Here is a 144,179-nt window from a genome sequence, read left to right as displayed (position 1 = left end):
GTGCTGTCGCTTAGTGTACACATGGCACCCCACTTTTCACTGGGGGGATGTTGCCAAGTCGTCTTTTTGGAGTGATTTCCGTATGCAGATTTGGGACTAGTCCTAGGATTTTCCAGGAGTATATTATAATGCACCTCTCTCACTTGCATTCCAAGGAGTACAGGTCAAGGAATTGTAACCATTCCCGGTAATTGAGGTGCTTTATTGTACTTATAAGTGCAGTGAAAGTTTTCTGTATGTTCTCCAGGTCTGCAATTTTGCCTGCCTTGAAAGGGACTGTTAGTGTACTGTAGTACTCCAGCTTAGACAGAACAAACAATTTGAAGGGAGACATTGGCTTGGCATCCATAGTTTTGAAGGTTCTCATTAGCTATCTTATCATTTTCCTAGCAGATGTGGTATAGATCCATCCACCCACTTTTCTTGTTATCCTTTTATCACACATTTTGTGTGCTTTTATACCCCTATTGCACTTGCTGTAGACTTTCACAGTGTGTGTAACACACTTCTTTTACAATGCCATACAGGAGGGCCTCATTGTACTGAGCTTCGCTTTATGGAGTTTATCTAATGCAATGGTTTTCAATTATACCCATTCTTCCTACAATAAATATATTGACCACTCACTATAAGCTAAGGACAAAAACATTTTAAGATAAGTAATGTGTATTGTATATGCATTTTTTAGGCCTAGCTCTACTGCTTACTTAATATTTGATAGTGCAAACATGTTATCAGGCTTTTATATGCATTTAAAAGTGAAAAAAGGCTATAATTTACTTTACAATGATTTTTACTTTAAAGCTGTAGCCCAGAACCTAACCTACTGTATAAGTGGTGCCCTCCTGTACAGTGACATCATGCAGCCTTTTCTAAGTCCTACTTTCACTGGTAAAGAATCCCCTGTCCTTCCTACATACCTTAATCTGAGCCTCATTCTCTGCATAAAGTCTTTTATTGCTCTTAGTAACCAACCTCCCATTCCTTACATTTGCAACACCTACCATGTGGCTCCCCTATCCTGCCTTTCATACACCTTTTCCAAATACAAAATTGCAATAAACAGCTGTTTATCCTTGTCTAAGATCAGCTTGCTTGTAAGTTTCAGTGTAAGCAGTGTCTAAACATCTACCCTTCCTAAATCCTCCCTGCCCCTTTGCAATCTTACTTATTTCACCTTGTAATAATAATTCTACCATAAACTTTACTTGATGTACTGAAAAGGCTTTACCCCTAGAATTCTCACTCTCTCTCTTACCCCCCCTTTCCTTATACCATGGAACTTTACATACACACCGCCATTCCCCATCTAACAACATCTTTACTAATACTGTTAAAAAGCGTCTATTAAATCTTGCATAAATATTATATCCATTAACTGTCTGTAAATTCTCATGCTTTGATTTCACCACCTCAATGCAACCACTCCATAAAATGAAGGTCACTGAACCTATGTAATTTCAATATAATTTATCTTTAACTGACCAAGTCTTCATTTGAAATCTGTCTCATTATACCTATGACTGTAATGAATTCCCAAGCTGTAGTGACTTAAATTTTATACTAGGTGTAGATGCAAGTAGCATGTAAACCTTATGGCCAGTTTGTCCAAAATGTCTTTGCATAATTAGTGACTTTCTTCTGAGCATTATACTGCATCAAACTGCATCTGTGTTATATTAATATCAAATTCAAAATTTAATCAATTTGAATGTATAAGTAATGTAACTAATTTGTATGGCTTACAATTTTTTTTTTTTAATATCCCTGCTTACTTTTAACATCTGTCTTAATCCTATGTATCCCAGCAACTTTATTCCTTTTCATTCTACCCAGTGTCTCATGCAATTTCCCCACATCCACCTCAGGCTCCACCTGTCAGTAGTACTCTCTTGCTCCTATATCATGTTATCCCTCCCTGCCCCATGGGCTAACATTCAACAAAAACTCAAAATATCCTCTCTATCTTTCCAGTATGTACCTCCACCTCCCTAGATAACATCTCCTTTCTTTAATTTTTATCTGTAAAGTCCATTCGCTCTCCAGGTATTTTTTTTTCTTCACAGAGCTTTTGTGTGAATATAATAATTCAGAATCAGTGGAAGATGACTCATTATAAAAAAAATCCAACACTATCACAAATCTGAAACATGTCCAACTTTTATTTGTTATGATTGAGGCCAGCGTTATGCATACAATGGATGATAGCTAACAGGGTCCACACACTACTAACTGTGTGTAGACAACTAACTCACTAACTCCCTGTATTGAAGTCTGTGTGAAGAATAAGCTGGTAACTCTGCTAAAGTTTACTGACATTGCCAGTTACATGTCTACTGTACAGAACGACTGCCCAAGTACCTTAAGTGTCACTGGGCACTCAGCCAAGTCATACCACTCTCCATTAATAATTTTTCTTAGTCTTTTACTGTATCAAATGCATTTATCTTTGATATACTATTCTTTTGTTTAAGTGTGGTGGGTTCTTAATTGTTTAGTGCAATTTGGCCAAGAAATGTTGATTTTAAAATTATGATTGTACTCACAACATGAGCCACATTCCTAGAACTCCTAGACACTTCTAGTAGCAGAATAATTTTAACTGTTAGTAGAAGAAAAGCTATGGTCCAAAATCTTAGAACCCACATTAAATGCAGGAAACAAACTGTACACAATAGAAGCCAGCATATTATGTATACAAATAAAGAAAATCCTCACTGTTCATATAAATAACTAAGACATAACTATGTGCTTACCCTTTTGCTGCTGTCTAAGACATCTATTACTTCAACCAGGTCCTGCATTATTTTTTCAATTTCTGGTAAATAGTGAGCTGTCTGCAAAGGAAAAATATTTTTATCTTTTTCAAAAGAACTGTATGAAGATAGAATACAGATGGTGAAATGCTGTAAAAGCTGTTCACAGTATTGCATGCTGTTCCTTTTGCCAAACTGTCAGACAAAGAATCAGCTAAATAATTGTGATTTTTCTATACTTTAGTGACTGATCTGGACTCACTGGATTTAAATCCGATAGAGAACATTTAGAAACTCGTTATAGGTAAGCTTCATGGCAGGGGGTGAGAAAGAACAAACAAGTGATTAAGAAATAACAAGCCCATGTCCTCTACTCCAAAATCTCAGGTGCCATTAAGCAGGTGCAGGAGGGCATTAACTTTTCTATCCTCCATAAGTTAACCTTATCAGCATCTAGGAGACTTAAGGAGTGCATCAAGAGGTAGGGTAATCCTATGAAATAGTTTAGGCGAGGAACACACGCATATTTCAGTATTATACATTTAAAATAATAGGTTATGGTGAGTAGTCTCATTTTCTGAGTGAACTGTTTATGCATATGCATATTAATGATGCCTACTAAACACTATGCAGCTTTTGGTGTCAATACCTGACTCAAATGCTTATGGTAGTACAATAGTAAAAAAATTATATTTCATACTAACCACCTAAACCTGTCTACATTCAGCAATACCTTGCTAAATATTAGGGGTAATAGAAAACTCCTAGCTGCACACAAGTTACAACGTAAAGGTTTTTGTGGCTGACTTCACGTCTGTATGACCAACTCCTTAATATTGTTACAGGATCATTACTTTCAAACTAATTCATTATCACTGTAGCTTGCTTAGCTATCAAAACTTTAAGACCCAGTCTCTGGACCCATTATGTGCTTTAATAATTTTTTTGACAAATAACCAATGGATGAACATGGGGTGCATAATGAAGTTTTTAAACTACCTATGAGGAATAAAAAAGCTATATCTACAAGCTATTCAGAATATGGCAATCTTATGATTCTAGATTACTTCAAGTGTTAATCAATTACTTACAAGCCTTGTAATCTCAATGATCTCGTGTTGCTGGTGTACACCTAGTAACCAGCATCTGGTACAAAACAACTGAAATAAAGATTAAATAAACAATGTTAGTGTATTCCTGACAAATCTTGCATAAACATTAATAACAAAAATGCCAATATTTATTTTCACAATCTTAAAACAAGCCTATACACTATTTTAGTTTTATGAATAACCTGTCCTACATTTTTAATCATGTCTTTTCAAGTCACCAGAAACTCAAAATTTATATAGCATTTCAAAAGAAAACAATAGCCCCCCAGGTTAAGTAACAAATTTTTTTTTAACACACTAGCTATCTCCCACTGAGGCAGGGTAACCCGAAAAAGGAACAATTTCACCATAATTTACGTTATCACCATCTTGCAGAGGTGAGCAGATCTGACAGTTTAGATGTCCCTCTAAAAAGTACATATCCCAAACCCCTCCTTTAGAGTGCAGGCACTGTATCTCCCACCTCCAAAACTCAAGTCCAGCTATCAAATTATCTCTGCAATTTCAACTTTCAAAATTACAAATACCTGGAAATTCAAACCCAAACCTCCAGGAGTGAAGTCAACCTAAGGCACTGCATTGTGTTCTAAGTATGCCTTAATTTAGGTTGCAGAAAGTTCAGGTGAAAAAAGAGAACAAAGACAAAACATAAGAAAGAGAGGGGAGGGGAGGTGAGAAAGAACAGGTGAAAAAAAGGAGAGCAGAGATGAGCAAGAAAGCAGGCAAGAGAGAGAACATATGAGATAAAGAGCAGAATATGAAAGGGCAGTTCATAAAGCATTTGATGCTTATTATCCTAGGATAATAATAGGCGAAAATTGCCAGTGGGTGGAAAAGATCAGTTTTTCATTATCAAATGCATTTAAAAAAGTCTGATAACGTGTTTACACTCATATATTAAGCACTCATTACAGCTAGGCATAAAAAATATAATTTTTTTTTTTTTTTTCAACAAGTCGGCCGTCTCCCACCGAGGCAGGGTGACCCAAAAAAGAAAGAAAATCCCCAAAAAGAAAATACTTTCATCATCATTCAACACTTTCACCACACTCGCACATTATCACTGTTTTTGCAGAGGTGCTCAGAATACAACAGTCTAGAAGCATAAACATATAAAGATACACAACATATCCCTCCAAACTGCCAATATCCCAAACCCCTCCTTTAAAGTGCAGGCATTGTACTTCCCATTTCCAGGGCTCAAGTCCGACTATATGAAAATAACCGGTTTCCCTGAATCCCTTCACTAAATATTACCCTGCTCACACTCCAACAGATCGTCAGGTCCCAAGTACCATTCGTCTCCATTCACTCCTATCTAACACGCTCACGCACGCTTGCTGGAAGTCCAAGCCCCTTACCCACAAAACCTCCTTTACCCCCTCTCTCCAACCCTTTCGAGGACGACCCCTACCCCGCCTTCCTTCCCCTATAGATTTATATGCTTTCCATGTCATTCTACTGTGATCCATTCTCTCTAAATGACCAAACCACCTCAACAACCCCTCTTCTGCCCTCTGACTAATACTTTTATTAACTCCACACCTTCTCCTAATTTCCACACTCCGAATTTTCTGCATAATATTTACACCACACATTGCCCTTAAACAGGACATCTCCGCTGCCTCCAACCGTCTCCTCGCTGCTGCATTTACCACCCAAGCTTCACACCCATATAAGAGTGTTGGTACTACTATACTTTCATACATTCCCTTCTTTGCCTCCATAGATAACGTTTTTTGACTCCACATATACCTCAACGCACCACTCACCTTTTTTCCCTCATCAATTCTATGATTAACCTCATCCTTCATAAATCCATCCGCCGACACGTCAACTCCCAAGTATCTGAAAACATTCACTTCTTCCATACTCCTCCTCCCCAATTTGATATCCAATTTTTCTTTATCTAAATCATTTGACACCCTCATCACCTTACTCTTTTCTATGTTCACTTTCAACTTTCTACCTTTACACACATTCCCAAACTCATCCACTAACCTTTGCAATTTTTCTTTAGAATCTCCCATAAGCACAGTATCATCAGCAAAAAGTAACTGTGTCAATTCCCATTTTGAATTTGATTCCCCATAATTTAATCCCACCCCTCTCCCAAACACCCTAGCATTTACTTCCTTTACAACCCCATCTATAAATATATTAAACAACCATGGTGACATTACACATCCCTGTCTAAGACCTACTTTTACCGGGAAGTAGTCTCCCTCTCTTCTACACACCCTAACCTGAGCCTCACTATCCTCATAAAAACTCTTTACAGCATTTAATAACTTACAACCTATTCCATATACTTGCAACATCTGCCACATTGCTCCTCTATCCACTCTATCATATGCCTTTTCTAAATCCATAAATGCAATAAAAACTTCCCTATCTTTATCTAAATACTGTTCACATATATGCTTCAATGTAAACACCTGATCTACACATCCCCTACCCACTCTAAAACCTCCTTGCTCATCCGCAATCCTACATTCTGTCTTACCTCTAATTCTTTCAATTATAACCCTACCGTACACTTTTCCTGGTATACTCAGTAAGCTTATTCCTCTATAATTTTTACAGTCTCTTTTGTCCCCTTTCCCTTTATATAAAGGGACTATACATGCTCTCTGCCAATCCCTAGGTACCTTCCCCTCTTTCATACATTTATTAAACAAAAGTACCAACCACTCCAACACTATATCCCCCCCTGCTTTTAACATTTCTGTCATGATCCCATCAGTTCCAGCTGCTTTACCCCCTTTCATTTTACGTAATGCCTCACGTACCTCCCCCACACTTACATTCTGCTCTTCTTCACTCCTAAAAGATGGTATACCTCCCTGACCAGTGCATGAAATTACTGCCTCTGTTTCTTCCTTAACATTTAAAAGTTCCTCAAAATATTCTCGCCATCTACCCAATACCTCCATCTCCCCATCTACTAACTCCCCTACTCTGTTTTTAACTGACAAATCCATATTTTCCCTAGGCTTTCTTAACTTGTTTAACTCACTCCAAAATTTTTTCTTATTTTCATTAAAATTTCTTGACAGTGCCTCTCCCACTCTATCATCTGCTCTCCTTTTGCACTCTCTCACCACTCTCTTTACCTTTCTTTTACTCTCCATATACTCTGCTCTTCTTATAACACTTCTGCTTTGTAAAAACCTCTCATAAGCTACCTTTTTCTCTTTTATCACACCCTTTACTTCATCATTCCACCAATCACTCCTCTTTCCTCCTGCCCCCACCCTCCTATAACCACAAACTTCTGCCCCACATTCTAATACTGCATTTTTAAAACTATTCCAACCCTCTTCAACCCCCCCACTACTCATCTTTGCACTAGCCCACCTTTCTGCCAATAGTCGCTTGTATCTCACCCGAACTTCCTCCTCCCTTAGTTTATACACTTTCACCTCCCTCTTACTTGTTGTTGCCACCTTCCTCTTTTCCCATCTACCTCTTACTCTAACTGTAGCTACAACTAAATAATGATCCGATATATCAGTTGCCCCTCTATAAACATGTACATCCTGGAGCCTACCCATCAACCTTTTATCCACCAATACATAATCTAATAAACTACTTTCATTACGTGCTACATCATACCTTGTATATTTATTTATCCTCTTTTTCATAAAATATGTATTACTTATTACCAAATTTCTTTCTACACATAGCTCAATTAAAGGCTCCCCATTTACATTTACCCCTGGCACCCCAAATTTACCTACTACTCCCTCCATAACATTTTTACCCACTTTAGCATTAAAATCCCCAACCACCATTACTCTCACACTTGATTCAAAACTCCCCACGCATTCACTCAACATTTCCCAAAATCTCTCTCTCTCCTCTACACTTCTCTCTTCTCCAGGTGCATACACGCTTATTATAACCCACTTTTCACATCCAATCTTTATTTTACTCCACATAATCCTTGAATTAATACATTTATAGTCCCTCTTTTCCTGCCATAGCTTATCCTTCAACATTATTGCTACTCCTTCTTTAGCTCTAACTCTATTTGAAACCCCTGACCTAATCCCATTTATTCCTCTCCACTGAAACTCTCCCACCCCCTTCAGCTTTGTTTCACTTAAAGCCAGGACATCCAGCTTCTTCTCATTCATAACATCCACAATCATCTCTTTCTTATCATCTGCACAACATCCACGCACATTCAGACTTCCCACTTTGACAATTTTCTTCTTCTTATTCTTTTTAGTAATCTTTACAGTAAAATCTTTAAAGTAAAATAAATACATAGTATATACAATACTTGCCCTAAATAATGGTGCCAATTGCCTACCCCTAACGCAACTGTTGTACAGAAATACCGGAAAAATGGTAAAAGTACTGAACGTAGTGAACTATGGCTCAAATGAAAGCCAATGAAAACATGAAATCTAGATACAAACTAAGGCAAGATTTTAGGAGGGGGCAAAGCTTGTGTTCCCTTCACTGGGGTTGCCTTTAGAGGATACTTTTGGAGTATGTTGACAAGTAATAATTAGCATAAATACAGTGTGTTTAAAACAAAGAAATGCAACTCATGTATGATGCATACTATGGGTTGTGAAATTATTGCACATGTCTGTATCTTAATTTGAAATAGTCATTATCCTTACATTCCTTTAACCCACTATTTTTGTTTATTTCGGTATTCTTTAAATACAAGAATGATGTTCACACAACAGGATTTCTTTAATGAGTACTGTGTATTCAGTCTTATGTACTGGAAGAGCTACAGGTAAACATGTGTTGTACAATAAACAGTGAAGTGTATCAAAAGATATTAAAATGTGTGTTCAAAAGAATGTATTGACCATACCTGAATTAAAACCTTGACGGCCAACACATTCAGCAATTTTTGAAAACTAAAGAACGTGCATTCTCCAACAATTGCATCTCTTTTAAACAGTTTCTAGTATTAAAGCAATATAATTACCGTCTCCTTGTCCTTTACTGAACATGTTCTGCACAAATGGGTGACTGTTACATCAGGGTGCTCCAGGCACTTTGGGAGCTGGGAAAACCCTTCAACAGAATTTATTGGCTTTGGTTCATGTAGTCTCATTGTTCTGTGATTATGGATCTGAAAGTGTGAAAAAAAAAAAGTTGAATGGTATATGCAATATTAAATGATGAATATAAGGCTATGAGAATAAAGTTTCCATGGGAAATAGCGCAAAAAATCCTTCCTCCATAAGCAATGCATGTTGTAAGCAGCAACTAAAATGTCTTGTATAAATTACTAAATGTAAAAAGAAAAACTTTTGTTTCTTCTTTTTTTGGGTCACCCTGCCTTGGTGGGAGATAGCTGGGGTGTTAAAAAAATAAGCATAAAGCACTTGTGAAATACTCCAGTAAAATACTTGTGGTCTACAACATATACTCCAATGTTCAGTGCTCAAACTACTGCCTTTTGTCCTTAACTTGGAAAGAAGTTTCAAGATTATAAAAGCAGTTTGATCTATAAAATCACTTGGCACTCTTTAGGTAACATTTATTTTCCATGCTAGGTCTATTTATAACCAATCAGCCTGCCCGAAATGCCTCGGACTGATAGTGGCTTTCTTTGTTCCAATCAAATTATAAGTTGTAAACACACAATGTAACCTTAGCAAAGAAATAAAATTATATTTTATTTATTTTATTATTTATTAATCATTAAACAAGTGTTCCTCAACTCCACCAACCTTCTTAAAGCACTGATGGCATAGATGTGATGTGCATTTTTTACACATTACTGCAGCTGTAGCTCTGTTGCATTCCTGGCAAGCATCTGAGAAAGAATTAACAATTAATCTGTTAGCTAACTTGAGGTGGTCATACATATTAAATCCACATACCTCTCCTCAGTATAAATGGAAAATTCTTCATTATAACAGTGTTTAGCTATTACTTTTATCACCATTACACCCTCATTGTCTGGAAACTGTGAAAAAACAATAAAAGAATACAAAGTCATACAATAACCTACAACACTTTCACCTCGCTCATATATAATCACTGTTTTCGCAGAGGTGCTCAGAACACAACAGTTTAGAAGCATATACGTATAAAGAAAAAGCTAAATACCTTTATTATAAGCTTCACATTTCTGCACAAACTTCTTATCATGGAGAAAACTTTTCCTGAATTACCCACATTTGATAAGAAAAACAATTGAATTGAATTTACTTCATGACAAAATTATGGTTGCTATAAATGCAGTACAGTTGCAACCATAATATAAAGTACAGTAAAACATAATCAAATACAGCAAGGTAAAAAAAAAAAATATTAATTTGTAAAACAATTGTTAAAACTTGCTCTTAAAATGGTTGTTCTTACCTTTATTTTTAGTGGGTTTTCCTTGCATGGTTAATGTTTGTGCAGGATTAAACTTCATATACACCAGTCTGAAAGAAATATACATAGTGTTTTTTAACAATTTCAGGGTCCAGAGGCGAAATTTCAAAGTGTGCACCAGTGTCCAAGAATTTTCAAAAAAATTATTTTGTTATTTTTTCTAATGAAATGGTAGAGAATCTTTTTCTGATGGTAATAAAGCAAAAAGTACAAAATTTGATGGAAAATTTACGAAATTATGCTCTCACGAATTTTGATGTGTCGACGATATTTACACATCAGCAATTTTGCTGACTTTGACTCCCATTTTAGGCCAATTACATTATTCCAGTCAACCAAATTCTTAGCTATTTCACTAGAATTACTGCTATTCTATCAATTGAGCACAAGAATTCACTAAGTCTACTGTTTCAACTACAAAATAAAGTGATCGGAATTTGGTAATTTGGCCAATTTAAAGCAAAGTTCAAAATACTCCAATTTCAAAATTGGGTCCACAAATTGATGGGTCAGTTGTAGAAGCTGTGAAGAAGGTCATGTAGATGTCCTCTGATGTAGATGTCTTCTTCTGTTTTCTAATTATGTCCAAGAATCTGTATTGATAAAGCCACTGGATGGCAAAACGTCTACAATAAAGATAACCAGATGCTGCACAAGTGTCTTAACTTTCATCTTGTCGGTATTGTATACCAGTCTTGCACAACTTGTCGGCACTGCAACATCGTGGAATCTTGGTTCAGAGGACATCTACATGACCTTCACGGCTTCTACAACTGACCCATCAATTTGGGTAGGACCTACATCCACTGGAGGATTCCGCCTACCAGTGACTATGCCCTCGTCTGTTACACGTCCCTATTCACTGACGCCTATATAAGCGCCAGTCTCCTTACCTGTGCTTCAGAATCTCTACAACCACGGTGCTGTAAACACCACCTCCAAGGCTGAGGGACTGATTACCTCATCTTTTGTATATAGTTCTTGTTTTCTAATTATGTCCAAGAATCTGTATTGATAAAGCCACTGGATGGCGAAACATCTACAATAAAGATAACCACATGTTGCACAAGTGTCTTAACTTTCTTCTTGTCGGTATTGTATGCCAGTTTTGCACACCTTGCATGTTATTGGAGTGCGAGCAATGATAACACTTATGAAGGGATTCAGGGAAACCTAGTTAGCTAGACTTGAGTCCTGGAGATGGGAAGTACAGTGCCTGAACTCTAAAGGAAGGGTGTTAATGTTGCAGTTTTATAACGGTAGTTTAAGTGCACCTCAGTATCAGCCAATTCTGATGGTGTCAGCATTGGTACTAGTGTTGGTATCAGCTATTTTTTTATGGCATTCCTAAAAATAATTTAACTGGATCCTTGTGAATTAAAAAATTATTTCATACACACATCTCCATCTCTATTTTACGAAATGAACAACTGCAAGAAGATTCAGTACTATTTTCACACTCAATGTCACAATCTGCAAGCACATTATAGCCTAATAACTGAGAATAAACACAAAATAAAATACAGTACAGTGGACCCCCGCATAACGATGGCATCGCATAGCGATTTTTCCGCATAACGATTACTTTTATCGCAAAATTTTTGCCGCGCATACCGATTAAAAACCCGCATACCGATTTTCGTCCGAGACGCGTCCAATGTGCCCTCAGCCAGCCTCACATGTGCCGCTCCGTCCCATTGTTTACCAGCCAGCCTCCGCGGTAACATCCAAGCATACACTCGGAATATTTTGTATTATTACAGTATTTTCGGTGCTGTTTCTGGAAAATAAGTGACCATGGGCCCCAAGAAAGCTTCTAGTGCCAACCCTACACCTCAAAGGGTAAGAATTACTATAGAGATGAAGAAAGAGATAATTGATAAGTATGAAAGTGGAGTGCGTATAGCCGACCTAGTCAAGCTGTACAAGAAACCCCAATCAACCATCGCTACTATTGTGGGCACCAGAAAGACAATCAAGGAAGCTGTTCTTGCCAAAGGTTCAACTGTGTTTTCGAAACAAAGATCGCAATTGATGGAAGATGTTGAGAGACTCTTATTGGTGTGGATAAATGAAAAACAGATAGCAGGAGATAGCGTCTCTCAAGCGATCATATGTGAAAAGGCTAGGAAGTTGCATGAGGATTTAATTAAAAAAATGCCTGCAACTAGTGATGATGTGAGTGAATTTAAGGCCAGCAAAGGTTGGTTTGAGAGATTTAAGAAGCGTAGTGGCATCCATAGTGTGATAAGGCATGGTGAGGCTGCCAGTTCGGACCACAAAGCGGCTGAAAAATATGTGCAGGAATTCAAGGAGTACATAGAAACTGAAGGACTGAAACCTGAACAAGTGTTTAATTGTGATGAAACAGGCCTGTTCTGGAAGAAAATGCCAAGCAGGACCTACATTACTCAGGAGGAAAAGGCACTCCCAGGACATAAGCCTATGAAAGACAGGCTTACTTTGTTGATGTGTGCCAATGCTACTGGTGATTGCAAAGTGAAGCCTTTATTAGTGTATCACTCTGAAACTCCCAGAGCGTTCAGGCAAAAGAATGTCCTCAAGGATAATTTGTGTGTGCTGTGGAGGGCAAACAGTAAGGCATGGGTCACTAGGGAATTTTTCTATAACTGGTTACACCATGCATTTGCCCCCAATGTGAAAAATTACCTAACTGAAAAGAAATTAGAACTTAAGTGCCTCCTGGTGTTAGACAATGCCCCTGGTCATCCTACAGACGTGGCAGAGCGACTTTATGGGGACATGAGCTTCATTAAGGTGAAGTTTTTGCCTCCTAATACCACTCCTCTCCTGCAGCCCATGGACCAGCAGGTTATTTCCAACTTCAAGAAACTGTACACAAAAGCTCTGTTTGAAAGGTGCTTTGTAATGACCTCAGAAACTCAACTGACTCTAAGAGAGTTTTGGAGAGATCACTTTAATATCCTCAATTGTGTAAACCTTATAGGTAAGGCTTGGGAGGAAGTGACAAAGAGGACCTTGAACTCTGCTTGGAAGAAACTGTGGCCAGAATGTGTAGACAAAAGGGATTTTGAAGGGTTTGAGGCTAACCCTGAGAATCCTGTGCCAGTTGAGGAATCCATTGTGGCATTGGGAAAGTCCTTGGGGTTGGAGGTTAGTGGGGAGGATGTGGAAGAGTTGGTGGAGGAGGACAATGAAGAACTAACCACTGATGAGCTGCTAGATCAACTTCAACAGCAAGAGGCCACACCTGAGGAAATTGCTTCGGAGGAGGGGAGAGAGAAATTGAAGAAGTTGCCTACTTCAAAGATTAAGGAAATCTGTGCAAAGTGGCTTGAAGTGCAAACCTTCATGGATGAAAATCACCCTCACACAGCTATTGCAAGCCGTGCTGGTGATTATTACACTGACAATGTTGTGAAACACTTTAGGCAAGTCATAAAGGAACGAGAGGTACAGGCCACTATGGACAGATATCTTGTGCGAAAGAAGTCCAGTGACTCTGAAGCTGGCCCTAGTGGCATTAAAAGAAGAAGGGAAGTAACCCCAGAAAAGGACTTACTACCTCAAGTCCTAATGGAAGGGGATTCCCCTTCTAAACACTAACACACTCTCTCCCCTCCTCCCATCTCATCAATCATCACCAGATCTTCAATAAAAGTAAGTGTCATTTAATTGTGCATGCCTTTTTCAGTTTGTGTGTATTAAAATTAACATTTCATGTGGTAAAAAAAAAAATTTTTCATACTTTTGGGCGTCTTGCACGGATTAATTTTATTTCCATTATTTCTTATGGGGAAAATTCATTCGCATAACGATTATTTCGCATAACGATGAGCCCTCTTGCACGGATTAAAATCGTTAACTGGGGGTCCACTGTACTCTGATAAATTATGAGGAGTCTCAGAGCAATGAACCACTATACTACTTCCAAGAAGTGATGAATGGCATTATCGGCACTATAGTTACAATTTAATGTAAATTTCATTAGGTGCAATACACTACCAAATTCATAGAGAAACATGTTTTGTGAACATTACTATATAATAATAAATCTTAAATCAGGAAAACCCCTGATTACTTACTCATTTCTTCCTGCTGTAACTAGTCCCAAGATGTACAAATGCTTCGGCAACTGGCCTTTTTGCACCTCTGTAATCTGGACAAGATGAAAGATACAGATTATACTTTAATGCCTGGAGTTTACAAACTAAAAAATTAATTAAAAAGAGGCAAAGTGAAAAACCACTTAGGCACAAATAAAACATGCATGGAAGTGAGATTTGCATAATTTCTCTGCCTCAGACTCTTCAGCAGATGCTGAAGAATCTGAGGCGGAAATGAATGGGTGGTAATGTCAACCAAGTGTTGCTCTCGCCCAGAGTTAGATTTACCCAATTAAGGGCTCCTTACCTCTGACAGGATACTGTATTGTTCAAACTATTCTAAAATAGTCTATCACTAGAGATAGAGGTCAACATAAACAGCCAAAACTATTTTAGTACTGAACTTCCTATTACATTATCTTATTTAACTTAAAGTGAACTTAAGTTAGCAACATATTAATATGTAACCCCTTAACTATGGCATGCCCTGAAATTAAATTTCCTGTGTTTGCATGGCAAGATTTTGAATTTTTTTTTTTTTCTAACAGACTGAAAGACTGCATTTTTACAAAATGAATATGAGAAAAATGAGTGAAATCTGATAAAAAGTTACAATTTTATGAGGTGCTTAAATTAGCACAAAAAAAAAAATCACTCATTGGCAACAGTGGCATAAATGTGCTAATGACATTTATGATTTACAATTCAAAGCTATAAAATCACGATTTTTTTTTTTCAGTTTATTGTTGTTTTTAACGTTTAACATTCAGTACACTAGTGTCTTTTGAAATTAATTGTGTTTCAAGGTGTTTTTTAAGGGAAATGCATATCCTAACATTTCTCCATCTGGAATAAACAGTATAAATTAGTGCAAAAAAATGTTCAAAAATATTGGCAGATGGTATATTTTAAGGTATGATAAATTGTGTGTATACTAATATATCTTTATTTCTACAAGGACATGTACAAGGTATACAGGCCTAGCTTACATCAATGACATACTATTACGTACACAGCCACTTGCTATGCAGAGCATTCTGGACAAATTAGGTCAGTTTTGTCCCAGGATGCGACCCAGACCAGTCGACTAACTCCCAGGTACCCATTTTACTGACGGGGAACATAGACAACTGTTGTAAAGAAACATGCCAATGTTTCTACCCTCGCTGGGAACTGACCCTTGCCGTGTGAAGCTAGAGCTTTAGCCACCAGACCACAGGGCACCCATAATACACAGACATCACCAGCATACTAGTATGTTGGACACAGTTTAGGAATTATATAACAGACATACATAATAAACATTTTGCATGCAAACATTTGCCAAATTAAGTGTTAAATGTGAATATAAAATAGGGACAATTCATTATACTTTTCTTTTACAAGCACTAGAACTGTTAGCTATCAAATTTACACTATCATTATAAACCTGCTACTGTTATAAACATTCATGGCCATATTACAAGAATCTTAACCCCATAACAAGTAAAACTATTTTTAGTAAAGTTCTTACATTTCACAATCCATATCCATAACTCATTCCATGTCACTTGCCTTAAGTGTCAGTAAATTTATACAAATGTGGAAATATCTCACCATTTATGCTGAAGAAGCTGAGTTCTTAGTCAGAAAATCACCTTGAAGAGAGAGTATCAATCTTTCCAGAGAAGCAGCCCTTATTACTAGGCACAAACTCAAACCATCACCACGTTAAGGTGATCAAGAGTAGGGGAGTGTGATACATGAAACATTACATAAAATGCAGAATGCAGATACAGCACAGCAATTACTCTAGCCACTTTCTCCAAGGAAAAGGAATATAAATTATCCCTTTAATGAAGGAAAAAATTGTTTGAAAGGTAGAGCCTCTAAAACACATCACAAAGGATTCTCCTTGTGAATAATAACTAATAATGGTTATAATCATAACCATGATTTTTAAAGAGGTGGACCAGTAAGCCAATGGAAGTCCTCGGTCAGATGACCAAAAGCTCGAACTGTGGGTCATCATTTGACTGGTACAAAGAGTCATACTGTAATAATGTTGGTAGAATTACCAATAATATGTAAAGTAAAAGGACACAAGTGCAACTAATGTGACATTTTATTGTGGCAACGTTTCGCTCTCCAGGAGCTTTGTCAAGCGTATCCGCTTGACAAAGCTCCTGGAGAGCGAAACGTTGCCACAATAAAATGTCACATTAGTTGCACTTGTGTCCTTTTACTTTACAAAGAGTCATATGACTAAGACCCACATTAGGAAACACTTATCCTGTTTCCTGACAAACATAACCTACCTATCCTTGCAAACTTTAATATAATCCAATTTTCTCAAATTAGATGCCCCATTTTTGAAGAGTTATTTATTAACACCTCGTATAACACATCAACTAATGTTTTTATTCATGGAATTTTTATTAAGTTTATTAAGGACTACAAAAACTTGTACTATGAGACATGCTTCTAGAAGTCCGGTGTCTGAATTTTCACTTAATGTTTAGATACTGCCCAACCTGCCCATGGCACAGAGAAAAGGACACAGCAATGAGAACACTAGTATGGTGTGTATCATTATATTGTTGGTGGGACTATGTAAAGGTTTATTTTTTGATAGGGTTATAATTTGTGTGAATATATTTTAGTATGCATGCTGATGTGTTCTTACAAGGATTACTATTAGTATAATTACAATTATAACTAAGTGCTAAACCCACTATGGATTAGAAAATAAAATTAAACAAAATTAACACCAACCTGATTGCATATAGTACAGGTGTAAGGTGATTTCCTAACACACATTTCACATGCACCATGGCCACATGATAGGAGCACTGGGAAGTGCGTGAGCCCAGTGTTCTTTACATCTGTGAATGAATGGAAATTGCTTTAGGTAAAGAACATCAGAATTCCCTAAAATTAAAACCTTCAAGGAATTACTGTATATGGATTGATAAATTAGTACATTATAGGCTAGTAAATTCAACAGAAGAAAAAATCATAGTGATTACCTGGAGACCTGGATACTTTAGAATACTGTATACAGCAGATATACATAAGAGAGTACAAATAAAAACCATTTGTAAATTAGTAATTGATGTGAAATTAAAAAAATATATATACAAGAATTAACTTTTGTAAAGCCCTTGCTACCTACATTATAAAATCTTTAAAAATTTTAATTTTTATGTGGTATACTTTTAAAGTCAGTGTAGCTGACTGGTGATGATGCATGACCTATAGTATTTTGCTTGAAGACAATACTGTTATATTTCATATTAACACATCTGTTATAAACAGCAGTTTTGTTGCTTAGAACAATCACTGTATTAATCTTTCCTTAGGCAAACTATTACACCAAAGTTCATTATAAGTAATTCTTAAGTATTTATAAAGTTCAAGCCAAGGAAATGTAGATCAGGATCCAATTCCTTAGATCAAGAGCCCCTTATCAGCATCAAGGAAGCTCTCTTGAGAATGTATATGAGGTATAACGTCGAATTACACTTCGTGAAACTATTTAGTATTATATTTCTACATAGGTTTCTTTAGAGGATGAGGAAGATTACGTCTGGGTTTCATCCCACTTTGTCCATCCCACTATATTTTTGATCTATTATTCGTACACAAAATAAATGTTTACCATAAGGTAAAAAAAATATTACAAATAAAAGGCAGCTGATAGATAAGACAAAATAGACAATGTCAATGATAACTTCGTTTATACATCGTAGACAAAGCTGAGAAACGAAGGGCGATTTAAGGGAAATACTAAGCCCGTAGAAATCATACAGCCCCTGGGAAATGGGAGTTTCATTTAAGGAAATGGTAGGTTAGCTCCAAATCCTAGGATCAAGAGCACTTCAGTATTATTGGGAGCGCTAAACCCGTAGATTATACATTATTATTATTATAATCAAGGGGGAAGCGCTAAACCCGGAGGATTATACAGCGCCTGGGGGGGGGGATGTGGAAGGCATTCAGGCTTAATTCGGGGAACTGGAGCACAGATCCAATTCTCTAAATCAAGAGCCCCTCACCAACATCAAGGAACCTTCCTTGAGGGGCGTAGATTATACAGAGCCTGTGTTGAGATATAAAGCATTCAGGTTTAACTCAAGGAATTGGAGCAGAGATCCAATTATCTAGATCAAGAGCCCCTCACTAGCATCAAGGAACCTCCCCTGAAGACCTTCCGCAGCATCAAGGACCTTTTCCCTAAAGTGCGGTTCAGTCTCATGGCATCCGTCACCAGCCGCCCCACGAGGGAAACACCTTCAAGCTTCATTTTAAACATCCCCTGCAAGAGAATTCATTTATTCACTACCTAGACTACAGTTACCTTTGAACTTATAAGAAGCCGAGCATCTAGGACACCTAACGTTCTTAAACAAAAGGGAAATGTCAGAAGAGTTGGAGCAAGAGCCGTCCCACTCCATCTTTCTGGCCGCCATGTGAATTTCTGGGCTTGTTGACCCACTCAGTTTCCAGGAATATTCTCACCTCACGTTTTCTTTTTTCTTCTGTGAAACATTAAAGAAAATATTTTTTTTAGTGCATAAGCCACACTATTTGATTTTATAGAAATATCTTATATATTCTAATATATTAGAATATATTCACGGGAAAGAGCTAAAAATATACTGATCATAACGGGACCTGGAGACTATATGTAGCAAGATTTGAACCATTATTTTATCCAAGAAATAGGATGGTAGCACCAGTCATTGTTGATTACTTATGTACGCCTGTAGCAACACTGAATTTAGTATATGTATGTATGTACTCACCTATTTGTGCTTGCAGGGGTCGATTCATAGCTCCTGGCCCCGCCTCCATTGATTGCGACTAGGTCCTCTCTCTAGCCCTGCTCCATGAGCTTTATCTAACCTGTATGGTTCCCTCCGCCACTACGTCACTTTCTAGGCTATTCATACGTACATGCATATATATATTCTTTTTTTCTACCAACCAGCTGTCTCCCACCGAGGCAGGGTAACCCCAGAAAAAGAAAAAAGACTCACCATCACTCCATCACTGTTTTGCCAGAGGGGCGTCAATACTACAGTTCAAACGGATCAAACCAATATCCTCCACCCCTCCTTCAAAGTGCAGGAACTGTACTTCTCCCCCCCCCCACCCCTCCTTCAAAGTGCAGGAACTGTACTTCCCATCCCCAGGACTCAAGTTTGACAAACCAGTTTCCCTGAATCCCTTCAAATATGTTACCTCACACTCCAGTAGCATGTTTAGTCATAAAAATCACTTGCCTCCACTCATTCCTGTCTAACACGCTCACATACACTTGCTGAATTTTTAAGCCCTTTGTACACAAAACCTCCTTTACCCCCCTCCAACCTTTCCTGAGGTGACCCCTACCCCTGCCTTCCCCCACTATAAATATATACACCCTCCAAGCCTTCCTATTTTCTTCCATCCTCTTTAAATGTCTTAACCACCTCAACAACCCCTCCTCAGCCTTTATTTATTTATTTATTTATTATAAATTTGAGCACACATACAGAGGTACAAAAAAATACAGATAAGAGCAGCATGCCAAAGCCACTTATACTATGCATAGCATTACGGGCTGGCTTAAAATTAACTTAAGATTAACTAAGCAATGATGAAGTCAGTGATAAAACATTAATGTAAACAGATTACTATAAAGCACAAGTGAGTATTACAAAGACAGGTCATATGGTTGCATTCAGTCATATGAAGGATTCTGTTAGGTAGTGTATTTAAAAAATAATAAAGTTAGATTCGGTTTTAGGTTTAACATTTATGTGATATAATTGTGAGAAACATTTAAGATATACAATTTATAAGGTTCAGTTATTCAGTATTTATTTGGTTTTGGGTGAGTAAGTGATCTTTGAGTAGAGACTTGAATTTATAAACAGGTAGTGTTTCTTTTATATTTACAGGTAATGAATTCCAGATTTTAGGGCCTTTTATGTGCATTGAGTTTTTGCATAGTGTGAGATGAACACGAGGAACATCAAAGAGTGATCTGTGCCTTGTGTTATGGTCATGTGTTCTGTTGAGGTTGGCAAGGAGATGTTTGAGGGGAGGGTTAATATCAGAGTTAAGTGTTCTATGTATGTAATAGGTGCAGTAATAAGTATGGATGTTTTGTATGGTGAGTAGGTTTAGTGTATTGAATATTGGTGGAGTGTGCTGCCTGTAGTGAGAATTTGTTATCATTCTAACTGCAGCCTTTTGTTGGGTAATTAGTGGTCTGAGATGGTTAATTGTTGTTGAGCCCCATGCACAAATTCCGTAGGTGAGATAGGGGTAAATAAGAGAGTGATATAGGGCCAGGAGGGCTGACTGTGGAACATAGTACCGTATCTTCGATAGTATGCCAACAGTCTTGGAAATTTTCTTAGAAATTTGTTGTATATGTGTATGAAATTTGAGTCTATTATCAAGGTGGATTCCTAAGAATTTTCCCTCTGTTAGCTTTGTGATAGGTGATCCGTTTATCATTATGTTAAGAGGGACATCTGTAGCTCTGTTACCAAACTGAATGAAGTAGGTTTTGTCAATGTTTAGTGTAAGTTTGTTAGTCCTCATCCAGGTAGATATTTTCTGTAATTCGGTATTTACAGTATTGGCTAGTGTGACTGGGCTCGGGTGAGAGAAGACGTATGTAGTGTCATCTGCAAATAGTGTGGGTTTGAGTAATTGCGAAGCATTTGGAAGGTCATTTATGTATAGGAGAAAGAGAAGAGGGCCAAGGACACTTCCCTGTGGGACACCAACTGTAATTGGTTGCGCAGAAGAGTTTGCCCCATTTGCGTACACATATTGGCTTCTGTTGCTGAGGTATGACTTGAGGTAGTTGAGGGAGTGCCCTCTTATACCATAGTGTGACAATTTTACGTGGAGCAAGTCATGGTCAACTGTATCAAAAGCTTTACGTAAGTCAATGAAGATCCCCAGTGGGACTTCTTTTTTCTCTATTGCAGTGTATATATGTTCTAGCATGTGTATAATAGCATCATTAGTATTTTTATTAGGCCTGAATCCAAATTGGCAGGGGTTGAGTATGTTTTGGGAGATAAGGTAGGAGTAGATTCGTTTATGAATTAATTTTTCGAAGATTTTTGAGAGAGGGTGTAAGTTGGATATTGGCCTATAGTTATTCAACTCTGTTTGGTCTCCTCCTTTGTGGATCGGGGTGACCCTTGCTATTTTGAGTACTGTAGGGAAGGTGGAGGATTCGATGGATTTGTTAAAGAGTGTTGCAATGATTGGAGATAGCACTTGTGTCACTTTTTTGTATATAAAGGGTGATAATACTATTAACCCTGTACCTCCTTCTCATCTCCATACTACAAATTCTCTGAATAATATTTACACCACACATTGCCCTCAGACATAATATCTCCACTGCCTCCAGCCTTCTCACTGCGATGTTTAAAACCCATGCTTCACACCCATATAAGAGTGTTGGTACCACTGTACTCTGATACATTCCTCTTGTTGCCTCCATGGATAATGTTAATGTGTTTCAATGCACCACCTACCTTTTTACCTCTCGTCAGTTCTGTGGTTCACTTCATCTTTAATAGAAAAGTCACTCCCAATCTAATATCAAACCTTTTATTACATAAATTTTTTGTTACCCTCATCACATTCCTTTTTCCTATGTTCACTTTTACTTTCCCTCTCTTACCTACCTTCCAAAAATGTGTCCACCAATTTTTGCAAATTCTCTTCAGTCTCTCCCAAAAGCAGTGCCATCACCAAAAAGCAAACTGTGACAATTCCTACTTTGTATTAGATTTCTTATCCTTTAATACCACACCTCTCTGCATTATTATTATTATTATTATAATCAGAGGGAAGCGCTAAACCCGCAGGATTATACAGCGCATGTGGGAGGGATGGAAGGTATTCAGGCTCAATTCAGGGAACTGGAGCACAGATCCAATTCCCTCCAATTCCTCAAGTACTGTATATTCAATGTACATATGTCCATATAAGGGAGAGAGAGAGGGTGGAAGGAAGGAAGAAAAGGGAAGGGAAGAAGAGAGGGAGGGAAAGGTGAAAGACCACAGCTTGACATACTATATATTCAGTGTTGGGCCCCTTGTTGTTCACAATTTACATAAATGACATAAATGAGGAAATAAATAGCAACATAAGCAAATTTGCTGATGACACCAAAATAGGCCATCCAATTCATTCTAATGAGAACATTAGAGCATTCCAGGATGATTTGAATAGACTGATGCAGTGGTTGGAAAAGTAGCAGATGCAGTTTAATATGGACAAATGCAAAGTTCTAAATGTTGGACAGGAAAATAACCATGCCACTTATAAACTAAATAATATAGATTGCAACAAGGATTTAGGAGTTCTAGTTAGCAGTAATCTGAAACCAAGACAACAGTGCATAAGTGTTTGCAATAAAGCTAAAAGAATTCTTGGCTTCATATCAAGAAGTATAAATAATATAAGTCCTCAATTTGTTCTTCAACTCTATATATCCATGGTTAGGCCTCATTTAGATTATGCTGCACATTTCTGGTCACCATATTACAAAATGGATATAAATGCACTGGAAAACATACAAAGGAGGATGACAAAGTTGATCCCATGTATTAGAAATCTTCCCTATGAGGAGAGACTGAGGGCCCTGAATCTGCAGTCTCTAGAAAGGCATGGAATTAGGGGGGATGTGACTGAGGTGTATAAATGGAAAACAGGAATAAATAAAGGGGATGTAGTGTGCTAAAAATATCTAGCCTAGACAGGACTCGCAGCAATGGCTTTAAGTTGGAAAAATTCAGATTCAGGAAGGATACAGGAAAGCACTGGTTTGGTAATAGAGTTGTGGATGAGTGGAACAAACTCCCAAGTACCGTCTTAGAAGCTAAGACGTTGTGTAGTTTTAAAAATAGGTTAGATAAACACATGAGTGGGTGCGGGTGAATGTGAGTTGGACCTGACTAGCTTGTACTTATAGGTCAGATGCCATGCTCCTTCCTTAAGTGAATATGACCTGGCCTGACTAGGTTAGGGCATTGGCTTAAGCCAGTAGAACTGGACCTGCCTCACATGGGCTAGGAGGCCTGCTGTAGTGGTCCTTCTTTCTTATGTTCTAAAATTACCAACAACTTGAACTAAGGTATTCTTGAATCTAGAGTGTATTTTTTCATCAAGAGTCGAGTGAAAGCTTATACTGCCATTTAACAGACGCTACATAATGTTCAGCTAATAATGTTGCTTCCTGAGTAGTTACAGTAGGTCTAAGTTCTGTAAAGTGCTTCTTATAAGTATGATTCAGCATACTGGGCTCTAAATGGGTCCTTGCACTGTGAGCAGAAAGAGGAGGCAATTGTGTTCAAGCTGAATCTTCTCTCTGGATGTGCTTTATAATAATAGGAAGCAAGGATGGAGAGGGCTTTGCTGAAATGAGATTGCAATATATAAAATAGTTTCTCTGAAGATCTCCACATGTTTAAATATGGTTAACTTAAAGGCTTTTCTGTCATGGCCATAGTCTTAGGAAGGTGACTCAAGGTAAGAACAAGATATTTATTTAGATAAAAGATAGCATCAAGAGATACTTATTATACATTATTGTATATGAAATTTTCATAATTCTGTACTTATATGTAATATCTAAGTCAAGTCACTGAGAATATGATATACAATATGTAATATATGTTTAAAATTAACTAAAAAGATATAATTTACTGCGTCACCAAAGATGTGTCCCTGATGATCTTCCAGCCTGGGTCGCTTGACATAATACTCAACATAAAAGCGCACTTTCTCTGGGTGTTTGGCCCAAGCATTTTGTAGTTCTGCAGACACTGTACTGTTGCATTTACTCTCGTCATTTACCTGAAAAATGCATGCAACATGAAAGGTCAGTATCAATTTACTGAAGTAATTTCACATACAGTGGTACCTCGAGTTTAGAACTGCTCCCAACTAGACCAATTGTATGAGTGTATTTTTGTAAGTGCTTTTTTAAGTGTAGTTTTGGGGGTCTGAAATGGATTAATCTAATTTACATTATTCCTGATGGGAAGAAATTCGTTCGGTAACAGCACTTGAACAGCCGTCTGGAACGAAATACGTAAGTTCTAAACTCAAGGTACCACTGTACTGTTATTTTTAATGAGATTATTTATAAGTAAAATGAGCAAAAATTGTCTGATATAAATATATACCTAATGTTGCAAGTTAAACATCTGCTGTGATCACCAAGATGAATAAATGATAAGCTGACAGGGGATATTAGTCAGGAAAGTGCAAGGCTTCAGAAGAGGTCAATGGTGACAGGCTGTATGATGTGAGTAAGTGTAGCAGCAAGTTAGAGCTCAGGGAACTTACACTTTTACCATGTGATTAATTAATAGAGTGATGCATTGTTGTGTCTGACTAACCAGACTTAATTAGATTATTCTTCCCCTGTAAGCCATGAGTGTCATAAGAGGTGACTAAAGTGCCGGGAGCAAGGGGCTAGTAACCCCTTCTCCCGTATTCGTTACTCAGTTTAAAAAGATAAATTTTCGTTTTTCTTTTTAGGTCACCCTGCCTCGGTGGGATATGTTCTGTTTGTAAAAAAAAAAATTATGCATTTCTATAAATGGATAAATATGATAAGATATGAGATTATCTTACCAGCATGTACAAAATGCTATAATGTTATTCATAGAGGCCAACAATTAAAAATGTAAATGATAGGAAGGAGGAGTGTTAAAAACAAAAAGTAACAAACTAAATGATTTAACAGGGACAGAAAAACCACTTAAGTGTTAGAAAGTAATGTGAAACACACTGAGAATGAAACAACATAGCCATCTGGAAGACCAAGCTCATGATACAAGTGAGGAACAGAACGAACAGTGTATGAGAAGAGAGGAATAGCATGAGCATGATATGAGAGGAACAGCAAGAACAGTGTATGAGAAGAGAAGAACAACATGAACATGATAGGATACGAGAGGAACAGCATGAACATATGAAGAGAAGAACAGTATGTAAGAAGAGAGAAACAACAAGAACAGTGTATGAGAAGAGAGAAACTGCAAGAATAATGTACGACAGGAATAACAAGAGCAGTGTAGTACTGTAGTACGTACATACTACAGTACCTCCAAGTCTGGGAATCTTGCTATTTTAGTTACAGAAAATGTTGCAGGGCAGCCAACTTTTTTTGATGGGGTAATTTCTTTGGTCTATCTATATATAAATCATCAATCTGAAAGTAAGAAAAGAATCATTAGCTATTTCAAAACCAAAAATATACAGTACAATCACATACAAATATATAAGAAATTATAATGAGTATAAGGCTCACAAAAATACAAGAAGTATCTAGATACGGAAATAGTCACTAGAGAGCAGAGAGGAAGACGAAATGAGGTGAAGATAAGGGATTGTGCAATGAGTAAATCTCAATGAGACACATTGAAAAGAATGAGGAACTGGTCAATACAGTTAAATAAATCAGAAAGTTTACTAAATGTGTAGCCTGAAAGAACAGGCCACATCATAAAATATTGTGTAAGGAGGAAGAACAGCCCAAAAATGAGTGCACATTTAGTTCTGGAGGGTTTAACAGATTCAGAATACACAGTGTTTTACATACTATAAAGTTCAGTGGGGAGAGTGCCTCTGCTGACTATGCTGCTGCAGAAAAGTTCCTGCCGAGCTACCTAGCATTATCTCTGAAGGTGGCTACAAACCTGAGATGATGATATACATGAAATCTTGAAAAATGGTGATGAGGAACGAAGTGCAGAGGAAATGATGCAGGAATTAAATTCCCAGCTGCAGAGAACAAAATATAAGGATGAGGAACTTAAGCCTGAAGGTGAAATACTGACAATGAAAGAGATATGCGAGTCACTGCAAACTGTTGGAAAAGTTGCCTTATTCACTGAAAAGGATCATGGCTCATCTTGAAGCATTGAGATATTTGCAGTTTGGTGGGGCATCTGAACTATGGTATATACCTTTGATATACCTTCGAAGAGTTTTGAGAGTTTCTCTACTCTCTGAGCCCCGCGTGGTGCTTGCCTGGTCATCCAGGCTGTTGCTGCTGGAGGCCCACTGCCCCACATATCCATCACAGCCTGGTTGATCTGGCACCTGGTGAAGATTCTTGTCCGGTTTCCTCTTGAAGGCTTCTACACTTCTTCCAGCCACGTTTCAGATATCTTCTGGTAAGAAAAGTTGACTTATTTACTGAAAAGGATCATGACTCATCTTGAATTATTATTATTATAATCAAGGGGGAAGCACTAAACCCGTAGGATTATACAGCGCCTATGGGGGGATGGAAGGCATTCAGGCTTAATTCAGGGAACTGGAGCACAGATCCAATTCCCTAGATCAAGAGCCCCTCACCAGCGTCAAGGAGCCTTCCTTGAGGGGAGAGACTCATCTTGAAGCACTGAGATATTTGCATTTTGGTGGGGCATCTGAACTATGGTATCAGCAAATGATGGTGAAAGTGTTTCTTCTTTCTTGGGTCACCCTGCCTCGGTGGGAGATTGCTGGTGTGTTTAAAAAATATATGTAAAATATATATAATGAGAGGCACAGTCACAATGGGAGTAATGGATGGATAGCAGCTGGCTATAAACTGTATTATGAAAGTCACACAAATCACAAAACACCATAGAAGTAGTAAATAGCTGGCTATATATTACAGGGAAACAAAGATGATTGCTTAGCACCATCAAAAGAAGATACTGTATTATAATTGCAGAGAGGACACAAAAAAAAAAAGTTCCAAAAGGATATGAAAATGTTTTTCTTCACAACACTGGAGTGGGATGCAAGAGAAAGTAATGTACAGTACAAGTTAGTGATTATGCACACTAATGTAAACCTCCATTACTTTGGCCTACCTGTTGATAATTTTTCTTCTTTACGGAAAATTTATCTTTTGTCTTGAATCTTGGTTTTCCAAGGTGACAACTGTATACTTGGTTACCAATCCACATTAAAGGTACTCCACTGTGAGGGACTATGACTGAATCACCTTTTGAACGCTTTAATTCAAACAGGACTCTTTTATTCGGTTTGGGTTTGTTATCTGAAATAAAATATTAGTATCAATGTAAACATCGTATATTGTTATTATTTCATACATATTTTCTAGTTACAGTATTATGAGACTAAAAGCAAATTTTTACCAATAAATCCCTTTTCCTCACTTTCATATACACTGCTACATGCAGCATTATGATGTATAAATATTCTTTATGTGTAAAGTAAAATGACACAAGTGCAACTAATGTGACATTTTATTGTGGCAACGTTTCGCTCTCCAGGAGCTTTGTCAAGCCAATACAAACAGTATATGGACACAGAGGGTATATAAAGGCTCAGAGTGAGGTGCAATACTAGTGAGGTACCATTTCGTTGTTCACTAGTGGTATTATTATTATTATTAAAGATTCGCCGGTATTCTCCCGGCCCGGGCCTTTTCCAAGTGGTGGCCCGGCCTTGGCTCCTTCTTTAGGGAGTGTCTGAGACCTAAGTGTCTCATGGGAGGAGGCACAAGTACCTCCTCATCTTTGGGACCAACTGTCCCCAGGCCTAGCCACAAGCTAGGCCTCTCTGGTCTGCCATCCCCGCCCCAAGGGGGCTAATGGGAATGACAGTCTTATGAGCTAAAGGCTCGGGCTCAGGCACCTACCCTACCCTAGAAGGGTTAGGCATGGTATCGATCAGTGGTAGTAGTAGTAGTGACAATATGGTAGAGCAATTAATTCGTACATGAGTAAAAGGATATAAAAGCTATTACTTGGGTAACATAAAAATAGGTTGGACAAATATAGACTGGATAGAGAAGGCCTTTTTCAGTGTTCACTCTCTGTAATGTGCTTTGTGTAGTATAACAGAGGAGACTATGTGATGGCAGGGTTTACTGTTTTCAGGAGGATTCTCGCTAAGACTTCAGAGATGGTGAGGCTGCCGTTGTTTTGTTTAATTGTATTCGAAACAGCGATCAGTGCTGATTCGAGGCACTTGCGTCTGCGGAAATTAGTTTCTTTGATCACTAATTGGGCGTATTTTATACCTTTCTTGCACAATTTATCCTACTGTACAACTATGATATAATTACTATCCTACTGTACAACTATGATATAATCCTTAGTGTTAAGTAGTCTGTAAGCGATCGACACCATGCCCAGCCCTTCTAGGGTAGGGTAGGTGCCTGAGCCCGAGATTTCAGCTCACAAGACTGTCATTCCCATTAGCCCCCTTGGGGCGGGGATGGCAGACCAGAGAGGCCTAGCTTGTGGCTAGGCCTGGGGACAGCTGGTCCCAAAGATGACGGGGTACTTGTGCCTCCTCCCATGGGAGACTTAGGTCTCAGACACTCCCTAAAGAGGGAGCCAAAGCTGGGCCACCACCAGTGGCCCGGTGGTCTGGTGGCTAAAGCTCCCGCTTCACACACGGAGGGCCCGGGTTCGATTCCCGGCGGGTGGAAATTCCGACACGTTTCCTTACACCTATTGTCCTGTTCACCTAGCAGCAAATAGGTACCTGGGTGTTAGTCGACTGGTGTGGGTCGCATCCTGGGGGACAAGATTAAGGACCCCAATGGAAATAAGTTAGACAGTCCTCGATGACGCACTGACTTTCTTGGGTTATCCTGGGTGGCTAACCCTCCGGGGTTAAAAATCCGAACGAAATCTTATCTTATCTTATCTTGGAAAAGGCCTGGGCCGGGAGAATACCGGCGAATCTTTAATAATAATAAGTCTGTAAGCCAATAATGTTAAGTTGGCCCATAATGCCTAGGCCTAATAGAGGCTCTCTTTGCATTGCAACCCACTATTGTAAATACAAAATCTCAATGTACTGTTTGCAAAGACAAAATAAATAAATAAATAAATAAATAAACCTACTCACTTACTAACATATCTTACTCGTACATTAGGAGGTCGGGTTCGATACGGCATGAACGCTCTGTTGCCCTTATAAACCCAACAACAACCCAAGAAGTTTTCCACTCAGGATTTAACCCGAGTCCTTCATGTTGTAAGAGGAAGGCACAACCCAAGCTGAGAGTATATTATTGGTAGTAGCCACCATTGTTTGAATATTGTTCATGAATGTTATTATTAGTTATTATAATCATGAATGTTATAACGTTTATCATGTGGCTATGAAAGACCTAAATGTTTTTGGCCATATTGTAAGGTGAATTACATCCATGTAGCTGTGGATTTACTTCTCCTCAAGGGAGGTTCCTTGACGCTGGTGAGGGGCTCTTGATCTAGGGATCAAGTTCCCTGAATTGAGCCTGAATACCTTCCATCCCTCCCCCCACATGCGTTGTATAATCCTAAGGATTTAGCGCTCCCACATGATTATAATAATCCTCAAGGGAGGTTCCTTAATGTTGGTAAAGGGCTTTTGATCCAAGGAATTGGACTTACCCTGCCTTTCCTTGACTCAGTCCTGATTGCCTTACATTTCCTAGGTGCTGTATAATTCCTATGCATATACATAAGAATTTGGATATATTTTCTTGGGTGTATTACATTCACTGTATTATTTCCTACAAACTCTGATTGTATATACAGTAGTTGCTGTAGTCATGGTGCCATGGAAAATCACTAATTATTGATTTACTTAATATTTTAACCAAACTGTAAGATAAACATTGGCTACTATATTCATTGTAGAGGAATTAATATAACCTAACCCAGCATATTAGGTCTCAGTACTGGCTGTGTGATTTATTATATTGATGGATGGGATCTTGAGAAATGCATAGCATGTGCACTTTGAATCAAAAACTTATTGAGATAATTTCTTTTAATTTTTCAGATAACTCTGGTAGAGCAATGAAAATCAAACGCTATAAAAGAGTTCAACATGTGCTAGGATTTTTTAAAAACAACTTTGGCCTACAACCACCATACTGTGTATTGCTGGATGCTACTTTTTGTGGAGCTGCTTTAGAGGTAAGCAATTTCTGCATCAATTTGACATTACAGTATATACATACCTCAACAAAATAAAAATCCGAGCCTAATATTGTATCTACAATGTATTAATTTAATTTGACTAATCTTTGCAAGTTGCTGCAATCAGTGCATCTATTAGATAGAGGAATAGATGTATATTTACCTTAACATTATTAATACAAATATATAAAGATTTTATTTTGTTAAATCTCACATGCAATTGAACCTCATTCATTTAAGTTAGTTGGAACTAAGAGCTTTTCATTAGACTGTATATTCTTAGTTATGCATTGGAGCAATAGTAATATCACAGAGCATGTAATTCATCCTTCTCAAGTGAAAAGATTTAATGTTAACTGGTGACCAGTAGGAACTAGTGACATCAACCACTGAATTAATGTTTCAGGATGTGTAGAGCACAGAATGAAGTGTAACTACTGGTAATCATTACAGGCATACAAAGGTGACACATGATGGTATAGCAAAGGCTAACTTAGTAACACTATAATACTTTATTTCCAAAAGTACTGATGTTACATGGCATTGTTAGGTCAGTTTTCTTGTCACCATTATCAAAATTAGTTTCGTTCCCTTCATGGAGCATCAGTAACTCCTAATAAAAGGAATGTCTCAAGATAAGCAGATTGAACAGGAGTGCATAGTATTCTGAGGATAAATTAATGCTCTTACTTCATTAATGGAAAGTAAATATTACAGTGGACCCCCGCCTAACGATATTATTTCAATCCAGAAGTTTGTTTGGGTGCCGTTATAGACCGAATTTGTTCCCATAAGGAATATTGTGAATTAGATTAGTCCGTTTCAGACCCCCAAAAATACACCTACAAAAGCACTTACAAAAATACACTTACATAATTGGTCGAGTTGGGAGCTGATCGTTAGGCGGGGGCCCACTGTATATTAGTACTCAGTAGATATGTTGTGGTTTAAAGGGACATTTGAATTGTGATGTCCATGCACATCTGGCAAGATAATTATTTAGGTAATTAGTGATGGCAAATGTTTTCTACCTTATTGGGAAATGGATGGTGAGGTTAAAAAAAAAAAAATAGGTAGCATGCATATACAATTTGTGTTTTATTTTTTATCCACAGGTTAAAGTAAAAATCAGCGAGCAGATTCCAAAGTATTTAGGAGCTGAGACTAAATTAGTTACAACACAATGCATCATCTTGGAGGTAGAAAAAATGAGTAAAATAAGTAAGTATTTGTATATTCATGAAGTGTTCGTTATGTTATGAGTACAATATATTGGTTTTGAAACCTGTCACATCGTTCCTTATTCTAACCAAGCCTGATTGCCTCCCATTTCCCTTGCACTCTATGACTCCCATGAGTTTAGTACTTTTCCAAGATTTTTTTTTTTTTTTTAACAAACTGGCCGTATCCCACCAAGGCAGGGTGGCCCAAAAAGAAAAAACAAAAGTTTTTCTTTTTAAATTTAATAATTTGTACAGGAGAAGGGGTTACTAGCCCCTTGCTCCTGGCATTTTAGTCACCTCTTACAACACGCATAGTAATACAGCGGAATCTCAGTATACAACCAGCTCCCTACTCAAACAAAGCTCAGCACTTGACCAAACAAATACGACCTGCCATAACTTTGCTGTAAACTATTTCGTGTTTCTTCACATATTTTTTTTTTTTTTTGTATTATGGATTTGTATAAATAAGTCACCATGGGGCCTACGAAGATTAGTGATAACAGCCAACCAAACAGAAAATTGGTTGGGAAGAACTTGTTCGATACTCAAACGGAGCAGCACTCAAACAGCCTTCTGGAATGAATTAAGGTCGCATACCAAGGTTCCACTGTAATAATAATAATAATAATAATAATAATAATAATAATGTATAACAAACCCTGGCCAAGTACTGAACCTTTTGGAGCTTCACTGATGTGTTATTCTTTCACTTACTATAAGGACAGTAATTACAGACTTAAAATGTGAGGTTAATGTGGTTTCAGATGTGGTAGCATACTGTATATATATGAATATTAACATAAAACGTTAATTAAAAGATTAAAAGAAAAATAATGTAATACAAAGTAGGAATTGTCACAGTTGCATTTTGACAATAACGTGGTGCTTTTGTGAGATACTGAAAAAACATTGAAAAGGTTGGTAGATGAATTTGGGGTGGATATGCAAAAGAAGGAAATTAACAATGAGCATAGGAAAGAACAAGGTGACAAGAGTAACAAAAAATTTAGGTAATGAAAGACTGGATATCAAATTGGAAGGATGGACTGTGGAGAAAGTGAACGTGTTCAGATATTTGGGAGGGTGGCAGATGGGTCTAAGAATAAATGAGGTGACTCAGAATTGACAAGGAAAAAAGGTTGGTGTTCTGATGCATCTGAGGTAAAAAAGAATGTTCTCCATGGAGGCAAAAAGGAAAATATATCAGAATATAATGGTAACAACACTCTTATAAGGGTGTGACGCATGGGTTTTAAATATTGCAGTAGAATGCTGGAAACAGCAAAGATGCTGTGTCTGAGGGCAACGTATGGTGTGAATATTATGTAGAGAATTTGTATTTGGAGATTAGAAGGCAGTGTGAGGCTATTAAAGCTATTATCCAGAAGGCTGGGAGAGGTTATTGAGGTGGTTTGGAGATTAAGAGAAGATGGAGCAAAATAAGATGACATGGAGGAGGTATGTATCTGTAGTGGAAGGAAGGCAGAGTAGGAGTTGTCCTAAGAAAGGTTAGGAGGAGGGAGTATAGGAGGTTTTGTATGCGAAGAGCTTCAACATCCAATGAGCATGTCTGATCGTGTTAGATATTAGTGAAGGCAAGTGTTTTTATGACTTGACATTATGTTAACGTGTGAGCATGGTAATATTTATGAATGGATTCAAAGCAAATACAGTGCTTGCTCTCTGAAGGAGTGGTGGGGGATATTACATTTTTGAAGGGCATCCAGGTTGTAGTGTCAACGTCCCTTCGGCAAGATGGTGATGGAATGAGTGATGGTGAAAGTGTGTTTTTTGGGTCACCCTACCTTGGTGAGAGACCGCTGGTGTGTTAAGAATTTATGAATACACTAACCATGTACGTGTAATTTATTTTTAAAGGGCACCTCGAGAGTATTCTGTCTCCTTATTGAGGAATATACCGAATCTTTATATGTACATTTTTCAGGTTCAAAGTTACGTGGTGCTTGGATAGTAGTAAAGCAGTTTCCAGTCCATAAGTGTGGACATGAGAGTAGCCCTGTTCCAGCTTTTTCCTGTATTAAGTCACTTCTCAAGAAACGCAACCCAGCTAAGTAGGATTTTATAATTATAACATATTTATTTTTTGTATATTCTTTGAGTTACACTTGCAGTGAAGACCTTTCCTAGTAAAATATTTTGTTATATTATTAGGCATCCACTGCACCAAAGTATTGAAATACTTGGAAGAATTTTACTCAAGGGATACTTAAATATACATACATATATTTACAGCAATTAAATGAAAAAATCTTGATTTTTTACATAAAATGTGTGTGGTGATCTTGGGTCTTAAGTACTAAAAGTATTTTCCAATTTTGTGTATTCAGTACTAACATAAAAAGTTAAAGTGTTATGTATGATTTATATAATAAGAGGTTTTTATCTTAGGTATATTGTCGCATCACAAGATAACGAGCTTCGGCAGCGTATTCATAAGTATGTGACTGGTGCACCCATTCTGTACCTTCATCGTAGTGCACCTACTTTGGAGTATCCCACAGAAAAGTCCCAAGCTATGGCTAAGAAGTCTCTTAAGTGAGTACATTATTCACCTTAGTACTCAAGTATTCAGTTTAAAAAGAAATCTGAATGTACCTAAAGCATAATACAGTACAATAATCCTCCAAATTCATGAGCTTCCTTCAATTACCAAACAGTTTTGCTGATGGTCAACCAGCAAATATGGTTCAACTACTTGTTTTTCTAGCTGCATGGCTGTCTCTCTCTACTTAAGGCAGTAATGACCAAACAATAATATATTAAAGAAATATTGAGTCTGAAACACAAAATGAATTCACTTCTTAAACATAATTTGGTGTGCAAGCTTAGTATTATTTCTCTAAAAATTTTAATCACAGCAACCATCCAGGGAGGTACTACTGTCCTGCCAGGTGACTGTGAAACAGAAACCTGTAACTGTTTTACATAATAGTAGGATTGCTGGTGTCTCTTTTCTGTTTCATAAACATGCTGGATAACAGGTATTTCTTGCTACTTCTACTTACACTTAGGTCACACTACACATACATTTTTTTTTTTTTTTTAACAAGTTGGCCGTCTCCCACCGAGGCAGGGTGACCCAAAAAGAAAGAAAATCCCCAAAAAAGAAAAATATTTTCATCATCATTCAACACTTTCACCTCACTCACACATAATCACTGTTTTTGCAGAGGTACTCAGAACACAACAGTTTAGAAGCATATACGTATAAAGAGAAACAACATATCCCTCCAAACTGCTAATATCCCAAAATCCCTCCTTTAGAGTGCAGGCATTGTACTTCCCATTTCCAGGACTCAAGCATATATATACACACCCCTCTGGGTTTTCTGCTATTTTCTTTCTAGTTCTTGTTCTTGGTTAATTCCTCTTATCTCCATGAGGAAGTGGAACAGAATTCTTCCTCCGTAAGCCATGCGTGTTGTAAGAGGCGACTAAAATGCTGGGGGCAAGGGGCTAGTAACCCCTTCTCTTGTATGAATTACTAAATTTAAAAAGAGAGACTTTCATTTTTCTTTTTGGGCCACCCTGCCTTGGTGGGATATGGCCGGTTTGTTGAAAAAAAAAAATTGTACTGTTACAGTGGAACCTCAGTTTTTGTAAGCCCTAGTGTGTATGTAAAACTAGTTATTCTCTATAAAATGTATTTTTTGTTAATATTTTTGGGTGTCTGGAACGGATTAATTGGTTCTGTTCCAGACACCCAAAAATATTAACAAAAAATACATTTTATAGAGAATAACTGTAGTTTTACGTACAAACTAGGGCATACAAAAACTGAGGTTCCACTGTATACACACAAGGTGGCAGATAGGCAGGAGATATTACACCTCACTTGGTTTTGTCCAGTGTATTTTTATATTAAAATACAGTAAACCCTCTCATAATATGACAGTCATCCTCATGTAAATCAGCGCATATCGTAAAACAGCCTCACACGCAATTTCCAATTTGTCAGTAGAAAACATTCACTAACATTCCCAACAGCCCTACCCCTCTTTCACATTTGATGCACTTATTATTATTACTACTACTACTACTACTGTACTGTATTATTATTAGGTATTCCAGAAAGGTACCTTTAAGAGGTTGCTTTAATTTTTTTTCCTCCAGTTTTTCAATATTATTGTGCTCGTAACTCTTAGGGGTGTTAATGATGCAGTTTTATAACTGTAGTGTAAGCACGCCTCTGGCAAGACAGTGATGGAGTGAATGATGGTGAAAGTTTTTCTTTTTCGGGCCACCCTACCTTGGTGGGAAACGGCCGCTGTGTTAATAAAAATAAAAATATAAATAAACTATTAGGCCTCATCCAAACAGCTTCAAGTTTTCAGCGTTTGTGTATGGTAACAGTGACCAAATTCTTGAAACTGTTAACATGTTCACATACCCTGTGACCAAAGTTGTTGAACCTGTACCCAGCATCCTGGAATAGCTTGTATAACTTGCAAAATCCTCAGTGATGTAGCTTCATATGTTCATAAAAGGAGCAAAAAATACTACAGAGAATGAAATTCAGATGTGTAGGTGTAAAATAGTGATATTTTTATTCATGTTAAATAAATTTAAGTTCATCTTTTCAGAACAGCTTCAGTATTTGATGAATGATGTATTTTAATATAGGTACTATCCTAGCCCTAAGTTTTATTTGCATGCAAGCAAATTTATTGATAATAGTAAACTAAACTTGGAATTATTGGAATCTGTGCCATAACTAGAGAATGACTCATCTAATTGGCTTCAAATTTTCATTCTGCCATTTAGTGGCATTAGTCTCAATTTGCACTTTAACAGAAAATACAGTGATATTCATTTTTTATTCAGTAATTAACAAACACTTCTGACTGGCTTAAAAATGTTATTGACAATGCATTTTATAAGATTTGCCAATAATTTCAACTATACTTCTATGAAAGCAGATTTTCTTAAAAATATAAAAATAAAATATTTTTTGTATAGGATTGTTGAGAATTTAAAGTAAAATCTAAACAGGTTGTTGAGAATTTAAAATAAAATCTGAATAAGAAAGCAAAACTAAAAAAATAAGTTTAAATAGGATAGGCTTTCCTATTTTTGGAACATTTCTTGGCAACATTTTTCATTTTTTCTCCAAAACTTTCATTTATAACTCAAGGATGCTTAATTAGATTGGCCTCAGATTTTCAACAGTGTTGTACTGTATCTAGTGGATATACGTGGATGCCATTGTTCCTTCTATATCTACCGTAATAGTAGTTTGGGTTTTATATGTAGCATGCCTACAGATGATTGAAGCCAAATATTGTGTATCACTTAATAAGAAAAGGATTGTAATTATAGTTTGATAATTTTTTTGGTTCATTGGGCTTAATTGCATTGCATATTTTTGTTTGTAATGACACCAGATTTAACCCTTTCAGGGTCCGTGCCGTAGTTCTATGGCTTTGAGTTGAGGGTCCAAACCATAGATCTACACCATGAGCTCAGCTCACTCCGATAAGCTGTGAGCGGTATATTTTTGCCTAGATATGAGAGAATACATTTATGTGGTATGTGTGCACTACATAAAACAAATCCTGCAGCATACAGTGCATAGTGAGAAAAAACTGAGACCGTAATTTTCGATTAAAACAGCGAATTTGCAGTGTTTTTTTGTATGTTTTTCATAGTTGTATTTGCAATTTCTTGGTCTCACTTTATAGATTGGAAGATATATTACAGAAATAGAGATGATTTGAAATGGCTTGAAACTGAGCTCAAAGTAGTGGAAATGTTAATTTTTTGCCTATGTTCAAAAGTAAACAAATGATCTCACACGTCTAATATACGCAGCTGGTGGGTCTAATATATGTTCACAAATGTGGTGATATTATTTATACAATTATTGCAATATTGCATAACAGTAAATCTTCTATTTTTTGGTTTGAATAAAAATTCATTATGTTAATAAAAAATCAAAATGGAATTCATTTGTAAAGCCTGAAAACATAACTAATGAACAGAGGAAATGTTAGTTTAGTGCCAGGAATGCCTGCATTGTTTATTCTGGACCCTGTTTTGAAATTGGAATATTTTGAAATTTGCATTAAATTGGCCAAATTACCAAATTCCAATCACTTTATTTTGTAGTTGAAACAGTTGACGTGGTGATTTCTTGTACTCAATCGATAGAATAGAAGTAATACTGGCGAAATAGCTAAGAATTTGGTTGACTGGAATAATGTAATTGGCCTAAAATGGGAGTCAAAGTCGGCAAAATTGCCAATGCATAAATATCGCTGACACATCAAAATTCGCGAGGGCGTAATTTCATCAATTTTCCATGAAATTTCGTACTTTTTGTTTTATTACCTTCAGAAAAAGATTTTCTACCATTTCATAAGAAAAAATAACAAAATTCTTTTTTGAAAATTCTTGGACTCTGGTGCACACTTGGAAATTTGGCCTCTGGGTCCTGAAAGGGTTAAAAGCCTGTTTCTTAACTGAACTACTGTATTATAGTTTAATTTCATTTTAACTTTAATATTATTATTCCAGAATGCTCACAGCCCATGAAAAAAAAACTTTAAAGTGTCTTAAACGTCAGTATATTGGAAACGATGATGAACCACCACCACAAAAGAAGAAGAAACCCAAGAATCCAAACCCTTTATCCTGTAAAAAGAGCAAGAAAATTAAAGAATCACAGCAACAAAATGTGGTGGAAATTAAAGGAATGAGAAAAAGGCATAGGAAAAAGAAAGAACGTGTAGAACTAGCCTAATCATATGTTGAATATCTCGTGTAATGTTGACTAGTATGGTGCCTGCACTCTAAAGGATGGTTGAGGTTGCAGTTCAGAGGCTCAAACTGAATTGTGATATCAGCATGCTTCTGGCAAGACAGATTGAATGATGGTGAATGTGTTTCCTCTTATATTTTGGGTTCCCCTACCTTGGTGAGAGAGGGCTGGTATGTTAAAAAGCCTTGATTAGTTAGATATAATCAAAACTAAGCACTAAACCACGAGGGTCATACAGGGCTTGATTAGTTTGATAATTGGTTAAATATTCTAGAATACAAATGCAGATAAATGTTAAGGTTTTAGGCACCAAAATATTTGTATTAATATATTTACTGATGGTAGTATGCTTTTTTTTTTTAATCCAAAATTCAACTATGATATCAGCATTATATATAAAATTGTCATAAGATAATGTAGTGATTTTTTTTAAAAAGTTGGCTGGCCATTTTGCACTTGTGCATGTGATTCAAAACACAAATTTACCATTACTACTATAGTTGTACGTATTTCCAGAAGTACACCGAAATTACATTTCCAATAATTCTTAGAACACTAATATCTTTACCCATCTTTCCAAGTGCAGGCATTGTATGTGCCTCTTCTAGAACTTGAGTCCAGCTAACCAGTTTTCAGGAATCCATGCATGTTGCCTTACCCCCATTTCAACTTCATGTCAAATTTTGAAAAATGCTAGTCTACTGAGATCAAATAGGCTCACCCATTGCCTGCTGGTTGTTCAAGCCCTTTCTGGAACATCCTCAACAGCACCTTCCATCCACCCTCTCAGTCACTGCATCACGTATCCCTGAACATGATACGGTCAGGTTTCTAGGCCTTCTCTTTGATCGTAGGTTATCTTGGAAACCTCACTGAAGGCAACTTGTCACAGCCGGCTGAACCTTCTTAAAACCCTTGCTCATCTTTCATGGGGAGCTGATTGTTGAACACTCCTTTTATTTATTTATTTTATTTATTTATTCATTAATTTGAACATGATACAGAGAAGTACAAAGGAATACAGTTATTAAAGTGCAACATGCCAAAGCCCCTTGTATGCAGAGCATTATGGGCAGGCTTAAAATTAACTTAAGATTAACTAAGCAATGATATATTCAATGGTAAAAACATTATTGCAAACAGATAACAATTTAGCACAAATGAGTATTACAAAGACAGGTCATATGGTCATTTACTGTGTTGCTGTGCATTCAATAGAATGGAATATTCTTTTAGGCAATGTAATTGCCTAAAAGGTTAGACATTTATGAGATACAATAATGAAAAACATTCCATTGGGTCACAGGTTAGACATTTATGAGATACAATAATGAAAAACATTTGTGAGATACAATTTATGTGATACAATTATTCAGTATTTATTTAGTTGTGGGTGAGTAAGTGATTTTTGAGAAAAGACTTGAATTTATAAACAGACAGTGTTTCTTTTATATTCACAGGTAATGAATTCCAGATTTTAGGGCCTTTTATGTGCATTGAGTTTTTGCATAGCGTGAGGTGGACACGAGGAACATCAAGGAGTGATCTGTGCCTTGTGTTATGGTCATGTGTTCTGTTGAGGTTGCTAAGGAGACGTTTGAGGGGAGGGTTTATATCCGAGTTAAGTGTTCTATGTATGTAGTAGGTGCAATAAAATGTATGGATGTTTTGTATGGTGAGTAGGCTTAGAGTTTTGAATGTTGGTGGAGTGTGCTGCCTGTAGTGGGAATTTGTTATCATTCTGACTCCACCCTTTTGTTGGGTAATTAATGGTCTGAGATGGTTTATTGTTGTTGAGCCCCATGCATAAATTCCATAGGTGAGATAGGGGTAAATAAGTGAGTGATATAGGGCCAGGAGGGCTGACTGTGGAACACAGTACCATATCTTCGATAGTATGTCTATGATCTTGGAAATTTTTTTGGAAATTTGTTGTATATGTGTATGAAATTTGAGTCTATTATCAAGGTTGATTCCTAAGAATTTTCCCTCTGTGAATTTTGTGATAGGTGATCCGTTTATCATTATGTTAAGAGGGACATCTGCAGCTCTGTTTCCAAACTGAATGAAGTAGGTTTTGTCAATGTTTAGAGTAAGTTTGTTAGTCCTCATCCAGGTAGATATTTTCTGTAATTCGGTATTTACAGTATTGGCTAGCGTGACTGGGCTCGGGTGAGAGAAGACTTATGTAGTGTCATCTGCAAATAGTGTGGGTTTGAGTAGTTGTGATGCATTTGGTAGGTCATTTATGTATATGAGAAAGAGAAGAGGGCCTAGGACACTTTCCTGTGTGACACCAACTGTAATTGGCTGTGCAGAAGAGTTTGCCCCGTTTGTGTACACATATTGGCTTCTGTTGCTGAGGTAAGACTTGAGGTAGTTGAGGGAGTGCCCTCTTATACCATAGTGCAACAATTTTATATGGAGCAAGTCATGGTCAACTGTATCAAAAGCTTTACGTAAGTCAATGAAGATCCCCAGTGGGACTTCTTTTTTCTCTATTGCAGTGTATATGTGTTCTAGCATGTGTAAAATAGCATCCTAAGTATTTTTATTAGGCCTGAACCCAAATTGACAGGGGTTGAGTATCTTGTGGGAGATGAGGTAGGAATAGATTCGCTTATGAATTAATTTTTCGAAGATTTTAGAGAGAGGGTGTAAGTTGGATATTGGCCTATAGTTATTCAAGTCTGTTTGGTCTCCTCCTTTATGGATTGGGGTGACCCTTGCTATTTTGAGAATTGTAGGGAAGGTAGAGGATTCTTTGGATTTATTAAAGAGTGTTGCAATGATTGGTGATAGCACTTGTGACAATTTTTTGTATATAAAGGGTGGTAAGGTATTTAAATCTCCTGTCTTGTTTTTTAGTGTGTTGATAATAAGGGAGACTTCAGTAGGGTTAGTCGGAGCTAGGAACAGTGTGTTCGGGTAGTTGCCAGTGAGGTAGTCATTGGGTGGGGTATCAGAGCTTGGGATTTTATTGGCAAGGTTTTTTCCTATAGTGGAGAAGAAATTATTGAGTCTGTTTGCTGTTTCAGTTGGTGGGAGTTGGGGTTCATCTGGTTTTGTTAATTCAATTTCTCTATTTCGTGATATCTTTTTTGTTCCTAGAATTTCTGATAGGGTTTTCCAGGTCTTTTTTACGTCACTTCGTAAGTTGGATAATCTGTTCTCATAATACAACTTTTTAGCCCTTCTTATCAGGCTGGTTAGGATTGATGAGTAACGTTTTGTTTGGTCTCTGGTTATGTGACCCATTCCGTACTGTTTTTCATATAGGTGCTTTGTATTTATGGATTTGAGGATGCTGGGTGTTAGCCAGGGACTGTTCAGTAGCTGTCATCTGTTTAGTTTTTTTTGAGGCAGTGCTTGTTATAGAGGTATTGGGTCTTTTTTAGAAAATTATTAATACATTCGTCAATATCTGTATAGATTTCTAGCTCAGTGTGCCAGTCACTGTTTGTCACTGCTGCTGTGAAGTTATTAATGGCTTGCCTGCATTCAGCCCTCAGTTTATCGAAACTCAGTTATGGTGACCAGATCTATTCAGGGGCCTCTCCTGCTACTCTCTCTAGCCTTAATCCCATCCATCACCAGGGATTACATTTATGCCTCGGTGCTTTTTGCTCTTTCCCTGTTAAGAGCCTCTATGCAGAAGCGAATATTCCATCCTTGTCCGATCACCACGATGCCCGTTGCCCTCGCTACTATGTTCGCTCTCATGATCTCCACAATCCTTCCATATATAGAATAGTCACCGATGTTAGTAGACATTCTTTATTTGTTCGTTGCCCCTGTTTGCTCCATCCCTTTTCTCTTCGCCTCCATTCTCTCTTGTCTTCCCTTCAGTTACCACCTTTCTATGTTCATGTAGCATCTCACTTTTCCCTACCCCCCTGGAAAGTTCCAGCTGTTCAAGTCTGTTCTTTCTCACTCCCTTGCACAAAAGCCTGACAGCCTACAGTAGCTTCCCGCTCTTTTTCTTGACCACTTCCGCTCTCATTCTCATGCCATCGCAGTGTACACAGATGGCTCTAAGTCTTCCGATGGCGTTGGAATGGCAGCAGCGTTTCCGGACAGTGTCGTGCGAGGGCACTTCCTATCCTCGGCTAGCATTTTTACTGCTGAATTGTATGCCATTCTTGCAGCACTTATCCGTATTGCATCTATGCCTGTGTCATCATTTGTGGTTGTTTCAGACTCCCTTAGTGCTTTACAGGCTATAAAAAAATTTGATACACTTCACCCCCTAGTTCTCCATATCCAACTTTGGTTACGCCGTATCTCTACCAAGCGTAAAGATATTGTTTTTTGTGGGGTCCCTGGTCATGTTGACGTACAGGGCAATGAACAGGCAGACACTGCTGCAAGGTCAGCAGTACATGACCATCCAGTTTCACTATTTTGCTGTAATAGCTACCTACCTTCACACCTGTTAGCAACAACATTGATCTGATCTGCTCAATAACAAACTTCATTCTATTAAACCGAGTATAGGTTACTGGCAATCTTCTTGTCATCAGCGTCGAGGTTAGGAGACTCTCTCATCTTTGCATTTGCCACGCTCGTCTTACTCATGGGTATCTCATGGAGAGGCACCCTGTTCCTCTCTGTGAGAACTGTCAGGTTCTAGTATCGGTTAGCCACATTCTGTTAGACTGCCCTCTCTATCAACTAGCACGCAGAATTTACCTCCAGCGTCGTCTCCGCTCTGCTGCTCTCTCTTTACCTTCCCTTCTTGCTGATGGATCCTCCTTTAATCTGGACTCTCTCATTGACTTTTTGACAGCTGATTTACTCCACAAACTCTGATGATGATACCTTTGGTACTCCCCTCAGCCTTTTCTACCTCAATCTCTTGCTATGCTCTACCCCCACACTATCCACTGCCCCGCTGTTCTCCGTAACCTACTAATCATCCCTCTCCCTTTTGCCACCCAATACCCTCGCTTCCTTCCCTGCCCTGCAGCGCTGTATAACCCTTGTGGTTTAGTGCTTCTTTTTTATTATAATAATAATCAGTCACTGCATTTATAATTTGGTAAATTCTTGAACCATCTCAGCAAATTTGTATCTTTAAATAATACCTTTCATACGACTAGTCTTCTGATTTCTTCACCTCTTCATTCTCTACATAATATTAATGCCAGATATTGATATTTGACATCTAAAACACATTTCCACTGCTTCCAGCATTTTTCTTTAACATTCAGAGACCATGCATGCCTCACACCGATACAAAAGTGGTCACTACTGTACTGTGGAATTTTCCCTCTTTATTGCATTCATTAATAACTCTTCCCATAGACCACCTCACAGGTTTCTTATTGTCAGTGATGGTTTTGATTAATGAAATGGGATCTGACAGCCCCTTCCTTGGATCAAGCCTGATTTCCTCTCATCACTAGATGTTATATGATCCTTTTGGGTTTAACTCTCCTCTTTTTTATCACCCTCTTTCCTCCTTGCCTAATGTTCTAGACCGACACCTTTCATACACATAAGGAGTGAATACACTACAAACATCAAAATACACTCGCTTTATGCACTCCAGTCTGATGTGCAATTGTAATTTGCTCAAACTTTTAATCTAATCATCTTGTACTTTGTCTGAGTTCAGTTACAAGCTCCTGAGTTTCCACTCTTCCATCAGCCTTTGGAACTTAACCTTCACCAGTAAAGAACAAATGTGGCAAATCCTTCTTCATATTTTTCATTATCACTGAGCTAACACCTCTCTAACACACTTTAACCCAGTGTCGGCACGTTTACATTTATGTTGGGAATTATGGGGGAGTACTAAACCCATAGGGATTATACAGCACCTGTGGTGGGGAAGGGATGGAAGACATTCAGGCTTAGTTTAGGTAACTGGAGCACAGATTATTATTATAATCAAGGGGGAAGCGCTAAACCCGGAGGATTATACAGCGCCTGGGGGAGATGTGGAAGGCATTCAAGCTTAATTCGGGGAACTGGAGCATAGATCCAATTCCCTAAATCAAGAGCCCCTCACCAACATCAAGGAACCTTCCTTGAGGGGACTGGAGCACAGAACCGATTCCCTGGATCAAGAGCCCCTCACCAGTGTCAAGAAACCACCTTGAGGGGTTATGTTGCAAATACCCTTCAGGGGAGGTTTCTTGATACCAGTGAGAGGCTCTCGATTCAAAGAGCTGGAGCTGCTCGCTTCTTCCTTGGATTGAATCTGGATACCTGACTTGTGGGTTTGGCATGCCCGAGTGTAATGTGCCGGAAAACTTTAGTAAATGTTTAGATACAATATATTGAATCTTAAGAGAAGCTCAAGGTTTGGTCGTTTCTGCTCAAGCAGACATTTCGTGCCATGCTACTTTACAATTTGATTATATTCAAGGAAGATGTTAAACCCATAAGGGCCATTCACTGCTATATGACAATGCATTCATAATAAATTATTATTCCTCAAGGGACTTGATGCTGGTGAGGTATTTTTATCCAAGGAATTAAGACTTGTCCCACACTGCGGGGGCTAAATGGAATTAAACCTACAGGTTTAGCTAACCTTCCTAAATACAATAAACTTGGTTCAGCATAACTAAGCCAAGCAAGGACTCCCTTTGACGCTGAAGGGCTCTTCATTAAAAATTCGAGTATCAGTCTTTGCTCAATCCTAATAACCTACTGTTCTCCAGATGCTCTACGTCTACTGGTTAAGCACTTCCCTGGGAGCACAACAATAATACATTATCCCCCTAAATTTTTAGCTCTACCCTAAATATTTCTTGTAGGGAGGTGCCTTGATGCAGGTTCCTAGGTAGGGGAAAGGGTACCGGGGTCCATCCCATTCCGTTGAGGTTCTTGGCGGTGGCGTAGTTTGCCATGGAATCTGGATTGCCTGGGGATGCCCTGATCCCTCCCCTTTTGGGTGGCTTTGGGTGTCTCTCGGGCGATGGGTGTATCTCTGGAAGCCACCTTTCGGATTCCGGGGGTGGTGGCCGAAGGAGGTATGCTTTGTGGCGGATTTCCGGCCGCCCTCTCTTTTGTCCACCGAGGTAGCTCGGCAGATGTGAGGTTGCTATCCCGGATTGCCGGTTTACTGGCATGATGGGTAGGGTATGGCACGGGTTCCATGCTGCATCTGCGCTACTTGCGGTGCTGAGGTCCTCTTGGGCGCGGAGGGAGATTTCTGTCCCTTTCATTCCTCCTAGGAACTATCCCTCCCTGGTCCCCCCTTTTTTTATTCTTTTTTTATTTTTATTTTCTTTACTTCTTTTTTTTTTTTCTTAAAAACAAAAAGAAAGAAGCAACCTAACCATGGCAGCCCTAGTCCATGAACCTGCTACCCCCGGGCCCCTTCTTGATACCGCACACCGTTCTGATCCCGCCTCGTCTTTGGACCACTCTTCGGACACTCCTCATGCCTCTGTACCTCTTGCCGGTGCTGTTTCCTCACCCGCTTCAGGTACTGAGGCCTTGACTGACTCCTTCGATTTATCTGACCTTCGCTCTCCTCTGACTATGCTTCCGGCCTCTCCCTCTACGGTGCGGCAATTTTCGAATCGCCGGCCCGTTCCATGTCGGACCAACTCTGGTCCCACGCCTAAACGACAACGACAATTACCTGCTGATGATACTTCTCCACCTTCTCGTTCTTCTCAGAAAAGATCGACACGTCCTTCACTACCTTTCCACGCTCAGTTTCAGACTGCACAATGGACTAAATTCTTCACTTTACGACCGACTTCCTCTACTGCCTATCTTTCTGACCACAGTATTGGCAAGGCACTCCTACGCCATGTTGGTAAAGATATTTCTTTTCATGCTCTTAAGAGCGGTATGCACATTGTCACCGTACAGAATGCTACCCAGGCTCATGAGCTTTCTTGTCTTTCCCATATCGATACTGTTCCTGTAACTATTGAAAAGCATCATTCCCTCAATTCTTGTAGTGGTACCGTCATTCTGCCCCATACCATAGTTCAACAAAATTTCCAGACATGTGGCACTGACATTCTTGAACAGCTGGAACTCCAAGATCTTCCAATCCTCAAGGTAGACACTTACGTTCTTCCTGCCCGTGGGCAGAGACGATACCCTAGCAATGTGGCTCGTTTAACTTTTGACAGCCGTGAACTCCCATCCTCAGTTTATGTAGCAGGACATCGGTTACAAGTTCGAAAGGTGATCCCTACACCGCAACAGTGTAGAAATTGCTGGTGATTTGGCCATCCAGCGAAATATTGCAGATCTATCGCCGAATGCCCAGTCTGTGGTTCCGATGATCATTCTAATACGTCTTGCAATCGACCTCCCTCTTGCCTTAATTGTCATGAGGCTCACCCTTCGTACTCTCGCCGTTGTCAAGTCTACTTAAACGAGCGGGAAATCCATTACCTCAAAGAGGCAGAAGGTCTCCCTTATGCCATGGCAGTTTCTCATCTCCGCCTCCAAGGGAGACTACCTCGTGTTTCTTATTCCCGTGTTTCAAAACGTCCCCCCACTTCTGGTATCCCATCTTCTGCACCCACCTCTGTGGTTACCTCTCCCATAGTCACTCCTGTAGCTAATTCTTTTGCTGTCCTTGGCTCAGACGTCCCTACTTCAACGTCTCAGTCTGATCTCGCTTCTTCGTGTTCTCTCACAAGCCTCAGTAGCGACGAGATCTCGTATGACACCTCCTCCCAATCGTCCCTTTACTTCTCAAAAGTCAAAAAAAGGTCCGTTAACACCTCCTACCCATCTTCCACCTCCTCATTTTCCCTTCCCTGTCTCTGTACCTGGTTCTCCCCCTCTCACTGGCTCTGTTACAAGTGTAGAGGTTCACCCTCCTCCTCATACTGTACCTTCCTCCCCTGTTCCCTCCCAAGTTTCTTCCTCTAATGCCACCTCCCAGGTTTCTGCCTCTTCTGTCCCCTTCCACGCTTCTCCAGTTCCCTCCACCCTTTCGCCCCCCCCCCTACCTTGGTACAGTCCATTACAGTTCCAATCTTTACTCATCCTCCCCCTACCATTTCCAATATCGTCTCCCATACGACGTCTCTGAATTCTGAAACACTTGAAGCAATCTCTGAATATATTACAGAGACCAAACCATCAATGGACACTGATCCACCCTCCGCTCCTTCTCTCTCCTCTACTCCATCTGCGCAACTCTTCTTCACAGCGCACCGTTCCTTTGCTGCTTGAACGTTTTCCACTGCCTCCGCATGTGGACTTTTCTAACCCCTCTAGTCCGTAGGAACCCTTACCTGCGGATTTCAGGTATCTTTATCATTGCCAATCATGGCCTATTTACAGTGGAATATACGCGGCCTCAGGGGTAATCGGGGTGAGCTTCAGATGTTACTCTCCCAGTTTTCCCCTGTTGGTGTTTGCTTACAGGAACCAAAATTACACTCTGCTGTTATCTCTCCCATCTCAGGCTATAATTTATTGTATTCTTCAGATCCTTTTCCTGATGGGACCTTTAATGAAAGTGCCTTTCTACTCACTGATATTCCATACCATCAGCTATTTGTTCGTACTTCGCTGCATTACACAGCAGCCCGTATCCACTTGCATAGGTGGTATACGCTCTGTTCTTTATATCTCTCTCCTTCTCGGGCATTATCTATTCCGGATATTGCCTTTCTTGTTTCGTCATTACCACCACCGATTCTGTTACTTGGTGATTTTAATGCCCACCATTTCCTCTGGGGGGGTCTCACTGTGATTCCCGTGGCATTCAGTTAGAGGCTTTTCTTGCCACCCACCCCCTCCATGTTTTAAATACAGGTACTCACACCCATTTTGATCCTCGGACTCACACTCTCTCTTGCATCGATCTCTCAGTCTGCTCTTCCTCCGCCACATTAGACTTCACTTGGTCTGTTCTTCCGGACTTACATGACAGCGATCATTTCCCAATCATTCTTACTTCCCCTTCATATTCACCACCTCTTCGCATCCCACGCTGGCAATTTGATCAGGCAAATTGGAACCTTTACTCACACCTAACTGTTTTTAGAGAGGTTCCTTCTTCGTCCTCCATCGATGAACTTTTACACCTCTTCTCGTCCTCCGTTTTAACCGCAGCTTCTCATTCTATACCCCAAACTTCGGGCAGGCATTCTCAGAAATGCGTGCCTTGGTGGTCTCTTGCTTGTGCTCGTGCAGTACGTTTGAAACGCTCTGCATGGGGCAGGTACCGGTACAATAGAACCACAGAGAGACTTCTTAATTTTAAGCATAAGCGTGCAATCGCTCGCCGTGTCATCCGTGACGCTAAACGCACTTGCTGGCGAGATTATGTCTCCACCATCACCTCTGCTTCCTCTATGAGTGCAGTCTGGAAAAAAGTACGAAAACTGAGTGGTAAATATTCTCCTGACCCGGCTCCTGTTCTGCGGGTTGCCGGTGTTGATATAGCAAACCCACTAGATGTTGCCAATGAAATTGGCAATCAACTGGTCCGTATTTCTCAGGGACTCCATCTATGCCCCTCATTTCTTTCCTCAAAGTCTGCCAGAGAGTTAGCACCCTTGGACTTTTCTTCTCTCAGAGAAGAACAGTATAATGTGCCTTTTACACTTCAATAACTGGAGGCAACACTCTCAGCTTGCCGATCATCGGCAGCTGGGCCCGACGACATTCATATTCATATGCTACAACATTTACATCAGTCAGCCCTTGCAATCCTATTACGCCTTTACAATCTTATTTGGTCACAAGGAGTTCTTCCACAGCTGTGGAAATCTGCCATTGTTCTCCCTTTCCGCAAACCAAGCACTACGGGACATGAAACCTCCCACTATCGTCCCATTGCTCTTACCAGTGCAGTTTGCAAAGTGATGGAACGCCTAGTAAATAGAAGTTTAGTGTGGTATTTAGAGAGACACAACAGTCTCTCCACTCGTCAATATGGCTTTCGTAAGGGACGTTCTACCATAGACCCCTTATTACGCTTGGATACGTATGTTCGTAATGCCTTTGCGAATAGCCACTCAGTTATTGCCATATTTTTTGACCTTGAGAAGGCATATGACACAACTTGGAGGTATAATATTTTAGCCCAAGCCCACTCCTTAGGCCTTCGAGGCAATCTACCATCCTTCCTTAAGAACTTTTTAACTAACAGGCATTTCCGTGTTCGGGTTACTAATGTGCTCTCCCCGGACTTTATCCAAACTGAAAGTGTCCCCCAGGGATGTGTTCTGAGCACAACACTTTTTCTCCTTGCTATTAATGATTTGGCCTCTAGTCTTCCATCAAATATTTGGTCATCACTCTATGTTGATGACTTCGCTATTGCCTGTGCAGGCGCTGAATGTCACCTGATTACAGTTTCTCTCCAGCATGCAGTCGACCGTGTTTCCAATTGGGCCACCACACGTGGGTTTAAATTTTCCAGCACTAAAACCCACCAAATTACTTTCACTAGACGCTCTGTCAAATCCGATCATCCTTTGTACCTCTATGGCTCCCGTATCCCTGAACGTGATACAGTCAAGTTTCTGGGCCTACTCTTTGATCGTAGGTTATCCTGGAAACCTCACATTACCTCTCTGAAGGCAACTTGTCACAGCCGGCTGAACCTTCTTAAAACCCTTGCTCATCTTTCATGGGGAGCTGATCGTCGAACCCTCATTCGCCTACATTCCACCCTTATCTTATCGAAACTTGATTATGGTGACCAGATCTATTCAGCGGCATCTCCTGCTACTCTCTCTAGCCTTAACCCCATTCATCACCAAGGGTTACGTTTATGCCTTGGTGCTTTTCGCTCTTCCCCTGTCGAGAGCCTCTATGCAGAAGCGAACGTTCCATCCTTATCCGATCGCCGTGATGCCCATTGCCTTCGCTACTATGTACGCTCTCATGATCTCCGCAATCCTTCCATTTATAGAATGGTCACCGATATTAGTAGACATTATTTGTTCGTCGCCCGTTTACTCCGTCCCTTCTCTCTTCGCCTTCATTCGCTCTTGTCTTCTCTTCAATTACCACCTTTCTATGTACATGTAGCATCTCACTTTTCCCTACCCCCCTGGAAAGTTCCAGCTGTTCGAGTCTGTTCTTTCTCTCTCCCTTGCTCGAAAGCCCAACTGTCTACGGTCGCTTCCCGCTCTCTTTTTCTTGACCACTTTCACTCTCATTCTCATGCCATTGCTGTGTACACAGATGGCTCTAAGTCTTCTGACGGCGTAGGATTCGCAGCAGTGTTTCCGGACAGCGTCGTACAAGGGCATTTACTATCTTCGGCTAGTATTTTTACTGCTGAATTGTATGCCATCCTTACAGCACTTATCCGTATTGCATCTATGCCTGTGTCATCATTTCTGGTTGTCTCAGACTCCCTTAGTGCTTTACAGGCTATACAGAAATTTGATACACCTCACCCCTTAGTCCTCCGTATTTTTTTTTTTTGGCTACGCCGTATCTTTACCAAGCATAAAGATATTGTTTTTTGTTGGGTCCCTGGTCATGTTGACGTACAGGGCAATGAACAGGCAGACACTGCTGCGCGGTCAGCAGTACATGACCTACCAGTTTCATGTAGAGGTATTCCATTTACGGACTATTTTGCTGCAATATCTTCCCAACTTCACACCCGTTGGCAACAACGTTTGTCTACTATGCTCGGCAACAAACTTCAATCTATTAAACCGAGTATAGGTTACTGGCCGTCTTCTTATCACCAGTGTCGAGGTTGGGAGACTACTCTCTCCCGTCTTCGCATTGGCCATACTCGTCTTACTCATGGATATCTCATGGAGAGGCGCCCTGCTCCTCTCTGTGAGAATTGCCAAGTTCCATTATCAGTCAGCCACATTCTGTTGGACTCCCCACTTTATCAACGAGCACGCAGAATTTACCTCCGTCGTCGTCTTCGCTCTGCTGCTCTCTCTCTACCTTCCCTTCTCGCTGATGGACCCACCTTTCATCCAGACTCTCTCATTGACTTTTTGACAACCGGCTTACTTCACATTATTATAATCAAGGGGGAAGCGCTAAACCCGGATGATTATACAGCGCCTGGGGGGGGGATGTGGAAGGCATTCAGGCTTAATTCGGGGAACTGGAGCACAGATCCAATTCCCTAAATCAAGAGCCCCTCACCAACATCAAGGAACCTTCCTTGAGGGGACTTACTTCACAAATTCTGATACCCTCAGCCCTTTCTACTTCAATCTCTTGCTACCCTCTACCCCCGTACTATCCCCTGCCCCGCTATTTTCTGTAACCTACTGATCATCCCTCCTCCCTTCTGCCATCCAATACCCTCGCTTCCTTCCCTACCCTGCAGCGCTGTATAGCCTTTGTGGCTTAGCGATTCTTTTTGATTATAATAATAATACAAAAAATAATGGTTTGATATAGATAATATTTGTAAGGAAGCATTAACCTTGTATGGTTCATACAATACTGGTGTACGAGGGAATCTGTATAGATCCAAGGAAGGTTAGCTGAAATTCCCTGGCTCAAGATACCCTCTCCCTACACATTTACATATGTACTACACTGAATAACTTTTGAGTTTAGTGCTTAATTCAATTATGTACCATACTTGTCATATCGATCTGTTGGAGTGTGAGCAGGGTAATATTTAGTGAAGGGATTCAGGGAAACCGGTTATTTTATATAACCTCACTCAAGTCCTGGAAATGGGAAGTACAATGCCTGCACTCTAAAGGAAGAGTTTGGGATATTGGCAGTTTGGAGAGATATGGTGTATTTTTATACGTATATACTTCTAAACTGTTGTATTCTAGGCACCTCTGCCAAAAACATAGATTGTGTGTGAGTGAGGTGAAAGTGTTGAATGATGAAAGTATTTTCTTTTTGGGGATTTTCTTTCTCTTTGGGTCACCCTGCCTCGGTGGGAGACGGCCAACTTGTTAAAAAAAAAATCATAATTTTTTCTGCTCAATATTTTTCACTAATTAGCCGTATGACCATTACAAGTTCAGCACATATGTTTATGATGATTCACCAATTTAAATTGTTATTAAAATCAGAACTAAATGTTAAACCCACAAGGATCATACGTTGCTGCTCACCAATTTTAAAACGTACAGCAAACTGTTTAGACAAGAGTAATGGGGAGAGTGGATAGCCACTAATGGCATTTTTGGTAGCTAATTTTTTATTTGTAACAGTAACTGTGTCCATTGTTGCAAAATCTACTGACCTAGTGGATTTATACATATGTGCTTCTAAACTGTTGTGTTCTGGGCACCTCTGCAAAAACAGTGATTGTGTATGAGTAGGCATATGATAGAGTGAATAGGGAAGCAATGTGGCAGATGTTGCAAGTATATGGAATAGGTGGTAAGTTACTAAATGCTGTAAAGAGTTTTTATGAAGTTAGTGGCTGTATAGTCCTTGTGGCTTAGTGCTTCTTTTTGATAATAATAATGAAGATAGTGAGGCTCAGGTTAGGGTGTGTAGAAGAGAGGGAGACTATTTCCTGGTAAAAGTAGGTCTTAGACAGGGAAGTGTAATGTCACCATGGTTGTTTAATATATTTATAGATGGGGTTGTATAAGAAGTAAATGCTAGGGTGTTCGGGAGAGGGGTGGGATTAAATTATGGGAAATAAAATACAAAATGGGAAGTGACAGTTACTTTTTGCTGATGATACTGTGATTATGGGAGATTCTAAAGAACAACTCGCTGTATAGCCCTTGCGGCTTAGCGCTTCTCTTTGATAATAATAAAGAACAATTGCAAAGGTTAGTGGACGAATTTGGGAGTGTGTGTAAAGGTAGAAAGTTGAAAGTGAACATAGAAAAGAGTAAGGTGATTTAAGTATCAAATGATTTAGATAAAGAAAAATTGGATATCAAATTGGGGAGTAGTATGGAAGTGGTGAATGTTTTCAGATATTTGGGAGTTGACGTGTCAGCGGATGGATTTATGAAGGATGAGGTTAATCATAGAATTGATGAAGGAAAAAAGGTGAGTGGTGCATTGAGGTATATGTGGAGGCAAAAAATGTTATCTATGGAGGCAAAGAAGGGAATGTATGAAAGTATAGTAGTACCAACACTCTTATATGGGTGTGAAGCTTGGGTTGTAAATGCTGCAGCGAGGAGGCGGTTGGAGGCAGTGGAGATGTCCTGTCTAAGGGCAATGTGTGATGTAAATATTATGCAGAAAATTCGGAGTTTGGAAAGTAGGAGAAGGTGTGGAGTTAATAAAAGTATTAGTCAGAGCGCTGAAGAGGGTTTGTTGAGGTGGTTTGGTCATTTAGAGAGAATGGATCAAAGTAGAATGACATGGAGAGCATATAAATCTGTAGGGGAAGGAAGGTGGGGTAGGGGTCGTCCTCGAAAAGGTTGGAGGGAGGGAGTAAAGGTGGTGTTGTGGGCGAGGGGTTTGGACTCCCAGCAAGTGTGCGTGAGCCTGTTAGATAGGAGTGAATGGAGACGAATGGTATTTGGGACCTGACGAGCTGTTGGAGTGTGAGCAGAGTAATATTTAGTGAAGGGATTCAGGAAAACCGGTTATTTTATATAACCGGACTTGAGTCCTGGAAATGGGAAGTACAGTGCCTGCACTCTAGAGGAGGAGTTTGAGATATTGGCAGTTTGGAGGGATATACAGTGGAACCTCAAAAATCGAACTGCTCCCAACTCAACCAATTATGTAAGTGTATTTTTGTAAGTGCTTTTATAAGTTTATTTTTGAGGATCTGAAATGGACTAATCTAATTTACATTATTCCTGATGGGAATAAATTCGTTTGGTAGCGACACTTGAACAGCCTTCTGGACCGAAGAAAGTTCTATATTTGAGGTTCCACTGTATTGTGTATTTTTATATGTATAGATGTACTTCTAAACTTGTATTCTGGGCACCTGTGCAAAAACAGTGATTATGTGTGAGGTGAAAGTGTTGAATGATGATGAAAGTATTTCTTTTTGGGGATTTTCTTTCTTTTTGGGTCACCCTGCCTCGGTGGGAGATGACCAACTTGGTTAAAAAAAAAAAAAATCTCTAGTCCATTACAATGGAGGGTTTACTGTAATTTTGTACATGTAGTTTCTAGCTTTACACTTAAAAGTTTATCCATATTTAAAAACATTTGTTTTTATAATGAAACAGAAATCAGGGTAACAATTTTATGTTTTTTTGGTTGAGTTACATAGTTGTGTATAAAAATGTATACATTAATTAATCTTTGGAAATATGCATTATGAAAAAGAAAATTATCAAAAATAAAGAGGTACCAGTTGGATTTTATGGATTCATGTCAAAGTACCAGCAATGTTAAAAAATAACCAACTCTTAAATTTAAATAAATAGGACCACAAAAATCCAAGGTGATAATTGATGTATCCTTGGGTAAACAACTAAAAAATGTCCAGATTAATATTGAACTTTATATGGCACTATTCTACCTGGAACAAAGACGAAGCCCCAGAATCCAAAACTGTTACCAGCATAGTAATTACATTCTCTTCTCCAATTTTTTTTTTTTTAGTAAAAACCAAGATGAAAAAAAATTGTAATTTTGAATTAAATGCAAATGATTAATATCAAAAATTTTTTCAGTACCTATCAGTCTACATTAGAATAATTTGTTTATGAAAAGGCACTTTAGGAAATTACCAATATATGTATCATGATTGTTTCCTTTAAATCTTCCTAATTTCTAATGCTCCTAAAATGCAGTAAAACAATTTAAGTAAACCTGAAGGTGATTCTTCATACTTTTACCTTCATTAGAAAATAATTTCAAAATTCAATATGTATATATATAATATTTGAAAACAAAATACTGTACTCACTTTCTAATAAAAACTGCATTGGGTCAAATATTAAGATGAAAAATATAAAACGAGTTGTATATCATTTATATATTAGTGCACTCACAAAATCTGCAATATAGTACCTAGTACTTCTTATAGTGGGATACCATAGTCTTTAATTAAAGGCTTTTTGATGTTAAAATTACTTAATACAGATCCTGAAAGCAACTATATCTTTAGGTAACTTGGTTAAACAATGTGCATTTCTCTAGTTAAACCATAACTAGATTACTATTCCTTTATGCTTCGGAAGAAATGCATACAGTATTTTATCTTTTAATCTGCTATCAGCATGTTCCTAATTGCAGTATCAAAATGGAAATACTTAAAACACCAATCGCTGTTCTATCCTTGTTTTTTCATGCTTCATATACAGTGTAACACTTACTTTTCCCCGTATTTTATTTTAAACTTAGTTTTTCCCTGTATATACATGTATTTTATTCTAAAAAATATAAATACAAAAGTTAAATTAAAACACTTTACTTTACAATGACTAATATTCTCAATAGCAAATTTATTTGTCTTCAAAATGTGACAATAGTACACATCTTATTTGAATGCATTGCTTTATTCTATCAATAAACTCATTCAAAAATGGCATACAAATTATATTTTTTTCTGATTTTGGCAATTTTTTATTAATAAGCTTTCTGACCAACTTTTTAGAAAGTGTTTATTCAATTTACATGTGCAGCAGTCACAAATATACACGAGACTCAAATGATAAAGAAAAAATACTTTGTCCATTTTTTAAATTCTGTAATTAAATTAAAAAGGGCCACATTTATGAATAACAAGTCACAATACCATGGCTGGAACAATTCACCCAAAACCTGCACTTATGAGAGGAACCTTATGATGACATTTCAGTCTGAACTAGACCATTACAATCTGACAATAGTTCAAGACAAACCAAAATGTAATCACAAGGTTTCTCTCCTAAGTGCAGGTTTTTGGTTAATTCTACATTTATCATTATAACAGATGTCTCATATAATGAAAGGAAGGCTGTAAAACTTAGAAGATGTGGTACAATATAAATATTACCCCTATAATACATTAAGAGGTACTTCAAGCACTGGCACTGTAATTAGTACGTAACTATACAATAAAGACGAAAAAATGAAATTACGTAAAGAAATAACAGTGTTTAGTATGATGGTATGCCATTACATTTAATCTTATTTTGTTTAAAATCCCTAGCATGATCCATGTAATATCTGTAACAATTATTAAAAATTTCAGTGTTACTGTGAAACAGGACAAAACAGAAAAAGGAGAGAGAGAGAATGATTTAAGGGAACTGGCTCTAATATGTAAAATAAGAATACATCACTGTTTAAAGTAGTGCATGCACTAAACAGAAAAAAAAATATTTTGTTAATGTAGTTATCTTCAGTTGCTGAAATCTGAATCACCTTCAGTGTCATACCCAAAACCATACAAATCGAAGGGATTATGAAGGAAATCCTGAAAGAGAGAGAAAGTATTTTAGCTTAAAATTAGAGGCATGTACAGGAATGTGATTATATTAAAGCAACATATATCATTAGATAGTCCTGAAGGAAAACCTTTAAGCAATTGCAAGAATTTTTTCTTCCTCTTAGAATTATTTCATTTACAATGAAAGAATTACTCCCTCATCCAATAAAATTCAAATTTGAATGATTTAAGGTAACAAGAACCAAATTTTAGGAACAACTGGCATGTGTAGCTGCCCTATTACTTAAGTTATTAAACCCAATTTCAACATCCTGGAATGGCTTGCATAACTTCCAAACCTCTCAATGGCACAGTTTCAAATGTTCAAAAAAGTTGACTCCTAATTTGGTGATAGTGGAGAGTGCAAAACTTGGGTAGGTGTAAATCTTGCAATTTTGTGTAAAACTGTGACATTTTGATTACGTATTTTAACCACGATCAAAATATATGCATCTACCTCTGCTGAATGGTTTCAGTATTTAATGGCTTATGCATCTTATGGCCAGGATAGTACCTATTCAGTTTAGTTTGTGAGAGTGCAACTTTGGCTCAGGCAGTGTGTATCCCACAGGCAATGCTCCAAATTTTTTCCCCTCCTGCAAACTGAACTGTGTTAATTTAAAGTATTGTACAAAAATATGCCAAACAAAACCGTGTTAAATGACTGCCTACTGTAGTTGAAAATCGTGTTTAAAGTTGAAACCTTGAGGCCAACTTATCGCTGCACCAGCGATAGCTATACAGATGCACACAAATACTAGTTAAATGAATAAATGAAATCAAACATCAGTTGAAATCCAACACACTTTATTTACTGTACATAATGCATAGCATGGGTATCATGCCAAGATCAGATGATGGCTGGGTCTCCTCCATTGATTTGATATGATGCTGGCTGCCATTCATGAGCTTTAGCCTCTCAGTTTCCATCTGACAGGGTGGCTCTCTTGGCCCTCAAGATATCTTTGCCTATAAAGAATAGGCACTCAACTGCAGCACTGGATGGGATGGAGGTGTTGTACTTAACCCTTAAATGGTCCAAACGTATATATACGTTCACGCGCGTAGCGCCCCAAACGTATATATGTTTTCTTTGTCATTCAGAATGACTTCAAGAGTGTATCAGTCTGTAGTGGAAGGAAGGCGGGGTAGGGGTCGGCCTAGGAAAGGTTGGAGGGAGGGGGTAAAGGAGGTTTTGTGTGCGAGGGGCTTGGACTTCCAGCAGGCATGCATGAGCGTGTTTGATAGGAGTGAATGGAGACAAATGGTTTTTAATACTTGACGTGCTGTTGGAGTGTGAGCAAAGTAACATTTATGAAGGGATTCAGGGAAACCGGCAGGCCGGACTTGAGTCCTGGAGATGGGAGGTGCAGTGCCTGCACTCTGAAGGAGGGGTGTTAATGTTGCAGTTTAAAAACTGTAGTGTAGAGCACCCTTCTGGCAAGACAGTGATGGAGTGAATGATGGTGAAAGTTTTTCTTTTTCGGGCCACCCTGCCTTGGTGGGAATCGGCCAGTGTGATAATAAAAAAAAAAAAAAAAAAAATAATCATTCAACATTGCCACAATAAGCCTGAGTCACCTAGACATGAGAGAATTGGTGTGTGCACTCACTGTGTGCCATATTAAAATAATTGGGGATACCTGGGTACCATATGCTCTTTTTTCCTTTTAAAGGAAAATATTTTTTTTTCCTCAAAAAATTTGGGGCGCTACACGAGTGAACGTATATATACGTTTGGACAGTTTAAGGGTTAATGAATAGGTCAATCAAGACCTGCTCACCCTGGGGAGGCCATGGGTTCTGAGACTCCTGACCCTCAGCCTGAGTGGACCCTGCTTCAACCACAGCCACTGCAGACTCCTCAACAACACCCTCAGGCAGAACAAACGTCTCCCCTGTTCATAACAATAAGTGACAACTCACCCCGGTGATCGCTGACACTAAGACTATAACAACGCTGCTCAGATGCTGCTGCTGCTGTCATGTTGACAAGTCCTCGTTTACACGTAGTCAGCCAATAGCGTGTCTTACTGGCTGTTGGAGAAATGCCCACAACAGACAGGAACAAATGCGTGCGCCATTGAAAAGGCATTGCTTTCCAACTACCAACAACATATGAATTTTTTTTTAACAGACTCAAAGTTAGTGGAACTTTATTTAGCAGAAGCTAATTGGTCTGCTAACAATTTCTGGACAGCGGAAACGCTAATCCCCTAAAAAAACAGTTTGTCACGCTAATTAGCAGTTAGCAAAACTGTGCCCACCACTGCTTAATTGCCCCTTGCCATGTCTGGCTATTAACCCTTAAACTGTGTATGCCGTATGTTTGCCGTAGCATTTGTGTATGATGTACTAGTGATTTTTCTAGCCTTCAAATTTCTTGATTACAACAATTTTACATCTCAGATCATTTGTTTGGGTTGTCAGGTTGAAAAAAAAAATGCTAGCTCCTGGAGCAGCAGAGGGGACAAAGGTAAAATTGCCTCAATCAGCTATTCTCCCAGTGGCTGGCTGGAAAGTGCTGATTCATGAGACGGTGATTAACATAATTCTAATATGAAATGTAAACATGCCACATGGTGCACCCCCAGTAACCCTTACGCCACCAGCTGCTGCCCTGCGAACTCCAAATGTGGCACCAGCACAGCTGCCCTGCCAACACAACATGTGGCAGCAGTAGCAGCAACACCTTCACCACTTGTCCTGGCAGCACCATATGTGATATGGCAGAGCAGGATACAAGAATATAAAGGAGGAGCACTACAGTAGGCCTGATAAATTAGACACATGTGTAACTCTTGGGTATCTTTATTGAGGAAACGTTTCGCCACACAGTGGCTTCATCAGTCCATACAAAGGAGAATCTTGAAGAACAGGAGGAGAATGAGGTAATCAGTCCCTCAGCCTTGAGTTGATGTGGTCACTCCATCAAACTTGGATAGAATACGGCACAAGTGCGGAGAAGGAGCTTATAAACCGTAGGCAGGAGAGGTGCAGCAGTCATAGGTGGTGTCACATTTGTTCAATGTAGAAGTAGGTTGTGCCCAAGGATTAGGCAAGCGAAGAATTCCCAAGTATTAATATCCCAAGAAGTTGCTGTGTCTGACAGGATTGTAGATCAATGGTTCAGAGAACCGACATGTTGATAAATTAGACACGTGCAACTCTTGGGTATCTTTATTGAGGAAATGTTTCGCCACACAGTGGCTTCATCAGTCCATACAAAGGAGAATCTTGAAGAACAGGAGGAGAATGAGGTAATCAGTCCCTCAGCCTTGAGTCGATGTGGTCAGTTCATCAATCTTGAATAGAATACGGCACAAGTGCGGAGAAGGAGCTTATAAACCGTAGGCAGGAGAGGTGCAGCAGTCATAGGTGGTGTCACATTTGTTCAATGTAGAAGTAGGTCGTGCCCAAGGATTAGGCAAGCGAAGAATTCCCAAGTATTAAGATCCCAAGAAGTTGCAGTGCCTGACAGAACTGTAGATCAATGGTTCAGATTCTCCTTTGTATGGACTGATGAAGCCACTGTGTGGCAAAACATTTCCTCAATAAAGATACCGAAGAGTTGCACGTGTGTCTAATTTATCAACATGTTGATCTACAATCCTGTCAGACACTGCAACTTCTTGGGATCTTAATACTTGGGAATTCTTCGCTTGCCTAATCCTTGGGCACGACCTACTTCTACATTGAACAAATGTGACACCACCTATGACTGCTGCACCTCTCCTGCCTACGGTTTACATGCTCCTTCTCCGCACTTATGCCGTATTCTATTCAACTCTATTCGACTCAAGGCTGAGGGACTGATTACCTCATTCTCCTCCTGTTCAAGATTCTCCTTTGTATGGACTGATGAAGCCACTGTTTGGCGAAACATTTCCTCAATAAAGATACCCAAGAGTTGCACATGTGTCTAATTTATCAACATGTCGGTTCTCTGAACCATTGATCTACAATACAGTAGGCCTGTTGGCTCATACTGGGCAAGTCTTTTACAAATCCAGTAGAAAGCGTGCTTCCAATAATAGCAACCAAGGGGCAAGTGATCAATTTTAAGAAAAAGCTTTCACTAAGAATCTATAAAAAGGTCAATGAAAGAGGTGTTCCCAAAATTTTGTACACAATAAAGGGGTGGTGAACTAAGGGCTAAAAATTATACAAGTATATAAGTGGAAATACCTAACATAAAAAGTTAATATCTTTTTTTAATAATCCTCCTGAATTACACAAAGTATTTCATAAAAAAAAACCATGTTCAGTATCCTCCTGAAAGTAAGTATACTGTAATATCAAGAGCAAACAAAAAATTTTGTTTTGGATAACATACCAGATGATCGCCATAAAAGAGTGCATCTGGAAGACTGTGATCACTATCATAGCCATACATCCAGAAATCATCAAAGCTGCCATCAGAATACAAAGAGTCATCTGAAAAAATATGAGATATGATTGGAATAAGCCCGCAATCAGGTCCAATTGTCTTCCTTTTTTTTTTTTTTTTGTGCCTTGGTAGTCTTTTCATGTCTTACACAGTATGTAGATACACTGTCAAGGTTACAAACTTGCAATACAAAATTCATTCATTCTGACAATGTGAATACATCTATGATTAATGCTATGCAAATTTTATTATGGGCAGGCTTTAAGAGTTATATACCCAACAAACTGTGAAGGAAATGTCATTTGTAATTAATCTACAACATGTTGAAATGAAGGAGTATGATACACTGTGAATACACTGAGCAAACTTAATAAAATTGTGCACAAAATAGCAATATAAATATAAAATATATAAATATATTATTCCTAGGTAGTAGGTTGGTACACAGCAACCGCCCAGGGAGGTACTACCGTCCTGCCAAGTGAGTGTAAAACGGAAGCCTGTAATTGTTTTACATGATGATAGGATTGCTGGTGTCCTTTTTTCTGTCTCATAAACATGCAAGATTTCAGGTACATCTTGGTACTTCTACTTACACTTAGGTCACACTACACATACATGTACAAACATATATATACACACCCATCTGGGTTTTCTTCTATTTTCTTTCTAGTTCTTGTTTATTTCCTCTTACCTCCATGGGGAAGTGGAACAGAATTCTTCCTCCGTAAGCCATGTGTGTTGTAGGAGGCGACTAAAATGCCGGGAGCAAGGGGCTAGTAACCTTCTCCTGTATATATTACTAAATGTAAAAGGAGAAACTTTCGTTTTTCCTTTTGGGCCACCCAGTCTCGGTGGGATATGGCCGGTGTATTGAAAGAAAGAAAGGAGAAACTTTCGTTTTTCCTTTTGGGCCACCCCGCCTCAGTGGGATACGGCTGGTTGAAAGAAAGAAGAAATATATTATTTTTATATAGCCAGACTTGAGTCCTGGAAATGGTAAGTACAATGCCTGCACTTTAAAGGAGTGGGTTTGGGATAATGGCAGTTTGGAGGGATATGTTGTGTATCTTTATATGTATGTTTCTAAACTGTTGTGTTCTGAGCACCTCTGCAAAAACAGTGATTATGTATGAGTGAGGTGAAAGTGTTGTATGATGAAAGTATTTTCTTTTTGGGTCACCCTGCCTCGGTGGGAGACGGCCGACTTGTTGAAAAAAAAAAAAAAAAAAAAAAAAAATTATGGTTGTCTTTAGTTTTCTTGGTCTCCTTTGACAGAATGGAAGGTATATTACAGAAATAGAGGCGATTCTGAATGGTTTCTCAACTGGTGGGTCTATGCATTCACAAATATGCTGATAATATTTATACAATTATTACAATTATACAGTAGTCTGAATAACATTAAGTCATCTATTTTTTGTGAATAAAAATTCAAAATGAAAAGCAAGCATAATATAAGAGGGGCCTGGAGACATGACTAAGAAACAGAGAAAAATGTTATTTTAGTGCCAGGAATGTCTGCATTGTTTATCCTGGCCCCTATATTAAAATTGGCCTTTCTTGAATTTTGTGCAAAATTGGCCAAATTAGTAAATTCTGATTACTTTTTTGTCTAGTTGAAATAGGTAAATGGACAGTTTATTGTACTTAATCGATAGAATAAAAAGAGTACTAGTGAAATAGCTACAAGTTTGGTCAAGTGGAACAAAGGAATTGGCCAAAACTGGACTCAAATTGGGCAAAATCGCTGATGTATAAATATCACCGAGGCTGCTAACTTCACGAGCGTAATTCTGTAAGTTTTCCATCAAATTTCAAATTTTTGGTTTCATTACCTTCAGAAAAAGATTCTCTATCATTTCACAAGAAAAAATAATTTTATTTTAAATTCTTCGACACTACGAGCAAGTTGGGAGCAGGAGTCTCGACACTTGAATACTTAAAGTGCAGGCATTGTACTTCCCACTTCACCTTGCTCTTTCCTAGCTTCACTTAATTTCCTACTTCTAAATACTCTCCCAAAATCATAAACCAACCTTTGCAACTTCTCTTCATAATCTCACGAAAGTAGAGTCATCAGCAAAAAAACAATAGTGACAACTCCCATTTTGTATTAAATTCTGCATATTTTAATCCCACACCTCTCCCCAACACCTTAGAATTCACTTCTTTTACAACCCCATCTATAAATATGTTAAATAACCATGATGACATCAAGCATCCTAAGGCCTACTTTTACTGAAAAATAAATTCAATCTCTATACATATCCTAATCTGAGCCTCATTAAGCTCATAAAAACTCTTAAACTGCTTTCAGTAACCTACCACCTATTACATTCACTTGCAACATTTCTCACACTGCTCCTCTATCCACCCTATTATATGCCTTTTCTACATCCATATACGTGGGAATTACACAAGCTAACATTATCTTTGCTCAGTTATCTAAGTAAACATTTACAGTCGGGTGCTAGCTGTAGCTGGGCACAGATAACGCTTAACTTTTATTAATCCTTTCAGGGTTTCGACCGTACTAGTACAGCTTACGCACCAGGGTTTTTGACGTACTAGTACGCCTAAATTCTACCACCCTCAAATCGAGTGAGAGAAAGCTGGTAGGCCTACATATGAAAGAATGGGTCTATGTGGTCAGTGTGCACGGTATAAAAAAAATCCTGCAGCACATAATGCGTAATGAGAAAAAAAAACTTTGACCGTGTTTTTGGATTAAAACAGCGACTTTGCACTGTATTTTTGTATGGTATTTACTGTTGTATTCTAGTTTTCCTGGTCTCATTTCATGGAATGGAAGACATATTACAGAAATTGAGATGATTTTGACTGGTTTTACAAAGAAAAGTACCTTGAAATTGAGCTCAAAGTAGCAGAAATGTTTGATTTTTACCAAAGTTCAAAAGTAAACAAATCATGCTATGCGTCCAATACACGTCAACTGATGAGTCTAATATTCTTTCACAAGTGCGCTGATATTATTTATACTATTTCTACACTAATGCGGAATTATGCATAACAGTAAATCTTCTATTTTTTTGTGAGAATAAAAATTCAAAGTGGAAAGCAAAAGAATGTAAGAGGGGCCTGGGGACGTGACTAATGAACAGAGGAAATGTTATTTTAGTGCCAGGAATGTCTTTGTTTATTCTGGACCCTATTCGGAAACTGGCATCTTTTGAAATTTGTGTGAAATTGGCAAAATTGCTAAATTCTGACCACTGTATTGGATAGTTGAAATTGGTAAATGGGTGGTTTCTTTTACTCATTCGATAGAAAAAATGGAGTTCTAGCAAAATAGTTACGATTTTTGTCGACAAGTACACTGGAGTTGGCCGAAAATAGGGCTCAAATTGGGCAAAATTGCCGATGTGTAAACATCGTCGAGACCGTTAACTTCACGAGAGCATAATTCTGTAAGTTTTCCATCGAAATTCATACTTTTGGTGTCATTATGATCGGGAAAAGATTCTCTATCTTTCCATAAGAAAAATTTTTTTTTTTTTTTTTGAAATTTGGCCGACCCTGAGAACAAGTCTCTGAGAGGGCCTGTCGACCCTGAAAGGGTTAATGATAACATTAAGTAATGAACCTAGGTAGTAGGTTGGTAGACAGCAACCGCCCAGGGAGGTACTACCATCCTGCCAAGTGAGTGTAAAACAGAAGCCTGTGATGATAGGATTGCTGGTGTCATTTTTTTCGTCTCATATATATATGCAAGATTTCAGGTACGTCTTGCTACTTCTACTTACACTTAGGTCACACTACACATACATGTACAAGCATATATATACACACCCCTCTGGGTTTTCTTCTATTTTCTTTCCAGTTCTTGTTCTTGTTTATTTCCTCTTACCTCCATGGGGAAGTGGAACAGAATTCTTCCTCCGTAAGCCATGCGTATTGTAAGAGGCGACTAAAATGCCGGAAGCAAGGGGCTAGTAACCCCTTCTCCTGTATAAATTACTAAATTTAAAAAGAGAAACTTTCGTTTTTCTTTTTGGGCCACCCTGCCTTGGTGGGATATGGCCGGTTTGCTGAAAAAAAAAAAATGAAGTAATGAAGACTTACACACACAAATACAAATACATACCATCTCCATCATCTGCATAGTCGTCAAGAAATGAAAAACCAGCTGAAAAAAAAAATTATATACAAGATCAATGAACTCTTATCTACTGATAAATTTTCTTATCCTATTGTCCATTATTAACCATATTGAGGTATAATCAAGGTTATAAGTAAGGCAATCTAACACAACATTTAGCATTACTGGCAGTGTTATAACAAATTGTACACAAGTAAATTCTTATCTATATTTTCAATTATAAAGTAGTAATCCCATTACTAAATACTGCAGTCTCACACCCCTTGAGATAAAAGGTGAAGAATAGGCTGGAAACTCAACTTCTTTTCATCTCTGAACTAAAGAAAAGACTAACCCTTATGTCATTTATCCAGCCCAAGTCGCAGGATGTAATTGCATTAACTGTATATAAGGATGTGTAGAAGTACAAGACAGATCAATGAAAAAAATGCACTGGAAGTGTCAGAGATTCAAAAGGAAAAGAGAGGAAAGTTAAATACAAATTTGTTTGCCTTTAAAGAACTATGTCTACTTTTACAATCAACATACTAGTTGATGAAAGTTATTATACTTTGGTACAGCAGTCATAAGTGCCCTTAGCTAACATTTTATTACATGATATATTTAATTTTATTTTTTGCATCAAAAATAATTATACTTACATATGATATCAAATGTTATCTTTGTACTGTCATACTGGGCTTCCAAAAGTTCTTTGGGAGAGAGTAAATCAGCACGAACTTCAATTACTACTTTGCCTGATCTGCCCTCCATTATTTTATTGACAGTTGCAATGAAGCTCAAATTTAAATCTACATTTGGGCAGCGTATCCTCTTTATATTTGGACATCCTCGAAGAATACTGTAAAGAAAGTTTATCTTTTAAATACACTAACATTTAATTATTAAATGTTACAAAAAATTACAGATCAATTTAAAAGGGCACAAGGCAGCTTTATTAAATCAAAATGCTGTGGATTTGACTACCGATAAAAGATCATTTTGAAACAGAAGAGAACCCTTTCTGCATTAGGGACTATGGAGAATCAATACAGAATATTTTATGCCTATTTCCTAATACTGGCCTCTCTTATCCCCAATAATGGTTTACAGTCTCAGTTAAGCCCTTCTTCAATGCTACTCTCTAATTTTGGACTACATGTGGTGGTGCCCACACAGTCCAGTTGTCAACGGGAAACACCACAGTTTGGGAGGTGGGGAAAACCCAGGCCCCCCCCCCCCTCATGGTATGAGATGGAGAAAGGCTTCTTTCATCCTTTACAATGCAGCTTTCTGGTGTGGAACCATGAAGGCCCAGACCAAACTGTGCCATCAAGACAAGAAGAAAGTAGCTATCAAACAAGGCACAATCTAAGCTGTAATAACCATGATGCACACAGACTAGAAGTACGAGGGGAGGCTTTCATCTGACACCTAGAAAACATGTTAATAGGATCATTATACCAAATTTACATATTCATTACATAACCTGTAATTTTTAAAGAAATTCATCATCTTAAAATAACTCTATTTTCTGCACTTCAAAAGCCATTCTGCTTCGACTAGCCTTTGTTTTAATATCATGCTTGCCCAGTAAAATGAGAAAGTACAATGAGATGTTTAAGCAGTCAAAAAATTAATCACAAAATCAAATTACTGTGTCCCTCTAGTGTTGCAGAACTCTGGTGCTTCCTGCAAGACACCTGCTAGCCCACTTAGCAAACATAGTCTGGTTGATCTGACATACAGTCATCCAATTTCCTCTTAAAACCACTGAGCAATGTTTAGGGTACCTGCTAGTAACAGGTTGAATAGTTTTGGTCAATGGACAGTGACAGTTCTCTTATTATTGTGCACATACATATTCTGCTCCAGTACAGTACGTACTACTATAATCCCTAATTGCCTAAGGCACTAACTCATCCAATGCTTGCTGTTTTTTTCTACAAACATTACCATTGCTTCTAAATTTTGACAAGCTCTGACACCATAATAAGCAAGCACTGTATTAACCCCTTAAATGTCCAGACCCCCTTCCCCTTTCCTGATCTGAAGTGTCCAAAGGGTTCAAGAATGTTATGGAAAAAAAAATTATGAAATGGTAGAGAATCTTTTTCTGAAGGTAAAACAAAAAGTACAAAATCTGATGGAAAACTTATGAAATTACACTCCCGCAAATTTCGCTGTGTCAGCTATATTTATGCATCGGCAATTTTGCCCACTGAGTCCTATTTTAGGCCAGTTACACTGTTCTAGTCAACCAAATTCTTAATTATTTCATTAATATGGCTTCCACTTTACTGACTGAGAACAAGACACCACCCCATCAACTATTTCAACTGCTCAGTAAAGTGATCAGAAATTGGTAATAACATATCCTCTGTTCCCACAAATTCCATTTTGAATTTTTCACACAGAAAAATAGAGAATTTATACTTATGCATTATTGTAATAATTGTATAAATAATATCAGTGCATTCATGAATGCATATGATTTTTTTTACTCTGAAATATTGGCAAAAATCAAATATTTCTGCTACTTTGAGCTCAATTTCAAGCTACAGTGCACTTCCAGTCCAGAAACCAATCAAAATAATCTCTATTTCTGTAATACATCTTCCATTCTATCGAATGAGGCGAGGTTTGGTGCAGGTTTACTTAACAGCTCCCTCTTTCATTAAGTGAAGCATATCAGCTGCGCTCATTTCGGTTGGGAGGTTGGGGGTGGTGTAGAAGGTTAGAGACCCATTAAAGGCTTGACTTAGGTAACGGTTGCCTGTGGTTTCTTCGATTACTTCTTAGACTAGTACTTCGTCGTCGTCAGAGGGTTGTTCATAATGTTCTGATTCTATTTCGTCTTCTGTGACTGTGTTGAGAGGAGGCAGGGAGTGTTGGTCGGTTGTGGTCTGTTGGGCTGGTTGTGGGTGGTGAAAGGTGGCAGTCGATGGTGGTGTTGGTTCTGGAGTAGTCTTGGTCAGAGATACGAGTAGGACCAGGGATTGAGGTGAAGTTAACAATGTCTGGGATTAGCTTGAGGAGGTCTTGTGATGGTGGCGAGTCTGGAAAGTTGAAGTTTGGCATTTTGTTTAGGCGAAACAGTTCATTGATTGTTGTGTTGAATGAGCCAGGGTTTGCAGCATTAGTGAGGTGTGCATACCCCTAGTACTTATAAGTTCAATGATGTACAACTTAGCCATACAGATTGCGAAAAGGACTTGGGGGTTATGGTGAGCAGCAACCTTAAACCAAGACAGCAATGCCTAAGCGGATGTAATAAGGCAAATAGATTACTGGGATTTATATCAAGAAGTGTAAGCAACAGAAGTCCAGAGGTTATACTGCAGCTTTATACATCATTAGTAAGGCCTCACCTAGATTATGCAGCTCAATTCTGGTCTCCATATTACAGAATGGACATAAATTCGTTAGAAAACATTCAGCGTAGGATGACTAAATTAATACATAGCATTAGAAATCTTCCTTATGAAGAAAGATTGAAGACTCTTTAGTTACATTCACTTGTTAGACGAAAAATGAGGGGAGACCTGATCGAAGTGTATAAGTGGAAGATAGGTATTAATAAAGGGGATATTAATAAGGTCTTGAGGATATCTCTCCAAGAGAGAACCCGCATTAATGGATTTAAATTAGATAAGTTTAGATTTAGAAAGGACATAGGAAAGTATTGGTTTGGAAATAGGGTAGTTGATGAGTGGAACAGTCTACCTAGTTGGGTTACTGAGGCTAGGACTTAGGGTAGTTTCAAATTTAGGTTGGATAAGAGCTTATTTCTTGGGTAGCATTGAAAATTGGGTTGGGCAAATGTTTTGTTAGTGGGATGAATTGTAAAGGACCTGCCTAGTATGGGCCAACAGGCCTCCTGCCGTGTACCTCCTTTCTTATGTTCTTATAAAAACCATCTGAAAATACACTGCAAAGTCGCTATTTTACACCAAAAACACGATCGCAGTTTTTTCCCACTATGCACTGCCTGGGGCAGGATTTTCTTTTTTTATATGGTGCACACTTTCTCACATCTGGGCCCAAATTTACTGCTCACTGCTTATCTGAATGAGCTGAGCTCCTCCCCTAGTTTTACAGCATGGACAGACTTCAAATCCGTAAAATTACAGCATGGACACTTAAGGGGTTAAATCAGAAAAAGCACAAGAAGCAAACAAACACTTACTCCAGAAGAATCTCATTAGTAATATTCGCACAGTTCTGCAAGTGTACTGCCTCCAAGGCAGAACATTTTGCCAAACTTCTTAAAGATGAAGATGTTATAGCAAGCTGGTAGAAAATTACTGCCTTTAGTTTTTTTAAAACAGAGAAATCTGTCTCTCCACCTGCATTCTGCTTCTGAAATGTAGAAGATTTAAATTATTTTTTAAGGGATTTTCATCATAAAATCATCTGTAACTAGATAAATATAAAAGTTTCTCAATCACATAGCATTATCCTATCAATGTTTTAATACTAGACAGGAGCAATTACTGGCTGAACTACTGATTTTCCTTTGCTTATTCCAAATGAAAGGAACCACCCTATCTTGATAACTTTTGGTCATATAAAATAGAAAGCTCTTTAAAAAAGAATATTTAAAAAAGTACTCAGGTGATAACATCTCAGCATTTCATTTTTATTGGTTTGAAGGGGTGCATCAGCCCATGGCATCTGAGGGTTGAAGGGCACAGAGGCCAATTAATATTTGTGTGTATAAATGTAAATACTATGTATAAAGATGTTGTGTATCTTTATACGTATATGCTTCTAAACTGTTGTGTTCTGAGCACCTCTGCAAAAACAGAGATTATGTGTGAGTGAGGTGAAAGTGTTGAATGATAAAGTATTTTCTTTTTGGGTATTTTCTTTCTTTTTTTGGGTCACCCTGCCTCGGTGGGAGACTGAGTGTGGAAATTAGGAGAAGGTGTGGAGTTAATAAAAGTATTAGTCAGAGGGCTGAAGAGGGGTTGTTGAGGTGGTTTGGTCATTTAGAGAGAATGGATCAAAGTAGAATCACATGGAGAACGTATAAATCTGTAGAAGAAGGAAGACGGGATAGGGATCGTCCTTGAAAAGGTTGGAGGGAGGGGGTAAAGGAGGCTTTGTGGGCGAGGGGCTTGGACTTCCAGCAAGCATGCGTGAGCCTGTTAGTGTGAGGGAAAAGTTCAACAGATAGGAGTAGCGAGCGAGTATATGGTAACAATAGTTTGACTGCCGGCTACTTGTTAAGGGAGGGTAAGTCTAGCTCCCGCTATCCCCCCATTTTTCCCCCACCCCGAAAGTGATAGTTTGATTGCCGGCTGTTTGTTAGGGTAGGGCAAGCCTAGCTCCCGCTATCCCCCCCCCCTGAAAGGTGACGTGTGGGGCTCCGGTCAAACAGTAATCACTCGACTCACAGCTCCCAGCACTACTCTTGGAATGACAGATTGGGTCACCTGCCAACCAACAAGAAGTATTGAAGGAGACGGACTAACGTCCCGAGATGTCCCATGTTGGATCTACTTACCTGTTTATATGTATGCAGTCACAGGACATAACCCCTCATCATTGCAGTGGTAAAGAACCTGCTTTCCTGTCATCTGGACTGATTATTCACGGCTATAGACTCTGTGAAGAACGAGCCGTTGGGTTGTCACCAACACCTGTGATCCCCCCCTCACATCAGCAATGGCTACGATTTCAACAACATGCAGTGTCACCAACATCAGACACCCAAGTTGACTTGTACATATTAGCATTGAAGTTAAATATCATCTATATTTTTAATTTTTCATTTTTCTTTAAAGTAGGTTAAATATTTCATATTTAAGTATTTTATATTTTATATTTTTTTAATAATAAAGTGTTTGTTTGTCAGATTTTATTCTTTTTCTATTCATTAATTTTCCTGAGGAGGAGCCAGCCTTGGTAATACTGTCTGAAGCTGTTACAGGGCTGAGTAAGCCTTCACAGTTAGATAGGAGTGAATGGAGACGAATGGTATTTGAGACCTGACGATCTGTTGGAGTGTGAGCAGGGTAATATTTAGTGAAGGGATTCAGGGAAACCGGTTATTTTTATATAGCCGGACTTGAGTCCTGGAAATGGGAAGTACAATGTCTGCACTCTAAAGGAGGGGTTTGGGATATTAGCAGTTTGGAGGGATATGTTGTGCATCTTTATAAGTATATGCTTCTAAGCTGTTGTGTTCTGAGCACCTCTGCAAAAAGTGATTGTGTGTGAGTGAGGTGAAAGTGTTGAATGATGATGAAAGTATTTTCTTTTTGGGGATTTTCTTTCTTTTTTGGGTCACCCTGCCTCAGTGGGAGATGGCCAACTTGTTCAAAAAAAAAATATATATTATATATATATATATATATATATGTATATATATATATATATATGTATATATATATATATGTATATATATGTATATATATATATATAATGTATATATATATAATGTATATATAGATATATATATAATGTATATATATATAATGTATATATAGATATATATATATAAAGTATATATAGACATATAATGTATATATATATATATATATATAATATATATATATATATATATATATATATATATATATATATATATATATATATATATATATATATATATATATAATATATATATATATATATATTATATATATATATATATATATATATATATATATATATATATATATATATATATATAATATATATATATATATATATATATATATATATATATATATATATATATATATATATATATATATATATAATATATTATATATATTAATATATATATATATATATATAATATATATATATATATATATATATATATATTTTAGTAGTAGGTTGGTAGACAGCAACCACCCAGGGAGGTACTACCGTCCTGCCAAGTGAGTGTAAAACGAAGCCTGTGATTGTTTTACATGATGGCAGGATTGCTGATGTCTTTTGTCTGTCTCATAAATATGCAAGATTACAGGCATGTCTTGCTACTTCTACTTACACTTAGGTCACACTACACATACATGTACACATTTATTTATACACACTCATCTGAGTTTTCTTTGATTTTATCTTAATAGTTCTTGGTCTTATTAATTTTCCTTTTATATCCATGTCTCAGTAGTAGTAACCAGTTACCAGTCTCAGTAGTAGTAACCAGTTACCAGTACCGTCTGACTCAACGATCAACCGTCTCTTGAGTCACGGTCTTTCATATTGTGCTGACCTCAGCAGTATTCAAAGACCCACTGGGTACTGGGCAGCCGGCGAGCCAGTATTACTAGAGTGAGCAAGGAGATAGGTAACGGCACGGTCTCTCTCCACATAACAGCAATTATAAGTAAAACAGCCTACGTGAGTATTTCTACCCTGATCCACGTATCGAACTCCCACATGATAAATGGTGTGCAGCGGTGTGGAGCGTGGATTTACGTTTTTAAGGGTAATTCAAGGCGTTTGAAGGCTGTTTGTGTGAGTAGCGCCAGGGTCAAAGGTGATGACAATCCACCTTTTTGTTTGCACATAACTTCCAATGCAACCATAGGCCCTATAGTGCAAGCATCTGTTTATAATGCGCCCGTTCAATTGTTCATGGACTCTGGTGCGCAAATCAATATTATTAGGTCTAGTTTGTTTAAGGATAAGAAGTTACGACATGTCCTTCTCGTAGAACCGACTCCTGTGTCCTCCCTTAGTGGAGTATCTGGTTCTCACCTGCGTGTCCGAGGTACGACTGCCCTAACCTTTTCTATCCAAGGTAGACACTTCACTGTTTCCTTCCTTGTTGTCGACCAGATTACTTTCCCTGGTGACCTTCTACTGGGATTTGCTTCCATGCGAGACTTACGCATTGTGCTCGACCCTTATCGATGGCATGCAAAAATTGACGACTTGATCGTTCCATTCTGGGGTTACCAGCTTGGATCCGAAATCTGTTATACTGCTGCAGAGTATGATGTACGGATTAAGTCCTTACAAGCTAATGCATTCTCCAGTAGCGTACCCAAGCGGTCAGGCACTGGTAATTCTGTCACTCCCATCAGTGTTCCACCTATACCTTCAGAATTGCAGGATAGTCCGATGCCTCAAGTGTCCGAGGACGCTCAGATTGCCTTGAGTGCTCAACCTATCCCTGCAATGCCTGCTAGTTCGAGTAGTAGTTTCTCCACAGGGGACGCCTTGTCGGAAAACAATTACTTGCAACTAGTAATGCCATCTCTTGTTGACGTCACATGCCGTCTGCAGAAAGACGTTTCTGTTGCGGCTAGTGCTCTCACTAGAGTGTCTGTCGTTGTTCCTAGTGTTCCAGATGGTGATAACGTCCTAGTTGACAGTGATTCCTGCAAAGTAAAAGGTCTATTTGTTGAACCATCCTTACATGTTGTACGAGATAGTAAGATCCATTTCTACCTGGCCAACACTTCTGGTCACAGTGTTCGCCTTAGAGCAAATACCAATCTTGTTGACCTTGTTCACTATCCTTACCCTGTTCAGGTAGAGGATGAGTTGTCACCTGACCAGTGGGTCGGTGCTATTTCTGCCGGGGAGACCTCATCCACTCCACTGGATCAATCTGTTCCACCAGTTGAGGAGAAAGACTTAGCTCCCACTGACTTCCCAGATGAAGTCAAGCGTTTGTTGACTCTGTTGAACAAACGTCGTAAAGCCATTGCTTTACCAGGTGAGAAGATGGGTATAACGAACTTATTGTCCCATCGTATTCCACTTGAACCTGGTACTAGACCTATCTACATACCTGCGTACAGAATGCCTCATTCACAAGTTGCTGTCGCAGAAGAATTGATCAATCAAATGCTTGATGATGGAGTTATTGCACCTAGCAATTCACCTTGGAATGCACCCTTGATACTAGTACCTAAGAAGGATGGTACTTGGCGTCCAGTAATTGACTTTAGGAAGTTAAACGCAAAAACCATTCCAGATCGCTTTCCACTCCCTGTACTGGGTGATCTTTTACGTAATATTGGAGATAACAAAGTCTTTTCAACCCTAGATTTGTTACAAGGGTTTTGGCAAGTCCCTCTTCACGAGGACAGCCAAGAGCTAACTGCATTCTCCACTCCTACAGGTCATTATCACTTCCTCCGTATGGCATTTGGATTACGATCTTCCCCTATCACGTTCTCAAGGCTCATGACTAATATCTTTAGAGGTCTCATAGGTAATGCACTTATGGTGTACTTAGATGACGTAATCGTCATGTCTAAAGACGTGGATACACACTTGAAAAGACTTGATGTAGTACTTGGTAAGCTTGAAGAAGCCAATTTAAAGATCAAACTGTCAAAATGTCAATTTTTCAGATCAGAAATTAAGTTTCTTGGTCACGTAGTCACTCCTAGAGGGGTTACGACTGACCAAAGTAAAGTAACTGCAGTACTAAATTTTCCAACTCCCAAAACTGCTGATGCCGTAAGATCCTTTGTGGGCTTAGCAGGTTTTTATAGAGCTTTCATTGCCAATTTTTCTTCCATAGCTGCTCCTCTAACTGAGTTGCTTAAGAAAGATGCTCCTTTTGTTTGGACCTTCCGTCAAGAAAGAGCATTCCAAACTCTAAAAGAAAAGCTAACTTCTGCTCCAATTTTGAAATTTCCAGATTTTTCTAAGCCTTTCTATCTGACAACTGACGCTAGTTCAATTGGCATAGGTGCCGTACTAGCTCAGAAGACCGATGGCAAGTACAACGCAGTTGCATTTGCTAGCCGAGTCCTTACAAAGGCTGAACGTAATTATACAGTAACTGAGCAAGAAGCTTTAGCAATAGTATGGTCTTTAAAGCACTTCCGAGACATTATTTATCAGTATTCTGTTCATGTCTTGACAGACCATGCTCCACTGATACCCTTATTCCAGAACAAACAACCTACTGGAAGGTTAGCTAGATGGACCTTGACTATTCAAGAGTTCAATCCCACCTTTGAGCATTTACCTGGCAAGTCAAATGTAGTCGCAGATGCCTTATCGCGACATGTTAGTATAGTAACTGCAGACCCTCCATTTAGTGCTGAAGATGTAAAGAACGCTCAACGAACAGATCCCATGTGGTCTGGTGTGATTCGATTCCTGCTCCAGGAAGATCTTATTCTGACTGTGAAGCCGCCAGCACCCATCAGTGACTTTCTCATGAACCAAGAATTACTGTATCGAACAGCCGAGTTGGGTACTCCAAGCAGAAGAGTATACCAGTTAGTAATTCCACAGTCACTAGTGAATGTAGCCTTACAGCTAGTTCACGATGTACCAGGTGTTGCACACCCTGGTATGGATCGTTCAGTAAAACAAGCCAGATTGAAATACTTTTGGCCTCGTATGGCAACCGATATTTCTGAGTATGTTAGGAAATGTAGTGTCTGCATGCAACATAAAGGCAATGCTAATGGTCCTAATCCAATCCAAGTGTATCCAACTACTAGCGAACCTTGGGAAAGAGTTGCGCTAGATTTGTTAACTAATTTCCGATGTTCCCTCCAAGGTAACAAACATCTGTGTGTTATGGTAGACCATTTCACCAGATATTGCGAGTTAGTTCCTATTGCAGATAAGACTGCCGAGACAGTAGCTAAAGCGTTTAAAGAACGCATTATCTGCAGGCATACCACCCCTAAGTCCCTAGTAACTGATAATGGAGGTGAGTTCTGTAATGAAATTCTTGAAAATTTGTGTACCTTGTACAAGATCACTAAATCCACCATTGTTCCTCATCATCCTGCCAGCAATGGGTTAGCAGAACGAACCAATAAGAAAGTACTTGATGTCTTGAGAGCCACTATCAATCCCAACAGTGAAACTTGGGATGAAGTTATACCTGATGTGCAGTGTGCTATAAATTCTGCTTACAATGTTTCTATAGGTGACACTCCACATTATGCATTGTATGGTGTAGATAAACGTTTGCCTTATGAGTTGTTGTATTCTAATCCGAAACCAAATTACAACCCTGATGATTTCGTAGCAACTCGTACCAGCTTAGCTCAAAGTGTTTTTAGAAGAATCCGTGAAACACTTCATAAATCAACAGCTGAATTTACAAGAGTCGCAAATACTCGAGTAAAGCCATCCAAAATCAAAGTAGGTTCGAGAGTTATGCTGACTAACTTTAACAAAACGTCTGCAATGCCAAAGCTTGATCAAAAGTTTGTTGGTCCTTATCGAGTAGTTGAACATATCACTGGTAATAAGTATAAGGTTAGAGAGATTAGTACTGGTCAGTATAAAGAATCGCATTTGGATCATATGAAGTTAGTATGTGATGATAATGATGTTCCAACCCAGACTAATGTGACAGACTCTGACAATCCTCCTGATCCTGTACTCTCTTCCTCTGATACTCAGTCAGACGATCAACCTGAATGTCGTTATTCCCTACGTACACGACAGGTATTGAGAAATCCTCAAGTATCATTTGTAACTTCCAATTCAGATTTGCCTCAAATACAGCATGAGTTAGCCAATGCTACAGAGTTTGATCCTCCCAGAGATGACACCCATTCTGCATATGCCAATCTTACCCTAGCAGAGTTGGGGTTAAATGTAAATAACCTGTATAGATGAATAATTACAGTATCAACTTATCAGTATTCAAGAATTTTTTTTTTGTGTTCATGTTCTCTCCGCATTCTGAGAGTTAACAGTCTAGATTTGCGTGCACCGAATCTGCCTTTCTGTTAAACACTCTTTCTTTGTATATATTCCTTCCTCAGAATCCGTAGATCACACGAATACAGATCGATCGATCAAAATTTTTTTTTTATCACTTGTATTCTCAACGTAGAGTTCGTTGTTCAATTGTTGAGTTTTAAGTTGTGCTATCGTATACCTTGTATTGCATTACAGTTTCAGTTACGTAAGCTTTCATTCCATTGTTCTACTTATGTATTTTTAATGTTTAATGTTGTGTACTTTGACATTGTATAGAATCAGCCCAAGCCGTATACCTACCATCTCTAGTTTGTATTAGTTGTATGTCGGGACGACATACGTTAGCGTCGCCGAGCTCTCAGTAGTAGTAACCAGTTACCAGTCTCAGTAGTAGTAACCAGTTACCAGTACCGTCTGACTCAACGATCAACCGTCTCTTGAGTCACGGTCTTTCATATTGTGCTGACCTCAGCAGTATTCAAAGACCCACTGGGTACTGGGCAGCCGGCGAGCCAGTATTACTAGAGTGAGCAAGGAGATAGGTAACGGCACGGTCTCTCTCCACATAACAGCAATTATAAGTAAAACAGCCTACGTGAGTATTTCTACCCTGATCCACGTATCGAACTCCCACATGATACATGGGGAAGTGGAATAAGAATCTTTCCTCCGTAAGCCATGCGTGTTGTAAAAGTCAACTAAAATGCCGGGAACAATGGGCTAGTAACCCCTTTTCCTGTAAAGATTACTAAAAAGAATAAGAAGAAGAAAATTGTCAAAGTGGGAAGTCTGAATGTGCGTGGATGTTGTGCAGATGATAAGAAAGAGATAATTGTGGATGTTATGAATGAGAAGAAGCTGGATGTCCTGGCTTTAAGTGAAACAAAGCTGAAGGGGGTGGGAGAGTTTCAGTGGAGAGGAATAAATGGGATTAGGTCAGGGGTTTCAAATAGAGTTAGAGCTAAAGAAGGAGTAGCAATAATGTTGAAGGATAAGCTATGGCAGGAAAAGAGGGACTATAAATGTATTAATTCAAGGATTATGTGGAGTAAAATAAAGATTGGATGTGAAAAGTGGGTTATAATAAGCGTGTATGCACCTGGAGAAGAGAGAAGTGTAGAGGAGAGAGAGAGATTTTGGGAAATGTTGAGTGAATGCGTGGGGAGTTTTGAATCAAGTGTGAGAGTAATGGTGGTTGGGGATTTTAATGCTAAAGTGGGTAAAAATGTTATGGAGGGAGTAGTAGGTAAATTTGGGGTGCCAGGGGTAAATGTAAATGGGGAGCCTTTAATTGAGCTATGTGTAGAAAGAAATTTGGTAATAAGTAATACATATTTTATGAAAAAGAGGATAAATAAATATACAAGGTATGATGTAGCACGTAATGAAAGTAGTTTATTAGATTATGTATTGGTGGATAAAAGGTTGATGGGTAGGCTCCAGGATGTACATGTTTATAGAGGGGCAACTGATATATCAGATCATTATTTAGTTGTAGCTACAGTTAGAGTAAGAGGTAGATGGGAAAACAGGAAGGTGGCAACAACAAGTAAGAGGGAGGTGAAAGTGTATAAACTAAGGGAGGAGGAAGTTCGGGTGAGATATAAGCGACTATTGGCAGAAAGGTGGGCTAGTGCAAAGATGAGTAGTGGGGGGGTTGAAGAGGGTTGGAATAGTTTTAAAAATGCAGTATTAGAATGTGGGGCAGAAGTTTGTGGTTATAGGAGGGTGGGGGCAGGAGGAAAGAGGAGTGATTGGTGGAATGATGAAGTAAAGGGTGTGATAAAAGAGAAAAAGGTAGCTTATGAGAGGTTTTTACAAAGCAGAAGTGTTATAAGAAGAGCAGAGTATATGCAGAGTAAAAGAAAGGTGAAGAGAGTGGTGAGAGAGTGCAAAAGGAGAGCAGATGAAAGAGTGGGAGAGGCACTGTCAAGAAATTTTAATGAAAATAAGAAAAAATTTTGGAGTGAGTTAAACAAGTTAAGAAAGCCTAGGGAAAATATGGATTTGTCAGTTAAAAACAGAGTAGGGGAGTTAGTAGATGGGGAGATGGAGGTATTGGGTAGATGGCGAGAATATTTTGAGGAACTTTTAAATGTTAAGGAAGAAACAGAGGCAGTAATTTCATGCACTGGTCAGGGAGGTATACCATCTTTTAGGAGTGAAGAAGAGCAGAATGTAAGTGTGGGGGAGGTACGTGAGGCATTACGTAAAATGAAAGGGGGTAAAGCAGCTGGAACTGATGGGATCATGACAGAAATGTTAAAAGCAGGGGGGGATATAGTGTTGGAGTGGTTGGTACTTTTGTTTAATAAATGTATGAAAGAGGGGAAGGTACCTAGGGATTGGCAGAGAGCATGTATAGTCCCTTTATATAAAGGGAAAGGGGACAAAAGAGACTGTAAAAATTATAGAGGAATAAGCTTACTGAGTATACCAGGAAAAGTGTACGGTAGGGTTATAATTGAAAGAATTAGAGGTAAGACAGAATGTAGGATTGCGGATGAGCAAGGAGGTTTTAGAGTGGGTAGGGGATGTGTAGATCAGGTGTTTACATTGAAGCATATATGTGAACAGTATTTAGATAAAGATAGGGAAGTTTTTATTGCATTTATGGATTTAGAAAAGGCATATGATAGAGTGGATAGAGGAGCAATGTGGCAGATGTTGCAAGTATATGGAATAGGTGGTAAGTTATTAAATGCTGTAAAGAGTTTTTATGAGGATAGTGAGGCTCAGGTTAGGGTGTGTAGAAGAGAGGGAGACTACTTCCCGGTAAAAGTAGGTCTTAGACAGGGATGTGTAATGTCACCATGGTTGTTTAATATATTTATAGATGGGGTTGTAAAGGAAGTAAATGCTAGGGTGTTTGGGAGAGGGGTGGGATTAAATTATGGGGAATCAAATTCAAAATGGGAATTGACACAGTTACTTTTTGCTGATGATACTGTGCTTATGGGAGATTCTAAAGAAAAATTGCAAAGGTTAGTGGATGAGTTTGGGAATGTGTGTAAAGGTAGAAAGTTGAAAGTGAACATAGAAAAGAGTAAGGTGATGAGGGTGTCAAATGATTTAGATAAAGAAAAATTGGATATCAAATTGGGGAGGAGGAGTATGGAAGAAGTGAATGTTTTCAGATACTTGGGAGTTGACGTGTCGGCGGATGGATTTATGAAGGATGAGGTTAATCATAGAATTGATGAGGGAAAAAAGGTGAGTGGTGCGTTGAGGTATATGTGGAGTCAAAAAACGTTATCTATGGAGGCAAAGAAGGGAATGTATGAAAGTATAGTAGTACCAACACTCTTATATGGGTGTGAAGCTTGGGTGGTAAATGCAGCAGCGAGGAGACGGTTGGAGGCAGCGGAGATGTCCTGTTTAAGGGCAATGTGTGGTGTAAATATTATGCAGAAAATTCGGAGTGTGGAAATTAGGAGAAGGTGTGGAGTTAATAAAAGTATTAGTCAGAGGGCAGAAGAGGGGTTGTTGAGGTGGTTTGGTCATTTAGAGAGAATGGATCACAGTAGAATGACATGGAAAGCATATAAATCTATAGGGGAAGGCAGGCGGGGTAGGGGTCGTCCTCGAAAGGGTTGGAGAGAGGGGGTAAAGGAGGTTTTGTGGGTAAGGGGCTTGGACTTCCAGCAAGCGTGCGTGAGCGTGTTAGATAGGAGTGAATGGAGACGAATGGTACTTGGGACCTGACGATCTGTTGGAGTGTGAGCAGGGTAATATTTAGTGAAGGGATTCAGGGAAACCGGTTATTTTCATATAGTCGGACTTGAGTCCTGGAAATGGGAAGTACAATGCCTGCACTTTAAAGGAGGGGTTTGGGATATTGGCAGTTTGGAGGGATATGTTGTGTATCTTTATATGTTTATGCTTCTAGACTGTTGTATTCTGAGCACCTCTGCAAAAACAGTGATAATGTGCGAGTGTGGTGAAAGTGTTGAATGATGATGAAAGTATTTTCTTTTTGGGGATTTTCTTTCTTTTTTGGGTCACCCTGCCTCGGTGGGAGACGGCCGACTTGTTGAAAAAAAAAAAAAAAAAAAAAAAAAAAATATATATATATATATATATATAAGTAGGGGAGTTAGTAGATGCGGAGAGGGAGGTATTAGGTAGATGGCGAGAATATTTTGAGGAACTTTTAAATGTTGAGGAAGAAAGGGAGGCAGTAATTTCATGCACTGGCCAGGGAGGTATACCATCTTTTAGGAGTGAAGAAGAGCAGAATGTAAGTGTGGTGGAGGTACGTGAGGCATTACATAGAATGAAAGGGGGTAAAGCAGCTGGAACTGATGGGATCATGACATAAATGTTAAAAGCAGGGGGGGATATAGTGTTGGAGGGGTTGGTACTTTTGTTTAATAAATGTATGGAAGAGGGGAAGGTACCTAAGGATTGGCGGAGAGCATGTATAGTCCCTTTATATAAAGGGAAAGGGGACAAAAGAGATTGTAAAAATTATAGAGGAATAAGTTTACTGAGTATACCAGGAAAAGTATACGGTAGAGTTATAATTGAAAGAATTAGAGGTAAGACAGAATGTAGAATTGCGGACGAACAAGGAGGCTTCAGAGTGGGTAGGGGATGTGTAGATCAAGTTTTTACATTGAAGCATATATGTGAACAGTATTTGGATAAAGGTAGGGAAGTTTTTATTGCATTTATGGATTTAGAAAAGGCATATAATAGAGTGGATAGAGGAGCAATGTGGCAGATGTTGCAAGTTTATGGAATAGGTGGTAAGTTACTAAATGCTGTAAAGAGCTTTTATGAGGATAGTGAGGCTCAGGTTAGGGTGTGTAGAAGAGAGGGAGAATACTTCCCGGTAAAAGTAGGTCTTAGACAGGGATGTGTAATGTCACCATGGTTGTTTAATATATTTACAGATGGGGTTGTAAAAGAAGTAAATGCTAGGGTGTTCGGGAGAGGGGTGGGATTAAATTATGGGGAATCAAATTCAAAATGGGAATTGACACAGTTACTTTTTGCAGATGATACTGTGCTTATGGGAGATTCTAAAGAAAAATTGCAAAGGTTAGTGGATGAGTTTGAGAATGTGTGTAAAGGTAGAAAGTTGAAAGTGAACATAGAAAAGAGTAAGGTGATGAGGGTATCAAATGATTTAGATAAAAAAAAAATTGGATATCAAATTGGGGAGGAGGAGTATGGAAGAAGTGAATGTTTTCAGATACTTGGGAGTTGACGTGTCGGCGGATGGATTTATGAAGGATGAGGTTAATCAAAGAATTGATGAAGGAAAAAAGTTGAGTGGTGCGTTGAGGTATATGTGGAGTCAAAAAACGCTATCTATGGAGGCAAAGAAGGGAATGTATGAAAGTATAGTAGTACCAACACTCTTATATGGATGTGAAGCTTGGGTGGTAAATGCAGCAGCAAGGAGACGGTTGGAGGCAGTGGAGATGTCCTGTTTAAGGGCAATGTGTGGTGTAAATATTATGCAGAAAATTTGAAGTGTGGAAATTAGGAGAAGGTGTGGAGTTAATAAAAGCATTAGTCAGAGGGCAGAAGAGGGATTGTTGAGGTGGTTTGGTCATTTAGAGAGAATGGATCAAAGTAGAATGACATGGAAAGCATATAAATCTATAGGGGAAGGAAAGAGGGGTAGGGGTCGTCCTCGAAAGGGTTGGAAAGAGGGGGTAAAGGAGGTTTTGTGGGTGAGGGGCTTGGACTTCCAGCAAGCGTGCACGAGCGTGTTAGATAGGAGTGAATGGAGACGAATGATACTTGGGACCTGACGATCTGTTGGAGTGTGAGCAGGGTAATATTTAGTGAAGGGATTCAGGGAAACCGGTTATTTTCATATAGTCGGACTTGAGTCCTGGAAATGGGAAGTACAATGCCTGCACTTTAAAGGAGGGGTTTGGGATATTGGCAGTTTGGAGGGATAAGTTGTGTATCTCTATACGTATATGCTTCTAAACTGTTGTATTCTGAGCACCTCTGCAAAAGCAGTGATAATGTGTGAATGTGGTGAAAGTGTTGAATGATGATGAAAGTATTTTCTTTTTGGGGATTTTCTTTCTTTTTTGGGTCACCCTGCCTCGGTGGGAGACGGCCGACTTGTTGAAAAAAAAAAAAAAAAAAAAAATATATATATATATATATGGGGAAGTGGAAAAGAATCTTTCCTCCGTAAGCCATGCGTGTCGTATGAGGCGACTAAAATGCCGGGAGCAATGGGCTAGTAACCCCTTCTCCTGTATACAATTACTAAAAAAGAGAAGAAGAAAAACTTTATAAAACTGGGTTGCTTAAATGTGCGTGGATGTAGTGCGGATGACAAGAAACAGATGATTGCTGATGTTATGAATGAAAAGAAGTTGGATGTCCTGGCCCTAAGCGAAACAAAGCTGAAGGGGGTAGGAGAGTTTCAGTGGGGGGAAATAAATGGGATTAAATCTGGAGTATCTGAGAGAGTTAGAGCAAAGGAAGGGGTAGCAGTAATGTTAAATGATCAGTTATGGAAGGAGAAAAGAGAATATGAATGTGTAAATTCAAGAATTATGTGGATAAAAGTAAAGGTTGGATGCGAGAAGTGGGTCATAATAAGCGTGTATGCACCTGGAGAAGAGAGGAATGCAGAGGAGAGAGAGAGATTTTGGGAGATGTTAAGTGAATGTATAGGAGCCTTTGAACCAAGTGAGAGAGTAATTGTGGTAGGGGACTTGAATGCTAAAGTAGGAGAAACTTTTAGAGAGGGTGTGGTAGGTAAGTTTGGGGTGCCAGGTGTAAATGATAATGGGAGCCCTTTGATTGAACTTTGTATAGAAAGGGGTTTAGTTATAGGTAATACATATTTTAAGAAAAAGAGGATAAATAAGTATACACGATATGATGTAGGGCGAAATGACAGTAGTTTGTTGGATTATGTATTGGTAGATAAAAGACTGTTGAGTAGACTTCAGGATGTACATGTTTATAGAGGGGCCACAGATATATCAGATCACTTTCTAGTTGTAGCTACACTGAGAGTAAAAGGTAGATGGGATACAAGGAGAATAGAAGCAACAGGGAAGAGAGAGGTGAAGGTTTATAAACTAAAAGAGGAGGCAGTTAGGGTAAGATATAAACAGCTATTGTAGGATAGATGGGCTAATGAGAGCATAGGCAATGGGGTCGAAGAGGTATGGGGTAGGTTTAAAAATGTAGTGTTAGAGTGTTCAGCAGAAGTTTGTGGTTACAGGAAAGTGGGTGCAGGAGGGAAGAGGAGCGATTGGTGGAATGATGATGTAAAGAGAGTAGTAAGGGAGAAAAAGTTAGCATATGAGAAGTTTTTACAAAGTAGAAGTGATGCAAGGAGGGAAGAGTATATGGAGAAAAAGAGAGAAGTTAAGAGAGTGGTGAAGCAATGTAAAAAGAGAGCAAATGAGAGAGTGGGTGAGATGTTATCAACAAATTTTGTTGAAAATAAGAAAAAGTTTTGGAGTGAGATTAACAAGTTAAGAAAGCCTAGAGAACAAATGGATTTGTCAGTTAAAAATAGGAGAGGAGAGTTATTAAATGGAGAGTTAGAGGTATTGGGAAGATGGAAGGAATATTTTGAGGAATTGTTAAATGTTGATGAAGATAGGGAAGCTGTGATTTCGTGTATAGGGCAAGGAGGAATAACATCTTGTAGGAGTGAGGAAGAGCCAGTTGTGAGTGTGGGGGAAGTTCGTGAGGCAGTAGGTAAAATGAAAGGGGGTAAGGCAGCCGGGATTGATGGGATAAAGATAGAAATGTTAAAAGCAGGTGGGGATATAGTTTTGGAGTGGTTGGTGCAATTATTTAATAAATGTATGGAAGAGGGTAAGGTACCTAGGGATTGGCAGAGAGCATGCATAGTTCCTTTGTATAAAGGCAAAGGGGATAAAAGAGTGCAAAAATTATAGGGGGATAAGTCTGTTGAGTGTACCTGGTAAAGTGTATGGTAGAGTTATAATTGAAAGAATTAAGAGTAAGACGGAGAATAGGACAGCAGATGAACAAGGAGGCTTTAGGAAAGGTAGGGGGTGTGTGGACCAGGTGTTTACAGTGAAACATATAAGTGAACAGTATTTAGATAAGGCTAAAGAGGTCTTTGTGGCATTTATGGATTTGGAAAAGGCGTATGACAGGGTGGATAGGGGGGCAATGTGGCAGATGTTGCAAGTGTATGGTGTAGGAGGTAGGTTACTGAAAGCAGTGAAGAGTTTTTACGAGGATAGTGAGGCTCAAGTTAGAGTATGTAGGAAAGAGGGAAATTTTTTCCCAGTAAAAGTAGGCCTTAGACAAGGATGTGTGATGTCACCGTGGTTGTTTAATATATTTATAGATGGGGTTGTAAGAGAAGTAAATGCGAGGGTCTTGGCAAGAGGCGTGGAGTTAAAAGATAAAGAATCACACACAAAGTGGGAGTTGTCACAGCTGCTCTTTGCTGATGACACTGTGCTCTTGGGAGATTCTGAAGAGAAGTTGCAGAGATTGGTGGATGAATTTGGTAGGGTGTGCAAAAGAAGAAAATTAAAGGTGAATACAGGAAAGAGTAAGGTTATGAGGATAACAAAAAGATTAGGTGATGAAAGATTGAATATCAGATTGGAGGGAGAGAGTATGGAGGAGGTGAACGTATTCAGATATTTGGGAGTGGACGTGTCAGCGGATGGGTCTATGAAAGATGAGGTGAATCATAGAATTGATGAGGGAAAAAGAGTGAGTGGTGCACTTAGGAGTCTGTGGAGACAAAGAACTTTGTCCTTGGAGGCAAAGAGGGGAATGTATGAGAGTATAGTTTTACCAACGCTCTTATATGGGTGTGAAGCGTGGGTGATGAATGTTGCAGCGAGGAGAAGGCTGGAGGCAGTGGAGATGTCATGTCTGAGGGCAATGTGTGGTGTGAATATAATGCAGAGAATTCGTAGTTTGGAAGTTAGGAGGAGGTGCGGGATTACCAAAACTGTTGTCCAGAGGGCTGAGGAAGGGTTGTTGAGGTGGTTCGGACATGTAGAGAGAATGGAGCGAAACAGAATGACTTCAAGAGTGTATCAGTCTGTAGTGGAAGGAAGGCGGGGTAGGGGTTGGCCTAGGAAGGGTTGGAGGGAGGGGGTAAAGGAGGTTTTGTGTGCGAGGGGCTTGGACTTCCAGCAGGCATGCGTGAGCGTGTTTGATAGGAGTGAATGGAGACAAATGGTTTTTAATACTTGACGTGCTGTTGGAGTGTGAGCAAAGTAACATTTATGAAGGGATTCAGGGAAACCGGCAGGCCGGACTTGAGTCCTGGAGATGGGAAGTACAGTGCCTGCACTCTGAAGGAGGGGTGTTAATGTTGCAGTTTAAAAACTGTAGTGTAAAGCACCCTTCTGGCAAGACAGTGATTGAGTGAATGATGGTGAAAGTTTTTCTTTTTCGGGCCACCCTGCCTTGGTGGGAATCGGCCGGTGTGATAATAAAAAAAAAAAAATAATATATATATATATATATATATATATATATATATATATATATATATATATATATATATATATATATATATAAAAACAGAGTAGGGGAGTTAGTAGATGGGGAGATGGAGGTATTGGGTAGATGGCGAGAATATTTTGAGGAACTTTTAAATGTTAAGGAAGAAACAGAGGCAGTAATTTCATGCACTGGTCAGGGAGGTATACCATCTTTTAGGAGTGAAGAAGAGCAGAATCTAAGTGTGGGGGAGGTACGTGAGGCATTACGTAAAATGAAAGGGGGTAAAGCAGCTGGAACTGATGGGATCATGACAGAAATGTTAAAAGCAGGGGGGGATATAGTGTTGGAGTGGTTGGTACTTTTGTTTAATAAATGTATGAAAGAGGGGAAGGTACCTAGGGATTGGCAGAGAGCATGTATAGTCCCTTTATATAAAGGGAAAGGGGACAAAAGAGACTGTAAAAATTATAGAGGAATAAGCTTACTGAGTATACCAGGAAAAGTGTACGGTAGGGTTATAATTGAAAGAATTAGAGGTAAGACAGAATGTAGGATTGCGGATGAGCAAGGAGGTTTTAGAGTGGGTAGGGGATGTGTAGATCAGGTGTTTACATTGAAGCATATATGTGAACAGTATTTAGATAAAGATAGGGAAGTTTTTATTGCATTTATGGATTTAGAAAAGGCATATGATAGAGTGGATAGAGGAGCAATGTGGCAGATGTTGCAAGTATATGGAATAGGTGGTAAGTTATTAAATGCTGTAAAGAGTTTTTATGAGGATAGTGAGGCTCAGGTTAGGGTGTGTAGAAGAGAGGGAGACTACTTCCCGGTAAAAGTAGGTCTTAGACAGGGATGTGTAATGTCACCATGGTTGTTTAATATATTTATAGATGGGGTTGTAAAGGAAGTAAATGCTAGGGTGTTTGGGAGAGGGGTGGGATTAAATTATGGGGAATCAAATTCAAAATGGGAATTGACACAGTTACTTTTTGCTGATGATACTGTGCTTATGGGAGATTCTAAAGAAAAATTGCAAAGGTTAGTGGATGAGTTTGGGAATGTGTGTAAAGGTAGAAAGTTGAAAGTGAACATAGAAAAGAGTAAGGTGATGAGGGTGTCAAATGATTTAGATAAAGAAAAATTGGATATCAAATTGGGGAGGAGGAGTATGGAAGAAGTGAATGTTTTCAGATACTTGGGAGTTGACGTGTCGGCGGATGGATTTATGAAGGATGAGGTTAATCATAGAATTGATGAGGGAAAAAAGGTGAGTGGTGCGTTGAGGTATATGTGGAGTCAAAAAACGTTATCTATGGAGGCAAAGAAGGGAATGTATGAAAGTATAGTAGTACCAACACTCTTATATGGGTGTGAAGCTTGGGTGGTAAATGCAGCAGCGAGGAGACGGTTGGAGGCAGCGGAGATGTCCTGTTTAAGGGCAATGTGTGGTGTAAATATTATGCAGAAAATTCGGAGTGTGGAAATTAGGAGAAGGTGTGGAGTTAATAAAAGTATTAGTCAGAGGGCAGAAGAGGGGTTGTTGAGGTGGTTTGGTCATTTAGAGAGAATGGATCACAGTAGAATGACATGGAAAGCATATAAATCTATAGGGGAAGGAAGGCGGGGTAGGGGTCGTCCTCGAAAGGGTTGGAGAGAGGGGGTAAAGGAGGTTTTGTGGGTAAGGGGCTTGGACTTCCAGCAAGCGTGCGTGAGCGTGTTAGATAGGAGTGAATGGAGACAAATGGTACTTGGGACCTGACGATCTGTTGGAGTGTGAGCAGGGTAATATTTAGTGAAGGGATTCAGGGAAACCGGTTATTTTCATATAGTCGGACTTGAGTCCTGGAAATGGGAAGTACAATGCCTGCACTTTAAAGGAGGGGTTTGGGATATTGGCAGTTTGGAGGGATATGTTGTGTATCTTTATATGTTTATGCTTCTAGACTGTTGTATTCTGAGCACCTCTGCAAAAACAGTGATAATGTGCGAGTGTGGTGAAAGTGTTGAATGATGATGAAAGTATTTTCTTTTTGGGGATTTTCTTTCTTTTTTGGGTCACCCTGCCTCGGTGGGAGACGGCCGACTTGTTGAAAAAAAAAAAAAAAAAAAAAAAAAAATATATAATATATATATATATATATATATATATTTCTTTTTTTTTTTCAACAAGTCGGCAGTCTCCCACCGAGGCAGGGTGACCCAAAAAAGAAAGAAAATCCCCAAAAAGAAAATACATTCATCATCATTCAACACTTTCACCACACTCACACATTATCACTGCTTTTGCAGAGGTGCTCAGAATACAACAGTTTAGAAGCATATACGTATAAAGATACACAACATATCCCTCCAAACTGCCAATATCCCAAACCCCTCCTTTAAAGTGCAGGCATTGTACTTCCCATTTCCTGGACTCAAGTCCGACTATATGAAAATAACCGGTTTCCCTGAATCCCTTCACTAAATATTGCCCTGCTCACACTCCAACAGATCATCAGGTCCCAAGTACCATTCGTCTCCATTCACTCCTATCTAACACGCTCACGCACGCTTGCGGGAAGTCCAAGCCATTCGCCCACAAAACCTTTTTTACCCCCTATCTCCAACCCTTTCGAGGACGACCCCTACCTCGCCTTCCTTCCCCTATAGATTTATATGCTTTCCATATCATTCTACTTTGATCCAATGTCTCTAAATGACCAAACCACCTCAACAACCCCTCTTCTGCCCTCTGACTAATACTTTTATTAACTCCACACCATTTCCTAATTTCCACACTCTGAATTTTCTGCATAATATTTACACCACACATTGCCCTAGACAGGACATCTCCACTGCCTCCAACTGTCTCCTCGCTGCTGCATTTACCACCCAAGCTTTACACACATATAAGAGTGTTGGTACTACTATACTTTCATACATTCCCTTCTTTGCCTCCATAGATAAAGTTTTTTGACTCCACATATACCTCAATGCACCACTCACCTTTTTTCCCTCATCAATTCTATGATTAACCTCATCCTTCATAAATCCCTCCACCGACACGCCAACTCCCAAGTATCTGAAAACATTCACTTCTTCTATACTCCTCCTCCCCAATTTGATATCCAATTTTTCTTAATCTAAATCATTTGATACCCTCATCACCTTACTCTTTTCTATGTTCACTTTCAACTTTCTACCTTTACACACATTCCCAAACTCATCCACTCACTTTTGCAATTTTTCTTTAGAATCTCCCATAAGCACAGTATCATCAGCAAAAAGCAACTGTGTCAATTCCCATTTTGTATTTGATTCCCCATAATTTAATCCCACCCCTTTCCCCAACACCCTAGCATTTACAACCCCATCTATAAATACTGTATATTAAACAACCATGGTGACATTACACATCCCTGTTTAAGACCTACTTTTACTGGGAAGTAGTCTCGCTCTCTTCTACACACCCTAACCTGAGCTTCCCTATCCTCATGAAAACTCTTTACAGCATTTAGCAACTTACCACCTATTCCATGTACTTGCAACATCAGCCACATTGCTCCCCTATCCACTCTATCATATGCCTTTTCTAATTCCATAAATGCAATAAAAACTTCCCTTCCTTTATCTAAATACTGTTCACAAATATGCTTTAATGTTAACACTTGATCTACACATCCCCTACCCACTCTGAAACAACCTTGCTCATCCGCAATCCTACATTCTGTCTTACCTCTAATTCTTTCAATTATAACCCTACCGTACACTTTTCTTGGTATAGTCAGTAAACTTATTCCTCTAATTTTTACCATCTCTTTTGTCCCCTTTCCCTTTATATAAAGGGACTATACATGCTCTCTGCCAATCCCTAGGTACCTTCCCCTCTTTCATACATTTATTAAACAAAAATACCATCCACTCCAACACTATATCCCCACTGCTTTTAACATTTCTGTCATGATCCCGTCAGTTCCAGCTGCTTTACCCCCTTTCATTCTACGTAATGCCTCACGCACCTCCCCCACACTCACATCCTGTTCTTCTTCACGCCTAAAAGATGGTATACCTCCCTGACCAGTGCATGAAATTACAGCTTCCCTTTCTACTTCGACATTTAAGTTCCTCAAAATATTCTCGCCATCTACCCAAAACCTCCAGCTCCCCATCTACTAACTCCCCTACTCTGTTTTTAACTGACAAATTCATTCATTCTCAAGGCTTTCTTAACTTGTTTAACTCGCTCCAAATTTTTTTCTTATTTTCATTAAAATTTCTTGACAGTGCCTCTCCCACTTTATCATCTGCTCTCCTTTTGCACTCTCTCACCACTCTCTTCACCTTTCTTTTATTCTCCATATACTCTACTCTTCTTATAACACTTCTGCTTTGTAAAAACCTCTCATAAGCTAACTTTTTCTCTTTTATCACACACTTTACTTCATCATTCCACCAATCACTCCTCTTTCCTCCTGCACCCACCGTCCTATAACTACGAACTTGTGCCCTACATTCTAATACTGCATTTTTAAAACTATTCCAACCCTCCTCAACCCCCCACTACTTATATTTGCACCAGCCCACCTTTCTGCCAATAGTTGCTTATATCTCACCCTAGCTTCCTCCTCCCTTAGTTTATACACTTTCACCTCCCTCTTGCTTGTTGTTGCCATTTTCCTCCTTTCCCATCTACCTCTTACTCTAACTGTAGCTACAACTAAATAATGATCCGATATATCAGTTGCCCCTCTATATATAGGTAATGAAACCTAGGTAGTACGTTGGTAGACAGCAACCACCCAGGGAGGTACTACCGTCCTGCCAAGTGAGTAAAACAAAAGCCTGTAATTGTTTTACAAGATGGTAGGATTGCTGGTGTCCTTTTTTCTGTCTCATAAACATGCAAGATTTCAGGTACGTCTTGCTACTTCTACTTACACTTAGGTCACACTACACATTCATGTACAAGCATATGGGGGTGAGTATAACACCGAGCATATCTCCTGAGGCGCACATCAATCAGATAACTGCTGCAGCATACGGGCGCCTGGCAAACCTACGGATAGCGTTCCGATACCTCAGTAAGGATTCGTTTAAGACTCTGTACACCATCTACGTCAGGCCCATACTGGAGTATGCAGCACCAGTTTGGAATCCACACCTAGTCAAACACGTCAAGAAATTAGAGAAAGTGCAAAGGTTTGCAACAAGACTAGTCCCAGAGCTACGGGGATTGTCCTATGAAGAAAGGTTGAGGGAAATCGGCCTGACGACACTGGAGGACAGGAGGGTCAGGGGAGACATGATAACGACATATAAAATACTGTGCGGAATAGACGAGGTGGACAAAGACGGGATGTTCCAGAGATGGGACACAGACACAAGAGGTCACAATTGGAAGTTGAAGACTCAGATGAATCAAAGGGATGTTAGGAAGTATTTCTTCAGTCATAGAGTAGTCAGGCCATGGAATAGCTTAGAAAGTGATGTGGTTGAGGCAGGAACCATACATAGTTTTAAGGCGAGGTATGATAGAGCTCATGGGGCAGGGAGAGAGAGGACCTAGTAGCAATCAGCGAAGAGGCGGGGCCAGGAGCTGTGACTCGACCCCTGCAACCACAAATAGGTGAGTACAAATAGGTGAGTACATCCCTCTGGATTTTCTGCTATTTCCTTTCTAGTTCTTGTTCTTGTTTATTTCCTCTTATTTCCATGGGGAAGTTAAACAGAATTCTTCCTCTGTAAGCCATGCGTGTTGTAAGAAGCGACTAAAATGCCAGGAGCAAGGGGCTAGTAACCCCTTCTCTTGTATAAATTACTAAATTTAAAGAGAAACTTTTGTTTTTATTTTTGGGCCACCCTGCCTGGGTGGGATACGGCCGGTTTATTGAAAGAAGAAGAAAGTTAATGAAAAACTGGATATCAGATTGGAAGGTGGGAGTATGGAGGAAACTAATGTATTCAGATATTTGGGGGTGGACCTGTTGGCAAATGGGTCCATGAAAGACGAGATGAACCTTAGAATTGATGAAGGAAAATGGTGGATAGTGCACCGAGGCATCTGTTTTGACAAAACGTTATCCATGGAGACAACAAGGGTAATGTACGAGAATATATTGGTACTAACACTTATATGGGTATGAAGCATGGATTATTAATGTTGCATGAGGAGGCTAGAGGTAGCGGAGAAGTTGCGCCTGAGGGTAATGTGTGGTATAAATATTATGCAGAGAATTCATATTCATAGCTTAAAGATTAGGAGGTGCAGGGTTACTAAAAGTATTATCCAGAGGGCTGAGGAGGGGTTGTTGAGGTGGTTTGGACATTTGAAGAGGATGGAGAAAATTAAGATAACTTAGAGGATGTATAAATCTCCAATGGAGGGAAGGCTGGGTAGGGGGATCACCCTAGGAAAGGTTGGAGGGAGGGGATAAAGGTTTTGTGTGTGTGTGGTGCTTTGACAAAGTGTGCATATGTGTTTGATAGGGGTGGAAACAAATGGTTTTTGGGATTTGAGCTGTTGGAGAATGAGCACAATAACATTTGTGAAAGGATTCAGAGAAACTGGTTAGTTGGAGAGTCTTGGAGGTCTGAAGCATAATGCTTGCACTCTGAAGGAGGAATGGGGATATCTGCAGTTTGGAGGGGCATCTGAATTGTTACTTTCACTGCAATGTGCAGTGAAAGTAATCCCCTCCCACTTTCCCCATCTAAAGGCCAGTAATATACAGTAAAGAAGACTTATGTGCATAGTTCTACGCTTACCTACATGGAAAATATATGAAAAAAGATGTGTGTTATGCCATTACAATATTCCAACACTTCTTAGATAACCCCCCTTACAAATACTATACACACAATGCAATACTTACATCGACAATAGCAACGATTTCAAGATCAGGCATATTTTCTAATATAACTGGCAGAGTTATGGACACTGTATCTACAGCTAAATCCTGCAATGGAAAAATAATGGCACTCAATGTTTGTGTCAGATTTATAGACCTATATATATATTCTACACATCACCTTTTCGAAAAAATTTAAGGCTGAGCCACTAACTGTCATACAAGAGCCAAACTAAGAAATGAATAACATCAAAACTGATGGAGGTTAATTTAAAAAAAAAAAAAAAAAAAAAAAAAGAGGGTTATCGCTCTCCCTGTAATTAATAAAATAGGCAAAGAAAACTGTTACATTTTCCTTTTTTGGGATTACTATAATTAGACAAGTTCAGCTAAAGAAAATAATTATAACAACAAATAAGACAGTGATAGTGTGAATTATGGTGATTTTTTTTTTTTAAGAGGGGAGGGGAGTCACCCTGATTTGGCAGGAGACAGCTAGCATGTTAAAAAAAAATGTAAGTAATAAATATTATAATACACCATACCTGGAGTTTTTTGAAGTGCACCAAAGAATCATTGATTTTTGAATTCCTTATCGACACAGATAGCCGTGTAATGTTTGTGCATTTTTTTCCAATATGTTCAAGTGCCTCCTGAGTGATCCTGCAGGAAAAATTAAAATAAAACCCTTAGAAATAATTAGCAAACATTATTTCCTATGTAAAACTAATGATTCATGATGGGCTTTAAAGTATGTATTTTTTTTTTTCAACAAGTCGGCCATCTCGCACTGAGGCAGGGTGACCCAAAAAAGAAAGAAAATCCCCAAAAAGAAAATACTTTCATCATCATTCAACACTTTCACCACACTCACACATAATCACTGTTTTTGAAGGTGCTCAGAATACAACAGTTTAGAAGCATACACACATAAAGATACACAAACTATCCCTCCAAACTGCCAATATCCCAAACCCCTCCTTTAAAGTGCAGGCATTGTACTGCCCATTTCCAGAACTCGAGTCCGACTATATGAAAATAACCGGTTTCCCTGAATCCCTTCACTAAATATTACCCTGCTCACACTCCGACAGATCGTCAGGTCCCAAGTACCATTCGTCTCCATTCACTCCTATCTAACACGCTCACGCACGCTTGCTGGAAGTCCAAGCCCTTCGCCCACAAAACCTCCTTTACCACCTCTCTCCAACTCTTTCGAGGACGACCCCTACCCCTCCTTCCTTCCCCTATAGATTTATATGCTTTCTATGTCATTCTACTTTGATCCGTTCTCTCTAAATGACCAAACCACCTCAACAACCCCTCTTCTGCCCTCTGACTAATGCTTTTATTAACTCCACACCTTTTCCTAATTTCCACACTCCGAATTTTCTGCATAATATTTACACCACACATTGCCCTTAGACAGGACATCTCCACTGCCTCCAACTGTCTCCTCACTGTTGCATTTACCACCCAAGCTTCACATCCGTATAAGAGTGTTGGTACTACTATACTTTCATACATTCCCTTCTTTGCCTCCATAGATAACGTTTTTTGACTCCACATATACCTCAACGCACCACTCGCCTTTTTTCCCTCATCAATTCTATGATTAACCTCATCCTTCATAAATCCATCAGCTAACACGTCAACTCCCAAGTATCTGAAAACATTCACTTCTTCCATATTCCTGCTCCCCAATTTGATATCCAATTTTTCTTTATCTAAATCATTTGATACCCTCATCACCTTACTCTTTTCTATGTTCACTTTCAACTTTCTACCTTTACACACATTCCCAAACTCATCCACTAACCTTTGCAATTTTTCTTTAGAATCTCCCATAAGCACAGTATCATCAGCAAAAAGTAACTGTCAATTCCCATTTTGAATTTGATTCCCCATAATTTAATCCCACCCCTCTCCCGAACACCCTAGCTTTTACTTCTTTTACAACCCCATCTATAAATACTGTATATTAAACAACCATGGTGACATTACACATCCCTGTCTAAGACCTACTTTTACCGGGAAGTATTCTCCCTCTCTTCTACACACCCTAACCTGAGCCTCGCTATCCTCATAAAAACTCTTTACAGCATTTAGTAACTTACCACCTATTCCACATACTTGCAACATCTGCCACATTGCTCCTCTATCATATGCCTTTTCTAAATCCATAAATGCAATAAAAACTTCCCTACCTTTATCTAAATACTGCTCACATATATGCTTCAATGTAAACACTTGATCTACACATCCCCTACCCACTCTGAAACCTCCCTGCTCATATGCAATCCTACATTCTGTCTTACCTCTAATTCTTTCAATTATAACCCTACCGTATACTTTTCCTGGTATACTCAGTAAACTTATTACTCTATAATTTTTACAATATCTTTTGTCCCCTTTCCCTTTATATAAAGGGACTATACATGCTCTCTGCCAATCCCTAGGTACCTTCCCCTCTTTCATACATTTATTAAACAGAAGTACCAACCACTCCAACACTATATCCCCCCCTGCTTTTAACATTTCTGTCATGATCCCATCAGTTCCAGCTGCTTTACCCCCTTTCATTCTACGTAATGCCTCACGTACCTCCCCCACACTTACATTCTGCTCTTCTTCACTCCTAAAAGATGGTATACCTCCCTGGCCAGTGCATGAAATTACCGCCTCCCTTTCTTCCTCAACATTTAAAAGTTCCTCAAAATATTCTCGCCATCTACCTAATACCTCCCTCTCCCCATCTACTAACTCCCCTACTCTGTTTTTAACTGACAAATCCATACTTTCCCTAGGCTTTCTTAACTTGTTTAACTCCAAAAAATTTTCTTGTTTTCATTAAAATTTCTTGACAGTGCCTCTCCCACTCTATCATCTGCTCTCCTTTAGCACTCTCTCACCACTCTCTTCAGCTTTCTTTTACTCTCCATATACTCTGCTCTTCTTATAACACTTCTGCTTTGTAAAAACCTCTCATAAGCTACCTTTTTCTCTTTTATCACACCCCTTACTTTATTAATCCACCAATCACTCCTCTTTCCTCCTGCCCCCACCCTCCTATAACCACAAACTTCTGCCCCACATTCTAATACTGCATTTTTAAAACTATTCCATCCCTCTTCAACCCCCCCACTACTCATCTTTGCACTAGCCCACCTTTCTGCCAATAGTCGCTCATATCTCACCCAAACTTCCTCCTCCCTTAGTTTATACACTTTCACCTCCCTCTTACTTGTTGTTGCCACCTTCCTCTTTTCCCATCTACCTCTTACTCTAACTGTAGCTATAACTAAATAATGATCCGATATATCAGTTGCCCCTCTATAATCATGTACATCCTGGAGCCTACCCATCAACCTTTTATCCACCAATACATAATCTAACAAACTACTTTCATTACGTGCTACATCATACCTTGTATATTTATTTATCCTCTTTTTCATAAAATATGTATTACTTATTACCAAATCTCTTTCTACACATAGCTCAATTAAAGGCTCCCCATTTACATTTACCCCTGGCACCCCAAATTTACCTACTACTCAATCTATAACATTTTTACCCACTTTAGCATTGAAATCCCCAACCACCATTACTCTCACACTTGATTCAAAACTCCCCACGCATTCACTCAACATTTCCCAGAATCTCTCTCTCTCCTCTACACTTCTCTCTTCTCCAGGTGCATACACGCTTACTATAACCCACTTTTCACATCCAATCTTTATTTTACTCCACATAATCCTTGAATTAATACATTTGTAGTCCCACTTTTCCTGCCATAGCTTATCCTTCAACATTATTGCTACTCCTCCTTTAGCTCTAACTCTATTTGAAAGCCCTGACCTAATCCCATTTATTCCTCTCCATTGAAACTCTCCTACCCCCTTCAGCTTTGTTTCACTTAAAGCCAGGACATCCGGCTTCTTCTCGTTCATAACATCCACAATCATCTCTTTCTTATCATTTGCACAACATCCACGCACATTCAGACTTCCCACTTTGACAATTTTCTTCTTATTCTTTTTAGTAATCTTTACAGGAGAAGGGGTTACTAGCCCATTGTTCCCGGCATTTTAGTTGACTTTTACAACACGCATGGCTTACGGAGGAAAGATTCTTATTCCACTTCCCCATGGATATAAAAGGAAAAGTAATAAGACCAAGAACTATTAAGAGAAAATCAAAGAAAACTCAGACGAGTGCGTATAAATAAACTTGTACATGTATGTGTAGTGTGACCTAAGTGTAAGTAGAAGTAGCAAGACATGCCTGTAATCTTGCATATTTATGAGACAGACAAAAGACACCAGCAATCCTACCATCATGTAAAACAATTACAGGCTTTCGTTTTACACTCACTTGGCAGGACGGTAGTACCTCCCTGGGTGGTTGCTGTCTACCAACCTACCAACAGTACATTTAATGTATTGTGCTCTTCTTGCTTAATATATTTATAAATGCAGCCTTCTTTTTACTTACTGTACAACTTTCCTCCAAATGTATATTACCCCTCAAACACTCAAATTAGTTACTTAACCATCTAATACGGAAATCAATATCCATCTTAATGGAGGACCTCTCATCAAATTTTGCACTTTTGGCATCATTACCTTCAGAAAAAGATTCTCTACCATTTCATTTTGGGGAGGGGGGGAGAGGGGGAGATGTTGGACTCAAAGAGCAAGTTTCATTTCGGGCTAATACAGACTAAGTATTTCTTCCTTCCATTTACTCCAAATAATTGTTTTACTTTATAGATCCCATCTTTGTTTTAATTTCAAAAAAAGACAACCATTTTTATATATCTTTCTATAGTTTGTTCACTAGTTTTTGCATTTATCAATCAATCACATTTGGTTTGCACTATGTCTTATTTCCTAATTTGCATTTTGAAACAATCTGGTGTCAACTTAAAAATACCTTGGTTAAACTTTATTCTGAAAAATTTTTGCTCAAAAGTAACTTTTTCTCAAATCTAATCTCTCCCTTCCTTTACCTAGTTGACCAGGCTGCTGCTACCTAGAGGGTGTTCTGGGGGTCAATGCCCCCCACGCTCCACTCCATGACAAGGTTGTCCGATTCAACCGGTTCTCTTAAATTCTCCATTGTATCTCTCACTATTACCATTTTTTATTTCATAAATTTATACCCTTTCAACCTCCTTATTTACTCAATATTTAAAATCCGTTTTCCTTACTCAAAGAAATTAAAAAACAATAATACAAAGTGATTCAAAACTTCGTTTTTCTCCCACCAAGGAAAAGAAAAAAACATTCACAATCACTCATTCAATAACTTCTGGCAAGACAGTTACTGAATGAGTGAGGTTGAATGTTTCCTCTTTTAGGATCATCCTACATTAGTGGGACAGGGTTAGTGTCAAAAAAATTCTCAATATTAAAGATCAAAATAACTTACACACAATTGTCCATCTCAAGTATGGACATGTTTGGGCACCGTTCACCAATTTTCCTGATATATGATGGAGTAATACTTGGACAGTTGGATATAACAAGTTTCTGAAATAAAAAATATGTAAATAGAATTTTTATAAATATCAATAAAAAAGCAACCATTCAAAAAAAAATATAATCCAAAATAATTTTAACTGTTTTCCAATCATTCTAAAACACTTTTTATATCATGGGAAAATAGGTTGCAATCACATTTGGTCCAAGAGAGAGTAGCTACAATTTTTTGGATTAAGTGTCATTAGCCAACATTGAGAGAGCCCTCTTCAAGGGTCTGAAATCCCATAAAATTAATTATAGATAAGCGCAAAATAAACAAGACTTATCAGAAGCTTTGAGACGAGGCCAATGAGCCAGGATCTTTACTAAACTGTTAGGTAAAAGGCCTTAGCGAGTCCATTTTTTTAACACAGGCTGCCTCCCACTGAGGCAGGGTAAACCAAAACACAAGAAAATTTCACGATCACTCCCTATCACTGTCTTGCCAGAGGCATGCTGACATTACAGCTCAAATATCCTCTCCAAACTATAATATACTCACACAACCTTCATAGTGCAAGCAGTGTACTTCCCACCTCCAGGACTCGAATCTAATTAACCAGTTTTCCTGCATCCCCTCACAAAATGTTACCTTGCTCACACTCCATGTTATTAGCAGCCATGTTTAGAGGCAAGCTTCAGACTCACCTTTATAAATCACTTATTTCTTGCTGTTCAGCAACATGATTAAAGAGCAGTCAAAGGGCAAGTGAATAATTTTTTTTTTTTTATTATCACACTGGCCAATTCCCACCAAGGCAGGGTCGCCCGAAAAAGAAAAACTTTCACCATCATTCATTCCATCACTGTCTTGCCAGAAGGGTGCTTTACATTACAGTTTTTAAACTGCAACATTAACACCCCTCCTTCAGAGTGCAGGCACTGTACTTCCCATCTCCAGGACTCAAGTCCGGCCTGTCGGTTTCCCTGAACCCCTTCATAAATGTTACTTTGCTCACACTCCAACAGCACGTCAAGTATTAAAAACCATTTGTCTCCATTCACTCCTATCAAACACGCTCACGCATGCCTGCTGGAAGTCCAAGCCCCTCGCACACAAAACCTCATTTACCCCCTCCCTCCAACCTTTCCTAGGCCGACCCCTACCCCGCCTTCCTTCCACTACAGACTGATACACTCTTGAAGTCATTCTGTTTTGCTCCATTCTCTCTACATGTCCAAACCACCTCAACAACCCTTCCTCAGCCCTCTGGACAACAGTTTTGGTAATCCCGCACCTCCTCCTAACTTCCAAACTACGAGTTCTCTGCATTATATTCACACCACACATTGCCCTCAGACATGACATCTCCACTTCCTCCAGCCTTCTCCTCGCTGCAACATTCATCACCCATGCTTCACACCCATACAAGAGCGTTGCTAATGCTATACTCTCATACATTCCCCTCTTTGCCTCCAAGGACAAAGTTCTTTATCTCCACAGACTCCTAAGTGCACCACTCACCCTTTTCCCCTCATCAATTCTATCATTCACCTCATCTTTCATAGACCCATTTGCTGACACGTCCACTCCCAAATATCTGAATACATTCACCTCCTCCATACTCTCTCCCTCCAATCTGATATCCAATCTTTCATCACCTAATCTTTTTGTTATCCTCATAACCTTACTCTTTCCTGTATTCACTTTTAATTTTCTTCTTTTGCACACCCTACCAAATTCATCCACCAACCTCTGCAACTTCTCTTCAGAATCTCCCAAGAGCACAGTGTCATCAGCAAAGAGCAACTGTGACAACTCCCACTTTATGTGTGATTCTTTATCTTTTAACTCCACGCCTCTTGCCAAGACCCTCGCATTTACTTCTCTTACAACCCCATCTATAAATATATTAAACAACCACAGTGACATCACACATCCTTGTCTACGGCCTACTTTTACTGGGAAATAATTTCCCTCTTTCCTACATACTCTAACTTGAGCCTCACTATCCTCGTACAAACTCTTCACTGCTTTCAGTAACCTACCTCCTACACCATACACCTGCAACATCTGCCACATTGCCCCCCTATCCACCCTGTCATACGCCTTTTCCAAATCCATAAATGCCACAAAGACCTCTTTAGCCTTATCTAAATACTGTTCACTTATATGTTTCACTGTAAACACCTGGTCCACACCCCCCCTACCTTTCCTAAAGCCTCCTTGTTCATCTGCTATCCTATTCTCCGTCTTACTCTTAATTCTTTCAATAATAGCTCTACCATACACTTTACCAGGTATACTCAACAGATTTATCCCCCTATAATTTTTGCACTCTCTTTTGTCCCCTTTGCCTTTATACAAAGGAACTATGCATGCTCTCTGCCAATCCCTAGGTACCTTACCCTCTTGCACCAACCACTCCAAAACTATATCCCCACCTGCTTTTAACATTTCTATCTTTATCCCATCAATCCCGGCTGCCTTACCCCCTTTCATTTTACCTACTGCCTCACGAACTTCCCCCACACTCACAACTGGCTCTTCCTCACTCCTACAAGATGTTATTCCTCCTTGCCCTATACACGAAATCACAGCTTCCCTATCTTCATCAACATTTAACAATTCCTCAAAATATTCCCTCCATCTTCCCAATACCTCTAACTCTCCATTTAATAACTCTCCTCTCCTATTTTTAACTGACAAATCCATTTGTTCTCTAGGCTTCCTTAACTTGTTAATCTCACTTCAAAACTTTTTCTTATTTTCAACAATATTTGTTGATAACATCTCACCCACTCTCTCATTTGCTCTCTTTTTACATTGCTTCACCACTCTCTTAACCTCTCTTTTTCTCCATATAATCTTCCCTCCTTGCATCACTTCTACTTTGTAAAAACTTCTCATATGCTAACTTTTTCTCCCTTACTACTCTCTTTACATCATCATTCCACCAATCGCTCCTCTTCCCTCCCGCACCCACTTTCCTGTAACCACAAACTTCTGCTGACCACTAACACTACATTTTTAAACCTACCCCATACCTCTTCGACCCCATTGCCTATGCTCTCATTAGCCCATCTATCCTCCAATAGCTGTTTATATCTTTCCCTAACTGCCTCCTCTTTTAGTTTATAAACCTTCACCTCTCTCTTCCCTGATGCTTCTATTCTCCTTGTATCCCATCTACCTTTTACTCTCAGTGTAGCTACAACTAGAAAGTGATCTGATATATCTGTGGCCCCTCTATAAACATGTACATCCTGAAGTCTACTCAACAGTCTTTTAATCTACCAATACATAATCCAACAAACTACTCTCATTTCGCCCTACATCATATCTTGTATACTTATTTATCCTCTTTTTCTTAAAATATGTATTTCCTATAACTAAACCCCTTTCTATACAAGTTCAATCAAAGGGCTCCCATTATCATTTACACCTGGCACCCCAAACTTACCTACCACACCCTCTCTAAAAGTTTCTCCTACTTTAGCATTCAGGTCCCCTACCACAATTACTCTCTCACTTGGTTCAAAGGCTCCTATACATTCACTTAACATCTCCCAAAATCTCTCTCTCTCCTCTGCATTCCTCTCTTCTCCAGGTGCATACACGCTTATTATGACCCACTTCTCGCATCCAACCTTTACTTTAATCCACTTAATTCTTGAATTTACACATTCATATTCTCTTTTCTCCTTCCATAACTGATCATTCAACATTACTACTACCCCTTCCTTTGCTCTAACTCTCTCAGATACTCCAGATTTAATCCCATTTATTTCCCCCCACCGAAACTTCCCTACCCCCTTCAGCTTTGTTTCGCTTAGGGCCAGGACATCCAACTTCTTTTCATTTATAACATCAGCAATCATCTGTTTCTTGTCATCCGCACTACATCCACGCACATTCAAGCATCCCAGTTTTATAAAGTTTTTCTTCTTCTCTTTTTTAGTAAATGTCTACAAGAGAAGGGGTTACTAGCCCATTGCTCCCGGCATTTTAGTCGCCTCATACGACACGCATGGCTTACGGAGGAAAGATTCTTTTCCACTTCCCCATGGACAATAGAAGGAATAAAAAAGAACAAGAACTATTTAGAAAAAGAAGAAAAACCTAGATGTATGTATATATATATACATATATATGCATGTGCATGTCTGTGAAGTGTGACCAAAGTGTAAGTAGGAGTAGCAAGATATCCCTGTTATCTAGCGTGTTTATGAGACAGAAAAAGAATAATTATAATAATTATAAAACAAAAATACAACAAACACTAAGGACTGAACAGGAAGAGAGAAAATTACCTAAAATGCTGAAGCAATGTATTGTACTGGTCAGGCAATAAGTCAGCTTGACTTAACCAAGTTTTTTATAAAATGAAGTCATATCATATTACACATTCCACCTGTGTTTTAACGTATGCTGCCAACAGCTTTACATTTCTGTCCAAATACCTGAAGGCAATTTTACACACAATTTTATATATATTATATAATGAGGTTGTAATGCATGTAACCTGAAGGTTCCTCTTGTAATACTGCAAAATTTTGACCCTACATGCATCTGACTTCACTTACCTATTATCCCTTAATTTTATTCCTTCACATCAATCGTCTTCCATTCTTAGAAGATAAATTGTAATTGTCACACATTTTATTCTACATTTGTTATTTTCACAACATTAATTTATTTCTCTACTCTCCATTATACCCCTAATGGATGGCAGAACCTGTCAGTAAATACAGTATAAGACATTATATACAAAGAAAACCCTTAGTCAACATTTCACTAAGTAGTGCTTCAGCAAGTCAACTGATTCAATAAAGTTCTACCATTTTTTATTCCTTACTTTATTACTCATAATTTCATAGTCCTCTTTTTTTTCTTACCCTTTAGCTTTCCTTAGTAAAAAGTTATGCTACTAATTCATAGCTTTCATTAAAGATTTAGAAATCCAAGATACTGGTGGTACAAACCTGTAGGGTAACAGGAAGATCATTGAAACACTGGCCAGTAACTGGACACCCAGATATGTCGAGTTGTTCTAGTTGTGGGTAACTATGAAAGAGTTCTTGCAATGCCTTCTCATCAAAATCTGGGCATTTCTGGAAAACATTGCATTACAAAATTAATAAACACACTGCAATGTAATTAAGATGCAGTTAGTGCTGTGTTATTACCGAGATGTACATTTTTAATCCCTAAGACATTTCTATATCTTCTTCCCATGTCAAACTGCTAGTCGAGTAAATTTCATTAAAAATTACTGTACTCTAAAACAAATTCAATAAACAGAAACTTCAATATTAAGATACTATAGTTCAAAAAATTAGAAATTGGGTTGCTCAACTGAAATTTAAAAATAAAAAAAAAAAAACTATTTAAACAATTTCATTGAAACTATGTATATTTTGAATATTCAGTTACAACTGCCCTAAATAAAAAATGAAAATTAAAAAAAAATTAATGAAAAACTTGAAGTTTCTTTTGTCTGACAAGTTACAAAAATGTGAGGAAAGAGATGTACTGGGGAGGGTATTGTCTGGTAACATTACATTGACTTATTCATAAGGTGAGATACAGAATGACATTCTTGTTTTTCAGATTTTATTATTAGAGTCAAAGTATGAAAAGCTCAAATTTGCCACACTTTTATGACCAATTTGCCATTTGTGGTGATTGGTGCAGGGTTGCTCACCCTGGGTCTATACAGTGTTGGCAAGAGGTATGGAGTTGAAAGATAAATAATCTAACACTAAGTGGGAGTTTCCTCAGTTGCTCTTTGCTGATGATACTGTGCTTTTGAGAGATTCTGAAGAGAAGTTGCAGAGGTTGGTGGATGATTTTGGTAGGGTATGTAAAAGAAGAAAATTAAAAGTGAATATAGGAAAGAGTAAGTTGATGAGGATAACAAAAATTAGGTAACGAAATATTGGATATCAGATTGGAGAGAGAGAGAGTATGGAGGAGGTGAATGTATTCAGATATTTAGGAGTGGACATGTCAGCAGATGGGTCTATGAAAGATGAGGTGAATCATAGAAATGACGAGGAAAAAAAAGGCAAGTGGTGCACTGAGGAGCCTCTGGAAACAGAGTCCATAGAAACAGAAGGGAATGTACGAGAGTATAGTCATACCAATGCTCTTATATGGGTGCAATGTATGGGTGGTGAATACTGCAACAAAGAGAAGGCTGTGAGGGAGTGGAGATGTTATGTCTGAGGGCAACATGAATGCAGAGAATTCGTAGTTTGGAAATTAGGAGGTGTGAGATTACTGAAACTATTATCCAGAGGGCTGATGAGGGATTGTTGAGGTGGTTCAGACATGTAGAGAGGATGCAACAAAATAGAAAGACTTCGAGTGTGTATAACTCTCCAGTGGAGGGAAGGCAGGGCAGAGGTCAACCTAGAAAAGGTTGGAGGGGGTAAAGGAGGTTTTGTGTGCGAGGGGCTTGGTCTTCCAGCAAGCATGCGTGAGTGTGTTAGACAGAAGCGAATGGAGATAAATGGTTTTTAGGACTTGATGTGGTGTTGAAGTGTGAGCAGAGTAATATTTATGAAGGGATTCAGGGAAACCAGCAGACCAGACTAGAGCTCTGGATAAGGGAAGTACAGTGCCTGTAGTCTGAAGGAGGGGTGTTAATGTTGCAGTTTATAACTGTAGTGCAAGTGCACCTCTGGTAAGAGTGATGGAGTGAATGATGGTGAAAGTTTTTCTTTTTCGGGCCACTCTACCTTGGTGGGAAATGGTCGACGTGTTAAAAAAAAAAAAATCAATTAATGTATTCAGATACTTGGGAGCAGACATGTAAAAAGGGGGATGTGTTGAGGTATCTACAGAGGCAAAAAAAGAAATGTAACAACACTTTTTATGGGTGCAAGACATTGGATTTAAACACTGCAGCAATAACAAGGCTAGAGGAAGTAGAGATGTAATGTTTGAGAATGTATGATGAGAATACAATGCAAAACATTAAGATAGGAGATTCAAAGATATGTGAAGTTACCAAAAGAATAATTCAGAGGACTGAGGAAGGGTTGTTGAGGTGGTTTGGGTATTTAGAGAGGATGGAGTGGAATAGAATGAGTGATGGTATATACATCTAGAGTAGAGGGAGAGGGAAGGGTTAAGGAAATGATTAGTTTCAAGTACTTGGGGTTTGAATATCCAACAGGCTTGTATGAGTGCATTAGAGTGGAGAAGAGAGAGAACTGGATTTTATGGCTTTAAGTGCTGTTGGTGTGACCAACGTAACATTTATGAAGGAGTTAAGGGAAAATTGCCAAAATGGACTTGGGTTTTGGAAGTTTAAGTACAGCACCCGCACTAAAGGAAGGGTGAGGATATTGCAATTCAGTCATCTGAATTCTCATGTCAGTGCACTTCTGGCAAAACAGCAATTAAGTGAATGATAGTAAATGTGTTTCTCCTTTTTTGAGGGCTCACCCCATCTTGGTGGGAGATGGCTGATGCATTAAAAAAAAAAAAAAAAAAAAAAAAAAAGTCAATGACATATGCCCAGATTGTGTGTGCAAATGAGACAGTTTGTATTTTGGAAGAGGTAAGTGACACTTGAAAAGTTTGTGTACATTATATAGAATCACTGAATAATCCAAGGTAAAGAGTGCTTAGAGCTAAGTAATATTATAGCAAGTTAAACTGAGGCTTACATGTATTTACACTCTTATATACATGTCTTACAAATTAGACCTAAAAACTGCCCGACATTAAATTATACTAAAAAACTTAGGACGAACCTTGGCAATGAAGCTTGTCAGATTTTTACAGTTAGCTTTAAGTGCACCAATGTTGTGGAAGTTAACACCATAAGCTTGTGTAACATCAAGGCACTGAAGTGCAGGACATAACTGACCTGTGAATACGGAATAATTAAAACAACATTCTTAAAGAATGAGGTGCAGGAGTACCCAAAGGCTATTATTTTATTAATAATGAAGAATTTAACCTTTAGAAATTATATAACATCTGGCAAATGGGAGGTAATCAGGTTTGATAGTTAAATCAAGAGTCTCTCACCAACCATAGGTAATCCCCTTCAAGGGAGATTCCTCACAAATGCATTAACACTCACTGCTAAGAAATAATATTCATACAGCACTAATATAATACATACTTTATGGGTATACCTCAATTTTTATCCTCTTTCACTATCATGTTCAAGTCTGTCCTATTTAAGTACTTTTGTATAATGATAACATTCATAAATGCTGTTGACAATGGCATAAGAAATTCAGTCTTTGAATGAAATCTTGTTCACTTTCCCAGGTCATCTCTCTTATTAGTTTTGCTAAAAATTTTATCAGCATATACAAGTAAATTTTCTTAAACCTTAAACTGTCTCTCCTATAAATTTATAAAATTTATAAAAGGGACTTTACTGTGTCTCCTGTAAATTTATGCATAACTTTTGTGTTTTCCAATTCAATCCCTGCTGACATTTAATGCCTCAGCTGAAGTGTCTGGGTGTCTTATCACCTTGTCACGCCTAGAAAAAAGGTAGGGCCAGGCAGGTCCTCACAGTCCTTCATGAGTAATGATGACCCAGGGTTCATGTCAACAATACATGACATACTACTCTTCATCTCTAAGTGAATAAGTGTTTTTATTTAGGCATGTGTACCAAGTACATATTTCGTTTTTTACAATGGTCTTGAGGGCACACAAATGTTATGAAAACAAAAAGTAAATTACGAAGTATGTATATGGTCAATTTACTTATTTCCATGTTTCCAAGGGACTCTCACCCTGAACCAGTTGTAATATCATAAGATTCCCTTATACAAAATGTTTTGAGAACACACATCAAGGGCACATAAGCACATTACACACATAAGCACATTACGAAGTACTTTATGTATATTTTTCAGCCAGGATAACCAAAGAAAATCACAGATTTATATCCATGTTTACCAGTATGTCACACCCTGAATCAACTGTATTATCATCAGATTTCTTTATATGTAGTGTTAAAGACAACAGCTTTCAAAATAAGAAAAACAACCCTGTATGAATATTAAGTCTGTTAATGCACCACCCAACTCTCCCCCTCCCTCATCAATTCTATGGTTTATGTCTTCTTTCACAGACCTGTCTGCCAACAAGTCCATGCCCAAATCTCTGAACACATTCACTCTCCGTACTCCCTTCTTCTAATCTGATATCCAATTGTTCATTATCTAAATGTATTATCCTGCTGCTCATTATTTTTTTACTTTTAATTCCTCTTTTACATACCCTCCCAAATTTGTTCTACAACCTTTGCAATGCCTCTTCAGAATCTCCCAAACGCCGCCTGTCATTAGCAAAAAGCAACTGACAACTCCTAGTTTGCATTTGATTCAATATCCTTTAATCCTACACCTCTCCCCAATGCCTTAGCATCCACCACTTTAATAACCCCCCTCTATAAAGATGTTAAACAATTAAAGTGATATCACAAATCCCTGTCGAATGCCTACTTTTACTGGAAAATACTATCCCTTTCTCCTAAATATCTTAGAGTGAGCCTCACTATCCTCAAAAACTTTTAAATGCTTTCAGTAACCTTCCACTGTATTCCATACACTTGCAACATCTTTCAAAATACAAATTATGCCACCCTTAGTGGTACAAATACAAAACAGCTAAAAAAACTCAGGAATGAAACAAAAAAATTATTTAAAACATGCAAAAGAAGGGCTCTACAGCCTGTCACTCACAGGTTAGGTGTGACTACAAGCTCAAGTTCATCATCCCCACAAAACTCAGAGGCAAATACATTAAAGCACAGCACTTTTATTCTAATAAATGAAACAACTAAATATACTACTAAAACGAGAAATTATAAAAAGATTTTAATTACAAAGAAATAAATCAGATGCCTATTAGTACAAAGAAATGTAGTGCAGTACAGTACTCAACTGACTTCTTAATAGCTAACATAATATGCTTACCTATTATTTTCAAGACGTGTCGTTTACTGCAGAAATCCACACTCTGCACCTTAAGTGATTTCAGAGTAAGGCCAGCAAGAATGAGCAGTTTACCAAGAATGGGACTTGTTATTGGTCCATACAGCCCTAATTTCTCTGGTGCTATTTCCAATGAACTCATTTTTGTAAACATCCCATGAACCAACATCTGCCACCGTCGACACACTGTTAAATAAAATAAAACTAAATTAAAATAATGCCACTAATCTTATGTGAATAATTATAAGAATACAGTATCAGTGCTACACACAAAAATTATTAGACTAATATATTTAAAATTCTACATTACTCTGTGAAGATTTTCAATACAGCTGTGGAAATTAAAAGAAGTATCTTCACCTGATGACAAAGGAAACCAGTTTTTTAAAACCCAATATTAAATTAGCTTCTAGATTTGAGTAATCACTAATTAGTACACACAAAAAAGTGAAAGATGCACAGGGTTTGTCTACCAAGCTTGACAAAATGTATCAATGTAGTATAGGCACATCCTCACTTGAATATGAAATCATAATCATGTTCCTATGTTCATATGAAATCATAAGACACTAGGCACGTGAAACAATTATTATTACAATCAAAACTAAGCACTAAACCCACAAGAGTCATACAGTGCTGCAGGGTGGAATGTGCTAAAGAAGAAATTTACAAAGATCAGAGATCAATGAGGGTTAGGAGTATGCAAGAGGCAGAATTAGCAAGGCTGGTGGGAGCACTAAAGGGAAACTATGATAAGTTGGTGTAATAAAGCAGTCGCTGACGAAGTCGAAGACAGAGTCTTTGTCAAAGGTGGGGTTGTCAGCGAGGTCAGATAAAGCGAGTTAGGGCAGTGACATCGGAAGCAAATTGTGTGCTCTTACTGACAGACAGGACAGTTTATTAAGAGATGGCGAGCTGACAACAGAACTTGAGATTCTCACAGAGTAGTGCTGAGAATTTTTCCACGAGATACCCAAAAGTAATACGCACGTGTCTGATATATAGGCCAGAGTAGCCTTGCAAAAGTGAGTGATGTTAAGACAATCAGAAACCCAAACAAGTTTGACAGCATGCAATTTATTATTTATGGATGCCAGGAAAAGCAGAAGGCTAGAGTAGAGTGGGCTCACTACATCAGTTCGCCTCAGGATCCCCCAGTTCATTTCTTGGGACACTAACATGACCCGAGCAGCAACAAAACTCCACCTGACTGTGCTGTATGTGGACACACACTACCTACTTCTGAATTTCTAGACCACAGGGTGGACAGAATACCAGGCCAGAAAACATTCTTCAGTACCACAACAAGGCTCATAACAAATGTATGGGAAAACATACATGAAACAGCATAAGAATACTTCTCTAACTATTTCACAAGAGCAATTTACCTCTCTGAGGTAGTAGGTTGGTAGACAGCAACCACCCAGGGAGGTATTACCATCCTGCCAGGTGACTGTGAAACAGAAACGTGTAACTGTTTTACATGATGGTAGGATTGCTGGTCTCTCTTTTCTGACTCAAACACACTGGATAATGGGTATATCTTGCTACTTCTACTTACACTTAGGTCACACTACACAGGCATGCACATGCATATATATATACATACACACATCTAGGGTTTTTCTTCTTTTTCTTAATAGCTCTTATTTTTTTTTTTTCCTCTATTGTCCATGGGGAAGTGGAAAAGAATCTTTCCTCCATAAGCCATAAGTGTCGTATGAGGCGACTAAACTACTGGGAGCAATGGGCTAGTAACCCCTTCCCCTGTACACATTTACTAAAAATGAGAAGAAAATCTTTATAAAACTGGGATGCTTGAATGTGCATGGGTGTAGTGCAGAGGGTGAGAGAGATGATTGCTGATGTTATGAATGAAAAGAAGTTGGAAGTCCTGGCCCTAAGTGAAACAAAGCTGAAGGGGGTAGGCAAGTTTCAGTGGGGAGAAATAAATGGGATTAAGGCAGGAGTATCAGAGAGTTAGAGCTAAGGAAGGGATAGCAATAATGTTGAAGGATCAGTTATGGAAGGAGAAGAGGGAATATAAATGTGTAAATTCAAGGATTATATGGATTAAAATAAGGGTTGGATGTGAAAAGTGGGTCATAATAAGCATGTATGCACCTGGAGAAGAAAGTGTAAAGGAGAGAGAGAGAGATTTTGGGAGATGTTAAGTGAATGTATAGGAACCTTTGAACCAAGTGAGAGTAATTGTGATAGGGAACCTAATTGCTAAAGTAGGACAAACATTTTGAGGGTGTGGTAGGGAAGTCTGGGGTGCCAGGTGCAAATGAAAATGGGAGCCCTTTGATTAAACTTTGTATAGAAAGGGGTTTAGTTATAGGTAATACATATTTTAAGAAAAAGAGGATAAATAAGTATACAAGATATGATGTAGGGCAAAATGACAGTAATTTGTTGGACTATGCATTGGTAGATAAAAGACTGTTGAGCAGACTTCAGGATGTACATGTTTAGAGGGGCCATAGATATATCAGATCACTTTTTAGTTGTAGCTACACTGAGAATAAAAGGTAGATGGGATACAAGGAAAATAGAAGCAGAAAGTAAGAGAGAGGCGAAGATGTATAAACTAAAAGAGGAGGCAGTTAGGGTAAGATGTAAACAACTATTGGAGGATAGATGGGCTAGTGTGAGTATAGGCAATGGGATAGAAGATGTATGGGGTAGGTTTAAGAAAGTAGTGTTAGTGTGTTCAGCAGAAGTGTGTGGTTACAGGAAAGTGGGTGCGGGAGGGAAGAAGAGCGATTGGTGGAATGATGATGCAGAGAGAGCAGTAAGGGAGAAAAAGTTAGCATATGAGAGGTTTTTACAAAGTAAAAGTGATGCAAGGAGGGAAGAGCATATGGAGAGAAAAGAGAGGTTAAGAGAGTGGTGAAGCAATGTAAAAAGAGAGCAAATGAGAGAGAGGGCGAGATGTTATCAACAAATTTTGTTGAAAATAAGAAAAAGTTTTGGAGCGAGATAAATAAGTTGAGGAAGCCTAGGGAACAAATGGATTTGACAGTTAAAAATAGGAGAGGAGAGTTATTAAATAGAGAGCTAGAGGTATTGGGAAGATGGAGGGATTATTTTGAGGAACTGTTAAATGTTGATGAAGATGGGGAAGCTCTGGTTTTGTGCATAGGGCAAGGAGGAATAACATCTTGTAGGAGTGAGGAAGAGCCAGTTGTGAGTGTGGGGAAAGTTCGTGAGGCGGTGGGTAGAATGAAAGGGGATAAGACAGCTGGGATTGATGGGATAAAGATAGAAATGTTAAAAGCAGGTGGGGATATAGTTTTGGAGTGGCTGATGCTATTATTTAATAAATGTATGGAAGAGGGTAAGGTACCTAGGGATTGGCAGAGAACATGTATAGTTCCTTTGTATAAAGGTAAAGGGGATAAAAGTGTGCAAAAATTATAGGGGAATAAGTCTATTGAGTATACCTGGTAAAGTGTATGGTAGAGTTATTATTGAAAGAATTAAGAGTAAGACGGAGAGTAGGATAGCGGATGAGCAAGGAGGCTTTAGGAAAGGTAGAGGGTGTGTAGACCAAGTGTTTACAGTGAAACATAGGTGAACAGTATTTAGATAAGGCTAAAGAGGTTTTTGTGGCATTTATGGATTTGGAAAAGGCATATGACAGGGTGGAAAGGGGGGCAATGTGGCAGATGTTGCAGGTGTATGGTATAGGAGGTAGGTTACTGAAAGCAGTGAAGAGTTTTTATGAGGATAGTGAGGCTCAGGTTAGAGTATGTAGGAGAGAGGGAGATTATTTCCCAGTAAAAGTAGGCCTTAGCCAAGGATGTGTGATGTCACAGTGGTTGTTCAATATTTTTATAGATGGGGTTGTAAGAGAAGTGAATGCGAGGGTCTTGGCAAGAGGTGTGGAGTTAAAAGATAAAGAATCAAACACAAAGTGGGAGTTGTCACAGTTGCTCTTTGCTGATGACACTGCTTTTGGGAGATTCTGAAGAGAAGTTGCAGAGGTTGGTGGATGAATTTGGTAGGGTAAGTAAAAGAAGAAAATTAAAAGTGAATATAGGAAAGAGTAAGGTGATGAGGATAACAAAAAGATTAGGTGATGAAAGATTGGATATCAGAGTGGAGGGACAGTGTATGGAGGAGGTGAATGTATTCAGATATTTAGGAGTGGACGTGTCAGCAGATGGGTCTATGAAGGATGAGGTGAATCACAGAACTGATGAGGGAAAAAGGGCGAGTGGTGCACTTAGGAGTCTGTGGAGACAAACAACTTTGTCCATGGAAGCAAGGAGGGGATTGTATGCAAGTATAGTTATACCAACACTCTTATATGGGTGTGAAGCATGGGTGATCAATGTTACAATGAGAAGGCTGGAGGCAGTGGAGATGTCATGTCTGAGGGCAATGTGTGGTGTGAATATAACTCAGAGAATTCATAGTTTGGAAATTATGAGAAGGTGCGGGATTACCAAAACTATTATCCAAAGGGCTGAGGAGGGGTTGTTGAGGTGGTTTGGACATGTAAAGAGAATGGAACAAAACAGAATGACTTCGAGAGTGGAGGGAGGGCGGGGTTGGAGTCGGCCTAGGAAAGGTTGGAGGGAGGGGGTAAATGAGGCTTTGTGTGCGAGGGGCTTGGACTTCCAGCAAGCATGTGTGAGCATATTTGATATAAGTGAATGGAGACAATTTTTTTTTTTTTTTATTATTATCACACTGGCCGATTCCCACCAAGGCAGGGTGGCCCGAAAAAGAAAAACTTTCACCATCATTCACTCCATCACTGTCTTGCCAGAAGGATGCTTTACACTACAGTTTTTAAACTGCAACATCAACACCCCTCCTTCAGAGTGCAGGCACTGTACTTCCCATCTCCAGGACTCAAGTCCGGCCTGCCGGTTTCCCTGAACCCCTTCATAAATGTTACTTTGCTCACACTCCAACAGCACGTCAAGTATTAAAAACCATTTGTCTCCATTCACTCCTATCAAACACGCTCACGCATGCCTGCTGGAAGTCCAAGCCCCTCGCACACAAAACCTCATTTACCCCCACCCTCCAACCTTTCCTAGGCCGACCCCTACCCCGCCTTCCTTCCACTACAGACTGATACACTCTTGAAGTCATTCTGTTTCGCTCCATTCTCTCTACATGTCCGAACCACCTCAACAACCCTTCCTCAGCCCTCTGGACAAATGGTTTTTAATACTTGACGTGCTGTCCGAGTGTGAGCAAAGTGACATTTAAGAAGGGATTCAGGGAAACCGGCAGGCCGGACTCGAGTCCTGGAGATGGGAAGTACAGTGTCTGCACTCTGAAGGAGGGGTGTTAATGTTGCAGTTGTATAACTAGTGTAAAGCACCCCTCTGGCAAGACAATGATAGGGCGAATGATGATGAAAGTTTTTCTTTTTTGGGCCACCCTGCCTTAATGGGAATCAGCCGATGTGTTAATAAAAAAAAAGCTTACCTCTTTCACAGCTCACTAATTCTGGTATAGATAAATATTCCAGGATCTTGTAAAGAACATCGTCTACAAGCATGTGAATGGTAGGACTGTCTGGATCAGGAAGGCTTAAATCAAAGTCGCGATCAGGTAGAGGGCGACGCACAAAATCGTCATCCCCAGGCAGTGTAACTCGTTTTCTAGCTGGTTTAATGACCATTTGCTGTCCTTGTATGTAAAGATTTCCATACTTTAAGTTTAACAATCTGAAATGAAAGATTAAGTGCAACATAACCTTTTAAGGAAAATATTTAAAAAAAAAAAAAAAATCACTAAGTAATCAACTAACAGAACCTCTTCCACAGTATGGTTACCCCTACAAATTAAAAGTAGTTACATTTCTAGACGTCTTGTGAAAGTAGAAACCACAAATACAAAATTAAGTTGGCATAGCAAATTGTTTTGGATTTGGGTTATTTTCTGTTTCAAGGGCAACATTTCTTTGTCACTAACCTGGTTACTAATGACATTTCTATAAAATATTGACCAGAATAGTGAGATCTGGGAGTTCAAGTCACCAAGTCAATAAATAATTGATAACTAAATCAATTTGCTAGTTGCTCAACAAAAACATTGGATAATCAAAATCTGCAGGTATGGAAGTCTGCAAATTTTCTGAGCTAACAATATGCACCTTCAATTTTGTTGTTTCCACCTGTTTTCAGCCATTCACATACTGAAAAAGGACTGACAACTGATGACCACAGCCACTTACCTGGAGTTTACCTGGAGAGAGTTCTGGGGGTCAACGCCCCCACGGCCCGGTCTGTGACCAGGCCTGGTGGATCAGAGCCTGATCAACCAGGCTGTTACTGCTGGCTGCACGCAAACCAACGTACGAGCCACAGCCCGGCTGGTCAGGTACCGACTTTAGGTGCTTGCCCAGTGCCAGCTTGAAGACTGCCAGGGGTCTATTGGTAATCCCCCTCATGTATGCTGGGAGGCAGTTGAACAGTCTCGGACCCCTGACACTTATTGTATGGTCTCTTAACGTGCTAGTGACACCCCTGCTTTTCATTGGGGGGATGTTGCATCGTCTGCCAAGTCTTTTGCTTCAAACTAAAGCACTACAGAAGTAATTCATTGGTTTTGCTGAAAGTGAAAGATATGCTGACCACCACTCCTTAACTTCTTACATACCTATGCTTTCATGCATGACATTCCCAATGTAGCGAGATTTATCCTATTATCGCACATAAAGGTGAGGTAATATTTGCGAAGGGATTCAGGAAAATCGGTTAGTTGGACTAGTCCTGGAGGTGAGAAGTAGTGCCTGATCTCTGAAGGAGAGGTGGGAATACTGCAATTTGGAGGGGCATCTGAAATGTAGTATTGGCATGCCTTTTACAAGACAGATGTATACACCTTTTTGATGCTCCAACTGAAGGAACAAGGTTTTTCAAATCATTTGGAAAATCTGAGATTTCTGGTAGTGCCCTATGGAAGGGTTAAAATTAAATTGTGCGTAAATATAGCATCAAAACTTCATTTTCACTATCTGTAAAACAGCTTTTATAGTAAGTGACACCTATTTACCTTAAAGAACACTTACGTCTGCACATCTTCAGGATTTTCAACCGTGACAAAACCATATCCTTTACTTCGTCTTGTGTTCTTATCTTTGATGATGATAGCTTTCACCACCTTTACATAGTGTGATAATGCTGTGCTCAAATCCTTCTCGGTAATCTGAAAAAAAAAAAAAGCATATCAGAAATTAAACTATTACGGAACATGTCAGATGATTACAGAACTTATATTACAGATATAGTAAACATTTTCATAATTTAAAAGTACATGCCTGAAAAACAAGTGCCTTATGGAAGAATTATGGGTTGTGAAGAACATATGGAAAACATAGGGTTGCATTCTCAACATTTCACATTTGCCACTGAAATTCTTCAAAAAATTAATACAATATAGTTTACTTCATATTCTGTTAGTCGTCACTTGAAGCACTTTGAAGAACACAGGAAGGCAACACATGCCTATGTAGCAAAGTTGGATGTTACTGACATACTGGGTACATGTAGCTTTACATTTTTACATTGTTGACATTTCCTTACCAAGTTGAACAAAATATGTACTGACTTTTACACACACCCACACGTGCACACGCACACAAGAGTGTTACCAACTCTGGCTTTAACTCCAATTAATATTATGAGCCTGCAAATTTCTGTCTACCTCTCTAACCCTTTCACTGTCTGTGTCGTAGTTCTACGGGTTTGCAGTCTGTCCATGCCGTTGTTCTACACCATGAGCTCAGCTCACTCAGAAAAGCCTAGATGAGAGAATGGGTTCATGCAATAAGTGTGCACCATATAAAAATAGTACTGCCCCACGCAATGAATAATGGGGAAAAAACTGCAACCATGTTTTTGGTTTAAAATAGCGATTTTGCAGTATTTTTGGATGTTTTTTATGGTTGTATTCTGCGTCTTGATCTCATCTGATAGAATTGAAAATATATTACAGAAACAGAGATGACTGATTGTTTTCAATACTGAAAGTAGCTTGAAATTGAGCTCAAAATAGTGGGATGTTCAATTTTTGCCAATACTTGAGTAAATAAATCATCTCGCTTGCCCAACATGCATCCAATGGTTGGTCTAATATGCATTCACAAATGCACTGGCATTATTTATACAATTATTACAATAATGCATAAGAGTAAATCTTACTTTTTTGTGAATAAAAATTGTGTGTGAATCAATATTTAAAATGGAATTCACGTGGAAAGCCTGGGAATGCAACTAATAAACAGAGTAAATGTCATTTTAGTGCCAGGAATGCCTGCATTGTTTATTCTGGACACTATTTTGAACTGGGTAGTTGAAAAAGTTGGTTGGGTGGTTTCTTGTGCTCAACTGATAAAATGGAAGACATACTAGCAAAACAGCTAAGAATTTGGTCTACTGGAACAATGTAACTGGCCTAAAATAGGACTCAAAATGGGTAAAATCATCGATGCATAAATATGGCTGACACAGCAAAATTCACAAAAGTGTAATTTCATCAATTTTCCATCAAATTTCATACTTTTTGTTTTATTACCTTCATAAAGATTATCATTTCATTTGAAAAACTAAGAATTTTTTTTTTTAAATTCTTGGATGGTTTCAGATCAGGGGTCTGGACAATGATAGGGTTCATGTATACCTGAATAGTTGGTACCTTTACTCTGTACGATCTATGCATGAGCAGACAAAATCCCATTTAGTGAAACAAAGTACCATACTGTAATTAATGGCTACACCATGTGTTTCAGCCAAGCCAAAGCCGAATCAACTGTGAAATAACGTGCCTCCACCTCTTCTCTCAAATACGTTGATATGACTGGGGCAAGAGCTGGCAGAAGACTTGCTTCATTATAAGTCAAATAAATGCCACTTTGCACTGCTTAGCAAGCAAAGGGAACTTTTACAATAAGCAACGTGTTTGGAAAACCAACTGATATAAAGGCTGCACTCAGTTTAATTCCACTACAATTTTCTTATTTAAACACCTGCTCACCCTCCATTATCAATCACCACATGTTAACAAATGTGGAAATACTATTGACCAGTAGATATATCACAAAGGAATGTGTTACAATACGTAGTTTATGATAATGTATGACACTGATCTTTTTGTGGAATCTTGCTATTAATGCATTTAATATTCTTTAAAACTTTTTAAATACATGTGGGTGCTTTACATATATTAAGCAGTTTTAGGTAAAATTTTGGAAACCATTAGTTAGGTAAGAAAGTGTAATGGATAACCACTTACCCTTAGCAAGAAAAGTGGGAAGCTAGTTAGCACCACTCATGGCCTGGCAGTGTAAAAATCTATGGAAGGTAAGATAATTTTCATGTTTCACTGAGGCTTGTTTGGGTAATAGAAGTTTTATGTTACACAGAATTACAATACAAAATAACAGATAGTATAAAAAGAGTCCATCCAAAGTTTTCAAATTAGTGTAATAACTTACCCATCACCAGTTCACCATAGAAAGTCAACTAAACATTTTAAAATAAACTGAATAATTTAATATATATATTTTTATTTAAATGTAATGTAGAATACACATTTGAATACAACAGAGTATTCAATGGACCACAACTACTGTACTGTACTTATATACAAGTTCCATAAGAACAACAGTTTGTTCAAGTTCAATTCACTAAGAAAACATACATTTATAAATTCCAGGCACTAAAGTATTTCCTCTGTACATTAATCATGTCCTCATATCTCCTATATTAACATTTACTCTCCATTTTGAACTCATCACAAAAAATGAAAAGATTTACCCTATTTTTCAGATAAAAACATAACCAGGAATGTTTGGTCATGGTTTACAGGGGTCCCAATAACTGAATCTCGCCTAGTAAAAATGCATAAAACAAACCAGGGTGTAGGGGGCCATACCCACATTCAGGAAAATCGTCAAATATCAAATATTTCCACTACTTTCAACCCGATTTAAGGCTACTTCCGGTCTTGAAACCAACTAAAATTATCTCTATTTCAGTAGAGAAAAGAACATGCTGTGCCTTCTGGAGACCTTGAATCATCCATATATAAAGCCAGGTGTTAGGTATATAAGTATCCCTACAAAGTTCTAAAATCAGTTCATCTGTTCTGAAGGATTATTTAGCTCCCACTCAAAGGGAGATACAAACTGTAGGAAGTGTTCCCATTCTCCCCAAATTATGCATACTACTAGGTTGTCAAGCCCCCCCCCCCCCCCCCCCCCCGATTGAATTCTTCTCTCCAACTCGCTACTACTGGAAGTGGTTAAGATCAAAGATTATAAAACACAAAGTATCAGAACAAGTGATAGAAGGTAAGAAAAAAAAAAAAAAAAAAATCAAGCATGTACAAAGAAAAATTACAATAAAATACATACTTACTCTGGGTCGTAAATTTCCAATGTACACTTTACAGGGTTCAATCATGTCCTTGGGTAATTCATCAACATTTCCAACACCATCTTGACTGCCTCTTCCTCTTCCTCTCCCTCTGAATCTGCCTCGACCTCTTCCTCGACCTCCTCGTGAATTTCCTCTTCCATCAATGCCTTTCCATTCTCTGAAGGCAGCTTCACTAGGATTCCCACTTGGAAACATTTTCCACATCTAACACAAGACACTGCAGTATTAACACTTGGTAAATAGAAAACTAAATCCTTTTGATCAAAATCTAAATTTGCACAACACGAATCCCTATTAGGTAGCAGGCCGATAGACAGCAACCACCCAGGGAGGTACACACTACCATCCTGTCAAATGAGTGTGAAATGGAAACCTGTAATTGTTTTACACAATGGTAGGATTGTTGGTGTCTTTTCTTTGTTTCATAAACACTTACTTTTCTTTTCATCTCGAAGGGGAAGCGGAAAAGAATCCTTCCTCTGTAAGCCATGCGTGTGATAAAGAGGCGACTAAAATGCTGGTAACAAAGGGCTAGTAACCCTTTCTCTTGCATAAATTACTAAATGTAAAAAGAAAAACTTTTGGTAAAAATTAGGGATCTACAATATTTTGCCAAAAATTAAATACTGTACATCAGTAAAATCTCAATTTAACTAAGAAGGGCAGAGTGGTGGTTGCTGAGGTGGATGATGACTGTTTTGTCCAAGTAACAATACAGACAATTCCAGAACAAGACTCTGTCAGTTACCCATCAACTGACAGAATTTCATTCCAGATTTCCAAAGCCCATTAAATCAAGGGTTTACTGTATACTGTGTGTTCAATGTGTCTTGTTATATTAGTACCACTGCAAGTTTAAGTCTGCCTGAAATGCTTTGTATAACTATGGGCTTTTGTATGTAAGAAATATTGTAATTTTATCTCTGTATTAATTTTATATTTATGGGGAAAATGCCAAACTCACAGGTGGTCATACAGCACTTAAGGATTTGTGAAGGGAGGCATTCAGACTGAATTCTAGTACGTAGAATGTAACCCAACATCAATAATATACAATACCAACATGAAGAATTAGACATGTATAACAACTGAGTATCTTTATTATGGAGACATTTTGTCAACCAGCAGCTTCATGAATACAGGGACAAACAGAAGATTGAAGGGGTAGCCGAGATAATCAGTCTCAACCTAGCAGCAGGTGTTCGGTACTGTAGTGTTGACGAATTTGAAGCACAGGCAGGAAAATGCGAGTTTATATAGTGGAGTCAAATGAAGAAGGCACTGTCACTGAGAGGCAGGATTTCCCAGTGGAAGGACATCATGCCCAAGAGTTGGGCCAGAGGTAATAAGTAGTTGTGATGTCCTCTATACCAAGATTCCATGGTGTTGATGTACCTGACAAGTACTGATGTTAGGATAATCATTAAACACAGCAACATCATGGAATCTCAGTACAGAGGACACTTCCATAACTACTTACTACCTCAAGCTATTTCTTTTTGCAGTATAAAAAAACATAATTTTACTTGTAATAAAATATTAAGCACAAAGAAAACTACTAGCATGGAGAGCACCTCTGGCAGCAGGTACCTGTGGCTTAGTTGACAATGCACTAAACTCACATACTGAATGTCCATGGTTTGATCCCTGGCATGGATGGTAACATTGGGCATGTTTCCCTACACCTGCTGTTCCTGTTCACCTAGCAGTAAGTAGATACCTGGGTGTTAGCTGCTTGTTGTGGGTTGCATCCTGGGGACTAGATTAAAAGACCCAAATGGAAATTAAGAAGAGTCCCTGATGACTCATTGATTTTATTGGGTTATCATGGATGGCTAACCTTCCAGGTTAAAAATCTGAACAAAATCACATCTTACCCAGTTGCTGAGCATGTGTCTATTCTTTAGGTAGACCCTAAGTCCAATTCCATTAACCAAGAGCCCTTCAAGTCTCAGAACCAGTGGAAATTTCAAGGGCCCTAATGGAAACAAGTCAGGGTTTTTTTTTGAGTTATCATAAGTAATTTACACATGTTGCTATGTATGATAGTGTACTTGTGTACCTGTACCTAAAATTAACTTGCTGTGTATGATAATTTGTGCTATTATAATCAAAACAAAGTGCTAAACCTACTAGTCACAGAGAATTGCTGATAATTTGTGTAACTATTTGTGTACCTGTAACTAAATAGGCTTACTTAAACCTCCCTTGTAACACACATTTGTACTTGGGAATTAGATTATTACTGGTATGTTGTTAAGAAGTTTCGGTTTACAAATACAAATTTTCATTTCCTTGCAAGTTTACATTGAGATTATGTAATTACAATAATTTTTTTTTATTTTAACAATAATGAGTTGCAGTGCCATGACATTATGGGCAGACTAAATTTAATGGTTACAGACTACTTAATACTAGAGAAATTTATCAGTTTTTTTTTTAAGTTGTACATCTGTTTTTATTTATAGCAGACAGTAAGTTTGCCTGGGATATTTTTTTCGTCCAGATATTAAATATTCTATTTTTGTGCACTTGGTCAATACTACGGAAAAAAAAAGTTAAATAACTACGTATTTCTGAAGGTTTGTGAAGTGCATCAACCAGTGTAATAAAGGAAAATAATTAAGTTTTGAAAATACTCTCTAAATGACTATTAGGCTCTAACAGGTTATTCGAATTTAGAAAATAATTAAGAATTTGTTAGGTAGTTCCATTCATGTTTTTAAGATTATTTCTCTCTCGAACTATATTTATGAATACAAGACAATGATAATTAAAATATAATGGTGTGTTTTGGAATATACATAGGCAGACAAGACGGATATCATTTAGAGTGAAAGAAAATTTAATCTTTTTTTTCCCTAACGTAGACCATTTGGGAATAAAATTGAATAAACAAACTTGAATCATGCATTAAGAAGCGGCAGAAAAAAACAAACTGGAGTTTTAGATGATGACAAAGAATGAAGGGAACACAGGCTGATGCACCACACCAGCAGGAAGGAGCATCATGCAGCAGACAAGTAAAAATAGACAGGACAAAACACACCATACTAACCAGAGTGGTGGTAGACACTGTCTCAGGGCCAGGCACCAGACCCTTGTTGCTCACCAGCACACAGTAGAGGCGGCACACTCGAGGGTTGGATCCTTCCACCACCCACCATCACTCTTATACCCGGCTGTATATACAGGATCACATCCCTTCTGGCTGCCCACCACCTCATGCAGTGATGCTCACTTCTTTACCGGTGTTTCTTTCTCCTCTGTTCCTGCAATCCTCTTCCACTTATACTTCTTCCTCCTGACTGCAACAAACATGTCAACATAAGGAATAAGAAAAATTGTTTCTAGCACGATAGATGTTAATATGTCGGTAGCAAAAAGAGTTCAGGTATGTTTCTTTTTCTGGATTAATTAAGTCACCCATTGAGATTATCCTAACATTTTGAACACCTAAAGTATTACGTCAAGTCATTTTACTGCTGATAGTCAAAGGATACTGCTGATAGTCAAAGGATACTGCTTATAGTCAAAGGATACTGCTGATAATCAAAGGATACTGCTTATAGTCAAAGGATACTGCTGATAGTCAAAGGATACTGCTTATAGTCAAAGGATACTGCTGATAGTCAAAGGATACTGCTTATAGTCAAAGGATACTGCTGATAGTCAAAGGATACTGCTGATAGTCAAAGGATACTGCTGATAGTCAAAGGATACTGCTGATAGTCAAAGGATACTGCTGATAGTCAAAGGATACTGCTGATAGTCAAAGGATACTGCTGATAGTCAAAGGATACTGCTGATAGTCAAAGGATACTGCTGATAGTCAAAGGATACTGCTGATAGTCAAAGGATACTGCTGATAGTCAAAGGATACTGCTGATAGTCAAAGGATACTGCTGATAGTCAAAGGATACTGCTGATAGTCAAAGGATACTGCTGATAGTCAAAGGATACTGCTGATAGTCAAAGGATACTGCTGATAGTCAAAGGATACTGCTGATAGTCAAAGGATACTGCTGATAGTCAAAGGATACTGCTGATAGTCAAAGGATACTGCTGATAGTCAAAGGATACTGCTGATAGTCAAAGGATACTGCTGATAGTCAAAGGATACTGCTGATAGTCAAAGGATACTGCTGATAGTCAAAGGATACTGCTGATAGTCAAAGGATACTGCTGATAGTCAAAGGATACTGCTGATAGTCAAAGGATACTGCTGATAGTCAAAGGATACTGCTGATAGTCAAAGGATACTGCTGATAGTCAAAGGACCCCAATGGAAATGAGTCCCAGGTTCTCTACACCTGCTGCTATGTATGATAATCTATGTGACTGTATTTGTGTATACCTGAATAAACTTAATATGTAACAATTTTATATAATTGGTATATTCATGTATTACTTTAAGGAAAACTTTCTTTGAATAGATGATATTTGTTACAATCCTTGCCTACATCTCTGATCAGGATCATCTAGACTCCTGTTTCGTCTCTTTTAGTGGCTATCATACTTTTTACTGTCCTCCCGTGATTGGAAACTCCCTAATCCTCGGGAGCCAGGAGATAGAGATCAGTATGTCTTGCACCTTGATGGCCTTTAGCAACCCAAACAACAATGGAAATAAGTCACTGACTTTTTTTGGGGTTATCCTAGGTAATTTAAACATATGTTACTTTGTATAATTGTACGTACAGTGGTACCTCAGGATATGAATTTTTTGTTGTTCCAGAAGGCTGTTCGAGTGCCGATACCAAACGAATTTGTTCCAATAAGAAATAATGTAAAACAGATTAATCTGTTTCAGACCCCTACAAATACAGTTACAAAAGTACTTACATAAATGCATTTACATAAATGTTCGGGTTTTGAGTTGTTCGTATCCCGAGGTACCACTGTATATGCACCCGTACCTAAATAAACTTAATAACAACTAGTCATAGAATGGGTGGGGCTCAAACCCATGGCAGGCAAATCTTAATCGCAGGCCAGTGTGTTAACCACTGGTCTGCGCTAGCCCAACAAGATTCATCCATATTTCTATACACCATAATGTTAGCAGGGGCCCCACTGACCAGAAATGCAGCTTTTTACAGAGGAATCCCACACCAGCATGGTTATAGCATGATCTAGCTCAAGTCCCCTTAAAGCTGCCATCATGACTCATGAAATCTTAATAACATGATTGCAAACAAATCACGGAACAGGTGGGGTTTAAACAACCCAGTAGTTAGCACACTGGCCTGCCAGTTTTAGAACTCATCTGTCACAGGTTTGAGCCCCACCTGTTCTTTGATTTGTTTCACAAGTAATAACAGTGGGTCAAATGGTATCACTGCCAGCATTGGTAGAGTATAGATGTGCTGCTCAAGGAGTAGAACACCTGGCTCTTCTGGTGTTTAGGCCTGAGTTCCACCTCATCTAGGTTGGGAACTTTTTATTCCCATTACTCTTTTTGGAAGAAACATTTGTTTCCTTTCTCATTCCTTTCCAGATTTAGGCAATACGTGTACTTTTTTTTCCTGGGCTCCAGGATGTAGGGCTCAATAAAATGTCAGTTTTGGTGGGCCTAAATAACCCCAACAACAACCCCCAGTACAAATTTTAAAGTAAGGAATACCTTCCAGTTTTACTGACTGCAGCTTTCATAAGATTTATTATATCATCTACAGTTGACTCCTGACATACATCATTGGAACTTACGCATTTCCTTATTCTGTATTAGTATTTATCCTTAACTGATAAGCACTTCCAAAATGCATATACCTATTAGGTATCTAAGGTTTAACTTTCATTTAAATTTTTTTTGAGTTTTGCATCTGATACTTTTCCTATATATACTGTGCAACTTTTCTGTGCTTTCCTAAAAAATGTTTCCCTATCTTCTTTTTTTTTTAACATAAGTCATCTCCCACAGAGGTAAAGTGATCATAAATAAGACGAAACACATTCACAATCATTCATTTGCTGTCTTCCCAGAAGCATGTTGATGTCACAGTTCAGAGAACCTTCTAAACTTTAACCTTCTCATGCATCCTTTAGAGTACAAGCGCAGTACTTCCCACCCCCAGGATTCGAGTCTTATGAAAGGGGGAAAATGGGACTTAGATGATATTTGTATCACAGTCTTGTACTTCACAACTTTTCTTTAAGGTTTTGTGTGGTACAGTAGGTTTTGTGTGGTACAGTAGGTTGGTAGACAGCAACCACCCAGGGAAGTACTACCGTCCTGCCAGATGACTGTGAAACAGAAACCTGTAACTGTTTTGCATGATGGTAGGATTGCTGGTGTATTTTTCTGTCTCATAAACACGCTAGATAACAGGGATATCTTGCTACTCCAACTTACACTTTGGTCACACTTCACAGACATGCACATGCATATATATATACATACATCTAGGTTTTTTCTCCTTTTTCTACATAGCTATTGTTCTTCTTTATTTCTTCTATTGTCCATGGGGAAGTGGAAAAGAATCTTTCCTCCGTGAGCCATGCGTGTCGTATGAGGCGACTAAGATGCCGGGAGCAATGGGCTAGTAACCCCTTCTCCTGTAGACATTTACTAAAAAAGAGAAGAAGAAAAACTTTATAAAACTGGGATGCTTGAATGTGCGTGGATGTAGTGCAGATGACAAGAAACAGATGATTGCTGATGTTATGAATGAAAAGAAGTTGGATGTCCTGGCCCTAAGCAAAACAAAGCTGAAGGGGGTAGGGGAGTTTCGGTGGGGGGAAATAAATGGGATTAAATCTGGAGTATCTGAGAGAGTTAGAGCAAAGGAAGGGGTAGCAGTAATGTTGAATGATCAGTTATGGAAGGAGAAAAGAGAATATGAATTACCTGGAGAGAGTTCCAGGGGTCAACGCCCCCGCGGCCCGGTCTGTGACCAGGCCTCCTGGTGGATCAGAACCTGATCAACCAGGCTGTTGCTGCTGGCTGCACGCAAACCAACGTACGAGCCACAGCCTGGCTGATCAGGAACTGACTTTAGGTGCTTGTCCAGTGCCAGCTTGAAGACTGCCAGGGGTCTGTTGGTAATCCCCCTTATGTGTGCTGGGAGGCAGTTGAACAGTCTCGGGCCAGTGACACTTATTGTATGGTCTCTTAACGTGCTAGTGATACCCCTGCTTTTCATTGGGGGGATGGTGCATCGTCTGCCAAGTCTTTTGCTTTCGTAGTGAGTGATTTTTGTGTGCAAGTTCGGTACTAGTCCCTCTAGGATTTTCCAGGTGTATATAATCATGTATCTCTCCCTCCTGCGTTCCAGGGAATACAGGTTTAGGAACCTCAAGCGCTCCCAATAATTTAATTAAATGCAAGAATTATGTGGATTAAAGTAAAGGTTGGATGCGAGAAGTGAGTCATAATAAGCGTGTATGCACCTGGAGAAGAGAGGAATGCAGAGGAGAGAGAGAGATTTTGGGAGACTTTAAGTGAATGTATAGGAGCCTTTGTGATGAATGGTTTGAAAAACCGACAAGTTGAAGATTGAGACACTTATGCAGCATATGGGAATCTTTATTCAGGAAACGTTTCGCCACACAGTGGCTTCATCAGTCCAATACAAAGAGGAAGGCGTAAGGAGAAGAGGAGTTGAGGTAATCAGTCCCTCAGCCTGGAGTCGATGTGTTCAGTCCATCATTCTACAAGATTGATGGACTGAACACATCGACTCCAGGCTGAGGGACTGATTACCTCATACTCCTCTTCTCCTTACGCCTTCCTCTTTGTATTGGACTGATGAAGCCACTGTGTGGCGAAACGTTTCCTGAATAAAGATTCCCATATGCTGCATAAGTGTCTCAATCTTCATAGGAGCCTTTGAACCAAGTGAGAGAGTAATTCTGGTAGGGGACCTGAATGCTAAAGTAGGAGAAACTTTTAGAGAGGGTGTGGTAGGTAAGTTTGGGGTGCCAGGTGTAAATGATAATGGGAGCCCTTTGATTGAACTTTGTATAGAAAGGGGTTTAGTTATAGGTAATACATAATTTAAAAAAAAGAGGATAAATAAGTATACAAGATATGATGTAGGGCGAAATGACAGTAGTTTGTTGGATTATGTATTGGTAGATAAAGGACTGTTGAGTAGACTTCAGGATGTACATGTTTATAGAGGGGCCACAGATATATCAGATCACTTTCTAGTTGTAGCTACACTGAGAGTAAAAGGTAGATGGGATACAAGGAGAATAGAAGCATCAGGGAAGAGAGAGGTGAAGGTTTATAAACTAAAAGAGGAGGCAGTTAGGGAAAGATATAAACAGCTATTGGAGGATAGATGGGCTAATGAGAGCATAGGCAATGGGGTAGGTTTAAAAATGTAGTGTTAGAGTGTTCAGCAGAAGTTTGTGGTTACAGGAAAGTGGGTGCGGAAGGGAAGAGGAGCGATTGGTGGAATGATGATGTAAAGAGAGTAGTAAGGGAGAAAAAGTTAGCATATGAGAAGTTTTTACAAAGTAGAAGTGATGCAAGGAGGGAAGAGTATATGGAGAAAAAGAGAGAGGTTAAGAGAGTGGTGAAGCAATGTAAAAAGAGAGCAAATGAGAGAGTGGGTGAGATGTTATCAACAAATTTTGTTGAAAATAAGAAAAAGATTTGGAGTGAGATTAACAAGTTAAGGAAGCCTAGAGAACAAATGGATTTGTCAGTTAAAAATAGGAGAGGAGAGTTATTAAATGGAGAGTTAGAGGTATTGGGAAGATGGAGGGAATATTTTGAGGAATTGTTAAATGTTGATGAAGATAGGGAAGCTGTGATTTCGTGTATAGGGCAAGGAGGAATAACATCTTGTAGGAGTGAGGAAGAGCCAGTTGTGAGTGTGGGGGAAGTTCGTGAGGCAGTAGGTAAAATGAAAGGGGGTAAGACAGCCGGGATTGATGGGATAAAGATAGAAATGTTAAAAGCAGGTGGGGATATAGTTTTGGAGTGGTTGGTGCAATTATTTAATAAATGTATGGAAGAGGGTAAGGTACCTAGGGATTGGCAGAGAGCATGCATAGTTCCTTTGTATAAAGGCAAAGGGGACAAAAGAGAGTGCAAAAATTATAGGGGGATAAGTCTGTTGAGTATACCTGGTAAAGTGTATGGTAGAGTTATTATTGAAAGAATTAAAAGTAAGACTGAGAATAGGATAGCAGATGAACAAGGAGGCTTTAGGAAAGGTAGGGGGTGTGTGGACCAGGTGTTTACAGTGAAACATATAATATTTTATTTATTTTTTTTTTATCACACTGGCCGATTCCCACCAAGGCAGGGTGGCCCGAAAAAGAAAAACTTTCACCATCATTCACTCCATCACTGTCTTGCCAGAAGGGTGCTTTACACTACAGTTTTTAAACTGCAACATTAACACCCCTCCTTCAGAGTGCAGGCACTGTACTTCCCATTTCCAGGACTCAAGTCCGGCCTGCCGGTTTCCCTGAACCCCTTCATAAATGTTACTTTGCTCACACTCCAACAGCACGTCAAGTATTAAAAACCATTCGTCTCCATTCACTCCTATCAAACACGCTCACGCACGCCTGCTGGAAGTCCAAGCCCCTCGCACACAAAACCTCCTTTACCCCCTCCCTCCAACCTTTCCTAGGCCGACCCCTACCCCGCCTTCCTTCTACTACAAACTGATACACTCTTGAAGTCATTCTGTTTCGCTCCATTCTCTCTACATGTCCGAACCACCTCAACAACCCTTCCTCAGCCCTCTGGACAACAGTTTTGGTAATCCCGCACCTCCTCCTAACTTCCAAACTACGAATTCTCTGCATTATATTCACACCACACATTGCCCTCAGACATGACATCTCCACTGCCTCCAGCCTTCTCCTTGCTGCAACATTCATCACCCATGCTTCACACCCATATAAGAGTGTTGGTAAAACTATACTCTCATACATTCCCCTCTTTGCCTCCAAGGACAAAGTTCTTTGTCTCCACAGACTCCTAAGTGCACCACTCACCCTTTTCCCCTCATCAATTCTATGATTCACCTCATCCTTCATAGACCCATCCGCTGACACGTCCACTCCCAAATATCTGAATACATTCACCTCCTCAATACTCTCTCCCTCCAATCTGATATCCAATCTTTCATCACCTAATCTTTTTGTTATCCTCATAACCTTACTCTTTCCCGTATTCACTTTTAATTTTCTTCTTTTGCACACCCTACCAAATTCATCCACCAATCTCTGCAACTTCTCTTCAGAATCTCCCAAGAGCACAGTGTCATCAGCAAAGAGCAACTGTGACAACTCCCACTTTATGTGTGATTCCTTATCTTTTAACTCCACGCCTCTTGTCAAGACCCTCGCATTTACTTCTCTTACAACCCCATCTATAAATATATTAAACAACCACGGTGACATCACACATCCCTGTCTAAGGCCTACTTTTACTGGGAAATAATTTCCCTCTTTCCTATGTACTCTAACTTGAGCCTCACTATCCTCGTAAAAACTCTTCACTGCTTTCAGTAACCTACCTCCTACACCATACACCTGCAACATCTGCCACATTACCCCCCTATCCACCCTGTCATACGCCTTTTCCAAATCCATAAATGCCACAAAGACCTCTTTAGCCTTATCTAAATACTGTTCACTTACATGTTTCACTGTAAACACCTGGTCCACACACCCCCTACCTTTCCTAAAGCCTCCTTGTTCATCTGCTATCCTATTCTCAGTCTTACTTTTAATTCTTTCAATAATAACTCTACCATACACTTTACCAGGTATACTCAACAGACTTATCCCCCTATAATTTTTGCACTCTCTTTTGTCCCCTTTGCCTTTATACAAAGGAACTATGCATGCTCTCTGCCAATCCCTAGGTACCTTACCCTCTTCCATACATTTATTAAATAATTGCACCAACCACTCCAAAACTATATCCCCACCTGCTTTTAACATTTCTATCTTTATCCCATCAATCCCGGCTGTCTTACCCCCTTTCATTTTACCTACTGCCTCACGAACTTCCCCCACACTCACAACTGGCTCTTCCTCACTCCAACAAGATGTTATTCCTCCTTGCCCTATACACGAAATCACAGCTTCCCTATCTTCATCAACATTTAACAATTCCTCAAAATATTCCCTCCATCTTCCCAATACCTCTAACTCTCCATTTAATAACTCTCCTCTCCTATTTTTAACTGACAAATCCATTTGTTCTCTAGGCTTCCTTAACTTGTTAATCTCACTCCAAAACTTTTTCTTATTTTCAACAAAATTTGTTGATAACATCTCACCCACTCTCTCATTTGCTCTCTTTTTACATTGCTTCACCACTCTCTTAACCTCTCTCTTTTTCTCCATATACTCTTCCCTCCTTGCATCACTTCTACTTTGTAAAAACTTCTCATATGCTAACTTTTTCTCCCTTACTACTCTCTTTACATCATCATTCCACCAATCGCTCCTCTTCCCTCCCGCACCCACTTTCCTGTAACCACAAACTTCTGCTGAACACTCTAACACTGCATTTTTAAACCTACCCCATACCTCTTCGACCCCATTGCCTATGCTCTCATTAGCCCATCTATCCTCCAATAGCTGTTTATATCTTTCCCTAACTGCCTCCTCTTTTAGTTTATAAACCTTCACCTCTCTCTTCCCTGATGCTTCTATTCTCCTTGTATCCCATCTACCTTTTACTCTCAGTGTAGCTACAACTAGAAAGTGATCTGATATATCTGTGGCCCCTCTATAAACATGTACATCCTGAAGTCTACTCAACAGTCTTTTATCTACCAATACATAATCCAACAAACTACTGTCATTTCGCCCTACATCATATCTTGTATACTTATTTATCCTCTTTTTCTTAAAATATGTATTACCTATAACTAAACCCCTTTCTATACAAAGTTCAATCAAAGGGCTCCCATTATCATTTACACCTGGCACCCCAAACTTACCTACCACACCCTCTCTAAAAGTTTCTCCTACTTTAGCATTCAGGTCCCCTACCACAATTACTCTCTCACTTGGTTCAAAGGCTCCTATACATTCACTTAACATCTCCCAAAATCTCTCCCTCTCCTCTGCATTCCTCTCTTCTCCAGGTGCATACATGCTTAGATAAGGCTAAAGAGGTCTTTGTGGCATTTATGGATTTGGAAAAGGCGTATGACAGGGTGGATAGGGGGACAATATGGCAGATGTTGCAGGTGTATGGTGTAGGAGGTAGGTTACTGAAAGCAGTGAAGAGTTTTTACGAGGATAGTGAGGCTCAAGTTAGAGTACATAGGAAAGAGGGAAATTATTTCCCAGTAAAAGTAGGCCTTAGACAAGGATGTGTGATGTCACCGTGGTTGTTTAATATATTTATAAATGGGGTTGTAAGAGAAGTAAATGCGAGGGTCTTGACAAGAGGCGTGGAGTTAAAAGATAAAGAATCACACATAAAGTGGGAGTTGTCACAGTTGCTCTTTGCTGATGACACTGTGCTCTTGGGAGATTCTGAAAAGAAGTTTCAGAGATTGGTGGATGAATTTGGTAGGGTGTGCAAAAGAAGAAAATTAAAAGTGAATACAGGAAAGAGTAAGGTTATGAAGATAACAAAAATATTAGGTGATGAAAGATTGGATATCAGATTGGAGGGAGAGAGTATGGAGGAGGTGAATGTATTCAGATATTTGGGAGTGGACGTGTCAGCGGATGGGTCTATGAAGGATGAGGTGAATCATAGAATTGATGAGGGGAAAAGGGTGAGTGGTGCACTTAGGAGTCTGTGGAGACAAAGAACTTTGTCCTTGGGGGCAAAGAGGGGAATGTATGAGAGTATAGTTTTACCAACACTCTTATATGGGTGTGAAGCATGGGTGATGAATGTTGCAGCGAGGAGAAGGCTGGAGGCAGTGGAGATGTCATGTCTGAGGGCAATGTGTGGTGTGAATATAATGCAGAGAATTCGTAGTTTGGAAGTTAGGAGGAGGTGCGGGATTACCAAAACTGTTGTCCAGAGGGCTGAGGAAGGGTTGTTGAGGTGGTTCGGACATGTAGAGAGAATGGAGCGAAACAGAATGACTTCAAGAGTGTATCAGTCTGTTGTGGAAGGAAGGCGGGGTAGGGGTCGGCCTAGGAAAGGTTGGAGGGAGGGGGTAAAGGAGGTTTTGTGTGCGAGGGACTTGGACTTCCAGCAGGCGTGCGTGAGCGTGTTTGATAGGAGTGAATGGAGACGAATGGTTTTTAATACTTGACGTGGTGTTGGAGTGTGAGCAAAGTAACATTTATGAAGGAGTTCAGGGAAACCGGCAGGCCGGACTTGAGTCCTGGAGATGGGAAGTACAGTGCCTGCACTCTGAAGGAGGGGTGTTAATGTTGCAGTTTAAAAACTGTAGTGTAAAGCACCCTTCTGGCAAGACAGTGATGGAGTGAATGATGGTGAAAGTTTTTCTTTTTCGGGCCACCCTGCCTTGGTGGGAATCGGCCAGTGTGATAATAATATAATAATAATAGTTACAGTTCGTGCTAAGTTACAGTAGTTGCAGTAAATCTTCTGATGTACAATGAATGATAACTGGTTTGGTTTATAAGTTTTCTTCTAATGTGCATCTGGCAAAATGAATGTCCAAATGTATGTCAGAGATTATTACAGTATTATGTAGAACTTATACTAAAATACTACATTATGCATTATTTTTCCAGCAATGGGCAACATTTGGCAGAATGTGGTACTTGTATGATGCTAAGTGGCAGAATCCACTGGACTCGGCAGACAAGATAAAGCACTATCTTGCAGGCAGTCATAAGCCAATATATCATCCCCTAAGTATGAAAATCTTATTTTTAGCCGTTGTATATACTGAGTAGAAATAAATCATTTAATGAATAATTGTCCTGTTATCTTTGAGTACATATTTCAGTTGCATAGTTTAAAGTGTATGGATACAAAACTAGTACCATATTGGAGTTAATATTAGAATAATAGTCATAAGATTAAGAATTACTTCATAAGATTTTGAATTGTGCCAGTAGCAACTTATTACCCTAATCTTTTCTGCTATAGTTTCAGTTCACTGTAGAATGCTCATCAAACTAATTCTCTAATGCTTCTGACCGTTTCTCTATTTTTACTCATGTTCAATCAACTAAGGCAAACCTTGATTGGATAACATTTGATTCACATGAGAGCCTAATATGAGAATGCTCATTTATTGTCATTTTGCTTCATTACTACAACACTTTTATACGCTTTGTCTGTTATTTACTACCTTTGATCCTTCAAGGGGATAGCGAAGGGCTCTGTCTTGAGCCAAGGAATTAGAGGTACCCTCTATCTCCTTGGAGCAAACCTGATTACCTCCTATTCCATAGGCATTGTATGATCACTACAAGTTTAATGCTTCCCCATAAATAAATATTACTGTAAAAATACTGTACCAGTATTACTATCCTTGCCATTCTTCATCAGCACATATAAATTACTGCTTCATATTTATATGGTTAACTTCTCTTTTATTGTATCAGGTCTTGTTATTTGTTATTTCAGGTGACTGTGGAGACCATGTTGTCGTAATAAATTCACATGATATAGCCCTTCCAGGGGATGAATGGGAAAAACGTGTATATTTTCACCACACTGGCTATGCTGGGGGTGCTACATGGACATTAGCCTGGGAACTGCATAAAACTGACTCCACAATGGTGAGATTTAACCTTTAAACTGCCATTGGGGGGGGGGGTAAAATTAAATTGTATACCTGGAGAGGGTTTCGGGGGTCAGTGCCCCCCTGGCCTGTTCTGTGACCAACCCTCATGGTGGATCAGGGCCTGATCAACCAGGCTATTACAGTTGGCTGCACGCAACCCGACATATGAACCACAGCCAGGCTGGTCAGGTACTGACTTTAGGTGTCTGTCCAGTGCCTTCTTGAAGACACCCAGAGGTTTATTGGTAATCCCCCTAAAGGTATGCTAAGAGGCAGTTGAACAGTCTTGTGCCCCTGACACTTTTTGTGTTCTCTTACTGTGCTAGTGGCATGCCTGCTTTTCGTTGGGGGGGGTGTTGTATTGTCTACTGAGTCTTTTGCTTTCATAGGGAGTGATTTTCGTGTGCAAGCTTGGTACTAATACCTCTAGAATTTTCCAAGTGTATATAATCATGTATCTCTCCCACTTGCATTTTAGGGAGTACAGGTTGAGGTACTTCAAGCGTTCCCAGTAACTGAGATGTTTTATCGCAGTTATGTGTGCCATGAAGGATGTCTCTACACTTTCTAGGTCAGCAGTTTCACCTGCCTTGAAAGGTGCTGTTAGTGTGCAGCAATATTCCAGCCTAGATAGAACAAGTGAACAGAAGAGTTTCATCATGGGCTTGGCATCCCTAGTTTTAAAGCTTCTCATTATCCATCCTGTCATTTTTCTAGCAGATGCAATTGATACAATATTATGATCTTTGAAGGTGAGATCCTCTAACATGATCACTCCCAGGTCTTTTAAATTAATTTTTCGCTCTGTTAGTGTGGTTGGAATTTGTTTTATACTGAAATAGTTGTGATTTCCTCATATTTTTCATATTAAAGTAACAGAAATTTTTCATTATTGAATTTCATATTGTTTTCTGCAGCCCATTTAAAGATTTGGTTGATGTCCGCCTGGAGTCTTGCGATGTCTTCAATGGAGGACACTGTCATGCAAATTCAGGTGTCATCTGCAAAGGAAGACATGGTGTTGTGGCTTACATCCCTGTTTATGTCAGATATGAGGATGAGGAATAGGATGGGAGCAAGAACTGTGCCTTGTGGAAGAGCTTTTCACTGTAGGCACCTCAGACTTTACTCTGTTTACTACTACTCTTTGTGTTCTGTTTGTTAGGAAATTATAGATCTATCTACCAACTTTTCTTGTTATTCCGTTATCACGCATTTTGTGTGCTATTACACCATGGTCACACTAGTCAAAGGTTTTTGCAAAGTCTTTGTATACTACATCTGCAAACGCAGATGTAGTATACAGCATCCAGGACCTTGTCATAGTGGTCCAGTAGTTGGGACTACAGGAGCGACCTGCTCGAAACCAATGTGGCCCTAGGTTGCGTAACTGATGGGTATCTAGATGGATGGCAGTCTTGCTTCTTAGAACCCTTTCAAAGATTTTTATGATACAGGACGTTAGCGCTATCAGTCTGTAGTTCTTTGCTATTGCTTTACTACCCCCTTTGTGGAGTGGGGCTATGTCTGTTGTTTTTAGAAGTTGTGGGATGACTCCTGTGTCCATGCTCCCTCTCCATAGGATGTTAAAAGCACATGATAGGGACTTCTTGGAGTTCTTGATGAACAAGGAGTTCCATGAGTCTGGGTCTGGGGCAGGGTGCATGGGCATATCATTTATTGCCTTTTTGAAGTCATTTGGCATCATGATAATACCAGATAAGTTCAAGTCTACCAAATTCTGTCTCTCATAAAAAATTCATTTTGGTCTTCAACTTAGTCTGGTTAGCGGCTCGCTAAAAACTGAGTCATATTATGACTTCAAGTAGCTCATTCATTTCCTTGCTGTCATCTGTGTAGGACCCATCTCATTTAAGTATAGGCCCAATACTGGATGTTGTTCTCGACTTTGATTTGGCATAAGAAAAGAAATATTTTGAGTTTTTCAATATCATTTATGGCTTTTAGTTCTTTCCATGTTCCTTGACTCCTGTTGCGAGTGCCCAACTTGAAGGCGACTCAGTGCGACATCCGCCGAGCGGTTGGAATGGCGAGGGCAGGGGCCATTAAAAGATCAGACAGAGCCCAATGCCGAAGAAGAGAGGGAGTGTGCCAGGCCCTCCTGCCACTGATGGCGGATTCCCTTCCAAACAGCCCTTTTGAAATCACTGTGGCCCAGGGCAAGAGGGGTAATAGTTGGAAGTGTGTGTGTGAGGGAGGCCACTCGATCCACCACTTCATTGCCCCGGATTCCAACATGGGTGGGTTCCCACTGAAGGGAGATTCTCCAGCCTGGGCTCCGCAAGAAGCGCAGGAGGAGAGATTATGTCCAACGAACGAGGACGCTTAGTGACCGTGGGTCTGGGGCCCCGCACATACATGTCTGAACCTCTATTATGTTGTGATCTGGGTATACTGTTTTTGATATGGTAATATTTCATATCAGATCATCATTGTTAATGAAGATGAGGTCCAATGTATTCTCCAATCTTGTAGGCTCTATTATTTGCTGGTTTAAGGTGAGTTTGGTGCAGAGATTTAAAAGCTTGTGTGTGTGTGAGGTTTCATCTGAGCTTCCTCCTGGTGTTGTCTCTGCTACAACATTATTTGCTACATTCCTCCATTTTAGGTGGTGCCTTAGGTTGAAATCCCCAAACAGCAATATGTTGGGGGCAGGAGCTAGAAGATTTTCCAGACAGTGATCAGTTTTCACAAGCTGTTCCTGGAATTGTTGGGAGGTTGCATCTGGAGGCTTGTATACAACCACAATGACCAGGTTTTAGTTCCTGATCTTTACTGCCAAAACTTCAACTACATCATTTGAGGCATTTAGTAGTTCCGAGCATATAAGTGATGCTGTGATATACAGGCCAACCCCCCACCCCCTTTTGCCTGTTCACTCTGCCACATCTGTATAGGTTGTAACCCAGGGTCCATATTTCATTGTCAGAGTGATCCTCTATGTGGGTCTCTGTGAAAGCCATGAACATTGCATTTGACTCTGTAAGCAGTCCATGGATGAGGTATTTTGTTGTTTGTTGCTGGCTTTAGACACTGTATATTTGCAAAGATGAAAGTCGTCGGATTGGTGGTATTGGGGGTGGGGGGTCTTTTTTTCCTGGCACTAATATTTGTTTTGCAGTGGAGGCCATCAACTGTGATTCCACTCCAGAAATTATCAGAGTTGATGTACGATTTCTGTCATTTCCTGCCAGCTTTTTTTCCCTTCCTGGTGCTAAAAAACCTCTCTGGAGTGCTTGTGGCTACCCAGGTTTTCCCATGGTCTGGATCTTCTGTATCTTCTTGTCCCCTTTAGGTGGTGTGCCTGGCAATATAAGTTATAGCATTGTCTTTCCTGAACTAAAGACTGACACATTTCAGGGTAAAAAAAGCTTACAGGAAGGAAGGTTGCATTCTCTTGTTGTCATATGGGCATGGCATTTCCTGGGGTGGTAAAAGTTGCTCATCCCATCTGTTTTTCCAGATATTCCATGCCTGTAGATACCTAATGCATAGAATTTGCATAGGCCTGGTTTCTGTTGGTCTTGGTTTTTTGTGACTGCATTCCCTACTGGTGTGTGTTTTCCTGTCTCATTACTGTCTTCAGCATTGTAGGGCTAATTTTTTTTTTTTTCCACCAAAAATTCAGCCTTGATTTTGCCTGTTTTAAAACAAACAAAAAAATGAAAACCTGGTTAAAACTTACCAAGAAATAGATGGTTGCAGTTTCTGGAAGTGACCCTCATATGGTAACATAGTTGAAATACTCACACTTTCAATTGCATACTACTGTATTAGTTTTTTTTTTTTTCTTCTTCTTCAAAACATACATGTGTGATTGGTATATATTTTTTCAGACTATAGTTACAGGATATTTAGTTTTCAATAACTAATTTTCTTATTTGAGCAAAATTTTCATCGAGTGTGGACAAAGTAATATTTATGAAGGGATTCAGGGAAACCAGCGGGCCAGACTTGAGTCCTGGAGATGGGAAGTACAATGTCTGCACTCTGAAGGTGGGGGTGTTAATGTTGCAGTTTCGTAACTGTAGTGTAAAGCACCCCTCTGGCAAGACAGTGATGGAGTGAATGATGATGAAAGTTTTTCTTTTTCGGGGCACCCTGCCTTGGTGGGAATCGGCCAATATGTTAATAAAAAAAAATTATACTTGTGTATACCTGTACCTAAATATACTTACACACTATGCTGGCATGCAGGTACACATTAAAATCACTAAGTGTCTCTACTCGACGCCATATAATAATCTCGAGTGCACTAAATGTCGTATATTATGTTAATATAGACATTTCCATTAATCCATCATAGATAGATTAATGGAAACGTCTGTGTGTCAAAATTATATAATAAACACTACGTAATATATAAGCATGATACATACACCCACAGTAAAGAAATTGATATAAATATGAGATTTGTTTACCAAGCGGTTAGTAGGAGAGTCAGAAGAACTACGTTTTCTCTAGTCAAACACCAGTTACTTAACTGTAGAAAAATGTTCCTTTCATATGCCTTCACTCTATCTATAGCTATTCATGACCCTTGTGGGATTAGCACATACTGTCGAAGATACGGTACTATGTTCCACAGTCAGCCCTCCTGGCCCTATATCACTAACTTATTTACCCCTATCTCACCTATGGAATTTGTGCATGGGGCTCAACAACAATAAACCATCTCAGACCATTAATTACCCATAAAAGGCTGCAGTCAGAATGATGATAAATTCCCACTACAGGCAGCACACTCCACCAATATTCAAAACTCTAAACCTACTCACCATACAAAACATCAATACTTATTATTGTACCTACTACATACACAAAACACTTAACTCGGATATAAACCCTCCCCTCAAACGTCTCCTTGCCAACCTCAACAGAACACATGACCATAACACAAGGCACAGATCACTCTTTGATGTTCTTCGTGTCCATCTCACACTATGCAAAAACTCAATGCACATAAAAGGCCCAAAAATCTGGAATTCATTACCTGTGAATATAAAAGAAACTGTCTGTTTATAAATTCAAGTCTCTACTTAAAAATCAATGTGGCAGATGTTGCAAGTATATGGAATAGGTGGTAAGTTATTAAATGCTGTAAAGAGTTTTTATGAAGATAGTGAGGCTCAGGTTAGGGTGTGTAGAAGAGAGGGAGACTATTTCCCGGTAAAAGTAGGTCTTAGACAGGGATGTGTAATGTCACCATGGTTGTTTAATATATTTATAGATGGGGTTGTTAAGGAAGTAAATGCTAGGGTGTTTGGGAGAGGGGTGGGATTAAATTATGGGGAATCAAATTCAAAATGGGAATTGACACAGTTACTTTTTGCTGATGATACTGTGCTTATGGGAGATTCTAAAGAAAAATTGCAAAGGTTAGTGGATGAGTTTGGGAATGTGTGTAAAGGTAGAAAGTTGAAAGTGAACATAGAAAAGAGTAAGGTGATGAGGGTGTCAAATGATTTAGATAAAGAAAAATTGGATATCAAATTGGGGAGGAGGAGTATGGAAGAAGTGAATGTTTTCAGATACTTGGGAGTTGACGTGTCGGCGGATGGATTTATGAAGGATGAGGTTAATCATAGAATTGATGAGGGAAAAAAGGTGAGTGGTGCGTTGAGGTATATGTGGAGTCAAAAAATGTTATCTATGGAGGCAAAGAAGGGAATGTATGAAAGTATAGTAGTACCAACACTCTTATATGGGTGTGAAGCTTGGGTGGTAAATGCAGCAGCGAGGAGACGGTTGGAGGCAGTGGAGATGTCCTGTTTAAGGGCAATGTGTGGTGTAAATATTATGCAGAAAATTCGGAGTGTGGAAATTAGGAGAAGGTGTGGAGTTAATAAAAGTATTAGTCAGAGGGCAGAAGAGGGGTTGTTGAGGTGGTTTGGTCATTTAGAGAGAATGGATCAAAGTAGAATGACATGGAAAGCATATAAATCTATAGGGGAAGGAAGGCGGGGTAGGGGTCGTCCTCGAAAGGGTTGGAGAGAGGGGGTAAAGGAGGTTTTGTGGGTAAGGGGCTTGGACTTCCAGCAAGCGTGCGTGAGCGTGTTAGATAGGAGTGAATGGAGACGAATGGTACTTGGGACCTGACGATCTGTTGGAGTGTGAGCAGGGTAATATTTAGTGAAGGGATTCAGGGAAACCGGTTATTTTCATATAGTCGGACTTGAGTCCTGGAAATGGGAAGTACAATGCCTGCACTTTAAAGGAGGGGTTTGGGATATTGGCAGTTTGGAGGGATATGTTGTGTATCTTTATATGTGTATGCTTCTAGACTGTTGTATTCTGAGCACCTCTGCAAAAACAGTGATAATGTGCGAGTGTGGTGAAAGTGTTGAATGATGATGAAAGTATTTTCTTTTTGGGGATTTTCTTTCTTTTTTGGGTCACCCTGCCTCGGTGGGAGACGGCCGACTTGTTGAAAAAAAAAAAAAAAAAAAAAAAAAATTGTATCTCATAAATGTTTAACCTGTGACCCAATCAAACTTTGTTATTTTTAATTACATTACCTAACAGAATACTCCACTCTTTTGAATGCACAGCAACACAGTAAATGACCATATGACCTGTCTTTGAAATACTCATTTGTGCTTAATTGTTATCTGTTTACAATAATGTTTACCACTGAATATATCATTGCTTAGTTAATCTTAAGTTAATTTTAAGCCCGCCCATAATGCTGTGCTTACAAGGGGCTTTGGCATGTTACACTTAACCACTGTGTTTTTTTGTACTAAAATGTATCATGTTCAAATTAATAAATAAAATAAATAAATTATAATAATAACCTGTAATAATAATGATTTGTAATAATAATAATTTGTCAGAGCATCATTCCTTCAAAAAATTCTATGAGAATGGAGATGTTGGTCTTCATTTATTCTGTTGTACCACTGTGGAGACTTGTACACAATGTAAGGTGTTTGTATGAACATGTACGAACCATAACCAGATGGTTTGTTTACATTAAGTACTCTGCAGCTCTGTCTTCTTACTCATTCTCTGTCTTTCTCTCTCATTTATTCGTTATCTCGCTTACTCACCTCTCGCCTTACATTAAGACTACAAATATTTTAAGGTAAGTGATGAGTGTACTGTATATGCATTTCATCACTCTGGGCACTTTAAGCAGCGAATTTGTTTAACGATTTGGTCTTAGGAATGGAACTCCGTCACTAAGTGAGGAGTGGCTGTATAGGCACTGATCATGTATCTAGAGCTCTTACATTGTGTGTCCTTGAACACTTCTCCATACACAGCCGTGTTCTACACATCTTGACACATAAAATGTGTGTTTGCACTTTGCTTAGTGTCTTATTGTGTGTGCACAGATATAACATCTTTTCTGTAGCAGGTAGTGTTGTTAGGAAGTGATCACCAGACTTTAAACAAGAGGGTATTCAGTAATCATCTCTCAGCTATATTTCCTTCACCCTGTAGGAAATATAGCCCCAATTTTTTTTTTTTTTTTTTTTTTGTATACTGCATGCAGTGACCATGCGAACCCATACTCTCATATGTAGGCCAACCAGGCCTCTCCTGCAAAATTTAAAGATACTAGAATTTAGGCACAGACCTACATTGGGGACCCTAGCATCAGTGACATAGGTCTGTGTGATAGAGGATGTGTTGCTTTAGTGACAGAAATGCCTAGTTTATTTTGGACTGTTTTTAAGTTGGATTTTTGTTTTTTTTGTGTGTGAAGTTGGCCAAATTAACAATTTCTTGCACATTATAAGGTAGTTTTGATAGTTGAATAGGCAGTTTCTTGTCTTCAAGAGCTAGAATGGAAGGCATTTAGCAAAATAGCTAAGAACTGGTCAAATGAGTATTGGAATTGGTTTAAAATAGGACTCAAAATGGGCAAAATTGTCAGTGCTTAAATTACATCTAGACTGCCACCTTTGTGCATATATAATTTGTTAAGTGTTCCATCAGTTTTAACATTTTTGGTGTCATTGCCTTCAGAAAAAATTTATGTACCATTTCAAAAGAATTTTTTTATTTTTAAAATGTGACACTAATCGGTACCTTAAATTTCAAAGGTTGCAACAGTAAGAGAGTTAAGAAGGACCCGAATGGAAATAAGTTACTCTGACTTTTTTGGGTTTTCCTAGGTTCTCTACACATATGCTGCTATGTATGATAATCTATATAACTATTTGTGTATACCTGAATAAACTTACTTAAGGCTAGTGTCATTCCACATCTTTTAGCCCCTTCTATTCTCATTGCATTTTTATATAGATTTAGGCAAACATGAAGAATATCATTAGGGATTTGTTTTTAATGTGATGCCTGTGTATCTTAGGTCATCAGAATTACATTCTTGTGTTTTGAAGATGTAAAGCAAACAGAAGCATGTTCGGTATTCATATTTAGTACGTTTAGGTATTTGAATAAGGACAGTGTTATTTTGGGGGCAAGAAAATGATGTCTGTACCCTTTTGAAAAGACATTTAATGAGAGTGATAGTGAATATGTTTTTATTTATTATTCTGACTTGGTGGGACTTGGTCTTGTGTTACCGTTAAATGACATAATCCATGATTAAACTTATAACGTGAATGATTAATGCCATGAAACAACCAATATAAGACCTGAAATTACTTGTCAAAAAATTAACAACATTGAACATGACATTATTTCCCCTAGATTCTGAGAAAAGCTGTATACAATAAATTAGATGGCAACCTATTACGAAGAGGAAGGATGGCCAGACTTCACATATTTCCAGATGACAAGGTATTTGTCGTATGTTAATGTATTATAGTCAGTTTGTCTTTAATTATGCAACACTTTTTTTTTTCTTTCCATGTAATGCAACTAAAAATCTTTTTTCTCCTGCTAATATCTCAGCACATCTCTTCCACTAATATATTCACTTGATTTTTAACCTTTATTGTTTGTGCATCCACTTAATCCCAGTCTTCATATTAGCCAACACAGTGCAGCGATCCAAATTCATCAATATTCTGCATAATACTTCCTTTAATCAGTTGTTCTTTCTCTTCATCTCCATCACTTGTGTATGGTTTAAAAAAAGATACATGAGCAAACACTAGGACATTTATAAAAAAGTTTATCCTCGAAGTGATCAGGGTCCCAAGACAAATATTTTATAATTGTCCTAGTGTTGGCTTTGCTGTGTATTTTTTTTTTTTTTTTTTTTTTTCAACAAGTTGGCCGTCTCCCACCGAGGCAGGGTGACCCAAAAAAAGAAAGAAAATCCCCAAAAAGAAAATACTTTCATCATCATTCAACACTTTCACCTCACTCACACACAATCACTGTTTTTGCAGAGGTGCTGTATATTTATGAATTAAAATGTACATTCAAAGGCATTTTTTAAAATTTGACCACTGCACCATATTTTAAGAGGAACTGCTGTCCATTGTATGATATTTAATTTGGTTAAATTTTGTACTTGTGGTATTAGGATTTCATGAAAATAGTTAAAACATTGTGTGTAAATGTTACAGCATTCTACAACACTTCTAATTTTTCTTCTTACAGATCCCTGATAAAATTTTGGAGAATGTTTCTGCTCAGCTACGCCAGCTTCGACTGGTTCCCAGACGGCTTGACCATTATCCCCAGGAAGTAGTTCATAACTTTCCTAAATTATTTGATTGGCCAGAGGAACATGTTATTCGGTAACCGTGGTTTGAAGGTGTTAATTATAGTAAAAAAAATAACTGCACATTTCAATAAAAGATAATAATATAGTATATTAATAAAGAAAACATATGACAATTTGTGTCAAGATATGCTCTTGCCAACATGTATTGTTCACCATTTGCATTTCCATATTGTTTATAGTGGCTAACAGCAGAGCTAGTTGCACAGCACTGCTCATGTTCATGTCTGAAGTTCTTGGAGTGTAGCTGGTGTCCTGCTCTGCACCTCAGTCTTCAGATGACATCCCACACTGATTAGACAGTATCATGAATGCTTTTAAAAAAAAAAAGTGCACTTTTTTAGACACCCTGTATGTAGTAATAAAAAAAGATTGTGCTCTTGTGTGTTTTGGATATCCACAAGCTATTATCATTTTGGGACTAGTTTTGGGTCATCTTTCCACAAAGACCTGTATCAAGAGAGAATGGCACTTTTTCCTGATGAAATCAACCACAGTATTTCTTGTATGGTATGTCACAAAAAGCTGTGATTTTACTGTAAATTATTTACCACCTAGACCACAATTTTTCTGTTAAGGAGGATTTCAACTGCCAGGGCAATTTGCACAAATTCTTGTCAGTCACCATATCTAAATTAAATATGTATTACTCCTGATCTGGCCATCCATATACCAGATTGTGGTTGCTCATCACTAATAAAACCTATCACTTAGAAGTAAAATCTCTGAACATATACCAGACTAGAAAATCTCAGTTGCAAGCTAGGAAGGAAACAGGACTTATAGCCAGTACTTGTATGGTGCTGTACATTCCAAGTTTATCAAAGTTTTAGATTTTTTTTTTTTTTAACAAGTTGGCAGTCTCCCACCGAGGCAGGGTGGCCCAGAAAGAAAGAAAATCCCCAAAAAGAAAATACTTCATCATTATTCAACACTTTCACCTCACTCACACATAATCACTGTTTTTGCAGAGGTGCTCAG

General features: G+C 38.9%; 4 protein-coding genes across 9 annotated transcripts in view; 2 read left to right on the top strand and 2 right to left on the bottom strand.

Annotated features, from left to right (window-relative positions):
• The window catches only part of LOC128704109 (RING finger protein 17), a 297,172-nt gene extending 278,364 nt beyond the window's left edge, over nt 1-18,808 (bottom strand). For both annotated transcript variants that reach the window (XM_070099113.1, XM_070099112.1), the window contains exons 1-8: nt 18,662-18,808; nt 17,077-17,186; nt 14,302-14,375; nt 10,217-10,284; nt 9,580-9,665; nt 8,829-8,975; nt 3,848-3,916; nt 2,757-2,837 (exon numbers count right to left, since the gene is read on the bottom strand). In XM_070099113.1, the coding sequence (XP_069955214.1) occupies nt 2,757-2,837; nt 3,848-3,916; nt 8,829-8,975; nt 9,580-9,665; nt 10,217-10,284; nt 14,302-14,375; nt 17,077-17,186; nt 18,662-18,773 (747 nt within the window). In that variant the 5' untranslated portion in view covers nt 18,774-18,808. The remainder of the gene's footprint in view (nt 1-2,756; nt 2,838-3,847; nt 3,917-8,828; nt 8,976-9,579; nt 9,666-10,216; nt 10,285-14,301; nt 14,376-17,076; nt 17,187-18,661) is intronic.
• A 10,449-nt stretch (nt 18,809-29,257) lies between these two features.
• LOC128704103 (rRNA-processing protein UTP23 homolog) lies at nt 29,258-38,641 on the top strand. 2 transcript variants are annotated; one of them, XM_070099110.1, is made up of 6 exons: nt 29,258-29,384; nt 30,151-30,287; nt 31,406-31,511; nt 33,462-33,588; nt 33,926-34,072; nt 38,054-38,641. In XM_070099110.1, the coding sequence occupies exons 2-6, from the start codon at nt 30,168-30,170 to the stop codon at nt 38,277-38,279; spliced, it is 726 nt and encodes a 241-aa protein (XP_069955211.1). In that variant the 5' UTR covers nt 29,258-29,384; nt 30,151-30,167; the 3' UTR covers nt 38,280-38,641. The 2 variants fall into 2 exon arrangements, with proteins under 2 accessions (XP_069955211.1, XP_053655107.2); XM_053799132.2 differs by having other exon boundaries at nt 29,259-29,395.
• Nucleotides 38,642-54,370: 15,729 nt separating this feature from the next.
• Nucleotides 54,371-122,063, bottom strand: LOC128704101 (uncharacterized). Of its 4 annotated transcripts, none has more exons than XM_053799128.2 (15): nt 121,921-122,063; nt 118,842-119,066; nt 115,493-115,629; nt 113,905-114,146; nt 108,430-108,633; nt 106,234-106,349; nt 103,450-103,578; nt 98,432-98,532; nt 93,544-93,661; nt 93,023-93,106; nt 69,241-69,413; nt 65,714-65,913; nt 65,058-65,099; nt 60,896-60,996; nt 54,371-56,547 (listed from the first exon to the last, which is right to left on the bottom strand). In XM_053799128.2, exons 2-15 carry the CDS (start codon nt 119,064-119,066, stop codon nt 56,473-56,475), a joined length of 1,947 nt encoding a protein of 648 aa, XP_053655103.1. In that variant the 5' UTR covers nt 121,921-122,063; the 3' UTR covers nt 54,371-56,472. The 4 variants fall into 4 exon arrangements, with proteins under 4 accessions (XP_053655103.1, XP_053655104.1, XP_053655102.1 ...); XM_053799129.2 differs by having other exon boundaries at nt 118,842-119,079; nt 121,921-122,015; XM_053799127.2 differs by lacking the exon at nt 121,921-122,063 and adding an exon at nt 120,740-120,769.
• Nucleotides 122,064-122,096: 33 nt separating this feature from the next.
• mRpL13 (mitochondrial ribosomal protein L13) lies at nt 122,097-143,577 on the top strand. Its single transcript, XM_053799131.2, has 5 exons — nt 122,097-122,256; nt 132,525-132,648; nt 133,369-133,523; nt 142,214-142,303; nt 143,075-143,577. The coding sequence occupies exons 1-5, from the start codon at nt 122,233-122,235 to the stop codon at nt 143,216-143,218; spliced, it is 537 nt and encodes a 178-aa protein (XP_053655106.1). The 5' UTR covers nt 122,097-122,232; the 3' UTR covers nt 143,219-143,577.
• Nucleotides 143,578-144,179: the final 602 nt, after the last annotated feature.

This window comes from Cherax quadricarinatus, chromosome 66, assembly GCF_038502225.1.
Source record: "Cherax quadricarinatus isolate ZL_2023a chromosome 66, ASM3850222v1, whole genome shotgun sequence".
Lineage (NCBI taxonomy): Eukaryota > Metazoa > Arthropoda > Malacostraca > Decapoda > Parastacidae > Cherax > Cherax quadricarinatus.
Note: the sequence above shows the minus strand (reverse complement) of the source record. Positions and strands in the feature narration are given on the sequence as shown.

Coding starts and splice junctions, on each gene's coding strand:
- LOC128704103 (XM_070099110.1), top strand. CDS start 30,168: ATGAAAATCAAACGCTATAAAAGAGTTCAACATGTGCTAGGATTTTTT. Junction 30,288..31,405: donor TTTGTGGAGCTGCTTTAGAG/GTAAGCAATTTC, acceptor TTTTATCCACAG/GTTAAAGTAAAAATCAGCGA. Junction 31,512..33,461: donor AGAAAAAATGAGTAAAATAA/GTAAGTATTTGT, acceptor TACATTTTTCAG/GTTCAAAGTTACGTGGTGCT.
- LOC128704101 (XM_053799127.2), bottom strand. Junction 106,350..108,429: donor ACACGTCTTGAAAATAATAG/GTAAGCATATTA, acceptor CCGTATTCACAG/GTCAGTTATGTCCTGCACTT. Junction 69,414..93,022: donor AAATCGTTGCTATTGTCGAT/GTAAGTATTGCA, acceptor TCTACATTTCAG/AAGCAGAATGCAGGTGGAGA.
- mRpL13 (XM_053799131.2), top strand. CDS start 122,233: ATGTCGGTAGCAAAAAGAGTTCAG. Junction 133,524..142,213: donor ATAAAACTGACTCCACAATG/GTGAGATTTAAC, acceptor TATTTCCCCTAG/ATTCTGAGAAAAGCTGTATA. Junction 142,304..143,074: donor ACATATTTCCAGATGACAAG/GTATTTGTCGTA, acceptor TTCTTCTTACAG/ATCCCTGATAAAATTTTGGA.